Source organism: Dendrobates tinctorius, unplaced genomic scaffold, assembly GCF_039654945.1.
Source record: "Dendrobates tinctorius isolate UK_male_01 unplaced genomic scaffold, ASM3965494v1 ptg000079l, whole genome shotgun sequence".
Classification (NCBI taxonomy): domain Eukaryota; kingdom Metazoa; phylum Chordata; class Amphibia; order Anura; family Dendrobatidae; genus Dendrobates; species Dendrobates tinctorius.
This window is the reverse complement of record NW_027361747.1, coordinates 4,351,263-4,495,441: the sequence shown is the minus strand read 5'-3', so window position 1 is coordinate 4,495,441 and position 144,179 is coordinate 4,351,263.

Here is a 144,179-nt window from a genome sequence, read left to right as displayed (position 1 = left end):
AATGATCCACCACCACAAAAATGACTGTGCAGCCCGAAGAGCAGGGTAGGTCGTTGATGAAATCCACGGCAATGTTTTCCCAAGAGACCGCAGGGATGGGCAACGGAAGCAACAAGCCGGACGGAGGTCTTCGTGGCACTTTGTTTTTAGCACAGGATGGACAAGAAGTCACAAAGTCGAATACATCTTGGCAAAGCATGGGCCACCAGTAGTGACGCGTGATAAAGTCAAGGGTCTTCTTAGTTCCGGCATGGCCAGCCAGTTTGGAGGAGTGCCCCATAGGAGGACTTTTCGCTTGAGGTTCTCAGGCACAAACGTCTTGCCTGGAGGAGGAGCAAGCCAGTTCACTGGAGCCACTGTGATGATCCTAGTAGGATCAATGATATGCGAAGGCTCCTCCGTGGTTTTGTGTGGCTGGAAGACCCTGGACAGGGCGTCGGCTTTGGTATTCTTGTTGCCAGGACGGAAACGGAGCTCGAAGTTAAATCGGGCGAAAAATAAGGACCATCTGGCCTGATTCTTGTGGTCCGAGAAGATGACAAAGGGATGGACAGTTCATTCCAGGAGGTGACGCCATTCCTCCAGGGCAAAATTGATGGCCAGGAGTTCCCGGTCACCGATCGAGTAGTTACACTCGGATGGAGAAAAGGCCTTCAAGAAGAAGCCACAAGGGTGCAGGTGACCGGAGGCGAATCTCTGGGACAATACTGCCCCGGCACCTGTTGAGGAAGCGTCCACCTCGAGTACAAAAGGTCGATTGCTCTCAGGGCGATGCAGGATCGGAGCCGTGGAGAAAGCCTGTTTTATAGACAGAAAGGCCTCTTCCTCCTCAGGAGTCCAATCTTTGGGGGTAGTCCCTTTACGGGTGAGAGCAGAAATAGGTCTTGTGATCGCGGAGAAGTGGGAGACGAATTGCCGGTAATAATTGGCAAATCCGAGAAAGCGTTGTATCGCCCTTACTCCGACGGGGCAAGGCCATTTGAGAATGGCAGACAACTTCTCAGGATCCATCCTTAGTCCAGCATCGGAGATAATATATCCCAGAAACAGCAGAGAGGTCTGTTCGAAGAGACATTTCTCTATCTTCGCATACAGGCGTTTCTCCCGAAGACGCTGTAGCACCAGGCGGATACTCTTTCTGTGGGATGAGAGGTCCGGCGAGAAGACGAGGATGTCGTCTAAGTACACAACCACACAGGAGTACAAGAGATTCCGAATGATCTCATTGACGAACTCTTGAAACACCGCAGGAGCATTGCAGAGACCAAAGGGCATGACCAGGTACTCGTAATGGCCGTCTTGAGTGTTGAAAGCGGTCTTCCACTGGTCACCTGCACGGATACGGACCAGATTATAGGCTCCTCTGAGGTCCAGCTTGGAGAACACCAGAGCCCCTCTGAGATGGTCAAACAGCTCCGGAATAAGAGGGTGCCTGTTCTTGATGGTAATCTGATTCAAGCCCCTATAGTCAATGCACGGCCATAGAGTACCGTCCTTCTTTCTGACGAAGAAGAACCCGGCTCCCGCGGGCGAAGAGGATTTCCATATAAAGCCTTTGGCGAGGTTCTCTTGGACATACTCGGACATGGCGGTGGTCTCTGCGGGAGACACAGGGTAGATTCTGCCCCTTGGAGGGGTTGAACCGGGAACAAGTTCAATTGGGCAATCAAGCGGCCAGTGTGGAGGAAGGACCTCCGCTTCCTTCTTATCAAAAACATCGACATAGGAGCTGTAGGCTGGAGGAAGACCCAGGAGGCCTGGAGGTGACCGAGGAGTGGCCGCCAGGCGGACAGGAGTCAGACAGCGAGCTTGGCACGGGTGCCCCCTGTGGAGTATCTCCCCAGAAGACCAGTCGAGAACAGGCTGATGAGAGAGCTTAGACAAAACGTAAAAGGCTATCTTCTCTCGGTCTAAGGCTCCGACTTGCAACTCCACTTCTTCAGTGACCAAGGTGACGGTCACCTGTAGCGGTTTGCCATCCACTGCGGCAATCTGGATAGGGTTAGATAGAGTACAGGAGGAAGCAGGGCCCAGTGTGCAAGGTAACACAACAATCAGGCGCCTCCCTAAGGGGGAAGCGGCCTGATATGGCCCCATTTGGTCTGTCATTCGTCCGAAAGTGCTTCCGGGTCAGGGCACAGTCGGAGCACAAGAAGCAGAAAGGAAGTGCGGCCACAGCTTATGGCGCATGCCATTGCATGCAGAGATGGTGTCGGCCGCAAGCCTGTCAGAGGTGACCGCCGTGGCCGTCGAGTGGCGAGAGGCTGCGGCGTGGGAGTGGAGGCCGGGTGAGTATGCAGAGACGGCGTGAGATCTGAGGCCGGGTGAGTATGTCGGAGCAGTGTAAACACACACGTCTCCGCTCCGTACACACTGTACACACGCAGCTCTGCTCCGTACACACTGTACACATGCAGCTCCGCTCCGTACATGCTGTACACACATGGCTCCGCTCCGTACATCTGGTACACAAAAGGCTCCACTCACCCCATACACACACGGCTCCGCTGCTCCGTACACCTCATACATGCATATCTCTGCTCCGTACACCTTCTACACACACGGCTCCGATCCTCTGTACACCTCATACACACACAGCTCTGCTACATCCATCCTGTAAACCACTCCTGACCCCACACAGAAACTTCACCTCATCCAGCCAGCACCATGACAACCAGCACAGCAGAGTCCTGCAGCCACTGAAGCCCCTGATCATGTGACCCCTGACTCCACCCCTCCTGTGACCTCATCACTGGTCCTGTGCGCACAGAATAGCCCAGGACGACATTGTTGGCTGAGAGGTGGGTGGCCCACTGCTGGCACTGGCGCCCCCACCGCCTTCTCAGGGGCCCATAGTGGCCGGGCAGCAGAGTAGGGAGATTGATTAGTAGTGTAGTGGTGTAGTGTAGTGTTAGGAAAACTGTAAACCCAAATAAGAAAAAGATTGCACATAATAGAACCAGAGTGATTTATAAGATTATAATTTTATTGAAAATAAATTTGTTTATAAAAAGACATATAGCCACATAATAAATAGGGATTTCAGGATGGTGAAAAGGATACCAAGGTGAGGTACCACTCACATAAGCTGATCACGTGATCGTGACATCACTGCAGGTCCTCAACCTTAGGGTAGATTCAGGCAAATCTTATCCTGCTGGGAGAAATAAATCTTCTTTCCAGCACTATCTCTTTCACTGCACCACATATCATTATACCTTTCGTGAAATCCAATGTAAAATCTATGCTCAATGATGACATTGGGGGGAGCTCCAATAATGTAGAAATGTAGTGTCAGCATGGAAAAATGTTCATGGGATGGCAATAATGGAAGACTGTTAACTGGAGTTTACTACAAGCCTTCTAATATAACTGTGGAGCCATGGGGGGTTGGCAGGAGCCCCAGTCCACTAGCCAAAATCACATTTACTAGGGATCATCCCACCAAATGCCCGTGCTCCTTTTAACGTGGGCATAACGCTAGTCAGACAACACAGGGTGAGGGTAAAACTGTGTGGCAATGCTTTATTGAACCACAAAACAGGCATATAACACATAGAACAGTTCCAGCAAAATGCCCAAAGATGGTGCACATTGCAGAGTCTCACCCTTCTGCTGACTCACCATGATAATGGCAGCTGTTACATTAGAGCTTCCAGGGTGTACTACCCCACCTGTGGCACACACACAAAGAGGAGGTGATGACAAGCTTAGGAAAATGACAGTCCATTGATGTAAAAGGTGAGTTGACCCAAGGGTCACAACCTGGATTCTTCGAACATCTACATTGAGCCAGGCGACTGGCAGGTCCCAATCCTCATTTTCTCCAAACTTATCCATGGTTCAGCTAAGGTCCCCTAGGTTATTTCCTGTAAAATGACAGATCTGTGTCCCTCATGATGGAGCCATGATGTATTGGCAGAATTCCTGTATGGTCCCTTGGATGTTTGGATGTCTTGGCAGAATTTTTGACTGTCTCTCTCTCTGTCTCTCAGTTTACCCTTATATGGAGGTATGTGACCTATTTTTATACTTAACAAGTGTCCTTCATCCAGTATTTACATAAAGGGTAAGAATGGAGATGAGATCAAGTAGCATTACTATAATGCTGTGTCTGCACAATGGCCGAACAGTAGTGTTGAGCATTCCGATACCGCAAGTATCGGGTATCGGCCGATACTTGCTGTATCGGAATTCCGATACCGACTTCCGATATTTTTTCAATATCGGAATTCGGCATCGGAATCGGAAGTTCAGTTGATTGACGGCCTGACGTCATCATGATGCGCGGTGTGTGCGCATCATGATGCGCCGTCATTTCGGGCCTTCCGGGGGTCTCTGCCGGCCTGCCGGGGGGCTGTGCCGGCCTGCCGGGGGGCTGTGTGGACTGCCCGGGGTCTGTACCGGCCTGCCGGGGGGCTGTGCCGGCCTGCCGGTGGTCTGTGCACCCTGTGGGGGTCTGTACCGGCCTGCCGGGGGGCTGTGCCGGCCTGCCGGGGGGCTGTGCTGATGTCCGGGGGTCTGTGCAAGCATCGTCCGATGGGACTACAAGTCCCATCGGGCGATGCCTGCTACCATGACAGTGATTGACACATTAGCCAATGATGGGACAGTAGTAGTCCCATCATCCGGCTAATGTGTTAAATGTTAAAAAAAAAAAAAAAAAAAAAATACTACATACATACTACATGCTTGCTACATACATACTACATGCTACATACATACTACATATATACTACATACATACTACATACATGCTACATACATACTACATGCATGCTACATACATACTACATGCTACATACATACTACATGCATGCTACATACATACTACATATATACTACATACATACTACATACATGCTACATACATACTGCATGCTACATACATACTACATACATACTACATACATACTACATGCATGCTACATACATACTACATATATACTACATGCATGCTACATACATACTACATGCTACATACATACTACATATATACTACATACATACTACATACATGCTACATACATACTGCATGCTACATACATACTACATGCATGCTACATACATACTACATGCATGCTACATGCATACTACATACATACTACATGCTACATACATACCACATACATACTACATACATACTACATACTACATATATACTACATGCATGCTACATACATACTACATGCTACATACATACCACATACATACTACATACATACTACATACATACTACATGCTACATACATACTACATATATACTACATGCATGCTACATACATACTACATGCTACATACATACCACATACATACTACATACATACTACATACATACTACATGCTACATACATACTACATATATACTACATGCATGCTACATACATACTACATGCTACATACATACCACATACATACTACATACATACTATATGCTACATACATACTACATATATACTACATGCATGCTACATACATACTACATGCTACATACATACCACATACATACTACATACATGCTACATATATACTACATGCATGCTACATACATACTACATATATACTACATGCATGCTACATACATACTACATGCTACATGCATGCTACATACATACTACATACATACTACATGCTACATACATACCACATATATACTACATACATACAATACATTCATACAATACATACATAGACATACAGTACATATAACATAGAGTAACATACTTACCAATACTTGTCACATTGTTCCCCGAAGCCATTGTCTTTTCCGGAATAAATATTAACATAACAAACCACAAAAATACTCACCCACGATCCGAAGCAGTCCACGAGTGTGTCCCACGACGATCTTGGGTAGAGAACTGCAGCATCAGATGATGCTGCCGTTCTCTACGGGCTGCAGGAATCCAATGACGGAAGGTAGGTATCCTTCCGCACTGTATTCCTCTGCCACTTAAAAAAAAAAAGTCCCTAGTCTCACTTTATGCCATTGCTGTGTGGGAATTTCCCACACAGCAATGGCATAAAGTGAGACTAGGGACTTTTTTTTTTTAAGTGGCGGAGGAATACAGTGCGGAAGGATACCTACCTTCCGTCATTGGATTCCTGCAGCCCGTAGAGAACGGCAGCAACAGCTGATGCTGCAGTTCTCTACCCAAGATCGTCGTGGGACACACTCGTGGACTGCTTCGGATCGTGGGTGAGTATTTTTGTGGTTTGTTATGTTAATATTTATTCCGGAAAAGACAATGGCTTCGGGGAACAATGTGACAAGTATTGGTAAGTATGTTACTCTATGTTATATGTACTGTATGTCTATGTATGTATTGTATGAATGTATTGTATGTATGTAGTATATATGTGGTATGTATGTAGCATGTAGTATGTATGTAGTATGTATGTAGCATGCATGTAGCATGCAGTATGTATGTAGCATGCATGTAGTATATATGTAGTATGTATGTGGTATGTATGTAGCATGTAGTATGTATGTAGCATGCATGTAGTATGTATGTAGCATGCATGTAGTATATATGTAGTATGTATGTAGCATGTAGTATGTAGCATGCATGTAGTATATATGTAGTATGTATGTAGCATGTAGTATGTATGTAGCATGCATGTAGTATGTATGTAGCATGCATGTAGTATGTATGTAGTATGTATGTAGTATATATGTAGTATGTATGTAGCATGTAGTATGTATGTAGTATGTATGTAGCATGCATGTAGCATGCAGTATGTATGTAGCATGCATGTAGTATATATGTAGTATGTATGTAGCATGTAGTATGTAGCATGCATGTAGTATATATGTAGTATGTAGCATGTAGTATGTATGTAGCATGCATGTAGTATATATGTGTTATGTATGTAGCATGCATGTAGTATATATGTAGTATGTATGTAGCATGCATGTAGCATGCAGTATGTATGTAGCATGCATGTAGTATATATGTAGTATGTATGTAGCATGTAGTATGTAGCATGCATGTAGTATATATGTAGTATGTAGCATGTAGTATGTATGTAGCATGCATGTAGTATATATGTGTTATGTATGTAGCATGCATGTAGTATATATGTAGTATGTATGTAGCATGCATGTAGCATGCAGTATGTATGTAGCATGCATGTAGTATATATGTAGTATGTATGTAGCATGTAGTATGTAGCATGCATGTAGTATATATGTAGTATGTAGCATGTAGTATGTATGTAGCATGCATGTAGTATATATGTGTTATGTATGTAGCATGCATGTAGTATATATGTAGTATGTATGTAGCATGCATGTAGCATGCAGTATGTATGTAGCATGCATGTAGTATATATGTAGTATGTATGTTGCATGTAGTATTTATGTAGTATGAATGTAGCATGTATGTAGTATGTAGTATGAATGTAGCATGTATGTAGTATGCATGTTGTATGTATGTAGCATGTAATTTTTTTTTTTTTTTTTTTTTTTTTTTTTTACATTTAACACATTAGCCGGATGATGGGACTACTACTGTCCCATCATTGGCTAATGTGTCAATCACTGTCATGGTAGCAGGCATCGCCCGATGGGACTTGTAGTCCCATCGGACGATGCCTGCACAGACCCCCGGAGCCTGCACAGACCACCGGCAGGCCGGCACAGCCCCCCGGCAGGCCGGCACAGCCCCCCGGCAGGCCGGCACAGCCCCCCGGAGCCTGCACAGCCCCCCGGCAGGCCGGCACAGCCCCCCGGCAGGCCGGCACAGCCCCCCGGAGCCTGCACAGACCACCGTCAGGCCGGCACAGACAACCGGAGCCTGCACAGACCCCCTGGCAAGCCGGCACAGCCCCCCGAAAGGCCCGTACAGACCCCAGAGAGGCTGTACAAGGGCAGGAAAGGGTTTTTCTTATTCCGATACCGGAAGTCCCATAGACTTGAATGGGACTTCCGGTATCGGAATCGGCGATACCGATACTTTTTTTAAAGATCGGCCGATACCATCCGATACGATACTTTGAAGTATCGGACGGTATCGGTCAACTCTACCGAACAGGTAGACGATGAAATGCTGCGGCAAGTTAAAAAGGCAGCATATAATAATAGGGTCCTGATTTTAAATATCCAGACATTAAATGGGACATAGAATCATCTGGTTGTGCTAAAAGCTGCAATTTCTTATCCACAGTTCAGGACAATTATCTCTCTCAACTGGTGGATGAACCAGCCATGGGAGATAATCTGCTGAATCTGGTTCTGTCAAATAGACAGGTACAATTTCAGATCTACAGGTCAAGGAGCATTTGGGAAGCAGTGACCATTATATGGTAATTTTCTATGTCATTTTCAATCAAATATTCAAAAGTGGAAATGCAAAAACCTGTAATTTTAGGAAAGCTAATTTCAACAAATTTAAAGAAGCGCTTAATCGAGTAGACTGGGATCATGTCACGGTAACATGGGATACCGAAATTAAATGGGGTATGTTTAAGGAAATACTGCTAGAATCCTGTAGAAAACTTATACCCTCTGGTAATAAAATGTCAAGGAATAAAAAGAAACCATTATCTATATATAAACACCTTATCGTGTCTGTCTGTAACCAAAATCGCGGGCCGCTGACTGGTCGCGGCCGCCAGGCCCCCGCCAGGCCGCGACCAATCAGCGGCAGGCGTAGGCCTTAATCTGTAAAAAAAGAGAATTAAAATAAAAAAAAGTTATTCTCACCTTCCGACAGCCTCCTGTCTTCTTTCCACGTGCCTGGCCTCGCGTTCCCAGTAATGCTTTGCGGCTTTGACCGCTGATGACGTCACTCTCGCGAGAGCGAGAAAGAAGACCAACGTCATCAGCGGTCTAAGCTGCAAAGCATTACTGGGAATGCGAGGCCGGGCGCATGGAAAGAAGACAGGAGGCTGTCGGAAGGTGAGAATAACTTTTTTTTATTTTTTAATATTATTTTTGTACAGGGCCGCGGCAGTGATTGGTCGCGGCTACAGGGCCATGTTGCTGATTGGTCGCGGACAGAGGGCCGTGATGCTGATTGGTCATGGCTACACGGAAAGGGGGTGAGGGGACCATGTATGCCAGGATTAGGGGGTGAGGGGACCATGCATACCAGGATTGGGGTGTGAGAGGACCATGCATACCAAGAAAGGGGGGTGAGGGGACCATGCATACCAGGATTGGGGGTGAGAGGACCATGCATACCAGGATTGGGAGGTGAGGGGACCATGCATACCCCGAAAGGGGGGTAAGAGGACCATGCATACCAGGAAAGAGGGGTGAGAGGACCATGCATATCAGGATTGGGGGGGTGAGGGGACCATGCATACCAGCATTGGGGGGTAAGAGGACCATGCATACCAGGATTGGGGGGTGACGGGACCATGCATACCAGGATTGGGGTGTGAGTTGACCATGCATACCAGGATTGGGGGGTGGGGGGACCATGCATACCCTGAAAGGGGGGTAAGAGGACCATGCATACCAGGAAAGAGGGGTGAGAGGACCATGCATATCAGGATTGGCGGGTGAGGGGACCATGGATACCAGGATTAGGGGGTGAGGGGACCATGCATACCAGGATTGGGGTGTGAGAGGACCATGCATACCAGCAAAGGGGGGTGAGGGGACCATGCATACCAAGAAAGGGGGGTGAGGGGACCATGCATACCAGGATTGGGGGGTGAGAGGACCATGCATACCAGGATTGGGGGGTGAGGGGACCATGCATACCCCGAAAGGGGGGTAAGAGGACCATGCATACCAGGAAAGAGGGGTGAGAGGACCATGCATATCAGGATTGGGGGGGTGAGGGGACCATGCATATCAGGATTGGGGGGTAAGAGGACCATGCATACCAGGATTGGGGGGTGACGGGACCATGCATACCCCAAAAGGGGGGTAAGAGGACCATGCATACCAGGAGAGAGAGGTGAGAGGACCTTGCATACCAGGATAGGGGGTGAGGGGACCATGCATACCAGGATTGGGGTGTGAGAGGACCATGCATACCAGCAAAGGGGGGTGAGGGGACCATGCATACCAAGAAAGGGGGGGCAAGGGGACCATGCATACCAGGATAGGGGGTGAGGGGACCATACATACCAGGATTGGGGGTGAGAGGACCATGCATACCAGGATTTGGGGGGTGAGGGGACCATGCATACCCTGAAAGGGGGCTAAGACGCCCATGCATACCAGGAAAGAGGGGTGAGAGGACCATGCATATCAGGATTGGGGGGTGAGAGGACCATGCATGCCAGGATTGGGGGGTGAGAGGACCATGCACACCAGGATTGGGGGGTGAGGGGACTATGCATACCCCGAAAGGGGGGTAAGAGGACCATGCATACCAGGAAAGAGAGGTGAGAGGACCAAGCATACCAGGATAGGGGGTGAGGGGACCATGCATACCAGGATTGGGGTGTGAGAGAACCATGCATACCAGCAAAGGGGCGTGAGGGGACCATGCATGCCAAAAAAGGGGGGGCAAGGGGACCATGCATACCAGGATTGGGGGGGTGAGGGGACAATGCATACCAGGATTGGGGGGTGAGAGGACCATGCATACCAGGATTGGGGGGTGAGGGGACCATGCATACCCCGAAAGGGGGGTAAGAGGACCATGCATACCAGGAAAGATGGGTGAGAGGACCATGCATATCAGGATTGGGGGGTGAGAGGACCATGCATTCCAGGATTGGGGGGTGAGGGGACCATGCATACCCCGAAAGGGGAGTAAGAAGACCATGCATACCAGGAAAGAGAGGTGAGAGGACCATGCATACCAGGATTGGGGGGTGAGAGGACCATGCATTCCAGGATTGGGGGTCAGGGGACCATGCATACCAGGATAGTGGGCTGCGGGGTAGCATGCATATCTGGATTGGGGGTGAGAGAACCATACATATCAGGATGGTGGGTGCATTATTGCATTATTATTAAATCTTCAAAAATAAACTGCATATATATTCTAGAATACCCGATGCATTAGAATTGGGCCACAATCTAGTGGATAAATAAGACAGTACAAAGTTTAACCCCTTAAGCCCCAAGGGTGGTTTGCACGTTCATGACCGGGCCAATTTTTACAATTCTGACCACTGTCCCTTTATGAGGTAATAACTCTGAAAATCTTCCATGGATCCCGGTTATTCTGACTTTGTTTTCTCATGACATATTGTTCTTCATGTTAGTGGTAAAATTTCATTCAAATAACTTGCGTTTATTTGTGAAAAAAACGGAAATTTGGCAAAAATTGTTAAAATTTCGCAATTTTCCAACTTTGAATTTCTATGCCCTTAAATCACAGAGATACGACACACAAAAAACTTAATAAGTAACATTTCCCACATGTTTACTTTACATCAGCACAATTTTGGAACCAAAATTTTTTTTTAGGAAGTTATAAGGGTTATAAGTTGACCAGCGATTTCTCATTTTTGCAACACCATTTTATTTTTATGGACCACATCACATTTGAAGCCACTTTGAGGGGTCTATATGATAGAAAATACTCAAAAGTGACACCATTCTAAAAACTGCACCCCTCAAGGTGCTCAAAACCACATTGAAGAAGTTTATTAACCCTTCAGGTGCGTCACAGGAATTTTTTGAATATTTTAAAAAAAATGAATATTTAACTTTTTTTCACAAAAAAAATACTTCAGGTCCAATTTTTTTATTTTACCAAGGGTAACAGGAGAAATTGGACTGCAAAAGTTATTGTGCAATTTGTCCTGAGTATGCTGATACCTGAAATGTGGGGGGGAACCACGGTTTCGGCGCATGGCAGAGCTCAGAAGGGAAGGAGCGTTGTTTGACTTTTTCAATGCAAAATTGTCTGGAATTCATATCGGACGCCATGTCACGTTTGGAGAGCCCCTGATGTACCTAAACAGTGGAAACCCCCTACAAGTGACCACATTTTGGAAACTAGACCCCAAAAAGAACTTATCTAGATATGTGGTAAGAACTTTAAACCCACAAGGGCTTCACAGAAGTTTATAACGTACAGCAGTACAATTAAAAAATCATATTTTTTCCACAAAAATGATCTTTTCACCCCAAATTTTTATTTTTCCAAGGGTAACAGGACCCTAAAAGTTATTGTGCAATTTGTCCTGATTACGCTGATACCCCATATGTGGGTGTAAACGACTATTTGGGCGCATGGCAGAGCTCAGAAGGAAAGCAGCGCCATTTGAAATTTTTGGCTGGAATTGAGATCGGACACCATGTCGCGATTGGAAAATCCCTGATGTACCAAAACAGTGGAAACCCCCCACAAATGACACCATTTTGGAAACTAGACCCCCCAAGGAACTTATCTAGATGTGTTGAGAACTTTGAACCCCCAAGGGCTTCACAGAAGTTTATAACGTACAGCGGTACAAATAAAAAATCATATTTTTTCCACAAAAATGATCTTTTCACCCTCAATTCTTATTTTTCCAAGGGTAACAGGACCCTAAAAGTTATTGCGCAATTTTTCCTGAGTATGCTGATACCCCACATGTGGGGGTAAACCACTATTTGGGCGCATGGCAGAGCTCGGAAGGGAAGCAGCGCCATTTGACGTTTTTGGCTGGAATTGAGATCGGACACCATGTCGCATTTGGAAAACCCCTGACGTACCAAAACAATGAAAACCCCCAGCAAATGACACCATTTTGGAAACTAGACCCCCCAAGGAACTTATCTAGATGTGTCGTGAGCACTTTGAACCCCCCCCCCGTGCTTCACAGAAGTTTATAACACTCGGGCGTGAAAATAAAAAAATCGTATTTTTTCCACAAACATGATCATTTAGTCACAAATTTTTTTATTTTCCCAAGGGTACCAGGAGAAATTGGACACCAAAAGTTGTTGTCCAATATGTGGGAGAAAACTACTGCATGGGCACACGTCGGGGCTCGGAAGGGAAGTAGTGACATTTTGGAATGCAGACTTTGATGGAATGGTCTGCGGGTGCCATGTTGCTTTTGGAGAGCCCCTGATGTACCTAAACAGTGGAAACCCCCCACAAGTGACTCCATTTTGGAAACTAGACCACCTAAGGAACTTATCTAGATGTGTGGTGAGCACTTTGAACCCCCAAGGGCTCCACAGAAGTTTATAACGACCGGGCGTGAAAATAAAAAAATTGTATTTTTTCAACAAGCATGATCATTTAGTCCCCAATTTTTTTATTTTCCCAAGGGTAACAGGAGAAAATGGACCCCAAAAGTTGTTGTCCAATTTATCCTGAGTACACCGATACCCCATATGTGGGAGAAAACTACTGTATGGGCACACGTCGGGGCTCGGAAGGGAAGTAGTGATGTTTTGGAATGCAGACTTTGATGGAATGGTCTGCGGGTGTCATGTTGCTTTTGGAGAGCCCCTGATGTACCTAAACAGTGGAAAAAAAAGAAAAAACAATCTAGCTCACCTTACTGCCCTGCCGGCAGAATCCAAATCCTTGCGCACGGACTTGACCAGGCAGTCAATCAACAGTGAAAAGAAAAAAGAGAAATTCCAGCGCGAGAAATGGAAAATTAAAAATCCATTTTATTGTGCCAATGCATATTAAAATGCCAGCAGGTACAGCATACTAGTCGGATGACTGCAGAACAACGCGTTTCGACGCCTCAGGTCTTAATCATGTTCTGAACAGTGGAAACCCCCCACAAATGACAACATTTTAGAAACTACACCCCCAAAGGAACTTATCTAGGTGTGTGGTGAGCACTTTAAACCCCCAAGGGCTTCACAGAAGTTTATAATGCCCGGGCATGAAAATAAAAAAATCTTATTTTTTCCACAAACATGATCATTTAGTCCCCAATTTTTTATTTTCCCAAGGGTAACAGGAGAAATTGGACCCCAAAATTTGTTGTCCTATTTGTCCTGAGTACGCTGATACCCTATATGTGGGAGAAAACTACTGTATGGGCACACGTCGGGACTCGGAAGGGAAGTAGTGACGTTTTGGAATGCAGACATTGATGGAATGGTCTGTGGGTGTCATGTGTGTTTGGAGAGCCCCTGATGTACCTAAACTATTGAAACTCCCCACAAGTGACCCCATTTTGGAAACTAGACCCCCCACGGAACTTATCTAGATGTGTGGTGAGCACTTTTAACCCCCAAGTGCTTCACAGAAGTTTGTAACACCCGGACGTGAAAATAAAGATATCATTTTTTTCCACAAAAATGAAATTTTTGCCCCAATTTTTTATTTTCCTAAGGGTAACAGGAGAAATTGGACCCCAAAAGTTGTTTTGCAGTTTGTCCTGAGTAGGCTGATGCCCTATATGTTGGCGTAAAACACTGTTTGGGCGCATGGCAGAGCTTGGCAGGGAAGGAGCATCATTTGACTTTTTCAAAGCAGAATGGGCTGGAATTGAGATCAGACGCCATGTTGCATTTGGAGACCCCCTGATGTGCCCAAACAGTGGAAACCCCCCAAATATAACTCCAACCCTAACCCCAACACACCCCTAGCCCTAACCCTAGCCCTAGCCCTAACCCTAGCCCTAAACCTAGTCCTAGCCCTAATGGGAAAATTGAAAAAAATAAATTTTCTTTTAATTTGATTATTTTTCCCTAACTAAGGGGATGATAAAGGGGGTTTGATTTACTCTTTATGGCGGTTTTTATTTTGGCAGCTGTCATACGCTAAAACACGCTTTTTATTGTAAAAATAGTTTTTGCATCACCACATATTGAGAGCTATAATTTTTCCATATTTTGACCCACCGAGTCATTTGAGGGCTTATTTTTTGCGGGATGAGCTGACGTTTTTATTGGTATCATTTTCGGGCACGTGACATTTTTTGATCGCTTTTTATTCCGATTTTTGGGACGCAGAATGAACAAAAACCAGCGTTTCATGAATTTCTTTTGGGGGGTGCATTTACACCGTTCTGCCTGCGGTAAAATTGATAAAGCGGTTTTATTCCTCGGGTCAGTACGGTTACAGCGATACCTCATTTAGGTCTTTTTTTATGTTTGGCACTTTTATGCAATGAAAACAATTTTATATAAAAAATAATTATTTTTGCATCGCTTTATTCTGCGAGCTATAACTTTTTTATTTTTTTGCTGATGATGCTGTGTTGTGGCTCGTTTTTTGCGGGACAAGATGACGTTTTCAGCGGTACCATGGAAATTTATATGCGTATTTTTGATCGCGCGTTATTGCACTTTTTGTTCGGTGGTATGATAATAAATCATTATTTTTTGCTTCGTTTTTTACTTTTATTTTTTAAGGGGTTCGCTAAAGGGGTTAACTAATGTGGTGGATGCAGGCTCCACAGGGGACAATGGCGGTGGAACAGTGCTGCCTAGCCCACGGTATAGGAAACAGTTGGCTGTAGGCTTTCGACCCTCCTCCTCCTCCATAAGCGAAAGCTAGTCCACAGAGCGCAGTCGCACGAGCACTCCGTCTGCAGCTGGCAGTGTTGCACACGAGGAGTCCCACTATCGAACAGCTAGTGGTAAGCGTCAGCAGGCTGTCTTAAAGATGATGTCTTTGGGCGACAACAGACACACCGCGGAGGTACTAACCGACTACTTGCATTGACAAACGGAGTTATGGCTGGGCAGTCTACATCTTGAGCCAGGCAAGGTAGTCACTGATAATGGCTATAATTTTGTGGCAGCCATAGCCTGTGCAAAACTCACACACATATGTTGCCTGGCTCACACTTTGAACCTGGTGGTGCAGTGCTTACTTAATAATTATCTGGAGTTAACATCACTGCTCCATAAGGTGCGAAGACTGTGCTCACACATCCGTCGCTCAAACGTCCACTCCAGTCGTATGCAGAAGCTGCTCCACCTCCCCAAGCACCGCCTAATCATAGATGTTGCAACAAGGTGGAACTCCACCCTGCACATGGTTGAGAGGCTTTGCAAACAGAGGCAGGCTGTAATGCATTTGTGGGAGGATACACGGGCAGGCAGTTTGGAATTGTCGGGTGTGCAGTGGTCAAAGCTGAAAGACCTCTACAAAGTCCTTCAGTGTTTTGAGGAATGCACACGGCTGGTAAGCGCAGACGACGCCATCATAAACCTTAGCCTCCCACTTATGTGTCTGCTCATGCAAAGTTTGACACACATTAAGGATCTGGCGTCTGCAGCGGAGAAGGAACAGGAGGAGGAGGAGGGAAGCCTTGCTGACAGTCAGCCATTGTCTGGTCAGGGAACTGTCCTGGTTGAGGTGGAGGAAGAAGAGGAAGAGGAGGAGGAGGAGGATGAGGGGGATGATTATTTTGTGCAGGAGGATGCTTCTCAGGGGACAAGAGAAAATGTTGGCGTTCCAAGGTCAGGTACAGTGTTTGTGCGTGACTGTAGGGATGTGGATTTGCCAGAAAGTGCTCCTCCACCCAGCAGTGGCAGTGCATTATTGACACCTGGAACATTGGCCCACATGTGCGATTATACCTTGCAGATCCTAAAAAGGGACCCCCGCATTGCCAAAATGATGAAGGATAATGACTACTGGCTGGCCAGCATCCTCGATCCACGCTACAAAGGCAAATTGCACAACATCATGCCACAGGAGAACCTAGAGATAGTATTGGCTAACAAACAAGCAACTCTGGTAAACCATTTGCTTGAGGCTTTCCCAGCACACAGCAGCGGTGCCAGTTCTCCCACGAGCCGTAGTGGGCACAATGGAAGAGGTGTTCATGGTGCACACAGCCGAAGTGGCGTTGGAGACAGGGGTTTAATGACCATCACTCACACGACTGCTAATACTGCATCAATTACAAGTGACAGGAGACAGCAGTTGTCAACTATGGTTACAAACTACTTCTCCTCCCATATCGATGTTCTCCCTCACAGGTCATTCCCTTTTGACTATTGGACCTCTAAACTGGACACCTGGCCTGAATTGGCACACTATGCCTTACAGGAGCTCGCTTGCCCTGCTGCTATTGTGTTATCTGATAGAGTCTTCAGTGCTGCTGGATCAATCCTGACAGAAAAAAGGACCCATCTGTCGACCCAAAATGTTGATGTTCTAACCTTCATTAAAATGAACCATGCATGGGTTTCAAAGGATTTTGTCCCACCTTCCCCTGATGACACATAGGTTGCCAGAAAACTGCCTCTCTTTTGTCGTCCTCTTCCTTGGACTTGCCCAATTCTGCCATTGGCAGCAGCTGAATGTCCAGCCTACACATCAACATATGCCATTTTTTAAACCTCCCTAACTGGGCTGCCCACCCCCCCAAGGGCTGGGGTCAACACCTGGCGCACCCGGGCAAGTGCCGTTGCTCTGAACAGGTGGATGGGCCCACTGATGGCTGACAGCACTGGCACAGGGCCCCTCATAGTACAATACAGTGTCTCTGACGATGGGGGGGCCCACTCGCCATCAGACACACCAGCGTACTATGAGGGACCCTGTGCCAGTACCATCGCCAACGAGTATGCCCCCCCTGCTTGGTCATGGCCACAGCACTTGCAAGTTGCAATACTTACCTCTCCCTGCTCCACCGCTGTGTAGTCTGGCCAGTTAAATCCTTCACAGGGACGGCCACTAGAAATTTGGTGTATTGATCGATGATGTTTAAGATGTATCTATGGCCTGTCCTGCTGGCCTCTACCTTCAGATGATCAATGGCTACCATTTGTAATGGACGTCAACTTACAAGCGGACGCAGTGGTGCTTTATGATCACCTTTCACAGTTGTGATTGTCACAGACGTGTGACATTCCTGCCACCATTTTTCAATGTTTCCTCTGATGCCAATCCGATAGAATCGCCTGCGGCCTATGGCTTTTGTCTTTTGCACTCCAAAATGACCAGAAACATCATGATAGGCAGTGAGGACCATGTCTACATCTCTCCCTGTGATCACAATTTGATGGAGACGAGTAATGGTGATGTGATCCACGCTACTGCGATAAAGCAATCCTTTCTTCGCAAAGAACCGTTTTTGCTGTCTCCACAGACACAGTAATTGAGGGTCTGCATCGCCTCTGCAACATCTACCGGGAGGTTTTCCCATGATGAGTAATTCCCAAATTTCTGCTCACACTTGACTTTCTGTCTGTACTTGAATCCATGTAGTTTCCAGCAGCGGAGAGTCTGGACTGGCTTACTGAGATTGAAATATATACGAAGATATAAAAGTACCACAACACTGTTGTACGCTTCGAATACCTTTCCCTTTTTCTACTTTTTAAATTCTGGTGTAATATATAGTGAGACTGTGAGTGTTTGTGTCTGACTCCGGAAGTATAGACGGAAATTTACAATTACCCCTAGACTGGATACACCAGGTATGTGCTGATACAGTACCTTTGTTCAAAATTTTTTATTAGGGTATCATCCATAGTGAGTGAGAGTGTGTGGGTTATGCCTTCTATATATACGGTGAATCGGAGATACTAATTTTTGCCCTATACTCAATACAGCTTGTATCATGTTAAACAGTACCTTTGTTCGACATTTAGTATTACGGTCAAATCCATACTGAGTAAGCATCTGAGAGTGACTACGGGACTATGTATATGGAGATTTCAATTGTACCCTATAATATATATACTTGCTCTCTTGCTATCCAGTACCTTTTTTACAACATTTTTTATTATGGTCAAACCCAAACTGAGTGAGGGTGACTCCGGAAATATATACCAAGATTTCAAATTTGGCCAACACTGCATAGAGCTGTACGCTTCTGATACAGTAACCTTTTTTGCTATTTAGATTCTGGTGTAATCCATAATGAGCCTGTGAACATCTGTCTGTTATTCCGGAAATATATTTGGAGCTTTAAGATTACCCCAACACTGTATACAGCTGTACGCTTGTGTTACATTACCCATTTACAGCTTTTCATATTCTTGTGTAATCCATACTGGACCTGAGAGCAGTTGTGTCTGCCTCCTGAAATATATATGGAGATTCATAATGTTTACACTATACTATATATACCTTGTATCTGGTGATACAGTACCTTTTTCATCTTTTTATTTTATTGTGTAATCCATACTGAGCCTGTGAGCATCTGTGTATGACTCAAGAAATATAAATGGAGATTTACTGTTATCCCTAGACTGTATAGATCTGTACGCTTCTTATACAGTACCATCTATCTGCTGGTATTTTGGGTCCATTTTCCAAAACATGAGGAAGTATGGTGGAAGAGGACGTGGATGTGGGCATGGGGGGCCACTTGGTACTGATGGTGGTGGTGGTGCATCTGCTGGTAGTACCAAAACCACAATAGCAGCTAAGGCAGGAGGTGTTGAGCCTGCGTCATGATGTAGCTCTGGAAGGCCTGTAAGGCTCCCTTTTCTGGGAGTAGGTAGACAGCTTTTAAAGCCGGAGCATCAGGAACTGTTTTTGGCTTACATTGCTGAAACAGCCTCCAGCTCTATCGACTCCTCTTCTGAAGTTTAAACAAATGCAAGCACTGAGTCGTAAGTGCGGGTTTCTGGTCTGGAGCAACCCCTTTCATTATGTCCTTCACCCACACCAAAAGTGAAGGATGCGGCAGCACATGCTTCGGATTACTTCATGGAGCTCTTTTCACATATCATGCCTGGGTTCATTAAAATGGGTCCCATCATATACTGGAGCATTCCAAATGGGGGACATCAGACACTGGAGCAGCACTTATGGGGCCCATTATACAATGGATCATTAGAAATGGAGCCCATTGTATATGGAGCATTATTTGGGCCCATAAGACACTGGAGCATCATCAATGGGGCCCATCATATACTGTAGAATTGTAAATGGGGCAGATCAGACACTGGAGCAGCATGTATGGGGCACATTATACACTGGAGCATTAGAAATGGTGCCCATTATATATGGAGCATTATTTAGGCCCATAATACACTGGAGCATCGTCCATGGGGACCATCATATACTGTAGCATTATGTGGAGCTCATCATATACTGTATGGAACATTATATGTGACCAATTATTCTGTATGGAGAAATATATGTGGCTCATTATTCTGTATGGCGCACAATGTCGTGGCCATAACTGTTGTGAGTTCATTTTCCCCTTCACCGTCGATGTCTGATGAACTCCCTCTTCTGGTGAAGGAAGGTAGTGAGGCTGATTTCCAAACACCTGATCTGGTAGATGATGACTGGGTAACAGGAACTTCTGACTGGATATAAGGCAGCCGACGCCCTTCTGAGTCGCTGGTGATTTCTCTGCTGGATTCTTGGAGACCAGTCTGATTCCTGCTTCCCAAAGATAAGTTTTTGCTCTGCTATTGAACTTATTAGTTTTGTTTTGTTTACCTTGTTTTTTGGAGTTCAGCCATCCCCGGTCGGGGGTGTGCTGAGTTCCATTTTTTTCTCTGATCAGTTTGTCTCTTTGCTCTGTCTTCAGAATTTACCTGAGTGCTGATATAGTCATTTTGAAGTCCTAGCGACTTCAGGGCCTGTTTTTCCTATCAGACGGTTGGAACATTTTTTGGTAGGGTTTTTTACGGATTGCAGACAGCAGCTTTTCTATCCTGTCCTTTTTAGTTAGCTTGGGCCCCATCGTTTGCTCAACCTATCTTTCTATCTGTGTTAGTGTTTTCATCTTGCTTCACCGTCATTATATGTTGGGGGCTGCCTATTGCTTTGGGGTCTGCTCTGGGGCAGTTTAGATTTCCCCTTTCTTTCTTTAGGCCTATTTAGTTCTCCGGCTGTGATCGAGGTGTCTAGGGCATCGTAGGAACCCCCCACGGCTACTGTTAGTTGTTGTGGATAGGATCAGGGGTTTGCAATCCGATAGCTACCAACCTCTCCGGTTTTCTGGACTTAGCTTGTATTTTTGTTTTTTCCTCCTTCGGTGACTCATTCATAACGGACTCATCAGCCATACCGCAGAGCCTAAGGTACTCAATAGCAGGAAGGAATTGTAAAGAAAAAAAAAAGAAAAGTTTGTCAGAATATTTTTTTTTGTGTATATTTTTTCCTCTATGTCTCTGAGGCCGTAGGGGGAATTTTTTTTTTCTTTTCAATGGAGATGAAGCAATTGTCTGATCGTGTGGAGCAGCTCACTGCTGAAGTGCGGGGAATTTCCGCCTATCTTGCTCATTCATGCTGCTGAACCAAAGATCCCTACTCCTGATGTGTTTTTTGGGGATCGGTCTAAATTTTTGAATTTTAAGAATAATTGTAAATTATTTTTTGCCTTGAAGCCTAACTCGTCGGGGAGTTCCGCGCAGCAGGATAAAATTGTCATCTATTTGCTGCACGACGATCCCCAGGATTGGGCGTTTTCTTTGAAACCTGATGATCCTATTCTTACTAATGTGAACGCATTTTTTCAAGCCTTGGGGTTGTTGTATGATGAACCTAATGCTATTGATCAGGCTGAAAAGGCCCTGTTGGCATTGAGCCAGGGTCGGGATTCTGCAGAGTTGTACTGTCAAAAATTCCGAAAGTGGGCGGTCCTTACTACCTGGAATGATGGTGCCTTGGCAGCTCTCTTTCGGAAGGGTTTGTAAGAAGCCATAAAAGATACTATGGTGGGATTTCCTGTTCCCTCTGGTCTTGACGATTCTATGTCATTAGCCATTCAGGTTGATCGGCGTTTGCGTGAACGCAAAACCGCATGAGAGCTGTTGCCACCTGTTGAACAAATGTCTGAACCTATGCAATGTGATAGAGTTTTGTCTGGGGTTCAGCGTCAGGAGTTCAGAAGGCGTAATAAGCTGAGTTTCTTCTGTGGTGATGCCTCGCATATCATTTCTGTCTGCTCTAAACGAGAGAAACGTTTTGCACATACACATTTGCTGTGGGTGGTGTTCAACCTAAGTTTCTTCTGGCAATTACTCTGATCTGCTCCCTGTCCACATTTTCCGCTAAGGCTTTTGTGGATTCGGGAGCAGCTCTGAACGTGATGGACTTGGATTTTGCTAAATGTTGTGGATTTCCTATGACATCTCTGCAGACGCCTATCCCTTTGAGGGGTACTGATGCTACTCCTTTGGCGAAGAATAAACCTCAGTTTTGGACCCAGGTGGTAATGCGGGTCGCCCCAGACCATCAAGAGAATTGCAGATTTTTGGTGTTGCATAATTTGCATGATACCATTGTTCTGGGGTTTCCCTGGTTGCAAATCTATAATCCAGTTTTGGATTGGGAATTTGTGTCTGTGGTGAGTTGGGGTTGTCGGTGTGCCCTTAGTGATGCTCCTGTTTTCTCCACCGCTCCCCAGTCGCATGATGTTCCTGACTATTTGGCTGATTTTTATGATGTATTTAGTGAGAATGAGTCTGCATCTTTGCCTCCTCATAGGAGTTATGACTGTGCAATTGAGCTGAGCCCTGGGTGTAAATTTCCCAAGGGTCGATTTTTCAATTCATCTGTACCCGAGCACGAGGCTATGCGATCCTATATTAAGGAGTCATTGGAGAAGGGTCATATTAGACCATCCTCTTCACCCTTAGGTGCTGGGTTTCTTTTTCGTGGCTAAGAAAGATGGGTCATTAAGGCCTTGTATTGACTATCGTTCCCTCACCAAAATTACTGTTAAATATCAGTATCCATTACCCCTGATTTCTGATCTATTCTCCAGAGTTAAAGGTGCTTGCTGGTTTACAAAGCTTGTCCTCAGGGGGGCGTATAATCTCATTCGCATTAAGCATAGGGATGAATGGAAGATGGCGTTTAATACTCCGGAGGGACATTTTGAGTACCTGGTGATGCCTTTTGGGCTCACTAATGCCCCTTCTGTCTTACAGTGCTTCATGAATGATATTTTCCGAGACTTGGTGGATAAATTTTTGATCATCTATCTGGATGATATTTTGATCTTTTCCAAGGATTGGGACTCTCATGTGGAACATGTTCGGACTGTGTTCCGGATTTTGAGGGAGAATTCCTTGTATGTCAAGGGATCGAAATGCCTTTTTGGTGTACAGAGGATTTCATTTTTGGGATTTATTTTGTCTCCGTCAACTATTGAAATGGACCCGGTCAAGGTACAGGCCATTTATGATTGGGTTCAGCCCACTTCTTTGAAGGCCCTCCAGAAGTTTTTGGGTTTTGCTAATTTTTATCGGAAATTTATAGCTAATTTTTCTGGTATTGCCAAACCATTGACTGATTTGACTAAGAAGGGTGCTGATGTGCTGAATTTGTCTCCGGAGGCTGTTTCTTCCTTTCAGGAGCTGAAGCGAAGGTTCACTTCTGCTCCGGTTTTGCGGCAACCTGATGTCTCACTCCCGTTTCAGGTAGAGGTGGACGCTTCTGAGATTGGTGCAGGAGCTGTTTTGTCCCAAAAAGATCCTGTAACATCTAAAATTAATCCCTGTGCTTTCTTTTCCCGAAAGTTCTCCTCATCCGAACGTAACTATGATGTGGGGAATCGGGAACTGTTAGCCATGAAATGGGCATTTGAGGAGTGGAGACATTGGTTGGAGGGAGCTAAACATCAAGTCGAGGTCCTTACTGACCACAAGAATTTGATTTACCTGGAGTCGGCCAAGCGCTTGAATCCTAGACAGGCTAGGTGGGCCTTGTTTTTCACACGTTTTGATTTTGTGGTCTCTTTTCTTCCGGGCACTAAGAATGTCAAGGCAGACGCCCTCTCTAGGAGTTTATTTGCTGATTCTCCTGTTGTGACCAAGCCTGCTACCATCTTAGGTGAGGGGGTAGTTCTTTCTGCCATCTCGCCCGATTTGAGACGTGCTCTGGAAGAGTTTCAGGAGGACAAACCTGAGCGTTGTCCCATTGGAAAATTGTATGTTCCTGACCAGTGGAGGAAGAGAGTGATGTCTGAAGTTCATTGCTCTGCATGGGCTGGTCATCCAGGTATTTTTGGTACTAGTGATTTGGTGAGTCGGTCTTTTTGGTGGCCCGCCTTGTCTCGTGATGTCAGGAATTTTATGCAGTCCTGTGGGGCTTACTCTCGGTCTAAACCTTGTTCTCGCTCTAGTGGGTTGTTGATGCCTTTGCCTGTGCCCAGGAGGCCATGGACCCATATTTCAATGGATTTTATCTCTGATATGCCTGTCTCTCAGAGAATGACTGATATTTGGGTGATTTGTGATAGATTCTCTAAGATGGTCCATCTTGCACCACTCCCTAAGTTGCCATCTTCCTCAGAGTTGGTGCCCTTGTTTTTGCAACAGGTGGTTCGCTTGCACGGGATTCCTGAGAACATTGTGTCTGACAGAGGAGTTCAGTTTGTGTCTAGATTTTGGAGGACTTTCTGTTCCAAGCTGGGAATTCAGTTGTCCTTCTCCTCTGCGTTTCACCCTCAGACCAATGGGCAGACGGAGAGAACAACCCAGACTTTGGAGTTGTATTTGAGATGTTTTATTTCTGCTGATCAGGATGATTGGGTTTCATTTTTGCCCTTGGCCGAATTTGCTTTAAATAATAGAGCTAGTTCTGCCACTTTGATGTCACCTTTTTTTGTAACTTTGGGTTTCATCCTCGATTCTCTTCAGGGCAGGTGTAGCCTTCTGCCTGCCCAGGTGTTGACACGGTGGTGGAGAGATTGCACAAGATCTGGGACAAAGTGGTGGATAAGTTGTCTCTCTCCCAGGAAAAGGCCCAGCGGTTTTCCAACCGGCATAGGACCATTGGTCCCCAGTTTAAGGTGGGTGATATGGTTTGGTTGTCATCAAAGAATATCGCTATGAAGGTGGCTTCTCCAAAGTTTAAACCTAGATTTATTGGACCTTACAAGATTTTGGAGATTCTTAATCCAGTCTCTTTTCGATTGGCTCTTCCTGTTACATTTAAGATCCATAACGTGTTTCATAAGTCTCTGTTAAAGAGGTTTGTTGAGCCAGTAGTTCCTGTGGTGGCACCTCCTGACCCGGTATTGGTTGAAGGTAATGTGGAATATGAGGTTGAGAAGTTACTGGATTCTCGCCTGGCTAGACGGAGACTCCAGTATTTGGTTAAATGGAAGGGTTATGGCCAGGAGGATAATACTTGGTTCCCTGCATTCGATATTCATGCCGAAAGATTGGTTCGTGCCTTTCATCGGGCCCATCCTGATCGCCCTGGTGGCGTGGATGAGGGTTCGGTGACCCCTCCTCAAGGGGGAGGTACTGTTGTGAGTTCATTTTCCCCTTCACCGTCGATGTCTGATGAACTCCCTCTTCTGGTGAAGGAAGGTAGTGAGGCTGATTATCAAACACCTGATCTGGTAGATGATGAGTGTGTAACAGGAACTTCTGACTGGATATAAGGCAGCCGACACCCTTCTGAGTCGCTGGTGATTTCTCTGCTGGATTCTTGGAGACAAGTCTGATTCCTGCTTCCCAAAGATAAGTTTTTGCTCTGCTATTGAACTTATTAGTTTTGTTTTGTTTACCTTGTTTTTTGGAGTTCAGCCACCCCCGGTCGGGGGTGTGCTGAGTTCCATTTTTGTCTCTGATCAGTTTGTCTCTTTGCTCTGTCTTCAGAATTTACCTGAGTGCTGATATAGCCATTTTGAAGTCCTAGCGACTTCAGGGCCTGTTTTTCCTATCAGACGGTTGGGACATTTTTTGGTAGGGTTTTTTTACGGATTGCAGACAGCAGCTTTTCTATCCTGTCCTTTTTAGTTAGCTTGGGCCCCATCGTTTGCTCAACCTATCTTTCTATCTGTGTTAGTGTTTTCATCTTGCTTCACCGTCATTATATGTTGGGGGCTGCCTATTGCTTTGGGGTCTGCTCTGGGGCAGTTTAGAGTTCCCCTTTCCTTCTTTAGGCCTATTTAGTTCTCCTGCTGTGATTGAGGGGTCTAGGGCATCGTAGGAACCCCCCACGGCTACTGTTAGTTGTTGTGGATAGGATCAGGGGTCTGCAATCCGATAGCTACCAACCTCTCCGGTTTTCTGGACTTAGCTTGTATTTTTGTTTTTTCCTCCTTCGGTGACTCATTCATAACAAATAACACTGTATGGAGTAATATACTGTCCTGTTTTTGAGCTATTGTACAATTTAAAATAGATCAGTCATGTCATGTAAGCATTGAAGTATTTGTCATTGTACTATACCTATATTTCTGTGGTGACAAATCACCAGGCCCTGATGGCATTCACCCTTGGGTATTAAGGGAGTTTAGTAATTTGATAGACAGGCCTCTATTCCTTATATTTAAAGACTCTATAGAAACAGGGTCTGTTCATTTTGATTGGCGGCAAGCAAATGTCGTACCAATATTCAAAAAGGGGTGTAAAAGGGAACCTGGAAACTATAGGCCGGTAAGCTTAACATCTGTTGTGGGTAAAATTTTTGAAGGGTTTCTAAGGGATACCATTATGGAATATCTCAATGTTAATAAATGTTTAACTCCATATCAACATGGTTTTATGAAGGATCGCTCCTGTCAAACTAACTCTCAAATGGAGTAAGCTCTCAAATGGACTGAGGAGAATCATTGGATGTCATTTATCTCGACTTGTCTAAAGCATTTGACACTGTCCCACATAAAAGATTGGTAAGTAAGATGAGAAAGCTTGGGCTAGGGGAAAATGTCTGTAGATGGGTAGGTAGCTGGCTTAGTGATAGAAAACAAAGAGTGGTTATTAATGGTGCATACTCAGATTGGGCCAGGGTTACTAGTGAGGTACCACAGGGTTCTGTATTGGGCCCCCTACTATTTAATATATTTATTAATGATCTAGTGGATGGCTTATACAGTAAAATATCAGTATTTGCAGATGATGCCAAACTATGTATGATAGTTAACACAAAGGAGGACAGTTTGCAACTACAGACAGATTTGAGTAAATTGGAGAATTGGGCTGACAAATGGCAAATGAGGTTTAACACAGATAAGTGTAAGATTATGCACATGGGAAGGAGAAACAGATGCTACAATTACTTACTAAATGGGAAACTGCTGGGGAAATCAGACATGGAAAAAGACTTAGGCATCTTAGTCAATAAGAAGCTAAATTGGAGTGCCCAGTGTCAGGCAGCTGCCACCAAAAGCAAATAGGATCATGGGATGCATTAGAAGAGGTTTGGGGACACAAGATGAAAACATAATTCTCCCTCTGTACAAATCACTCGTCAGACCACACTTGGAGAATTGTGTGCAATTTTGGACGCCGGTGCTTAAGAAAGACATTACTGAACTTGAAAGAGTAACAGTATAGAAGGTTACGAATAACAGAGTATTATAGGTAGATGGTTGACCCAGCTTAGGGGAAGGAATTTTTTTTCCTATGGAGAAAATTGGCTTCTACTCTGTGGGTTCTTTGCCTTCCCCAGGATCAACAATGCAGAACAGCTGCACTAAAAATAGGCTGAACTAGATGGACATAAGGTCTTCCTTCAGCCTTCAAAACTATGTTGCTATGTTACTATGTATCGGAGCATCATGAGTTGTGGTATGTGTTAAAGGGGCGCACTGACACTCTTTGGCACACGGCACACGAAAACCTGGAGCCAGCCCTACCCTCCACAACTTTCGCCAAATAACCCCCAGTTTTCAATGCGTAACTATTATTATGAAGTAAATTAAGGTTGACAAGCTTTAGTAATAAGAATTGATGTTTTTGGCATTGAAATGGGCACTGTAGGTGTGTTTACAGTCCTCCACTCCCTGTCGACTTTACTTCCCCATTGACTTGCATTGGGTTTCGTGTTTCAGTTAGCCTCCATCTTTTCCCTATAGTTGGCCGATTTCGTTCGACCCGACTTTTGCAAAAGTCGGGTTTCATGAAACCCGACTCGACCCTAAAAAAGGCAAAGTCTCTCATCTCTACTCTAGACCCATATGGTGGATTTAATATGGCATGATCAGGGGAATAGCAAAAACTGATTACACTTCAAGCAAAGGCTTCATCTAATGCAATACAATGCAAACAATTGAAAAATTAGTTTACGTGTTATGCTTGTAAAATAAAAAGTAAAGATGCTAAAAATACATAAATGCAATGTGCAGATTGCATCTTTTGTGTGATTTGGCATTAAAAAGAATTTTAATAAAACCTCTAACAATGAAATAAGAAAAAGTCCATTAGGTACTTTTTATTAGTTGTATACCTTAGAGCATTCTTTCTAGAGTCTCTTTGTTTCTAAATTTCTTCAAATCACACTGTCAAATTTTAATTTATCACAGTGAGTAACTTAGAATTCTATTAATTATTTATGATCTTTAATTAAATGTGCTGGCATATATTTAATTATGCTAATTTGTTTTAATGATTTCATGAAAAAAAAATTGTAATTAGAGTTAAAAATAACATTACAAATTTCACCTACTTAATTCTGTCCAACTTCACTTACAGATCATTCCAATCCATTCACATACACATCTATAGCATCAGGAAAAAGATGGCTTTTTTTAAATTCTGTAATTTATGTATTAACATTGCTATGAATTATTAGCAGTGTATTGGTGATACTTGTGGATCTAGCAGCCCAATTGAACTGACCATCTCTCACCTTTCAACAATGCATGAAGCTATATATTGTATATACTGTTGTGTTAAAAAGTGTTTGTCCTCTTCCTGATTTCCTGTTCTTTTGCATGTTTGTCACACTTAAATGTCTCAGATAACAAACTAATTTAAATATTAGACAAAGATAACACAAGTAAACACAAAATGCAGTTTTAAATGAAGGTCTTTATTAATTAACTGTAGTTTATCACATCTTTGGGAAGCTGAGTTATAATTCACTAGCCACACCCAGGCCAGATTACTGCCACATCAGTTCTCAATTAAGAAATCACTTAAATAGGATCTGCCTGACAAAGTGAAGTAGACCAAAAGTCCCTCTAAGGGCTCATACTCACGTGCAAGAAACTCAGATGAGTCTCGCACATCAATACCCGACACTGCTGCCGGTACTCGGACCGGAGCATGCAGCTGAATGTTCTGCTCTTGAGTTCCAGCAGCAGTGCCGGGAATTGATGTGCGAGACTCATCCGAGTTTCTCACATGTGAGTTTGAGCCCTAAAGCTAGACCTCATGCCGCGAACCATGAAATTCTTGAACAAATGGGAAACAAAGCAAAACAAATTGAGAACTATCGGTATGGAAATGTTTATAAAGTCAGCAGCGCATATTTGATCAGCTCAGATTTGAAACATGTTGCTGTCTTTTAACCCCTTAACCCTTTTTCAGTTTTGCATTTTTATTTTTCATTCTCCTCTTTGCCAGAGCCATAACTTTTTTATTTTTCCATCAATATGGTCATATGAGGACTTGTGGCACGAGTTGTTCTTTTGAACGACACCATTCGTTTTACCATGTTGTGAACTAGAAAATTGAAAAAGTGCCAAAAAAAAGTGCAATCCCACACTTGCTTTTGTTTAGCTTTTTTGCTAGGTTCACTAAATGCCAAAACTGAGCAGCCATTATGATTCTACAGGTCATTATGAGTTCATAGACACCAAATATGCCTAGGTTCTTTTTTATCCAATGGAGAAAAAAAATTCCAAACTTTGCTAAAAAAAAATTGCACCTTTTTCCGATACCCATAGCGTCTACATTTTTCATGATCTTGGGTCACATGAAGGCGTATTTTTTGCGCGCTGAGCTGATGTTTTTATTGATACCATTTTGGTCCAGATACAATCTTTTGATCACCCGGTATTACATTTTAATGCAATGTCGCGGCGAACAAAAAAAATATTCTGGCGTTTTGAATATGTGTATGTTGGATTTTATTTTTATTGCTTTATTTTGAATGGGGCAAAAGGGGGGTGATTTGAACTTTTATATTTTTGTATACACTTTTTTTTACTTTTGCCATGCTTCAATAGTCTCCATAGGAGGCTATAAGCTGGCACAGCTCTATCAGCTCAGCTACATTAGCTACAGTAGCTGAATTACTAACTTTCTATAAATGCCACAACTGGGTGGTGCTCACAACAAGCCGGCACTGACAACCAAAGAGGCTCCAGGAGACCTTGGGTTGTCATGCTGACACAAAGGTGACCGGTGATCATGTGACATGGTCACGTGGGTCACCGGTGTGCTTTTTTCCGGCCCGATGGCTGGAAGCTCCATTTAAATGCCACTGTCAGCGTTTGACAGCAGCATTTAACTAGTTAATAGCCGCGAAAGGATCGCAATTCCACCCGCGGCTATTGCGGGCACATGTCAGCTGTTCAAAACACCTGACAAGTCCTGGGAAAGATGTGGGCTCACCACCGGAGCCCACATAAAAGTCAGGGATACCAACATCAGCGTAATAATACGCCAGATGTCTGTAAGGGGTTAATAATTGTTTGCAGTTTTTCTACACTTTCTTATTCTCGACTGCAACTTGATATCACGTTTTTTCTTTTTCTAATTTCTTATCTTGCAAGACATCTGCTACAAATAGTTCATGGATAGAATTGAAGAAGTACACATGATTTTTCTACTCGCATACAACACCTATATGCACAAGTTGGAAGAAATAATATGGATTTAAGACTATCCTAAGGGCAATGTCAAAATAAAAGAAGCTGCACAGTAAGTATAAAAACCTTTTCTACTACATACGTTTTTACTTACTTTCATTTCCCAGGTGTTTATTCAAAATGCAAATCAAGCTGATTGAATTAGCCCAACTTTATCACTGCTCTGTAACCTAGTATTACCGACCTACAGTCAATTATCATCTGCGGGTTATTTTTCTCATGCCTGAAGCAAAATGACACTGCAAGCAGTTATCATCTCTCCATGTGTGCTGCTCATTTTGAATAATTAATCAGATTTTATCTCTACTCTGAAAATTGTTTCTACTGCGATCTTGAAATTTAAATGTTGTTGAAGACAATGTATTTAATTTGCATAGTGAATATCAGATTTAATTTAAATATATTCACCAAAAATTAGATGTAATTTTTTTATAGTAATGTGTGGAATATTGTAAAGATATTTAAAAAAAAATTGTCATGGCAAGTTAGGAACATGATCCTATTTGTCAATTATTATACTCACATTGATACAAAATGTGCAGCCACTCAGGAACCCAAAAGATGAGAGGGCACACTACCATCTATAGAGCACGTGGAATTGTAATAATTCATCAAATTCAACTAATTGTAATAAGTCACCAGATTCAACCACCATTTAGCCTGGAGGATGTTGCACTGGGCTGAGAACCTATTATACCTGGTTCACTCCAACAGGATTAAAATGCTGTGACATTCCCCATAAGTCCATCACAATAGTTTTTCAAACTAATTGTTATGGTGGGGAATTTAGTGATGAGTGAGTATACTCATTACTCGAGATTTCCTGAGCATGCTCAGGTGATCTCCGAGTATTTGGATGTGCTCGGAGATTTAGTGTATGTCACCATAGCTGCATGATTTGCGGCTGCTAGACAACCTGAATACATGTGGGGATTGCTTGTTGCTCACATGCATTCAGGCTCTCTAGCAGCCGCAAATCATGCAGCTACGGCGACTGAACCTAAATCTCCGAGCACATCCAAATACTTGGAGATCCCCCGAGCATGCTCGGGAAATCTCAAGTAACGAGTATACTAGCTCATCACTAGCGGGGATCAGACGAGCATATGAAAAGATGTCCGATTGTCATCAAGAAAGCTTGGATGATTGTCACAAGTAGTCATCTTTATGCTTTCGATATTGCATCTGTATACAGTTGTGGCCAAAAGTATTGACACCCCTGCAATTCTGTCAGATAATACTCAGTTTCTTCCTGAAAATGATTGCAATCACAAATTCTTTGGTATTATTATCTTCATTTAATTTGTCTTAAATGAAAAAACACAAAAGAGAATGAAGCAAAAACCAAAACATTGATCATTTCACACAAAACTCCAAAAATGGGCCAGACAAATGTATTGGCACCAACCGCTTCCGGTAACCATGAATAAGTTTCTTACAATGCTCTGCTGGAATTTTAGACCATTCTTCTTTGGCAAACTGCTCCAGGTCCCTGATATTTGAAGGGTGCCTTCTCCAAACTGCCATTTTTAGATCTCTCCACAGGTGTTCTATTGGATTCTGGTCTGGACTCATTGCTGGCCACCTTAGAAGTCTCCAGTGCTTTCTCTCAAACCATTTTCTAGTGCTTTTTGAAGTGTGTTTTGGGTCATTGTCCTGCTGGAAGACCCATGACCTCTGAGGGAGACCCAGCTTTCTCACACTCCCCACATTATGCTGCAAAATTTGTTGGCAGTCCTCAGACTTCATAATGCCATGCACACAGTCAAGCAGCCAAGTGCCAGAGGCAGCAAAGCAACCCCAAAACATGAGGGAACCTCCGCCATGTTTGACTGTAGGGACCGTGTTTTTTTCTTTGAATGCCTCTTTTTTTCTCCTGTAAACTCTATGTTGATGTCTTTGCCCAAAAAGCTCTACTTTTGTCTCATCTGACCAGAGAACATTCTTCCAAAACGTTTTAGGCTTTTTCGGGTAAGTTTTGGCAAACTCCAGCCTGGCTTTTTTATGTCTCGGGGTAAGAAGTGGGGTCTTCCTGGGTCTCCTACCATACTGTCCCTTTTCATTCAGATGCCGACGGATAGTACGGGTTGACACTGCTGTACCCTCGGACTGCAGGGCAGCTTGAACTTGTTTGGATGTTAGTCGAGGTTCTTTATCCAACATCCACACAATCTTGCATTGAAATCTCTTGTCAATTTTTCTTTTCCGTCCACATCTAGGGAGGTTAGCCACAGTGCCATGGGCTTTAAATTTCTTGATGACACTGCGCACGGTAGACACAGGAACATTCAGGTCTTTGGAGATGGACTTGTAGCCTTGAGATTACTCATGCTTCCTCACAATTTGGTTTCTCAAGTCTTCAGACAGTTCTTTGGTCTTCTTTCTTTTCTCCATGCTCAATGTGGTACACACAAGGACACAGGACAGAGGTTGAGTCAACTTTAATCCATGTCAACTGACTGCAAGTGTGATTTAGTTATTGCCAACACCTGTTAGGTGCCACAAGTTACAGGTGCTGTTAATTACACAAATTAGAGAAGCATCACATGATTTTTCCAACAGTGCCAATACTTTTGTCCACCCTCTTTTTTATGTTTGGTGTGGAATTATATCTAATTTGGCTTTAGGACAATTCTTTTTGTGTTTTTTCATTTAAGACAAATTAAATGAAGATAATAATATCAAAGAATTTGTGTTTGCAATCATTTTCAGGCAGAAACTGAGTATTATCTGACAGAATTGCAGGGGTGTCAATACTTTTGGCCACAACTGTATCCGTAGTTTCCGTAAATGTGACACTTGTGGAACATCTGTTTTTATACATCAACAGTTATGGGATATAAGTGACATGTTCATGAAAACGTTCATTATCAAATTCCCATGGTAACATTTGCTTCCTATGTTTAAAATGGAAATACACTATATCTGTAAAAATCGGATATAATACAGTTCATCTGTATAAGATCCAATTTTTTTTATTTTTGAGCACCCATAAATTTAAATGGGCAGGTATCATCCAATACTCGGATGAGAACAGTGCATGTGATTTTTTTCACATGGACACTTGGACCATGTGAAAAGATTGTCATATGGACTGCTTAATTGAATTATATTGTGATTTTTGGGAATAACCATTTAATTAAAACTTTAGTTTGCTTTAAATGGCATTTCTTTATTTTTTGTAAACAACTTATGACAAAAGTCTTATGCAGGGGATAATTAATCCCTTGAGAACCATCCTATTTTGGGCCTTCAGGCTAAAGTTTTTTCTTTTTTTTATTATCACCACCGTAAAGCTAAACTTTTTAATTTCTATGGCAATATGGTGATGAAAGGGTATGAGGTCTTGTTTTTGTGCCACACAAGTTTTTGCTCTCTTTTTAAACTCACCACTTGAAGGTAAATATAATTTATTGCATAATTGTTATTAATTATTTTTTGGTTGGTGATGGAAAAAAACAGCAATTCCATATTTTTTTTTTATTTATGACATGTCATGTGTGGTAAAAATAACTTGTTAAAGTCAATATAAGAGTCAATAAAGGTACAATGATATCAAATTTGTTTACTTTTTTGTTACATTTTAGCACTTTTTCAAAGTAAAAATATGTTTTTTCATAGTACATGTATTATCAATTTTAACACCACTTGCGGTACATTACATTTCTTTGACGTTTTAATACAATTTTAGGGAATGTAAGAAAAGTAGCAATTTTGACATTCCAAATATTATGTAAAAGTAACAGCCAAAAAGCTATGATATGCGTCTGCCTAATAGGCAGATATTTATGATAGACCAGGTGGCCTCCATAATCATAACCATGGTTACTAAAATAAAGTATTGGCCCCTGCACTCGATTCTCAGAGTGATGATAGCAGAAAAAGGGAGCTCTTCTCTCCATCCATCTCATTAGTCAATAGCAATTACGATATAGGTGAAGTTCAACAGGCATAGCTAGAAAACTGATGCTGTGTGATGGATCATCTTCAGTGCTTGCAACAGGTTAGGATGAGCAGGATGAGAAGGGTAGACTCAAAATTGTGATTCCAGGAGGAACCTTTTCACAGTCTAAGGGAAAACAATACCTTGCATTAGGAATTGAATGCACTGGCATGACAAGAAGCAGTTCAAACTAGAGATGAATAAACTGATCCACTGAGCATCAACTTAGTTGACCTGTTGAAGCGCAATGTAAGCGCGAAACGATCGTTGTCTGTACTTGCTCCATGGTTTTATCTGCCAGCTGTTGGTAACTTGATGCCACAATAAAGGATTATTTTCCACGGGACCGAATGTGCCTATCCACTTTCTTCTGTATGGATATACAGACTATTTTCCTTGGAAGTGGCACCCGTGTTCCCTGATGTGTGCGCAGCTTCATTAACCCAAGATCATACAGCTGTGCCTTTGTCCTGCTTTTTCTCTTCTTTGGTATGTTATTTTATTTATTTATTTTACTCATTTACAGTGGGTATGGAAAGTATTCAGACCCTTTTACATTTTTCACTCTTTGTTTCATTGCAGCCATTTGGTAAATTCAAAAAAGTTCATATTTTTTCTCATTAATGTACACTCTGCACCCCATCTTGACTTAAAAAACAGACATGTAGACATTTTTCAAATTTAATAAAAAAGAAAAAACAAAATATCACATGGTAATAAGTATTCAGACCCTTTGCTCAGATACTCATATTTAAGGCACATGCTGCACATTTCCTTGTGATCCTCCCTGAGATGGTTTTACTCCTTCAATGGAGTCCAGTTGTGTTTAATAAAACTGATAGGACTTGATTTAGAAAGGGACACACCTGTCTATGCTAGACCTCACAGCTCACAGTGCATGTCAGACCAAATGAGAATCATGAGGTCAAAGGAACTGGCCAAGGAGCTCAGAGACAGAATTGTGGCAAGGCACAGATCTGGCCAAGATTACAAAAGAATTCTGCAGCACTCAAGGTTCCTACGAGCGCAGTGGCCTCCATAATCCTTAAATGGAAGATGTTTGGGACCACCTAGATATGACCATCCAGCCAAACTGAGCAAACATGGTAGAATAGCTTTGGTGAGAGAGGTAATGAAGAACCCCAGGATCATTGTGGTTGAGCTCCACAGATACAGTAGGGAGATGGGAGAAAGTTCCACAAAGTCAACTATCACTGCAGCCCTCCACCAGTCAGGCCTTTATGGCAGAGTGGCCCAACGTAAGCCTCTCCTCAGTGCAAGACATATGAAAGCCTGCATAGAGTTTGCTAAAAACCTCATGAAGGACTCCTAGACTATGATAAATAAGATTCTCTGGTCTGATGAGATGAAGATAGACCTTTTTGGTGATAATTCTAAGTGGTATGTGTGGAGAAAATCAGTCACTGCTCATCACCTGCACAACACAATCCCAACATTGAAAAATGGTGGTGGCAGCATCATGCTATGGGGGTGTTTTTCAGCTACAGGGACAGGATGACTGGTTGCCATTGAAGGAAACATGAATGTGGCCAAGTACAGAGATATCCTGGATGAAAACCTCTTCCAGAGTGCTCTGGACCTCAGACTTGGCCAAAGGTTCACCTTCCAACAAGACAATGACCCTAAGCACACGGCTAAAATAATGAAGGCGTGGCTTCAGAACATCTCTGTGACCATTCTTTACTGGCCCAGCCAGAGCCCTGACTGAAACCTAATTGAGCATCTCTGGAGAGACCTGAAAATGGCTGTCCACCAATGTTCACCATCCATCCTCACGGAACTGGAGAGAATCTGAAAGGAAGTATGGCAAAGGATCCTCAAAGCCAGGTATGAAAAACTTGTTGCATCATTCCCAATAACACTCATGGCTGTGCTAGCTAAAAAGGGTGCTTCTACTCAATATTGAGCAAAGGGTCTGAATACTTATGACCAAGCACAATGCAAGCAAGGAGGTCAGTATTAAACCCCTAAGTGCTGATTTTGCTACAAAAGGAAAATTATGAATCCAAGTCTTGTGTGTCATAGAAACTTTACTTCCTGTATTGTAAGATAAGAACACCATATATATATTTTTCATTTCCATTCTCCAATGCTTACCATCTGTTTACACTTCACCAGATAAGTTGAGTTCATTTGGACATCAAAAAGGCTGGGTTGGCATTACAGAACTGAAATTGCATTCAATACATTGATGACCTCAAAGCATTATGCACTTGTTTTCTGGGCAATTACAGATATTTTAGTGTTGAGAGTTGTGGCAAAATTATTTGCTTGCAAATGCAGAATTCAAACAATCCACTTATTCCTAATTGATATCTTTTTAACTCCAGCAAAGCAACTATATTCAGCTCCATATAGAAAAAATGTTTTTGTAATACATTATTCTCAAGTATTTTTCCAGCTCTTTTTTAAGCTCTATTGAGACAATTGCCAAATAAAAATTTTATTCACTCCATAGCCACTAATAAATGTCACAAAATAAAACCAATAACTATACTACTGCCATTAATTTTGGTTTCAATTTGGTGCCTCTCACCTACCCAAACCAGATCTCACACTTTGCACTGATGAGGAGCAGTTCCCTAAAACACAGTGTCTGCAAATTGAGATTATGATTTGGATTTTATTCTAAGTCGTGTGGCAAGGCTCGTTGGAGGATCGATATTGACTTTTAGGATTGCTACTTAGTGGCACTAGAGTTCTAGTACTCTTCCTCTCTGATGAGACAATTTACACGTTTATTTATCCAGAGGAGCATTGTAAGGATTAAAGGTATCCTCACCTTGACATGGCAGGCTTCATGTGTCACTCTCTGCAAGGAGAAACAATACCCCTTGGATACTGGTTTCAAGTTGTATAATACAATAATGATTTCTTGTAACGCTTTCACCATACTCAAATTTATTATAAGAGCACAACACTTTTCATGTACATCATATTGGTGTAATTTAGACACAAATACAATATTTCAGCTTATTAAAAAATAAAAAATGTCATTTCCTTGACACCTAAGGTGAAGTTTCATGTATATTATTAATGTAGGTCATTTTTATTGCCTTCAAAGTACAAGAATATTGAACTATAGCTATATAATTGCAAAGATTCATCCAATTAAACCAATTATCCAATTAAACCTTTATTTAAAAAGAAAATTGAAAAAGAAAATTAGAAAGGAAATGTATCAATTCAAATTAAAAGACTTTCTTGACATATTGGCTTGGGTGTGTAATGAACATTTCAAGCTTCTTTGGATCAGTATGTACAAAACAGAGGTTAGAACAAGCCAGGAGGCTCCAGTTTATGCATATTAAAGAGCTCCTGAATTTTACATGGCACTGCAGGGGTTTTCAAACATGCAAAAAAGGCAAAAAAATAGAAACTTCTATCACCTTCAGGGTGAACACAGTAAGTCTAATGAAAATTTAAGCAGTTCCCTTCTGTCACAAGCAGTATACAGTCTTTACATGTACTGCAAGTAGGGAGAGATTTGTATGGCTTTTGGACACATAGAAATTTACTTAAGAATACGTGCTAAAGAGTGGCAGTCAAACAAACATATAGGATATACAGTGACTTGTATAATTTCAGAAATTACCATATACACTTGTGTATAAGCCTACCCGTGTATAAGCCGACCCCCCCCTAATTTTGTCACAAAAAAACTGGGAAAACTTATTGACTCGTGTATAAGCCTAGGGTGCACAGTGAATGGCCCCCAGTTTTGCTGCACAGTGAGTGGCCCCAGATAATGCTGCACAGTGAGTGGCCCCAGATAATGCTGCATAGTGTGTGGCCCTAGATAATGCTGCATAATGTGTGGCCCCAGATAATGCTGCACAGTGTGTGGCCCCAGATAATGTTGCACAGTGTGTGGCCCCAGATAATGCTGCACAATGAGTGGCCCCAGATAATGAGGACAGTGAGTGGCCCCAGATAATGCTGCACAGTGAGTGGCCCCAGATAATGCTGCACAGTGAGTGGCCCCAGATAATGCTGCACAATGAGTGGCCCCAGATAATGAGGACAGTGAGTGGCCCCAGATAATGCTGCACAGTGAGTGGCCCCAGTTTTGCTGCACAGTGAGTGGCCCCAGATAATGAGGACAGTGAGTGGCCCCACCATGTTGCTGCTGCTACCGCTGCCTCTGTTCCAAAAAAAACAAAAAAACTGTATACTCACCACCTCCGTCGCTGCCCGCTGCTCATCAGCGTTTCCAGCTCTGCAGTGACTGTTCAGGCAGAGGGCGCGTACTAACTACGTCATCACACCCTCTGACCTGAATGTCACTGCAGAGGACACAAGACAGCAGAGCGACACGCAGCAACGGGGACAGGTGAATATGGCTCCCCCCATTCATATACTCACCCCCTCCTTGCACTTGTCTCTGCAGCCCCCCTGCTTGTTCCATGTTCTTGGTGCCGCTGCTCTTCCTGCTTCAGCGGTCACGTGGTACCGCTCATTAAAGTCATGTGTATGCGCATATTCATGACTTTAATGAGCGATACCACATGACCGCTGAAGCAGGAAGAGCAAGGGCACCGAATACATGGAACAAGCAGTGGGGCTGCAGAGATGAGCCAGGAGGGGGTGCGTAAGTTCTCTGACACCCCCGCTCCCTATCCCCTGTCGATCCCCCCGGTATATTACTCACGTATAGGCCGAGAGGGGGACTTTCAGCCCCAAAAAATGGGCTAAAAATCTCGGCTTATACACGAGTATATACGGTACATGAAAAATGAACAATTAAATCAACAGTGGTTCTAAAGCAAGAAGAATAAAGAAAATATGGTATACTTTGTGTAAAAGTAGCAACAAATATGCAATACAGTTTGTATCATAGCTTTTATCAGGGACAGCTACTGACACTGAACAGCTTGTGTGCAGGACTTGTGTCTGGACCTCCATTGGCCAGCCCCAACTTGCGCATATACAAGCATATTTACATGCATATCAGAAATGAGTAAATATTTGGAATTCAATTCTACCAGAATATTACCAAGATTATAATTCGCCAAAATGCCTGTTTTGTATAATTCAGTTCAGTGGGGCCACTGGTCATCATTTTTCTTCATTGTATAGGGCAGTCCAAAGGTACAAAAACAAAAAACCCTGTACTTTTTTTTTGGAGTGTTAGATATCACAGAAATGTACCACAGACCATATGAAACTGTATGGCTGAGAAATTTAAGACTGCAAAATACTTTAACACTGTTTTCAGTTTTATAAATGACAAGAAATGTCCCCCAGATCACAAAATAGTGTACGGATGAGAACTGTGACCCAGTAAATTTTTTAACGCCTTTTTGAAGTGTTAGATAATATCATAGGAGTTTGCCCCAGACCACGGAATAGTGTATGGGTGATAAATATAATCCAGCTATTTTTTTAATTCTTTTTGTGAGCATTAGATATCACAGAAATTTAACACAGAACATGTGAAACTGTATGGCTGAGAAATTTATGCCTGCAAAATTTAACTCTTATTTCCTTTTTATATATCACAGGAAATGTACCACAGAACACAGAATAGTGTATGGATGAGAACTGTAATCCAGCCAGTTTTTTTAACGCTGTTTTCAGTTTTATAAATCACAAGAAATGTCCCCCAGATCACAAAATAGTGTACCGATGAGAACTGTGACCCAGTAAATTTTTTAACGCCTTTTTGTAGTGTTAGATAATATCACAGAAATTTGCCTCAGGCTACAAATTAGTGTATGTGTGAGAAATTTAATCCAGCTAATTTTTTAACACTTTTTTGAGTGTTAAATATCACAAAAATGTACCACACAACACGCTAAACTGCATGGCTGAAAAATGTAAGCCTGCCAAAAATGTTTACCCTTTTTTTACATTTTATAGATCTCAGAAATGTACCCCAGACCACATAATACTGTATGGGTAACAAATTTTACCCTGCAAATTTTTAAAACACTTTTTTAATTTAAAAAAATTAATCCAGAACACAGAATAATGTATGGGTAAGAAGTTTATCCCAGGAAAATATTTAACAATTTTTGTGAGAGTTGTATAATACAAAAAAAGTAACACAAATCACGTAATACTCGATGGATCAAAATATATTCAATGATGCACCAGCACCAATGCTTACTGGCTGTGTAACAGGTGCAAAAAATGAGGGGACTCAAGTTTTATATAGAGCACAGCCCATTACTTGCCTAACAATTAGTACATCCAATGTACAGTGTAAAACTATGGGGCAGCTCACATCACTGTTTATTTTCTCAGGCGTATTCAACGTGCGTGTAAAATCACAGCAGGCTCCTATTGGCACCAAGATTCGGTTGTGACTCGCCAATGCAAACCTATGGGTGTGAGAAAAAAATCGCACAGCACTTTAACCATGCGACTTCTATCCAATTTCTACACACTGTTGTCCTTTGAAAAGCCAGCAATTCACATGCCGCATTCAGTAAAATCACACTGACAGTTTACAATAGAATAGATAGAATAGATATATACACATAGAATACATATATACATGTCAGTGATACAACACATTTCACATTTTCTATTCCGCAAGCCAAGCATTTAACCACTCAGCCAAAAGCTCCTGTAGCAGTGAATGGATCTTTTTTCTTCTTTCTTATAATCAGGTATCAGAGTCAGGTATCAAACTCAAGTATCAGAGTAAGGTATCAGAGTCAGGTATCAGACTCAAGTATCAGACTCAAGTGTTAGACTCAGGTATCGGAGTCAGGTATCAAAGTCAGGTATCAGACAGAGTATTTCTGATGTTTGACTTTGATATAGGATGATGTCCTAGTCAGGTATCAGAGTCAAATTTCAAAGTCAAGTATCAGACAGAGCATTTCTGATGTTTGACTTTGATATATGATCATGTCCTAAAATGGACGCTGTAAGCATGCAAAACAATTAGAATTCACGAAGGGGCAAACACTGTGTACAATATATTTGTACGGGGTTATCTTTTCTCTTTTTATATGGACAATTGCAATATTTAATGATTTTATATCTGATTTCAAAAGTTTTTGTAAGGTTTGTTCATCTTGTGGGGGGAACTGAGATCTGTTGTAAAAATTATGAATGTGATTTATGTCTCATGATAAGCTTTATATCTCGTGAACTCGAAAAAGAGGCCTGTGAGCTTTGAAATGCTCTATTAGACATCAAACCATTGCTGTTGTGTTTTCTCACACAGTATTGACAATACCCTACTACATTGAGGAAAAAAGTATTTAGTCAGCCACCAATTGTGCAAGTTCACCCACTTAAAAAGATGAGAAAGGCCTGTAATTGACATGATAGGTAGACCACAAATATCAGAGTCAAAATGAGAAAACAAATCCAGAAAATCACTTTGTCTGATTTGGCAAGATTTATTTTGCAAATTATGGAGGAAAATAAGTATTTGGTCATTAAGAAAAGTTCACCTCAATATTTTGCTATATATCATTTGTTGGCAATGACCAAGGTCAAAGGTTTTCTCTAAGTCTTAACAAGGTTGGCACACACTGTTGGTAGTATGTTGGCCCATTCCTCCATGCAGATATCATCTAGAGCAGTGATGTTTTGGGCTTGTCACAAGGCAATATGGATTTTCAAATCCTTCCAAAGGTTCTCTATGGGGTGAGATTTGGAGACTGGATAGGCCACTCCAGGACCTTGATATGGTTCTTTGTTGCCCTGGCAGTGTGCTTGTGATGATTATCATGCAGACAGACCCATCCACATTTCATCTTCAGTGCCCTTGCTGATGGAAGGAGGTTTGCACTCAAAATCTCACGATACATGACTCCATTCATTCTTTCACGTACACAGATCAGTCGTCCTGGTCCCTTTGCAGAGAAACAACCTCAAATCATGATGTTGCCACCTACATGCTTCACAGTAGGTATGGAGTTCTTTGGATGCAACTCAGCATTCTTTCTCCTCCAAACACAACAAGTTTTGTTTCTACCAAATAGTTCTTCTTTGGTTTCATCAGACTATTTGACATTCTCCCAATACTCTTCTGGATAATCCATATGCTCTCTAACAATCTTCAGATTGGCCCAGATATGTACTGGCTTAAGCAGGAGGACATGTCTGGCACTGCAGTATCTGAGTCCCTGGCGGCATAACGTGTTACTGATGGTAACCTTTGTTACGGTGGTCCCTGCTCTATGCAGGTCATTTACTAGGTGGTCCTTGTGGTTCTGGGATTTTTTTCTCATCGTTTTTGTGATCATTTTGACCCCACGGGGTGAGATCTTGCGTGGAACCCCTGATCGAGGGAGATTATTTGTGGTCTTGTATGTCTTCCATTTTCTTATTGTTTCTCAAACAGTTGATTTCATCACACCAAGCTGCTTGCTTATTGCAGATTCAGGCCTCCCAGCCTGGTGCAGGGCTACAATTTTGTTTCTGGTGTCCTTCGACAGCTCTTTGGTCATGGCACTTGCTTGTTACACCTCAATGTAACAGGCTGAAATTGGCTGGTGTATGACAAGGTACAAGGTGTATATAGCATTGGGAAGAATTTGAATCTCCGTAGAGATTTTAGGAGGCTGAACTATTATCTCAGGCCCACTATAGATTACACCTCAATTTAACAGGCTGAAATAGGCTGGTGTATGACAAGGTACAAGGTGTATATAGTATTGGGGAGAATTTGAATCACCCTAGAGATTTTAGGAGGCTGAACTATTATCTCAGGCCCATTATAGATTACACCTCAATTTAACAGGCTGAAATTGGCTGGTGTATGACAAGGTACAAGGTGTATATAGTATTGGGGAGAATTTGAATCTCCCTAGAGATTTTAGGAGGCTGAACTATTATCTCAGGCCCACTATAGATTACACCTTAATGTAACAGGGTGAAATTGGCTGGTGTATGACAAGGTACAAGGTGTATATAGTATTGGGGAGAATTTGAATCTCCCTAGAGATTTTAGGAGGCTGAACTATTATCTCAGGCCCACTATAGATTACACCTCAATTTAACAGGCTGAAATAGGCTAGTGTATGACAAGGTACAAGGTGTATATAGTATTGGGGAAAATTTGAATCTCACTAGAGATTTTAGGAAGCTGAACTATTATCTCAGGCCCACTATAGATTACACCTCAATTTAACAGGCTGAAATAGGCTGGTGTATGACAAGGTACAAGGTTTATATAGTATTGGGGAGAATTTGAATCACCCTAGAGATTTTAGGAGGCCGAACTATTATCTCAGGCCCATTATAGATTACACCGCAATTTAACAGGCTGAAATTGGCTGGTGTATAAGGTACAAGGTGTATATAGTATTAGGGAGAATTTGAATCTCCCTAGAGATTTTAGGAGGCTGAACTATTTTCTCTGGCCCACTATAGATTACACCTCAATGTAACAGGCTGAAATTGGCTGGTGTATGACAAGGTACAAGGTGTATATAGTATTGGGGAGAATTTGAATCTCCCTAGAGATTTTAGGAGGCCGAACTATTATCTCAGGCCCATTATAGATTACACCGCAATTTAACAGGCTGAAATTGGCTGGTGTATGATAAGGTACAAGGTGTATATAGTATTAGGGAGAATTTGAATCTCCCTAGAGATTTTAGGAGGCTGAACTATTTTCTCTGGCCCACTATAGATTACACCTCAATGTAACAGGCTGAAATTGGCTGGTGTATGACAAGGTACAAGGTGTATATAGTATTGGGGAGAATTTGAATCTCCCTAGAGATTTTAGGAGGCTGAACTATTATCTCAGGCCCACTATAGATTACACCTCAGTTTAACAGACTGAAATTGGCTGGTGTATGACAAGGTACAAGGTGTATATAGTATTGGGGAGAATTTGAATCTCACTAGAGATTTTAGGAAGCTGAACTATTATCTCAGGCCCACTATAGATTACACCTCAATTTAACAGGCTGAAATAGGCTGGTGTATGACAAGCTACAAGGTGTATATATAGTATTGGGGAGAATTTGAATCTCCCTAGAGATTTTAGGAGGCTAAACTATTATCTCAGGCCCACTGTAGATTACACCTCAATGTAACAGGCTGAAATTGGCTGGTGTATGACAAGGTAAAAGGTGTATATAGTATTGGGGAGAATTTGAATCTCCCTAGAGATTTTAGGAGGCTGAACTATTATCTCAGGCCCACTATAGATTAAACCTCAATTTAACAGGCTGAAATAGGCTGGTGTATGACAAGGTACAAGGTGTATATAGTATTGGGGAGAATTTGAATGAACATAGAGATTTTAGGAGGCTGAACTATTATCTCAGGCCCACTATAGATTACACCTCAATGTAACAGGTTGAAATTGGCTGGTGTATGACAAGGTACAAGGTGTATATAGTATTGGGGAGAATTTGAATCTCCCTAGAGATTTTAGGAGGCTGAACAATTATCTCAGGCCCACTATGGATTACACCTCAATTTAACAGGCTGAAATAGGCTAGTGTATGACAAGGTACAAGGTGTATATAGTATTGGGGAGAATTTGAATCTCCCTAGAGATTTTAGGAGGCTGACAATGATACTCTCAAGCCAAGTATGGACGCAGGCAGCCTAATAAGCAGGACTGCTGCACACAAAAGTGGGGAAAAATGAACGCTTGGTAACTGTGCGGAAAAGAGGAAGAAAAGTATTTTTGCTTTTTAAAAAGCAGTTTGCATAGCATTGTGCAAACAGCAATGCAGCTATCAGGTAGCCTTATAAGGCAGCCTAATAACCAACAGAGCTGATATGCAAAAATATAGCCTCCCCTGTCACTGCACACAAACTGTTGTGTTGTACAGTGGAAATCGCTAACAGCAGAAGCAGTTTTTTTGTTCTTCTTCCCTGCCTAACGCTCTCCCTTATTTAGAATCAGCATCAGCAACCACTCCCTATGCTAAGATCGGCAGAAGTAAGATGGTGGTCGGCGTGCACGCCCTTTTATAGCCCCTGTGATGCCACGCAAAGCAAGCCAATCACTTGCATGCCCTTCTCAAAGATGATGGTGGCCACTGCCTATGTCATCTCATTGCCCACAGTGTGCGTCCTCCATCATTGGCTGAAAAAGGGCGCTGGAAGCATCATTTGAAACGCGACTTTGGCGCTCTGATCGCCGACCTCATGGCCAACCTCACGCTATGGTCGGGTTTCGTTTCATGAAACTCGACTTTAGCGAAAGTCGGCGACTTATGAATTTGACTGACCCGTTTCGCTCAACTCTAGTTGTATATATAATTAAATGAGCCATATTTAATAAATTGTATGTGAGTTGTTCCATTGATAAACTAAAAAAATGCATTGCTGAACACTTAGTAAATGTGTGTAATTTGCCTGATACTAATCAAACTATCTGTCATGTTTCCAGACATTTAATTCAGCATCATAATAGGGATAATTCGTCTCTAAACATCTTTGATATAGAAAGGGTGTCTGCCAATCCCAGAGGTGGAGACACCATATGCATACTAGATCGTGAAGCATTTTGGATGTATAACGTAAACACATGCCATCCAGACTGACCGAATATGTACCGTGAACTAATGTTTCATTACTGATCTATCACTTGAATGTTCACATGGAATCTCATTTCTATTTGTTTTGTATTGTAATCTTATTATAAATGTACTTTGTGTTTTTTCATGCAGTATTTTAAATACCATACTATGGCTAGTTTCACACTAGCATATGGAGGAGCAGCAGAGTGATGCAGACTTCCTCAGTGAAGCTCCGCCCCCTGCCATGCCTCCTCCATTCAGCTACACTTACATCGACATGTGGCCTGTGTACCCTTTAGTATTAGATACACAGGCCATGCCGATGTATGCGGATGCCTCTGCATGTGTCGTTTTGACGGTGCGGCGACTGCACGAAAATGCAACATGCTGCGTTCGGCGCAGGTCACCGCACCGTCAAAATGAAGCATGCGGAGGCATCCCCATACATCGGCATGGCCTGCGTACCCAATGCTAAATATAGGGTAGGCAGAGCTGAACGGAGGAGGTGCGGCAGGGGCAGAGTTTCACGGAGGAAGTCCGCATCCCTACACAGCTCCTCCATACGCTATTGAGAAACTAGGCTATGTGACTAGGTTCAGCATTTTAATTGATAGTTTGCCATATAAATGAATTAAGTGTCAGTATATGTGCAGCTCTTATAAAAAAAAAGTAGGTGTGATCATGGAATCTTTTTCATTGGAATGCATTTTTTGCAAATTCATGAAGTTGGAATCCTTTCTCCTTTTCGTCTCCCATGCTTCTCAGATTGAAAAAAATACCTACCTCTGTGTATTCCCCCACTTTTTATAAAAATGGAATCAAACACTATTGAATTGTTTTGTAGAATTGATTAAATTGATTCTTAAAGAAGAGGAATCAAAATTATCTACATGGAACAATGAAATCAATGTGGTGAAAAATTAATTAAAAGAAACATTTGATAAAGACACATATGACAAATCCCTACAACAAATACAGTTTCTAAACTAAAGGATGTTATCGCTGCCAGGAAAAAGAGTAAATTTATTATTACCATCTGAAACAAGTGTATGAATGGGGCGGATTGGAGGAACCCCCCATACTCCAAGATCTATTTTGAAACGCACTCCCACTTCTAAGAAATCACACACAACTAGCACGTCAGCTTTAGCTCTTCGGACCCTGAAAATTCGGACAATAACACAAATTATAGGATTTCCCCTAATTTCAACCAGGAAATTTTTCTTACTATCAAAGAACAAAAAGAGTCAGCATTTTAATTGGTAATTTGTCATATAAATGAACTAAGTGTCAGTATATGTGTAGCTCTGATAAAGAACACATGTTTGTGATCGAAACACATTGCTGTATCCACTGTGTTCATGAAATCGTTTTTAGTGGAATACATTTTTTGAAAATTCATGAAGCTGGAATCCTTTCTCCTTTTCGTCAGTATATGTGTCCATCTCTGTCCATTGACTTCAAGAATTGCCCTAACTCGAGAAACATAAGCTTTCCTTGAAAAGAAAAAGGAAAAATTGGTTACTCATGTGAAGGTCAGAAAAACCTTATGTAGTCTATAAAAAAGAACTTTTATAATTTTTGCAGTGTAAAGCATCATATTCTATATTTTCAATTATTCTAAGACAGAATTTATTATTATTATTGTCCTTCACCTCGACCTCGAGTCATGGTGACTTGATGGATGAACGCTCTTTAGGAAGTGTACAATCGCATAAATGTATTATAATTAAAAAGAATAAGGAGTTATTTTACAGCATATCTTCAGCTTTTTAAACTTTGTAAAGCTTCTTTACCTGCTTCCCTTCACTTAACATGATCACATTTGTGACATTTCTGGTGATTTCATTGTTCTATCTTCCAAAAAATGTGTAATAAATATTTAAAATGACTCCCATTTTTAGAAATTGAATTATACCTATGGAACTGTTTGATGATTTCCTAAAAGTAATTTTATATTGTTTTGTCAGTTCTTCTCCAATCCTCTTAATAATCTGTGATGTTTGGTAAAGCTCAGATCGAATGAGGCCAAATTTAGTCAGTCTGTTTTATACAGTTTGACTGAATTGGGTTTAGTTTTAATGCTTTATTTAGAATTGTGGCACCGTAAGTGACTAAATATGTCACTCATGTGCAAAGGAAATCCTCTCTGTCCAGGCAACAGAGGAGGCTACAAAATATTTGAATCATTGGTTTATGATGTTTCAATGGATGGCCTATTTCTACACGCAAAACAAAACTATTTAAGAACTAGTTTAACAGCGTATTATAATCCTATTATTTGCAAAGCTTTCAGTGCTTTCATTTGAAATATGATCTTTTAAGAAGCTTTTCTAAGTGATAATTTCTAGATTCCTGGCTTCATGATGATAATTGTTACGTAATAGTTATAGATGTGGGGGGAATACTTTATATAATGGTCTGTTATTGTGGCAGAGATATATCTGTATTTTAGCCCAAAAGGTAAAAGAAAAAAAAACCATACAAATGCAGCACAATTCTGATCAATTACTGCTTTATTGTGCAGCACATATTTTAAAAAAATTGCAACATACTATAAACCATTGCAAAATCCTGTGTTCTTCTTGGATTTCCATAAATTGTAAATAAATCTATTGTAGGACAGTAGATACTGTAAAACTAAGGGTATATATTTAGTTTAATGAGTAGAGATGAGTAAGCACTAAAATGCTTGAGTGCGCGTGCTCAAAATGAGCTATTCCTAATGCTCAAATGCTTGTTTCAATTAAAGAGTTTAATGGGAATCAATGGAAAACAGACCTACATAGAAGATCTTGGAGGGGGGTGGCAGTGAAATTGGTGAAATGGATGGAAAAAGTACTGAATTGAAGGAGAAGTGGATGGAGAAGACCCATAGAAGTACAGTTGTGGCCAAAAGTATTGACACCCCTGCAATTCTGTCAGATAATACTCAGTTTCTTCCTGAAAATGATTGCAAACACAAATTCTTTTTTATTATTATCTTCATTTAATTTGTCTTAAATGAAAAAACACAAAAGGAATTGTCCTAAAGCCAAATTGGATATAATTCCACACCAAACATAAAAAAGAGGGTGGACAAAAGTATTGGCACTGTTCAAAAAAATCATGTGATGCTTCTCTAATTTGTGTAATTAACAGCACCTGCAACTTACCTGTGGCACCTAACAGGTGTTGGCAATAACTAAATCACACTTGCAGCCAGTTGACGTGGAATAAAGTTGACTCAACCTCTGTCCTGTGTCCTTGTGTGTACCACATTGAGCATGGAGAAAAGAAAGAAGACCAAAGAACTGTCTGAGGACTTGAGAAACCAAATTGTGAGGAAGCATGAGCAATCTAAAGGCTACAAGTCCATCTCCAAAGACCTGAATGTTCCTGTGTCTACCGTGTGCAGTGTCATCAAGAAGTTTAAAGCCCATGGCACTGTGGCTAACCTCCCTAGATGTGGCAGAAAAGAAAAATTGACAAGAGATTTCAATGCAAGATTGTGCGGATGTTGGATAAAGAACCTCGACTAACATCCAAACAAGTTCAAGCTGCCCTGCAGTCCGAGGGTACAACAGTGTCAACCCGTACTATCCGTCGGAGTCTGAATGAAAAGGGACTGTATGGCAGGAGACCCAGGAAGACTCCACTTCTTACCCCGAGACATAAAGCCAGGCTGGAGTTAGCCAAAACTTACCTGAAAAAGCCTAAAACGTTTTGGAAGAATGTTCTCTGGTCAGATGAGACAAAAGTAGAGCTTTTTGGGCAAAGACATCAACATAGAGTTTACAGGAGAAAAAAAGAGGCATTCAAAGAAAAGAACACGGTCCCTACAGTCAAACATGGCGGAGGTTCCCTGATGTTTTGGGGTTGCTTTGCTGCCTCTGGCACTGGACTGCTTGACCATGTGCATGGCATTATGAAGTCTGAAGACTACCAGCAAATTTTGCAGCATAATGTAAGGCCCAGTGTGAGAAAGCTGGGTCCCCTTCAGAGGTCATGGGTCTTCCAGCAGGACAATGACCCAAAACACACTTCAAAAAGCACTAGAAAATGGTTTGAGAGAAAGCACTGGAGACTTCTAAGGTGGCCAGCAAATGAGTCCAGACCTGAATCCCATAGAATACCTGTGGAGAAATCTAAAAATGGCAGTTTGGAGAAGGCACCCATCAAATATCAGGGACCTGGAGCAGTTTGCCAAAGAAGAATGGTCTAAAATTCCAGCAGAGCATTGTAAGAAACTCATTGATGGTTACCGGAAGCGGTTGGTCGCAGTTATTTTGGCTAAAGGTTGTGCAACCAAGTATTAGGCTGAGGGTGCCAATACTTTTGTCTGGCCCATTTTTGGAGTTTTGTGTGAAATCATCAATGTTTTGCTTTTTGCTTCATTCTCTTTTGTGTTTTTTTCATTTAAGACAAATTAAATGAAGATAATAATACCAAAGAATTTGTGTTTGCAATCATTTTCAGGAAGAAACTGAGTATTATCTGACAGAATTGCAGGGGTGTCAATACTTTTGGCCACAACTGTATCTCTGACTGCCAGATGGCTGCTGAGAACAAAGGAGTCATACTTTTACTCCACTTTAAGGACTGACAATAAAACATATCAAATCGATGAGACATTGCATTTTTCAAAAAAAAAAAAAATGATAACCTGTTCACAATATTGGGGTTTTCCATTTTTGCATTTCTGTTTTTTGCTCTCCTTCCTTTCCCCATAACTTTTTAATTTTTTGGTCAATATGGCCATTTGATGACTTGTTTTTTGCAGGACAGGTTGGATTTTTGAACAATTCCATTAGTTTTAATATATTGTGTACTGGAAAATGAGAAAAAAAAATTAGAATGTGGTAAAACAGCAAAAAAAGTGAAATTCCACAATTGTTTTTTTTTTTTTTTTACCGTGGTCACTAAATGCAAAAACTGACCTGCTACTGTGATTCTCCAGGTCATTACTAATTTACAGATACCAAACATGTATAGGTTATTTTTTATTTAAGTGGTGAAAAAAATTCCAAAGTTCGCAAAAAAAATAGTGCCACATTTTGAAACTCATAGCGTCTCCATTTTTTGGGATCTGGAGCTGGGTGAGGGCTTATTTTTTGCATGCCAAACCATTGTTTTAATTGATACCATTTTGGAGTAGTTACAGTGTTTTGATTGCCTGTTATTGGCATTTTACTGCAGTGTTGCGGCCACAAAAGAAGTAATTCTGGCATCTTGATTTTTTTCTTATTACGCCGTTTACCGATCTAATTAATTATTTTTATGTTTTGTTAGATCAGGCATTTCTGAACTCGTCAATACCAAATATGTGTATTTTTTATTTTTGCATTTGTTTTATTTTGGATGGGGTGAAGGGAAGGTATTCTGATTTTTTTAAAAAACATTTTTTTTAACTTTTTACCTGCTTCAGTAGTTTTCATGGGAAATCCGATTGCCTGTGCTGCACATTGCAGGGCTGCAGACCTGCTATGTATAGCTAAAATTATCATCTGCTATAAATGACAGCCATAAAGCGATGCTCATAGGAGATCGGCAATGAAAACCCATCGGAGCCCTGCAGTCATGTAACATGGGCGCCGATGGGCAGGATTAGTGATGCGCTTCTGGCATGTACATGTTAAATGCCGCTGTTGGAGATTTACAGAGGCACTTAACATGTTAACAGCAGCTAGTGGATAGCGATTCTCCCAGCGGCTGTTAGGGGCTCATTTCATCTGATGAAATCAGCTGAGATATGCTGTAAAACATGTGGGCTCAGCGCCGGAGCCACATGGAAATCAGGGACACAATCTATGATGCATTTATATGGCATAGGTCATGAAAGGGTTAAAAACATTTTTTCCTGTATAATGACTTGTATAAAAAATAATAATAATTTACATAAACCAAAATTTAATTTTTATTTAAAAAAATTGAAAATTCAGTGCAATTTATGAAGGAAGCAAGAACTGCCAAAAATTAGGAACTCAGAGAGACTCACTTACACCTTGTACCAGACATAAAAGAGGACCTCATACACATTCTGTTCAAGCTGTTATGTATTGGTACTCCTAGACTCATAAAGGCTATGCACTAAGAGAAAATCCTGCTAAAAATTACAAGCAGAGTCATCCATACACTCTTGAAGGCAACAACTGGATGGCCTCGTTCAAATATTGTGAACAAAGTGTAGTTGTGGTACTCCTACACTCATACTGGCTTTGCGCAAGGCCACAAAAATTTTATAACCAGGTTCATCCATAGATCTTAGAAGGCAACAACTGGTGAGCTTCATTCAAATATAGTACATTAAAAACACTTTATGTGCTGCTATCATTTAGTGGTGTGTAAAAAACTGGTCTAAGCTAGGCTTTGGTCATTGTTATCAAACTGAGCCTGTCAGCAGGCGAGTCTGTTTGCTATAACCGCCCTTTGACACTAAAAATCTGCTGAGACAAGATGCAAGTGGCAGGGCAGCACAACACCTTTAAGTCATAGAGGGACAGCTCATGCCAGGTGTCCAGCTTTGAGACCCAATAGCTGAAGGTCACAGAATAATTAGGTTTGGTAGGCCAGGTATTGCTTGACCATCTTTTAAAACTTTTTCCTCCTTTTCAAAAATACCCAGACATAAGGGCATTGTTGCTGGGCGGGTGTCATGAAATTGTCACAGGCCTTTGACCACTTCCTCTGCTGTAGCTGATGTCTTTTTTGCCACTCCTCTATTGTTGGGCAAGGAAGCTTGCCCTCTGCCATTAATGTTTTCTTTTGGGAACTTTTTTCAACAGATTTTCCACAATGGCCTTCTGTTATAGCACCATTTTAGAAGACTTTTCCTCCTCAGGAAGTAGAGATGCAATGTTCTCCTTGTAGCATGGGTCTAGCAGGGTGAACAACGAGCATTCATTTTTGCAAAGATGAATGTAACGCGAGGGTCATTGGAAAGGCAGCGGTACATAAAGTCGTCAATATGTGCAAAGCTCCCTACAGTCAGCACTTCCCTGTCTCAAACGTGATGACGACTCTCATCTGCTCCTTCTCCCTCTCTTCATCTTTATTCCCCTCCTCATACCATACACGTAGGAAAGACAGGACAAAGGTTGTGTGGCTACTATCTTCTGCTTTGCTAGCCACCAGAACCTGGTCCTTCTCCTCTTCCTCAGCCTCCACCTCCTCATTGTTACCTAATCTGCACTGAGGAGATGATATGGGGCTGGGTAGTATCTCCCTGGCTCATTTCTTCTTCCTCCACCTGGTTCGTATGCAAAGATTCATGTTTACTTTTCAGCAGCGACTGTTTAAGTAGGCACAGAAGTGGGATTGTTATCCATCCATGCCCACTCTTCAGTTGTTATGTGTGGAGGCTGACCATAATAATGACGGGTGTGTTGGAGCTGGTACTCAGCAAGTAGCCTCTGCTACTCCCAAAGTCTTGCCAGCATGTGTAGTGTGGATATCCAGCACATGATCATTATGGTTTCTTCACCACTCACCATCTTTGTGGTGTGCTCAAAAGCTTAAAGAACAGCATAAATGTAGGACATCCATGCCCACTCTTCAGTTATATGCGGAGGCTGACCAGAATACCGACATCTGTGTTGGAGCTGGTATTCAACAAGTTGCCTCTGCTGCTCACAAAGCCTTGCTAGTGTCATGATCCCAGTGCAGGTTTTGACCTGCACGTCAGGGGTTAATGTCTCGAGCTCAGTGCAGGCTTTGACCTACACACCTGGGGTTAATTATTGTGGCCTCTCTTTGGTTCAGGCAGAGCTTTTTATTGCCCTGAGATACTCCAATCCCTGTCAGTTATACTTTTGCCTTTGGCCGAATGTTGTAACCCCTGTGTGCCTGTTCATTGTCTTATAGCTTGCTTATATGGTTCTGATCCGGTTCTGTCCCCCGTTGTGAGTTTGCCTGTTGATTCTGTACTGTATATCTGCTTCTCTGGTTTCTGACTTCTTGGCTACGTCTTGACTATCCGTTCTGTCTTGCCCTTCGGTAATTGTCGTGCTATCTCGTGTTTTGACCCTGGCCTGATCTGGTTTATTTCCCTGTCTATGCCTATTAGTAACTTTGCTCCGTAGTTACCATTCTAGGAGTTTTCCTGCAGCTCCTAACTCTCGGGAGTTTAGGCCATGCCCCCAGCAGTCACATGCTTCAGGTCCTGTGGGTCTGAAGCACGCATCTTCTCTGCTGCTGCCCACTCCACAGATATCTCTGAGCACAGGTTATCTTACTCAGGACACGCGCACTGGCTCAGTGAGCAAGTGCAGTGCGGTGTTCCTGACAGCTAGCATGTGCATTGTGGAATTCCAGCTCATGATGATGTTGCACACCAGTCAGTGAGCTGGTGTCATGATTCCTCTGCTCAGAGTGTCTGGGACTCTGTGATGGACAGCTCTGTCATCCTATCCTGTGCTGGGGCATGCTGAGCTGTCGGTGCTTTGATTGACAGCTCGGTTGACCTGGAAGGTACAGAGATTTCCACAAGTGCTCCATGTTCTTGGTAATTGGAAGAACTAGCAGGAATATGATATCCAGAAAATAGAATTTTGAACCAGCGTGTGGATAAATCTAAAACTTAACCTTTATTGGTTACTCAAATTTATAAAAAAGACAAATAAGGTGACAAAAAACCCTAAACCTTAACCCAAGTGATAAATTATAGACAATTATTAAAAACCACATGCAAAAAAGTCCGCTATATATTTCACAATGTCTATGGCCTTATTGTAAACAATCACAAACCAGTAAGGTGGGGAGTCCTTTGTGCCTTCATACGCAAACTTTATCTTGGGCTGGTGGGAGGAAAAGATGGTCTTTGGAGAATCTACAGGACCTCCAGATTGCAGGATCGTCATGTGGCTTGGTAATATGGAAGGGAAATATGGATGATTTCGGGATTTCTGTTGAAGGCCTGAACTGTCCCGTGAAATTAACCTTCCTTGACATCTGCATTTCGAGAAATGAAGGTGTGATTTCTACTAAAACCCACAGAAAAGCAACAGCCACAAATTCCATTTTAAGATGGAACCCCTCTGAGGGCGCGCGTCCTCCTCAATCTAGGGTCATGACCCGGAAGCTCTGAGCAGTGTCCTATATCAGGCCGCCCCTTCCTCCACGCAGTGCCTGATGATCCTTTTGAGCCCAGCTTTGGATCCTGGCCCTCTGTGCCCTGCGCGCGCTTCTGCTTCTGACCCGTTCTCACCTAATAGTGATTCTCCGCTGTTCTCCTTCCTAGGATCCAGATTCCCGTGGTCCTGATCCGTGCTGTCCTGGTTTCCTGGTGGTGCTTCCAGTCCGTGTCTGCCGCCTGCGTTTCCATCTGTGTTCCTGACTTGTCCCCTTCCGATGGTCCTCTTCTAAGGAGTCCTCCTGCCTTCCTCGCCGGTGTTCTGTTGGGTCCTCGCGGCCCCCTCCCTGGGTACCAGCTGCCGTGGTGATAGTTGCCCGCGGGCCTGCCCCAAACACTCCCTGTATAGGGGGTGGTCCACCTGGTCAGCTCGCCTGTGGGAGGTTCGTTGCCACGGTCCAGCGGGTCCACTCCTAGAGTACTACCAAAGTCTCACAGAATCATCAGGCCATGGATCCCGCTGTGCCCAGACCCCGACCCAGAAGGATCTTTTGTTCCTCCGAGAAAACCAGGCGAGGATAATGTCATTCCTCAAATCCATGGAGTCCTGCTTATCTGCTTTACAGGCCTCTGACCCAGGGACTGCCTCTCAGATCTCCGGCCTTCAGCAGGAGCTTGCCCAGCAGCGCGACACCCAGGCCCACATTCTGAATTTTATGGCCTCGATAGATAACCGTCTGCTGGCTCTTCAGACCGCAGCGGCAGCCACAGGCCAGGCGGCGGTTTCGCATCCGTCTCCCCGGTTGGCCAAACCGCCATGCTATTGTGGTGATCCCAGGCTGTGTCGGGAGTTCCTTAACCAATGCCAACTGCATTTTGAATTATCGCCCCTGCAGTATCCCACCGATCGGGCCAAAGTAGCCTTCGTGATTTCCCACTTGGAGGGTGAGGCACTGGCCTGGGTGAACCCCTTGTGGGAACGTGACGATCCTGTTGTCTCCCAACTTGCGCTCTTCCTGGAGACTTTTCGCAAGGTCTTCGATGAGCCTGGCCGCCTGGTCTCAACCACCGAGTCCTTGTTCAACCTCCGCCAGGGTACTCTCTCTGTGGGACAGTACGCCATCCAGTTCCGCACGTTGTCTTACAAGCTTGGTTGGAACAACGAGGCCCTGGTAGGGGTGTTTTGGCGCGGTTTATCGGCCCAGATTAAAGACGAGTTGGCTGGGCGAGACACTCCCTCGTCTTTGGATGACCTCATCTCTCTGGCAACGCGAATCGATCTGCGTTTTCAGGAGCGTTCCCGTGAAGCCGCTCGGGAGAGAAGACCTTCTCGCTTCTCTTCGTCTACACGCAGCCCTCCTCGTCCGCGACCTTCCACCGCGGCGTCTGCTCCGGAGCCAATGCAGGTGGACCGACTCAGACCGGTGGAATTGCGTTGCCAAGAGAGGGTTATGCGTGGTCTTTGTCTCTATTGTGGCAGTGCCTCCCATCTCCTGCGTGCTGGTCCGGTGAGGCCGGGAAACGCCTCCGCCTAGGACAGGTAAGAGAGGCCTCCCTAGGTGTCAATGATACCTCTCTACCCTTGACCCTTTCCATTTTGTTTGTTCTGGGCTCTAAACGTGTTTCTGAGGTAGCCTACATTGACTCTGGCGCTGCCGGGAATTTCATCCAACTCGAGGCAGTGAAAAGATTGCAGATACCCGTCAGGTCCTTGGAGTCTCCCCTGCAGTTAGCTTCAGTCGACGGTATTCCCCTGCACGAGACCGTTACTTTGGTCACCGAGGAGGTGGAGTTACAGGTCGGGATCCTGCACCGAGAGAGGATTGCCTTCTTCGTATTGCCTTCGCTATCTCACACCTTGCTTCTCGGTCTCCCTTGGTTAAGAATACATGAGCCTACCCTGGATTGGCGATCCGGGGACATTCTTCGCTGGGGTCCGGTCTGCCAGACTAAGTGCCTTCTTCCTGTTCAGCCTCTCAAGACTAAATCCTCCGCCTCGGTCCTCGCGGGCCTGCCCTCGGCCTACAGGGCTTTCTCCGATGTCTTCAGCAAAAAGGAGGCAGAGACTCTTCCACCGCACCGGCCATTTGATTGCCCGATCGACCTTGTCCCGGGTGCAACTCCGCCGCGGGGGCGAATCTACCCGCTGAATCCCCTCGAAGCCCAAGCCATGACAGAGTACATTCGGGAAAACTTGGCTAGAGGCTTTATCCGGAGATCTTCCTCACCCGCCGGAGCAGGTTTCTTTTTTGTCAAGAAGAAAGACGGGTCTCTTCGTCCCTGCATCGACTATCGGGGGCTTAATGAAATTACTATCAAAAACAAGTACCCACTCCCCCTCATTCCAGAGTTGTTTGATTGGCTGCGGGGAGCACGAATCTTTTCCAAACTGGACCTCCGTGGAGCCTACAACCTCGTCCGTATTCGCTCCGGAGATGAATGGAAGACCGCGTTCAACACCAGGGATGGGCACTACGAGTACCTCGTCATGCCCTTCGGTTTGTGCAATGCTCCCGCAGTATTCCAGGAATTTGTAAACGACATTTTCCGGGACCTGTTGTACTCCTGCATGGTAGTATATTTGGACGATATTCTCGTCTTCTCTCCTGACCTGTCTACCCACAGGAGGGATGTCCGACAAGTACTGTGGCGCCTGAGAGAGAACCGACTGTATGCTAAGTTGGAAAAATGCGCCTTCGAGCAGACATCTCTTCCGTTCCTAGGCTACATCATCTCCGACTCTGGCTTGCGCATGGATCCGGAGAAACTAGCTGCCGTGCTCAACTGGCCACGACCTCAGGGCATAAAAGCCATTCAGCGATTTCTCGGTTTCGCAAATTACTATCGGCAGTTCATTCCTCATTTTTCCTCCTTGACTGGTCCTATTTCCTCCTTGCTCCGTAAGGGTGCCAGTCCTCATGTCTGGTCCTCCGAAGCCGAAGACGCCTTCTTGTCCCTGAAACAAGCCTTCGCCTCGGCTCCCGTGCTCCACCGTCCAGAGACCAACAAACCTTTTGTCCTCGAGGTCGATGCTTCCGCGACTGGGGCCGGCGCAGTCCTATCTCAGAAATCTCCCTCCGGTAGGCTCGTTACGTGCGGGTTCTTTTCCAAGACCTTCTCCACTTCGGAGCGGAACTATTCTATTGGAGATAGGGAATTGCTCGCCATCAAGTTGGCCCTGGAGGAATGGAGGTATTTATTGGAAGGAGCCGTGCATCCTTTCACGATTTACACGGACCATAAGAACCTGGCATACATTCGATTGGCGCAGAGACTCAACCCTCGACAGGCCCGCTGGTCCCTGTTTTTCGGCCGATTCGACTTCGATCTACACTTTCGTCCCGGCAACAAGAATCTTAAAGCCGACGCTCTGTCCAGATCCTTCCTCTCGGCAGATATGGAGGAGGAACCCAGGCATATCTTGGACCCATCCAGGCTCATCATGGTGGCACCGCTCTCATTAGAATCGCCACCTCCTGGTAAGACTTTGGTGCCCGAGAGGGATCTAAGACGGGTCTTGCGTTGGGGGCATGCTTCCAAACTGGCTGGTCATGTCGGACATAAGAAGACACTTGCCCTTATATCCCGTTACTACTGGTGGCCGACTCTCCTCCGGGATGTCCGAGATTTCGTTGCCTCCTGCCCGTCCTGTGCCAAGAACAAGATTCCTAGGCACCTGCCTTCTGGTCTCCTCCATCCGCTTCCTGTTCCCTCGGCTCCTTGGCAACACATCGCCATGGATTTTATTACCGATCTACCCTCGTCTGCAGATTGTACCGTCATCCTCGTGGTAGTCGACAGATTTTCTAAGATGGCACATTTTATCTCTCTCCCAGGGTTGCCTTCTGCACCGGAGCTGGCGAAGATTTTCGTTCACCACATCTTCCGCCTTCACGGCTTGCCCCAACACATCGTTTCTGACAGAGGAGTCCAATTCACCTCTCGATTTTGGAGAGCCCTTTGCCGGTCTATGGACATCACACTCGACTTCTCCTCATCTTACCATCCACAGTCCAACGGTCAAGCAGAGCGGACTAACCAGAGTTTAGTAAACTACCTTCGGCACTTTTCTAATGCCCACCAGAACGACTGGTCTGACTTACTCCCTTGGGCTGAGTTCGCCTACAATAATCACATCAGCGAATCATCTGGCAAGTCTCCTTTTTTTGTCATGCACGGGCAACACCCGGGAGTGCTGGTACCGGTTCCTCCTGCCTCGGGTGTACCGGCGGCTGATCTTCTGTCCGGGGAGTTCTCTAGGATCTGGCAGGAGACCAAGGCCACTCTTGAGTTGACACAAGATAGGGTAAAGAGACACGCTGACAAAAGGCGCTTAGATACTCCGCCTTATCATCCGGGGGATAGGGTGTGGCTATCTTCCAAATTCGTTCGTTTAAAGATCCCTTCACGTAAACTGGGACCCCGCTACATTGGACCCTTTGAAGTCCTGTCCCGTATTAACGATGTCTCCTATAAACTACGGCTTCCCGTCTCTCTCCGCATCCCGAACTCATTCCATGTTTCCCTTCTAAAACCGGTCGTTCTCAATCATTTCCATGCCTCTACTACTCTGGTGCCTCCGCCCGTTTCCGCTGAGGATGAGTTCGAGGTTAAAGATATTCTTGCCATGAAAAGACAACGTGGGAGGACCTTTTTTCTGGTCGATTGGAAGGGTTTCGGTCCTGAGGAGAGGTCCTGGGAGCCTCGGGAGAATATCCAAGCTCCTCGAATTTTGGCCAAGTTTTTTTCCAGCCTGCGGAGGGGGGCGCGTAAGGGGGGGTACTGTCACGCCACAGCTGCGGTTCTCCTCGCGGTCACACTCTCACGCCGCGGTTTCACCTGCCCCGGCCCTCACCGCAATCCTCCCGGTCTGCTTACCGGGTGCTTGCTCCCGTCTGTCCTCCTCAGCGTCCACGGGCGCGCGCTCCTCCTCCGGCTTCCTGCCCCTCGCCGGACGCGCGCTCATACTACTGTCAGGGGCGCACGCGCGCGCTTGCTAACCCCTCTGAGGGCGCGCGTCCTCCTCAATCTAGGGTCATGACCCGGAAGCTCTGAGCAGTGTCCTATATCAGGCCGCCCCTTCCTCCACGCAGTGCCTGATGATCCTTTTGAGCCCTGCTTTGGATCCTGGCCCTCTGTGTCCTGCGCGCGCTTCTGCTTCTGACCCGTTCTCACCTAATAGTGATTCTCCGCTGTTCTCCTTCCTAGGATCCAGATTCCCGTGGTCCTGATCCGTGCTGTCCTGGTTTCCTGGTGGTGCTTCCAGTCCGTGTCTGCCGCCTGCATTTCCATCTGTGTTCCTGACTTGTCCCCTTCCGATGGTCCTCTTCTAAGGAGTCCTCCTGCCTTCCTCGCCGGTGTTCTGTTGGGTCCTCGCGGCCCCCTCCCTGGGTACCAGCTGCCGTGGTGATAGTTGCCCGCGGGCCTGCCCCAAACACTCCCTGTATAGGGGGTGGTCCACCTGGTCAGCTCGCCCGTGGGAGGTTCGTTGCCACGGTCCAGCGGGTCCACTCCTAGAGTACTACCAAAGTCTCACACTTGGTAATTGCCCTACTATTTAGGTGAGCTGTCTGGGCCAGGTCATTGCCAGTCAAAAGCTTGTGCTCTCTGGTGTGTTCGCCAGTACCCTGTGCTGTAAGTTTTGATCTTCTTCTGCAGTTGACCTTTGGACCATATTCAGATTACCCGTTTGTTATTGCCTCTTTGCATGTGATATGCCGTTGCTGACCTTTAGACTGTGTTCAGACAACCCATTTGTTATTGTCCCTTTGCATCTGATATTCCACTGCTGACCTTTGGACCGTGTTCAGACTACCAGTTAGTTATTGTTCCTTTGCATCTGATATTCTGCTGCTGACCTTTGGACTGTGTTCAGACTACCTGTTTTTTATTGCCCCTTTTGCTTATCTGCTATTTCTCTGGAATTCTGACCCTGGCTTTTGACCTGACTTGCGACTTCGTGTTTTACCTTGCTTTACTACGTCAAATCTTGGTATTGACCCCGGAACGTCTGACTGCACTTATTCATGGCCTAGCCATGGGTTGTGGCTAGCGTCACAGCTGGCACTGGCATGCACTGTTTCAGCACTGCCAGAGTGTCAGCACTTGTAGTCGTCATGCAGAAATGGGCACTAACGTGGTGTTCCTTGAACATGAGTTCTGGCAAATCTGGGTATGTTTTCAGAAACTGCTGCACTGCCAAGTTGAGCACATGTGCTAAGCATGGTACCTGTGTAAGCTTACCAAGCTTCACAGCTGCCACCACGTGATTCCCAATATCATACACAACAACGCCTAGACAACGACTCTTTTCCTCCAGTAAGAACTGTCCCTGAGCTTTGCAATTGGGTCAATGTTACGTGCGTAGTGGCTCCAGTCCTTTTTTAACCTCTGATGAGGTAATGCGGTCAGTCAATCACAGTAATGCCACTACCACGATGGCTATGGCATTACAGTGACTGGCAGGCAATCCCCACATGTCTAGCATTCAAGTCGAGCAGCAGCAAATGCTTTATGAGAGCCAAGCACCCAGATACTCAAGTGATATCTGAGTAGCACTGAGCATGTTCGCTCATCACTAGTATGTAACTAGTTCTAGTCTGCATTAAATTAAAATTACTGGACTCTGAAATGCTTAAGTTTACATGCAATTAAATAGTAGGTAAATTGTGCAATTACTGATAGGTTTCCCCACAGAAAAGCAATGCCAACAAAGTGTTATGCTCCTTTGGCTTGTAACTGTTAGGAACCAATAGGATCAAATACATACCAATTGAACATTGATGTCATATCCTATCATAATATATTTGTATAGTCTAATATATCCTTGTTGTTAAACACTACTTTGAAAAAAAGAGAACAAAAATCAGTGCTTTGGAATTAGTATCCTCTACTAAAAACATAAATGGGCTCTGGATTGACAATACTAGTCCTCAATTTATAGTAGAGCAACTTATCTGCTTATGTAATTCATGCACACATGGAAGGTTCTTGGAACTAGAAATGTGAGAGATATAGTGGACATTGGGAGCAGGCATTATTCTTCAGTAATCCTGTTGAAGAACACTGCAGTAAGACTCTTCTCAGTCCTGAATGGCTGCATTGTATCCAGAAGCTGGAGACACGACTTTAGGTTTATTAATCCTTTAAGATGCCACCGCAGGTGGTTGCTTTTCAATATCTCTTTAGCCTTTTATGAGAAATATTTTTCATCATCCTCATAATTTATTTGTATAGTTAGTTCAAGTCTTACCTTTATGCAAAATATTCTACAATCATAAATGGTCTTCAAAGATACTTATGTTATTGTTACAAGTAAGAACTCATAAAAAGCTGCAGATTTTCATGGCCAATGTTATTTGCCATTATTATATTACAATTCATGTGTGCACAAACATTTGCCTGTGTTTTGTTTGGATAAAATCACCGCTGCTGTGATTGCAGAGGAAAAAATCAGTTCCTATTAAAGGAAAACATTTATATCTTTTTCAACGGTATTTTCATTGAAGATTTTAAAGTTACGTTAAGTTTTTCTTGTGAAATTCTCAATAAGTTTGATGTGTCACATGACCATTTTCCCATTGAAAAAAATAAAGTTGAATACAAAATGTACGACTTCAAAATGGCCGCCATGGTCACCACCCATCTTGAAAAGTTTCCCCCCTCCCATATACTAATGTGCCACAAACAGGAAGTTGATATCACCAACCATTCCCATTTTATTTAGGTGTATCCATATAAATGGCCCACCCTGTACAATACACAGCAATACAAAACAATATCAATAATACTAATAGAAGGGAGGAAGGAAGGTGAGGTGTGCAAGAAGAAAAGGAATAGGATAGAGATTAGCAAACCTTTCAAGGTTTGTTTCCATTCAATTCGCTGAAAATTTAGACGTTCGCCGAACATGTTCTCCAAACTGACCCGTACCCCATTTAATTCAATGAGAGGCCAAGCCAAACATATACATAACACCTTAAGGGGTGACAAAAAGCTTCACAAACAGCTAAAATTAGGGGCAAACACCATAAAAAGTGGATAGAGCCACTATAGAAATTTGCAGATGGCACAGCAGTCAGCCATGAGCCAAGCATGAGGTATCAGTGTCTGGCCCAGCACTTACAGCTTTGAATTGAAGTTTCAATGAGGAACTGGTGATTAAGGGAGCATTATAAACCTTCTTAGCTATGATCAGCCTTGATGCCTCATGCAACACCTCCAATTTTTTTTTCAGCCACATTCAGTTGGCACAAAAATCAATTTCATTCACTACTATGAGAAAAATGTAAGGTAAGAAAAAAAGGTGTTTGGTGCCGTGTTAGCTAGTTAAAAAATAATGCTCTCTGTGTGAAAAAATGATAATTTTGCAGTTGTGATACCTTTTAATGGCTAGCAGAAATAAAATAAATGATCATGAAAAGATATTACCAGCACTAGATAATCACACCGCTCATGTATATCAACTCAAAAATACACTGCAAACTACGGAGAAACTGAGTCACCATATACAGTACTATGAAACTCGAAATTTATCTGTACAAGAATCATTTCACAAATAGTAAAACATACAATCAAAGTTTGTTTGTCTTATAATACGTATGAATATAAGTATAATGACCCACAAGAATAGTGGCTGCAGGCTACAGGCAAAAAAGCATAACAGGACAATGCATAATGTATGTAATATAATTAATCAATGGCATTAGATTAATTAACCAATAAAAATTGAGACAGCTAGCCTATAGATATGAAATAGCTTGGATTGCACAGCTAACCCTGAAATAACAAAGCTGACTGGATGTGCCCAGATAAAGAAAATTTACCATTGTAATATCAGTAACACAATGAACATATACACAGTGCCTGCTAAACTTGATATATAAAAAAGTAAGAGGGTTAATTACCCATTAGTGCAGTAGTTGCTGCCCGTGCTGTGGCCACATACCCCAATGCACGTTTCGCGAGCTGTATCGTCGCTTCCTGAGTGATTCAAAGCCGGGTTTTGGGATTGTGCATACATATATTGTACATGTATGGTTTCTTTGGTCACTACAGTCTGACCTATTTGTACAGATCTATTTGTCATTCTTCTCTGTATATTTTAGTATACTAATTTTTCCATAGTGGCAATAGTATAATTTGTATGCTCTGTAGATCTATATCAGTATACATTTCTCTTATATGCATGTGGTCATTATTATCCATCTTTTTGATGAGCCAGCTCATTTTTGATTGTTAGTGTATTTCACTGTATAAGCCTTATGGCTTTTGGGGGTGTTGGTGTTGGGTATTGGTTCTGTGTTATGTGTTTTCAATGTTTTTATGTTTACTGTTCAAGGTGAAATAAAGGTTTCTTGTATTTTATTATCATGTGGATGTGCATACCATTATTAGTCTAGTCTTTTTTCTTTTCTTGGTACAATTTATACACAGACTAGGTATTGCACCCCATTTTAGTATTTTGTGAAGTATTGACAGTAGTGCACCCTCCATTTTACTTATAAACTCAGTTGGTACAAACATCAGTTAGGGCGTCAGTTTCCACAGTGTAGAAATAGTATAATAAAACTCTGACACCCCTTCCACTACAGGCAACAGACCAGATGGAGACACAACTTGTATTCTCCACATTTCAAAAAAATATTGTCACACACCACTAAAGTGGCATCAATTTCCACAGAGTAGAAATATTATTATAGGCTTCTGATACCCCTTCCACTACAGGCAATCAATCAGATGGAGACACAATTTAGAGTCTCCACATTTCAAAAAAATTATTGTCACGCATCACTAAAGTGACATCAATTTCCACAGAGAAGAAACAGTATAATATGCCTCTGACACTCCTTACACTACAGGCAACCCACCAGATGAAGACACTAAAGTGGCATCAATTTCCGGAGAGTAGAAATAATATATTGGCCTTCTGACACACCTTCCACTACAGGCAACCCACCAGATGGAGACACAACTTGTCATTTCTACATTTCAAAAAATTATTGTCAAACACCACTAAATTGGCATCAATTTTCACAGATTTGAAACAGAATAATGGGCCTCTGACACACCTTCCTCTACAGGCAACCCACCAGATGAAGACCCAACTTGAAATCTCTAAATTTCCAATAATTATTGTCACACACCACTAAAGTGGCATCAATTTCAACAGAGTAGAAACAGTATAACAGGTCTCTGACACACCTTCCACTACAGGCAACCCACCAGATGGAGACACAACTTGGAGTCTCCACATTCCAAAGAATTATTGTCACACACTAATAAAGTGGCATCAATTTCCAGAGTAGAAGCAGTATAATAGTCCTCTGTCACAAAAAGAACTACAGGCAACCTACCAGATGAAGACCCAACATGGATTCTCCAAATTTCAAAAAATTATTGTCACACACCACTAAAGTAGCATCAATTTCCACAGAGTATAAATAGTATATTAGGCCTCTGACACACTACAGGCAACCCAGCAGATGGAGACACAACATAGATTCTTCAAATTTCAAAAATTAATTTTCACATTCCACTAAAGTGGCATCAATTTCCACAGAGTAGAAATATTACAATAGGCTTCTGACACACCTTCCACTGCAAGCAACCCAACCCACCAGATGGAGACCCAACTTCGAGTCTCTGAATTTCAAAAAATTATTGTCACACACCACTAAAATGGCATCAATTTCCACAGAGTAGAAATTATATAAAGGCCTTCTGACAACCCTTCCACTGTAGGTAACTCATGAGATGGAGACAAAACTTGGATTCTCCACATTTTAAAAAATTATTTTGACACACAACTAAAGTGGCATCAATTTCCACAGATTTGAAACTGTATAATGGGCCTCTGACACACTTTCCTCTACAGGCAAACCACCAGATAAAGACCCAACTTGAAATCTCTGAATTTCCAAATAACTATTGTCACACACCACTAAAGTAGCATCAATTTCCACAGAGTAGAAATAGTATAATGGCCTTCTGACACCCCTTTAACTACATGCAACCCACCAGATGGAGAAACACCTTGGAGTATCCATATTTCAAAATACTGTTTGTGACATCATCAGCAGTAGCAACAGCAGGCACAAAAGTCAGCACAAAGGTGGAACAGACAGCAATAACGCAAGATCAATGCATGACACTAAAAATGACACCACTGCATAGTGTTAGGGTTTGCAGATCGCACCAAATATAAATTATGAGAAGGTGCAAACGCAACCTGGGGTCCACCATTATGGAGGAACCGCAACTGGGAAACAATGGCAGAGCGATGCTGCATGCAAGCACCGTAAACACATGGAGTTAAAGTTCACTCCATGTGGAAAGAGTGCAAAGTACTCACTTGTTTACTCCACAGAGCGGTACAATAACAGAGCACTCGGAGCTATACCCTGTTAGACATCACAGGAGTACAGCAAGTATTGATGCTAGTTGGGGTCCCTATAGCTACCCACAAGGAAGTCTAGTCTAGTAGTTGTGCTCGCTCTGACACTAAGCTGTGCTAACAGCACATGCAACTTAGGATGCCCTGAGTCAGGTGCTGAGTCAAGCAGGAGTTCCCACCCTACACTGCCTGCCTAGACACACATTCGCCGTGCTAGAAGTGGCACACATGCACACAGAGTGGTAACGTATCCACTGACACACATATAGCATAAAGGATCTTGGTATGCTGATGTGCACCCCGAAGACCCTTTTATATGCTCTGCTTATGTCCAGTCAGACAGGACCTTGCTCATGGACCAATCCGGAATTGCCACGTCACCTGAGCAGTTGACAACCTAGCACCAATGAGAGGTAGCCGCCTCATGAGCATGCTCAGTAGGGTGCTTTCTGGACTTAGCATCCGAAGCGTCTGTTAGCCGCTGCTTATGGCTGGTTACCATAGCTTTTGCTGGAAGGCCAGCAGTAACCAAGCAAACATGATGGGTCTGAGCAAGATGCTGAGACCGACGCCTTTGCTGAGCAGCTTCCACTGCAGCCGGAGCAGAATGGGAGATCACAGAGGCAGACAAGGTTTGGGATCTACTCTGTGCAGCGGGAGAATCCCGGCGCCTAGCACATAGTCTGTCCAGTCTGAAACTGGGGTGCAAAAGTCTTTGGAGATCCATGACTTGTACATTTTGATGAAAGTTAGGTGGTCTACACTTTCTGGGGATAGTCGGATGCGCTTATCCATCAGGACACCACCAGCAGCACTAAAGGCACGTTCTGAAGGAATGTTGGCTGCTGGCCATGACAAAAGCTCCAAGGCGTGACAGGAAAGCTCAGGTCACGCATTTTTGAACGCCAAAATGCAAAAGGTTCCAAATCCCCAATGATGGAATTGATATTTAGCTCAAGATACTCCTGCACCATCCTCTCCAGTCATTCCCAACATCTCAGACTTCTACTCTATTCTGCTGGTGCATGCGCTGGTCTAAAAAATGTGTGAAACGACTTACAGAAATTGTTTACACTGCTACTGCTAGTGTTTTTGCAATGATGCTTTGATGTTCCCAGGGTTGGGAATTTAGAACTGCGATGCACACTGTGTGCTTCACTGCTGCCTTGGGGAAAGCCACTTTTAAGATTGTCTACAGGCATGTTTTGTTACTCCAGGATGCGCGTTTCTCTTGCCAGCAGGGAAGCATCTGGCAAAATTTACTCTTGTACCGTGGATCTAACAGAGTGGCAACCCCGTAGTCAGCACTATTTCTAACCCTAAAAATATTGGCATCATGTTGAAGATATTGCAGCAACAAGGGGCTAATGTGTTGGGCGCTTCCATGAAGTCCAAGTCCATGGTGTGTTGGTGGTGAAGTGGCACTCAATATTGCTTCCTCCATCCCCTCCCGCCAACCATGGACAACAGAGAGGGGATCATTATACTCTTTGTCTCCTGACTGTTGCATGCCTGTCACCTCTTCCTCCGCGCCCTCCTCTATTTATTCCTCGGTTCTTGTACCTTCACTAACAGTTTGTCTGGTACCATGAGCCCCCCTCAACCCTGTAATCCACTCTTCCATGGCACCAGACTGTGCGATGACAGTCCAAAACTTAGAGATAATGTTATCTCTTCCATATCCTCCTCTGCTTTCACCTCTTCCTCTGGAACAACCACCTCCTCCTGCAGACTGTTCAAAGTGTGCTTTAGCATGTAGATGACCGTGTAATAGTGATGCTGATTATGGCATCGTAATCGCTAACCATCTTTGTAGCCATTTTGAAACTTTTCACAATGGTGCAGAGGTTCTTCATCTTTGCCCACTCCACAAGAGTGATTTTCAGCATGTCCATACTGCATTGACCCAGGCTAAGCAAAAGGACATACTTTACCAGTGCTCGTCACTGCTGCCACAGTTCCTGCAACATGTGCAGAGTTTAATTCCATCATGTCTTTGTATCACAAATCAAACGGTTAACCAGTAGGCTGAAAGACCTCTTTAGCGATGCAAGTCAATGACCTGTGGGGCGCGATAGGTGTAAGTGAGAACACAGCAACCGTGCTTTCTGCAGCAGCGCATCTAGGCAGGGAGGATAGCCGTGGAAAAATTGCTGTACCACCAGGTGGAGGACTTGAGGCATGCAAGGCACAGCTGTAAGGTTGTCCTGTCGTAGGGCTGCCACAAGGATCAATCTATTATAACACACCTCCTTCCCTGGCTCCAGGTTTAGGGGAGACAGCCATTGCTCTAACTCGGTCTGGATAGATTTCCACAACTCTTGAGCTGTGTGACTGCGATCTCCAAGACATGATAATTTAAACACTGTCTGGTTACAGTGAGCCATGGCTGTCCAGTATGGAGGTGGTGAGATTCTCTCTGCACTTTTGAAATGCGTGTCTCATTAAGGAACAGGTTGAGGGTGCAGATAAAGGCCCTAGAGGAGGTGGCGGAGCCAGAAGCAGAGGGGGAAGTGTTAGATAAAGAGGTTTTTACCGCAGGCCTTGAGGATTCCAAGACTTGAAGAGCAGTCCTTTGACCACTTGCTCCCACAGTCACAAGTGTCACACAGTTTCCAGTCAGCGACATGTAATGCTCCTGCCCATGTTAGCTCATCCAAGTGTCAGTGGTGAAATCCACCCTGAAAGACATAGATTTTTTCAGGAATCAGGTGATGCTGTCTGAGACATACTGGTGTAACACAGGCACAGCTTTCTTAGAGAAGTAATGGTGACTGGGCAACTGGTACTCGGGTACTGTGATGTGCACCAACTTTCTGAAATTGTTTATATTCACCAGGCGGAAAGGTAGCATTTCTGCAGCCAATGGATTAGAAAAGGTGAAGATTAATCTCTTAGCTTTGTCATGTGTGGGAGGAAACAGTATTTTTAGCTGTTAGGGATGGCGGAACGCACTAAATATTAAATAATAGAAAATATGTTCGCCGCCCAGGGTCCACCGTGCAGTAGGTGTAAAAACCACTGCTAGACCATGGCAGACGCACTATATGGTGGTATAATGCGCATGGGTTCAACATCACCCAATGTGCGCAGAGCGGACTCTGTTAACTCACAGTAACATAATCATAAACACCGAGCCTGTTAGACTCACAGGTCTCAGCGAAATTGCACGCACGGTATCAGGTCACAGGACACTGGTCCAAGACAGGGGACGGTGTCTGTCTAGACCTACCATGCGTGCGGCGTCTCTACCGCGGACGCCAGTAAATGTTGCTGAATGCAGCACGGTGGCAGACACAGCCACTATGCGATAGTGCCGTGAGAGACGTGACACCACCGGATGCTAGTGTAGAGGTGCAGTGTGCACAGTGGCCTAAGGTTTGCCACTGACTGGCGCTGACTCTTTCAATAGTTCCCAATCCACATGCGTAATATCAGAGGGAGGGGAATCTTAATAAGTCAGTCACCAGAATCATACACCCATCACCATTCACACATCTAGCAAAAAGAGTATATACTAGCGCATGGCCGAGCGGCCATGCGGGCCTTTTATAGCCGTGCGCTGCTGGGACCTTCCAGATCTCTGAGATGGACCAATCAGATTAGGAGAAGGACCTGAGCACATGACTCCCAATCTCCAATGGGAGATCGTCTCGTGAGCATGCCCAGTAGCGGGACGAGAGGACTTAGACTCTGGAGTGGCTTGCTGCAGGACAGCATGCGCTGCTATTGCTGACCCAGAGGTGGCAGCAACAACCAGTCCTACAGAGCTGGTCTGAGCAGAGCGTCTGGGACACTGAGATTGCTGTGCAGGCTCCTGAGCGATTGGTGGAGAATGGGAGATCACTGGATGCAAGGCTCTGTATTCCTGTTGTGCAGCTGCAGGAACCCAACGTCTAACATTTAGTGATGATTGAATAGTGAGATATTCGGATTTGGGAAAATTGGCACAAATAATTTCTAATATCCGTACCAAATAACGAATGCAAGGCAATGGGAAAAACATATTTATCTGCTGGACTGAAATTGATGGGAAAGAGCTAAAACTAAATGGGAACAGCATGGAGAAGATGCCTGCATGCCTTTCTGACTTACATATGGTATCTGGGAATAATGTTGTCAGACTATTGCGCTGGTTTTACAGATCTTTAGAAAGACCTACCAAACCAAAGCAAACTTTTTTTAAAGAGAAAAAGGCTAAGAAAATTTTTTTCATTCATAATTAACGTATTTTTCGGACCATAAGACGCACTTTTTTCCCAAAAAATTTTTGGGGAAAGTGGGGGGGGCGTCTTATGGTCGCAATATACTTACATCCGTCCATGGCTGCTGGCTGGTGCTGGTGCCAAGGGGCTCTGTGGTGCAGTGGTGGCAGCGGGCTGTGCTCCAGTGCAGGGGGAGCGGCTCTCTGTGATCCATTGGGGGCTCCGCCAGCATTTCCTCAAAGCCCGGAGGCCCCCGCACATCCGTTGCTGATTGCTGCCATGTTGCGGTGGCCTCCGGGAACATGGACGCCGGGAAGATGGCCGCCGGTCCAGGGACGGTACATGCACAGGTTCAGATCTCGTCTCCCGAGATCTCGGGATGAGATCTGAACCTGCGCATGCGCCGTCCCCCCCGGAGGCTACCGTAACATGGCAGCAGCCAGCAACGGATGTGTGGGGGCCTCCGGCCTTTGAGGATATGTCGGCACAGCCCGCCATCACCCTCACCCCACAGAACCTACCTGCCCCAGCTCAGCCCAGCTGCCCCAGCCCAGCACAGCCCACCAGCCCCAGCACAGCCCACCTTCCCCAGCCCAGCACAGCTGCCCCAGCCCAGCACAGCCCACCTGCCCCAGCACAGCCCATATGCCCCAGTCCAGCACAGCCCAGCTGCCCCAGCACAGCCCAGCTGCCCCAGCACAGCCCAGCTCTGCTACGCCAGCACAGCACAGCTGCCCAAGCACAGCCCAGCTGCCCCAGCACAACCAACCTGCCCCAGCACAGCCCACCTGCCCCAGCACAGAGCCGCCACCACCGCACCAGCCTGGACCACTGAATGACCCTTGTGATCACTCCTCCACCTGTGCCGGATCCCTTCCCAGGTAAGCTGAATTCTGACTGTAAGACGGACCCCCATTTGACACATTATTATTTTTTTCCCTATTTTCCTTCTGAAAATTGGGGTGCGTCTTATGGTCCGGTGAATCTTATAGTCTGAAAAATACGGTACATCTATATAAAGCTAAATAAAAATAAAAAAATAAATAAATTATACCTTTCCTTTAGCATATGATCACAAGGAGCATTTTGGCTTTAGTTTTTCCTTTAACAATTGTGAGGGCTATCACTCCTACATTTGGGAGGTCCCTCCCTTATTCCAAATACTGTAGTTAGTGAGATAGTGAAATACACACAGAATTCTTTATCCCTTTACAATGCCATTTCAAACATGCCCATTTGAATTTTGGGCTTTGCCCGCCACCACCACCATGACCACTGCCATGTCATTATGCGGTCCTTGCTTACAATTTGCAGAGTGCCAATAGGTCCTGAGTTTGGTAAGGGCCCTCAGATGGCCCTGTATCATATATTTTGGAGAGCTCTCACTCCTACATTTGGGAGGTACCTCACTCGTGCCAAATAGTTAGCAAGATAGTGGAAGACATATTCCCCCATCCCTTTACAATGCCATTTCAAACATGCCCATTTGAATTTTGGGCTTTGCCCACCACCACCTCTATGTCCACTGCAATGTCATTTTGCGGCCCTCGTTTTTAGTTTTCAGAGGGCTACCAGGTGCTGTGAAACCTGAGTTTTGTAAGGTCCACAGTTCATTTTTGCCACCGGATCTGAATGGAACCACTGTTATAGCGGGTGAATCCGCTGTATGGTTAATATAATGCAGGAGCTTGGTGAGCTGTATGATCAATGTCAGTAAATTGGATTCTACCAGACATCAAAAGCATACGAATTAAATTTGGAATACAGTGCATGCAAGCGAGGGCCTGTATTGTGGTCAGTCTGTCAGGCCTGAAACCCATGTCAGGAACATGTACGAGCCTCATTTTACTTGGAAGCAGTCTCCTCAAGGGAAAGAGACTGCACAAGCCTACCCACTTCTTCTGGAAAATACCCAACCAGGTAGAATGTATTTTATGCATGGTTTTGAGCAACAATGGAGTAATTACAGGACATGTCCCAGAGAATGTTGAGGTCTGTGGAGTGTATTACTCAGGTGACAGGTAGTGCTGTAGAGCTCAGGTAAAGGCTTTAGCGTGGCAATGACCATGTTCCAATATGTGTAAAGCTGTGGCCTGAATAGGTCTGTGGACCCAGTCTCTTAGACGTGCTTAAAATATACAGAAACTGGCCAATACTAGAGTTGAGCGAAACGGGTCGAAAAAATTCAAAAGTCGCCGACTTTTGGCAAAGTCGGGTTTCATGAAACGAAACCCGACCCTAGGATGAGGTCGGCCACGAGGTCGGCGACTTACGCGCCAAAGTCGCGTTTCAAAAGTTTGTTTTGCGCTCTTTTTCAGCCAATCAGGATCCACGGACACTGTGGGCAATGTGATGACCTAGGCACGGGTCACCACCATCTTTCAGAAGGGCATGCAAGTGATTGGCTTGCTTTGGTGGGCGTCACAGGGGGTATAAAAGGGCGTGCACGCCGACCGCCATCTTACTTCTGCCGATCTTAGTATAGGGAGAGGTTGCTGCTGATTCTGTAGGGAGAGCATTAGGCAGGGAAGAAGACAAAAAAACTGCTTCTGCTGCTAGCGATTTGGCCTGCACAACACACAAGTCACTGTGTGTGCAGTGCAAGGGGAGGCTATATTGTGATGTATCAGTGGTGTTGGTTGTTGGGCTGCCTTTTAAGGCTTCCTGACACGCTGGCATTGCTGTTTACCCACTGCTCCGCAAACTGCTTTTTTAAAAGCAATCCAATCTCCCTTATCCTCTAGTCACTTTTGTCACAGCTGTGCCATCGAGCGTGTCACATAGCGCTCAGATATCAGTGGGCCTCACACAATCCACAAGTGTCCAGTGTCCAAAAGTGTACGCAGAGATTCAAAATCTCCATTATCCTCTCGTCATTTTGGTCACAGGCAGCTGTGCCATCGAGCGTGTCACATAGCGCTCAGATATCAGTGGGCCTCACACAATCCACAAGTGTCCAGTGTCCAAAAGTGTGCGCAGAGATTCAAAATCTCCATTATCCTCTCGTCACTTTGGTCACAGGCAGCTGTGCCATCGAGCGTGTCACATAGCGCTCAGATATCAGTGGGCCTAACACAATCCACAAGTGTCCAGTGTCCAAAAGTGTACGCAGAGATTCAAAATCTCCATTATCCTCTCGTCACTTTGGTCACAGGCAGCTGTGCCATCGAGCGTGTCACATAGCACTCAGATATCAGTGGGCCTCACACAATCCACAAGTGTCCAGTGTCCAAAAGTGTACGCAGAGATTCAAAATCTCCATTATCCTCTCGTCACTTTGGTCACAGGCAGCTGTGCCATCGAGCGTGTCACATAGCGCTCAGATATCAGTGGGCCTAACACAATCCACAAGTGTCCAGTGTCCAAAAGTGTACGCAGAGATTCAAAATCTCCATTATCCTCTCGTCACTTTGGTCACAGGCAGCTGTGCCATCGAGTGTGTCACATAGCGCTCAGATATCAGTGGGCCTCACACAATCCACAAGTGTCCAGTGTCCAAAAGTGTACGCAGAGATTCAAAATCTCCATTATCCTCTCGTCACTTTGGTCACAGGCAGCTGTGCCATCGAGCGTGTCACATAGCGCTCAGATATCAGTGGGCCTCACACAATCCACAAGTGTCCAGTGTCCAAAAGTGTACGCAGAGATTCAAAATCTCCATTATCCTCTCGTCACTTTGGTCACAGGCAGCTGTGCCATCGAGCGTGTCACATAGCGCTCAGATATCAGTGGGCCTCACACAATCCACAAGTGTCCAGTGTCCAAAAGTGTACGCAGAGATTCAAAATCTCCATTATCCTCTCGTCACTTTGGTCACAGGCAGCTGTGCCATCGAGCGTGTCACATAGCACTCAGATATCAGTGGGCCTCACACAATCCACAAGTGTCCAGTGTCCAAAAGTGTACGCAGAGATTCAAAATCTCCATTATCCTCTCGTCACTTTGGTCACAGGCAGCTGTGCCATCGAGCGTGTCACATAGCGCTCAGATATCAGTGGGCCTCACACAATCTACAAGTGTCCAGTGTCCAAAAGTGTACTCAGAGATTCAAAATCTCCATTATCCTCTCGTCACTTTGGTCACAGGCAGCTGTGCCATCGAGCGTGTCACATAGCGCTCAGATATCAGTGGGCCTCACACAATCCACAAGTGTCCAGTGTCCAAAAGTGTACGCAGAGATTCAAAATCTCCATTATCCTCTCGTCAGTTTGGTCACAGGCAGCTGTGCCATCGAGCGTGTCACATAGCGCTCAGATATCAGTGGGCCTCACACAATCCACAAGTGTCCAGTGTCCAAAAGTGTACGCAGAGATTCAAAATCTCCATTATCCTCTCGTCACTTTGGTCACAGGCAGCTGTGCCATCGAGCGTGTCACATAGCGCTCAGATATCAGTGGGCCTCACACAATCCACAAGTGTCCAGTGTCCAAAAGTGTACGCACAGATTCAAAATCTCCATTATCCTCTCGTCACTTTGGCCACAGGCAGCTGTGCCATCGAGCGTGTCACATAGCGCTCAGATATCAGTGGGCCTCACACAATCCACAAGTGTCCAGTGTCCAAAAGTGTACGCAGAGATTCAAAATCTCCATTATCCTCTCGTCACTTTGGTCACAGGCAGCTGTGCCATCGAGCGTGTCACATAGCGCTCAGATATCAGTGGGCCTCACACAATCCATAAGTGTCCAGTGTCCAAAAGTGTACGCAGAGATTCAAAATCTCCATTATCCTCTCGTCACTTTGGTCACAGGCAGCTGTGCCATCGAGCGTGTCACATAGTGCTCAGATATCAGTGGGCCTCACACAATCCACAAGTGTCCAGTGTCCAAAAGTGTACGCAGAGATTCAAAATCTCCATTATCCTCTCGTCACTTTGGTCACAGGCAGCTGTGCCATCGAGCGTGTCACATAGCGCTCAGATATCAGTGGGCCTAACACAATCCACAAGTGTCCAGTTTCCAAAAGTGTACGCAGAGATTCAAAATCTCCATTATCCTCTCGTCACTTTGGTCACAGGCAGCTGTGCCATCGAGCGTGTCACATAGCGCTCAGATATCAGTGGGCCTCACACAATCCACAAGTGTCCAGTGTCCAAAAGTGTACGCAGAGATTCAAAATCTCCATTATCCTCTCGTCACTTTGGTCACAGGCAGCTGTGCCATCGAGCGTGTCACATAGCGCTCAGATATCAGTGGGCCTCACACAATCCACAAGTGTCCAGTGTCCAAAAGTGTACGCAGAGATTCAAAATCTCCATTATCCTCTCGTCACTTTGGTCACAGGCAGCTGTGCCATCGAGCGTGTCACATAGCGCTCAGATATCAGTGGGCCTCACACAATCTACAAGTGTCCAGTGTCCAAAAGTGTACGCAGAGATTCAAAATCTCCATTATCCTCTCGTCACTTTGGTCACAGGCAGCTGTGCCATCGAGCGTGTTACATAGCGCTCAGATATCAGTGAGCCTCACACAATCTACAAGTGTCCAGTGTCCAAAAGTGTACGCAGAGATTCAAAATCTCCATTATCCTCTCGTCACTTTGGTCACAGGCAGCTGTGCCATCGAGCGTGTCACATAGCGCTCAGATATCAGTGGGCCTCACACAATCTACAAGTGTCCAGTGTCCAAAAGTGTACGCAGAGATTCAAAATCTCCATTATCCTCTCGTCACTTTGGTCACAGGCAGCTGTGCCATCGAGCGTGTCACATAGCGCTCAGATATCAGTGGGCCTCACACAATCTACAAGTGTCCAGTGTCCAAAAGTGTACGCAGAGATTCAAAATCTCCATTATCCTCTCGTCACTTTGGTCACAGGCAGCTGTGCCATCGAGCGTGTCACATAGCGCTCAGATATCAGTGGGCCTCACACAATCCAAAAGTGTCCACTGTCCACAAGTGTGTGCAGAAATTCTAAATCTCCCCTGTCCTATAGACACCTTGTACCTTGTTTTACATTACTATATAGTTTGTTGGACTTTGTCTACATTTCTACCAAAAATGAGGAAGGCTGGTGGAAGAGGCCGTGGAATTGGGCGGGGGTTGGCAGCTGGTAATGATGGTGTTGGTGGTGGATCTGATGGTAGTGGCAAGAGCAAAATAGGACCGAATGCAGGAGGTGCTGATCCTGCGTCATCGTCTGTCTACATAAGGCCTCGAACGCTTAGTTTTCTAGGAGTTGGCAAACCGCTTTTAAAGGCAGAGCATCAGGAAAAAGTTTTGTCTTACATTGCTGACTCAGCCTCCAGCTCTATCGCCTCCTCTTCTTCAGTTGTAAAAAGTAAAAGCACTGAGTCGTCATTGGAGGCTCATGTTCATGAACCACACCTTTCCTTGTGTCCTTCACCCCAACCAAGATTGAAGGATGACGCAGGCCATACTACTGATTACTCCATGGAGCTGTTTTCACATACCATGCCTGGATTATCAAGTCAAATGGTGAATTACCCAGGCCAAGATGAATCTGACATGGAGTGCACTGATGCACAGCCGCTGATGGATGATTCTGCTGGTACATTCACTCAGAGCACTACATTGTCCTCGCAGTGTACAGAGCCAGATTTTGACCCTGATGAGACTCAGGTGCCCCTTCCCGCACACTATACCACCATACACGGTGACACAGAGAAAGGTGCACATGACATAGAAGAGGAGGTGATGGATGACCCAGTTGTTGACCCAGATTGGCATCCATTGGGGGAAGAGGGTGCTGCTTCCAATAGCTCAGATGAGGAGCATCCACAGCAGACATCGACATCGCAACAGCTGTTATCTGGCAGGCCCGGAGCACTCCAAAGACAGGTTCCAAACATCAAAAGAGTTGCTGGACAGCTTGTCCAGAGGGTCAAAAGATCACAGCGTGCTAGGCCGCAAAATGTCTGCCAAAGTAGGAAGAGTGCAGTGTGGCACTTTTTTGAACAAAATCCTCATGATCAGGCCAAGGTTATCTGTAAGAAGTGCGCAAAGACCTTTAGCCGAGGGAAAAATCTGAAAAATTTGAATACCAGTTGCATGCTTAGACATTTAACCAGCATGCACTTGCAAGCGTGGACACAACACCAAACCTCAAGTGCCACATGTGCAACTGATCACAACGAAGGTAGTCAGCAATGCTACATTGTTTCCCCCACTGTAAGCCCACCGGTTAGCACAGCAGCAAATGTTGAGGTGTCGTTGCAAGGCCACAGCAGTCAGGGAATCCCACTGTTATATCAACGAAAGACTGATTCTAGGCCATCAGAAAGAACACCAACTCCATCACCATCATCAACCCTCTCTCAGTCCGCCCTGTCCACTGCTACTTCCACCATATGCAGCTCTCAAGTCCAGCTCACCCTCCCAGACACTATGAGTAGGTCAAGAAAGTACTCAGTCTCTCATCCGCGTACACTGGGTTTGAACGCCCACATTGCCAAACTAATCTCGTTTGAGATGATGCCCTTTCGGTTGGTGGAAAGCACAGCTTTACGCGAACTCATGGCCTATGCAGTACCACGCTATGACCTACCCAGTCGCCACTTCTTCTCTCGCAAAGCCATCCCAGCCCTCCACCATCATGTGAAAGACCGCATTGTCCATGCACTCAAGCAGTCAGTGAGCGGAAAGGTGCACCTCACAACTGATGCATGGTCCAGTCGGCATGGCCAGGGCCGTTACGTGTCCATCACTGCGCACTGGGTTAATGTGGTGGATGCAGGGTCCACAGGGGACAGCGGTGGTGGGACAGTGCTGCCTAGCCCACGGTATAGGAAACAGTTGGCTGTAGGCGTTCGACCCTCCTCCTCCTCCTCCTCCTCCTCCAGAAGCGAAAGCTCGTCCACAGAGCGCAGTCGTACGAGCACTCCATCTGCAGCTGCCACTGTTGCACACGATGTGTCCCCCTATCGAGCAGCTAGTGGAAAGCGTCAGCAGGCTGTGTTGCAGATGATGTGTTTGGGCGACAGACACACCGCCGAGGTGCTGGCCGAGTACTTGAAGCGACAAACTGAGTCATGGCTGGGCAGTGTACATCTTGAGGCAGGCAAGGTAGTTAGTGATAACGGACGTAATTTTGTGGCAGCCATAGCCCTTTCAAAACTCAGCCACATACCTTGCTTGGCTCACACCTTCAACCTGGTGGTGCAGTGCTTCCTCAAAAATTATCCGGAGTTAACAGCCCTGCTCCAGAAGGTGCGAAGACTGTGCGCGCACATCCGCCGGTCGCCTGTACACTCCGTTCGTATGCAGAAGCTGCAGCGATTGCTCCACCTTCCCAACCACCGCCTCATTATCGACATTGCAACAAGGTGGAACTCCACCCTGCACATGGTGGAGCGGCTGTGCGAGCATAGGCAGTCCATAATGCATTTGTGGGAGGATACACGGCCAGGCACTTTGAGAGCAGACATGGAGTTGACAGGCGTGCAGTGGTCGAAGCTGAAAGACCTTTGTAAAGTCCTTCAGTGTTTTGAGGAATGCACACGGCTGGTAAGCGCAGACGACGCCATCCTAAGCATGAGCATCCCACTTATGCGTCTGCTCATGCAAACTTTGACGCACCTTAAGGAGCAGGCGTCTGCAGCCAATGTTGATGAGGAGGAAGAGGAGGAGGGAATCCTTGATGACATTCAGCCATTGTCTGCTCAGGGACCTCTCCTGGACGAGGTGGAGGAAGAAGAGGAGGAGGAGGAGGAGGATGATGGGGATGATTACTTAGGGGAGGAGGATGCATCTCGTGGGGCAAGTGAAAATGTTGGCGTGGCAAGGTCTGGTACAGGGTTTGTGCGTGACTGGAGGGATGTGGATTTGCCAGAAAGTGCTCCTCCACCCAGCACTCGCAGTGCATCATTGACACCGGGAACATTGGCCCACATGTCAGATTATGCCTTGTGGATCCTAAAAAGGGACCCCCGCATTGCCAAAATGATGAACGATGACGACTACTGGTTGGCCAGCATCCTGGATCCACGCTATAAAGGCAAATTACAAAACATCATGCCACAGGAGAACCTTGACCTAATATTGGCTAATAAACAAGAAACTCTGGTAAATCGGTTGCTTGAGGCATTCCCAGCACACAGCAGCGGTGATGGTTCTCACACGAGCCGTACGGGCCGGGGGCAGCTTGGCAGAGGTGTTCGTGGTGCACACAGCAGAAGTGGCGTTGGAGACAGGGGTTTCATGACAATGTTGTGGACTGATTTTTCAAATACCGCTCACACAACGGGTAATACTGCATCGATGGAAAGTGACAGGAGACAGCAGTTGTCAACTATGGATTACAAACTACTTTTCCTCCCATATCGATGTTCTCCCACACAGGTCATTCCCCTTTGACTATTGGGCCGCTAAACTGGACACCTGGCCTGAATTGGCCCAATATGCCTTACAGGAGCTCGCTTGCCCAGCTGCAAGTGTGCTATCGGAAAGAGTCTTCAGTGCAGCTGGATCAATCCTGACAGAAAAAAGGACCCGTCTGTCAACCCAAAATGTGGATGATCTAACCTTCATTAAAATGAACCACGCATGGGTTTCCAAGGATTTTGTCCCACCTTCCCCTGATGACACATAGGGTGACAGAAAAATGGCTTGCTTTGGTCCACCTCTTCCTGGTACTTCACCTATTTCGCCTTTTGCATCAGCTGAATGTCCAACATCAACATATGCCACTTTCTAAAACTCCCTAACTGTGCTGCCTCCCCCCCCCATGGCCGGGGTAACCACCTAGAGCACGACACCGTGCGAGTGCCGTTGCCCTGGACAGGTGGGTAGGCCGACTCTTGGGCGCGGGCACTGGCACAGGGTCCCTCATAGTGCAATCAAGTGTCTCTGACGGTGGTGGTGCACACACCGCTGTACTATGAGGGGCCCAGTGCCAGTACCGACGCCCAAGAGTGGGCCCCCCTTGCTTGGGCAGGGCCCCAGCATTTGCAATCTTTACCTCTCCCTGCTCCTCCGCTGTGTAATCTGGGCCGTCAAATCCATACTGTGCCTGACACCGTCTGAGCCTGCCTCCTGAGTCATATATTTTGAATGTGTACGCTATCCATACATGTTATCCAGGGATACGGTACCCTTTCTAACCTTTGTGCAATGACGTGCAATCCATACTGGGCCTAACACCGTCTGAGCCTGCCTCATGCTGTATAGACATATATTTTGAATGTGTACGCTATCCATACATGTTATCCGGGGATACGATACCCTTTCTAACCTTTGTGCAATGACGTGCAATCCATACTGGGCCTAACACCGTCTGAGCCTGCCTCCTGCTGTATAGACATATATTTTGAATGTGTACGCTATCCATACATGTTATCCGGGGATACGGTACCCTTTCTAACCTTTGTGCAATGACGTGCAATCCATACTGGGCCTAACACCGTCTGAGCCTGCCTCATGCTGTATAGACATATATTTTGAATGTGTACGCTATCCATACATGTTATCCAGGGATACGGTACCCTTTCTAACCTTTGTGCAATGACGTGCAATCCATACTGGGCCTAACACCGTCTGAGCCTGCCTCATGCTGTATAGACATATATTTTGAATGTGTACGCTATCCATACATGTTATCCAGGGATACGGTACCCTTTCTAACCTTTGTGCAATGACGTGCAATCCATACTGGGCCTAACACCGTCTGAGCCTGCCTCATGCTGTATAGACATATATTTTGAATGTGTACGCTATCCATACATGTTATCCGGGGATACGGTACCCTTTCTAACCTTTGTGCAATGACGTGCAATCCATACTGGGCATAACACCGTCTGAGCCTGCCTCATGCTGTATAGACATATATTTTGAATGTGTACGCTATCCATACATGTTATCCGGGGATACGGTACCCTTTCTAACCTTTGTGCAATGACGTGCAATCCATACTGGGCCTAACACCGTCTGAGCCTGCCTCATGCTGTATAGACATATATTTTGAATGTGTACGCTATCCATACATGTTATCCGGGGATACGGTACCCTTTCTAACCTTTGTGCAATGACGTGCAATCCATACTGGGCCTAACACCGTCTGAGCCTGCCTCATGCTGTATAGACATATATTTTGAATGTGTACGCTATCCATACATGTTATCCGGGGATACGGTACCCTTTCTAACCTTTGTGCAATGACGTGCAATCCATACTGGGCCTAACAACGTCTGAGCCTGCCTCATGCTGTATAGACATATATTTTGAATGTGTACGCTATCCATACATGTTATCCGGGGATACGGTACCCTTTCTAACCTTTGTGCAATGACGTGCAATCCATACTGGGCCTAACAACGTCTGAGCCTGCCTCATGCTGTATAGACATATATTTTGAATGTGTACGCTATCCATACATGTTATCCGGGGATACGGTACCCTTTCTAACCTTTGTGCAATGACGTGCAATCCATACTGGGCCTAACACCGTCTGAGCCTGCCTCATGCCGTATAGACATATATTTTGAATGTGTACGCTATCCATACATGTTATCCGGGGATACGGTACCCTTTCTAACCTTTGTGCAATGACGTGCAATCCATACTGGGCCTAACACCGTCTGAGCCTGCCTCATGCTGTATAGACATATATTTTGAATGTGTACGCTATCCATACATGTTATCCAGGGATACGGTACCCTTTCTAACCTTTGTGAAATGACGTGCAATCCATACTGGGCCTAACACCGTCTGAGCCTGCCTCTTGCTGTATAGACATATATTTTGAATGTGTACGCTATCCATACATGTTATCCGGGGATACGGTACCCTTTCTAACCTTTGTGCAATGACGTGCAATCCATACTGGGCCTAACACCGTCTGAGCCTGCCTCATGCTGTATAGACATATATTTTGAATGTGTACGCTATCCATACATGTTATCCAGGGATACGGTACCCTTTCTAACCTTTGTGCAATGACGTGCAATCCATACTGGGCCTAACACCGTCTGAGCCTGCCTCATGCTGTATAGACATATATTTTGAATGTGTACGCTATCCATACATGTTATCCGGGGATACGGTACCCTTTCTAACCTTTGTGCAATCACGTGCAATCCATACTGGGCCTAACACCGTCTGAGCCTGCCTCATGCTGTATAGACATATATTTTGAATGTGTACGCTATCCATACATGTTATCCAGGGATACGGTACCCTTTCTAACCTTTGTGCAATGACGTGCAATCCATACTGGGCCTAACACCGTCTGAGCCTGCCTCATGCTGTATAGACATATATTTTGAAGGTGTACGCTATCCATACATGTTATCCAGGGATACGGTACCCTTTCTAACCTTTGTGCAATCACGTGCAATCCATACTGGGCGTGAGAACGGCTGGCGAGCTGTTAAGCAAGCTACAGCACCTGTCCAGACAAGTACAGGGATTCCCTAGCGAGGAGACTTATTTGATTGTTTTCAATGTTGGGACAGCAATTTTTGGGGAGCACTATACTCTGGAGAATGATAGATGGGGCCCACCATACACTGGAACATTCCAAAGGTGGACATCAGACACTGGAGCAGCATTTACAGGGCCCATTATACACTAGAGCATTAGAAATGGGGCCCATTATGTTTGGAGCATTATTTGGGCCCATAAGACAGTGGAGCTTCATCCATGGGGACCAACATATACTGTAGCATTATGTGGAGCTCATCATATACTGTTTCAAACATTATATGGGACCAATGATTCTGTATGGAGAAATAGATGGGCCTCGTCATGAGATGTAAAAAGTGAGGTATTTTTCATTGTACTATACCGCTATTTATCTGCCGTATCGGAGCATGATGAGTTGTGGTATGTGTTAAAGGGGCGCTCTTTCGCCCAGGGCACATGAAAACCTGCAGCCAGCCCTCCCCCCCCCACAACTTTAGCCAAATAACACCCATTTTTCAGTGCGTAACTTATATTATGAAGTTAATTAAGGTTGACAAGCTTAAGTAAGAAGAATTGATGCTTTTGGCATTCAAATGGGCACTGTTGGTGTGTTTCCTGTCCTCCTCTCACTGCCGACTTTTATTCCCCATTGACTTACATTGGGTTTCGTGTTTCGGGACGACCCCGACTTTTCCCTATAATCGGACGATCTTGCTCGACCCGACTTTTGGAAAAGTCGGGTTTCACGAAACGAAACGCGACCCTAAAAAACCAAAAGTCGCTCAACTCTAGCCAATACCCCATCACCATTTTTTTGTAAGGACCCAAATTTAGAAAAAGTATGGGAAGTTTTGTAAATGTGTAGGCTCCTGGTTGGGTGTCCATCATGTTTGTTGCCTGTAGCAGTAGGCCTCAGAGACCGTCAGGCCTCCACTTACTCTGAGTCAACTACCCATGTTCTATCTTTAGATTTTTCTGACAATAGTAGTCTACGAAACTGATATTTGTGCCATCTGAGTGTTGCATGCGGTATCAGGGCTTCCAGCACAGCAGGCCTACACTGATCCCTCACCCACTAAGTCTTAAGCCCCCGTCACACACAGCGAGATCGCTAGCGAGATCGCTGCTGAGTCACAAGTTTTGTGAAGCAACAGCGATCTCACCAGCGATCTCGCTGTGTGTGACAGGTATCAGCGACCGGCCCCCCCGCCGGGTATCGCTGATTGTTCTGGATAGCCCTGGACATTTTATGATCGTTGGTCCCCGCTGGCCAGCACGCATCGCTGCGTGTGGCAGGTGGGAGACCAGCGATCAGCGAGCTGGAGCTGGTATCCAAGGTAAACCACGGGTTTCTAAGCACCGCACGGCGCTTAGAAACCCATTGTTACCTTGGTTACCAGCTCCCTGCACCAGCACGCTGGTATCTAAGGTACACTGCGGGTAACTAAGTGACGTGCGCGCTTGTTACCCATGTCATCACTGTCCTGAACGCTGCTGAGATCTGCCTGTTAGGCAGCTCACCAACGATCACCAATGATCCTGACAAGGTCATATCGTCGGGATCGCTGGTACGTCGCTATGTGTGATGGGGGCCTACAAAAAAATGAGCTGCCATACAGCATAATCAGCGAAACAATAAAAAAGTTATAGCTCATAGAATAAAGCGATGCAAAAATAATTATTTTTTACATAAAATTGTTTTTATTGTATAAAATAACCAAAACATAAAAAAAGATATAAATGAGGTATTGCTGTCATCGTTCAGACCTAAAGAATATCAATTTTACCACATGCGGAATGGTGTAACCCCCCAAAAAAGAAATTCATGAATTGCTGGGTTTTGTTCATTCTGCGACCCAAAAATCGGAATAAAAAGCGATCAAAAAATGTCATGTGCCCGAAAATGGTACCAATAAAAACGCCAACTCGTCGCTCAAAAAATAAGACCTCACACGACTCTTTGGGTCAAAATACGGTAAAATTATTGCTCTCAAAATGTAGTGATGCAAAAACTAATTTTTTTGCAATAAAAAAGCGTCTTTTAATGTGTGACAGCTGCCAAACATAAAAACTAGCTATAAATAGTAAATCAAACTCCCCTTTATCACCATCTTAGTTAAGGATAAATAATAAAATTTAAAAAAATGTATTTATTTCCATTTTCCCTTTATGGCTAGGGTTAGGGCAAGGGTTAGTGCTAGGGTTAGGGCTAGATTTAGGGTTGAGATTAGTGATAGGGGTGTTTTGGGGTTAGGGTTGGAGTTAGAGTTGGGGGGTTTCCACTGTTCAGGCACATCAGGGGCTCTCCAAGCACGACATGAATTCCAGCCAATTCTGCGTTGTAAAAGTCAAACGGTGCTCCTTCCCTTCCAAGCTCTGTCATGCGCCCAAACAGTGGTTTAGGGGATATCAGCCTACTCAGGACAAATTATACAACAACTTTTGGGGTCCATTTTCTCCTGTTACCCTTGGGAAAATAAAAAAATTGGGGGCAAAAATATCATTTTTGTGGAAAAAAATATGATTTTTTTATTTTTATTGCTCTACGTTATAAACTTTTGTGAAGCACTTGTGGGGGTCAAAGTGCTCACCACACATCTAGATAAGTTCCTTGGGGGGGTCTAGTTTCCAAAATGGGGTCACTTGTGAGGGTTTCCACTGTATAGCCACATCAGGGGCTTTCCAAGCGCAACATGACACCCGCAGACCATTCCATCAAAGTCTGCATTCCAAAACATCACTACTTCCCTTCCGAGCCCTAACATGTGCTCATGCAGAGTTTTCTCCCACATATGGGGTATCAGTGTACTTAGGACAAATTGGACAACAACTTTTGGGGCACATCAAGGGCTCTCCAAACGCGACATGGTGTCCGATTTTAATTCCAGCCAATTTTGCGTTGAAAAAGTCAAACGGTGCACCTTCCTTTCCGAGCTCTGCCATGCACCCAAACAGTGGTTTACCCCCACATATGGAGTATCAGCATACTCAGGACAAATTGCACAATAACTTTTGGGGTCCTGCTTCCCTTGGGAAAATAAAAATTGTGGGTGAAAAGATCATTTTGGTGAAAATATATGATTTTTTTAATTTTACGGCTGTACATTATAAACTTCTGTGAAGTCATTAGGGGTTCAAAGTTCTCAGGACACATCTAGATAAGTTCCTTGGGGGGTCTAGTTTCCAAAATGGTGTCATTTGTAGGGGGTTTCCACTGTTTAGGCACATCAGGGGCTCTCCAAATGCGACATGGCGTCCAGCCAATTCTGCATTGAAAAAATCAAACGGCGCTCATTCCCTTATGAGCTCTGCCATGCGCCCAAATAGCGTTTTAACCCCACATGTGGGGTATCATCATACTCAGGACAAATTGCACAACAACTTTTGGGGTCCTATTTCCTTTGGGACAATAAAAATTGGGGGTGAAAAGATCATTTTGGTGAAAAAATATGATTTTATATGATTTTAAAATTTACAGCTGTACGTTATAAACCTCTGTGAAGCCCTTGGGGGTTCAAAGTTTTCACCACACATCTAGATAAGCTCCGTGGGGGGTATAGTTTCCAAAATGTGGTTACTTGTGGGGAGTTTCCACTGTTTAGGCACATTAGGGGCTCTCCAAATGTGATATGAATCTGAATTCCAGCCAATTTTGCGTTGAAAAAAAATCAAACGGCGTTCCTTACCTTCCGAGCTCTGCAACGCGCCGAAACAGTGGTTCCCCGCCACATGTCAGGTATCGGCGTACTCAGGAAAAATTGCACAATAACTTTTGTTCTCCAATTTCTCCTTTTACCCTTGATAAAATAAAAAAATGGACCTGAAGTAATTTTTTGTGAAAAAAAGTTAAATGTTCATTTTTTTAAAATATTCAAAATATTTCTGTGAAGCACCTGAAGGGTTAATAAACTTCTTGAATGTGGTTTTGAGCACCTTGAGGGGTGCAGTTTTTAGAATGGTGTCACTTTTGGGTATTTTCTATCATATAGACCCCTCAAAGTGGCTTCAAATGTGATGTGGTCCGTAAAAATAAAATGGTGTTGCAAAAATGAGAAATCGCTGGTCAAATTTTAACCCTTATAACTTCCTAACAAAAAAAAAATTTGGTTCCAAAATTGTGCTGATGTAAAGTAAACATGTGGGAAATGTTACTTATTAAGTATTTTGTGCGCTATATCTCTGTGATTTTAGGGCATGAAAGTTCAAAGTTGGAAAATTGCGAAACTTTAAAAATTTTCGCCAAATATCCATTTTTTTCACAAATAAATGCAAGTTACATCAATGAAATTTTACCACTAACATGAAGTACAATATGTCACAAGAAAAACAATTACAGAATTAATGGGATCCATGGAACGGAACGGGATTCTAGAACCATAGGCAGCGTGAATCCAACACCGATTAAGTCATTGAGATTGTGAACGTTTCACTCTAAAATGCTGCAATATCTCAAAAAATATTTGTGAAAACCCAACCTTGGATTTTACATCTTGGTTGTTTAGTCCTAGACAGGTCTCCAAGTGGCTCCTCCCCACCTCTAGATTATCAATTCATTATCTATGCAGGCATATAGAGAGACCTATCAGTCATGGTAATATGGCTGTGAGATAAATTGTCATTTGAGATGCATAGTCCCCAGCTGACTTTTCAAACCATCATCTTTCTGAAAAGCTTCAGAGTTTCAGATTAAATCCATACTATTACCATACCAAACGGTACACTATTTCAATAACTCAGTCAGTGTCTGCTTTATACTACCATAGATAAGACAACAAGAATCTTTTACCAGGTTCTTTGAAAAATGTAAACTATCTGTCAAGACAAACATACAAGGGAAAGTTTACTTTTCACTCACATTTGTTTGCCCAATTGTCTGTAGAGTACCTATGCATTGAGAAAAAATATGTCTTTTAAAAAATATATATCTTCTCTTCAATTGTAAACCAGACGATAGTGGAGATTGTGACAGAGTCACTGACTGTGTAGAGGAAGAGAGATACATGTCACTGCGCAGGTAGCAGTGATATGAAACTGGAGTGTTTTGTGCTTCCAGCTCGCTACGTGCTGAGAAGCCGTCTACAGAATTTTCATGGTCTGGATTTATGTGAGCATCCACAGTGCGGGCGGGAGGGTGTTCACCGTACACCTTTTTCACTGCAGGAACTGCAGGTTGTTAAGGACCTGCAGTGATGTCACAATCACGTGACCAGCCATGTGTTATATGTCTTGACATGTGAGGCAGCCAGTGTGGTGTCTTGGGAGAGGAAGTACTCCCATGTAGCTCTAAGGGGGAGCGGGGGACATTGCTGGGTGTCTGTAGGTTGAGACCTGCAGAGGAAAGGACTCTGTTTCCCTTTATTTGTTTTTGTGCTTTTTTCCCCCTTCAGCCAGAAAGGCTCTATTTTGTTTGTGAACCCTGCCTGGATGTATGCTGACTCCAATAAACCAGCAGGTGTTTCACCATTGAAGTGTACCATGTATACCAGAAGAAGCAGCTAACCACTCACATGATGTTAAAGTGTTGGGCCATTTTGGGGGACTTTTTTATTTATTTATTTTTTTGCATAAAGGCATGTATTTTGAACGAAGAATAAATATGAATTCTGTGTAAATCAGAGAACATGTGCTTGCTTGTCACAAGCAACTCTACTAAGTTTTTGGACAATCCTATTTCTTTTAAATGCAAAAGAAAATTCCCAGTCGTGGAAGATCTTGATGTGAAGGTCTGACTGGATGGAAAAAAGCCAAAAGAAATCAACTCTAAACAGATGAGATGTCTCCTGTAAGTTACTGGATACAGGGAGATGATGGGAGCAAAAATAAGCAAGTGGAATTTAAGTCTACTTAAATTTTGCAAAATTTTGTTTTCTCAAAAATGCATCTTTTTTTTTCCATGCACTCTATGAGAATTTACCAAGATGGCGGCTTTCTATTGTCACTATTTTGCTGAATCATAGAGGGTGAGGTAAACAGTAAAAAAATAAATAAATGATGCTCACCACTGATGACCAGAGAGTAGCTGTGAATTCAATTTCCCTGTAAAGTCTGCGCAATTTGAATCATTCCATATCTACTTAATTCTAGAAGTCAGTAAAACTCTTGCTTATAAATCAATATCCCTTTGTACATAGCATCCTGCCTTATTATGTATAGCTGTCATGATCCAGGAAGGGGTTTTGTCTTTATCCAGTCATGGTCAGACAGGGGTTATTTGTTTCTGCCTCTCTCTGGCAGAGGGCGGCTATTTAGTTGCCAATTGACATAGGTCTGGTGTCGGTTATACTCCTGCCCTCGGCTGAGTTAGTTGACCCTTGTGTGTCTTGCCATCTGCCTGTTTTCATGCTTGATCTCTTTGTTCTGACCTGGTTTGTCCCTGTGTTGTGAGTTCGTATTCTGTCTTGGTACTGTTTGCTGGCTTGTTTGGTTTTGTCTTCTGCTTGGATTTCAGATTACCCGCTCTGTCTGACCCCGTTGGTTCTGCACCTATCTCTCTGGTTCTGACCCTGTCTATTTATTACCTGTGCCTGCCCGACATCTCTTCTGCTCTCTCCGCTGGAGCTTGGCGCCCCTGGCCACTCCCTCCGGCGGTCAAGTGCTTCAGGTCCTGCTTGCCTGAAGCATATCTCCCCGTCGCTGCCGCTCCACACCTCCTGTAGCCTGGATTGCCTCTGAACTCTATCATCCCTATTTAGGACACCCTCACCAGGCTTGCCTGTATGTTCTGTGCGGAGTGTCTGACAATAGTGTTGTCCATTATTGCAGTGTCCTCTCTTATTAAATAATGCAGTTCCTTTATTACAGTGTCCGCTCTTGATATGTATATTTCTATCCCTTTTTGTATAATGTCCCCTCTTTTAATGTATTATGCCATTCAGTTATTACATAGATTATTCTTGCTATGCATAGCATCATTCCTTATTACATCCTCTCTTTTTATGTATAGCACTGTTCACTATTATGGAACATCCTCCCTTATTCTTTCCATCCTGTAATTATAAGAATCTTCCATTATTATATAGTGCCTTCCCTTATTACATACTATGCCTTCTTGTTATGTATAGTGCTATTCATAAGAGAGAAAAAAAACACTTTTCCTTTTCCATGCCATCAGCCATACCTCAATTACCTGTGTGTTCATAATGCGACCTATCACAACTTCTTCCTTTTTATTTATCGGATGAGTTGAATAGTCAGCTTTTGTACTGTACTTAGATTACATGAAGCATAATCAAATGAATGCGTTGCTGTTGGCTTTGCAAGGCCAAATACTGCGCTGGCAGTAAAAATGGCACTCTAAAAAATATTAGTTCATCTCCATTAATGGGTATTTCTATCATCACACTTTTATCTAATGCATACCAATGTGATACCTTTTATATTTTGTCTTGCCTGCCATTTTTCAAAACATAGTAACATTACATCAATTTTTAAAGCTAACGCATGCTAATAGATAAAAAAATATTCTGTACTTATTTTAAGAAAATTATTTTAAAACATATTCACAAAAATACTCTTCTCAAAAACATAAATTTGTCATTCTGTTTTTTTAGTATTAGAGAAAATATTTAGCAGATATTTTCCAATGGTTTAAAAATCATTTTTAACACAATTTTAAAAACTAGCATGTATTGTATGTTTCGGTTGCTTTGCATTTGACTATTCCTATTTAGTATACTTTTGTAATTCTGCTGTTGTTAAGCATTTTCATTGCTGCTCTGTGTATAATTTCTGCTTACTACAAATTTTAATTTCTTTCTATAGCTGTGCAGGGAGGATAATTGCACCTTAATGAGACATAATTAATTTTATGGCACTTTGTCTATTTAGAGTTGCTGTGCAGCCACAATTTAAGGAAATGAAAACCAGGTGAAAAAAGCTTAGGTTTTACATTTGTGTTTGAGAATTTTTTTCTTTATTTATCAGGAAAAAAAATTAAGTATGTAAATTAAAAAAAGAATTAAAAAAGTGTTAACCGTTATTACTAGATATTTTGAGGACTTGTGTACATGTTGCAGAGTTGTCTTGTTTTTTGACACATATTTTCTGCACAGATTTGTCACAAAACCTGAAGGGTTTCCTGATGTCAGCAAAGTGAAAAAGAATCCTGAAGTCTCATGCACACGTTGCTTATTTGAGACTTGCAGATTTAAATCTGCAGCATTTCAAGTCTTTCACTTACTTCACTTAGATTTCATTTATAAGTAATGATAGGTGTGTAGCAAGGACAACCGGGGGGTGGGGTAGTTGTGGTTGGGTTATTTAAGGGCACTGTACATAGACAGAGTCCACTGAGAAAAACGGTCAGCGAGCACTCCCGGACCCTTGTACATGAATAGACGAGACCGACACAGCTTTTCCCACAGTTTACCTTGTCCTATCTCCGGTCATGGTAGTCCAGGCAAAATAGAGTCCAATGAGGCAACTGTTGTCCAGCAGGGAATTAACGTTCAATGAACAAGGATGAACGAGGATGGAATAGAATGAAGAAAATAAGAGTACAACACTGGATTTCCTGATCTCTCCCTGCACTCTCTACAGCTACACCCACAGCAGCTGCAACAGCTGAAGATCTGCAGTAGTCCACGCGCTGGAATCTGGGTGCCTGAGACCCCTTCAGCGGAGGTCCTTCCAGAATCTTGGGGCCCGTGTTGCAGTCCTTAGTCCTGTTTAGTCCTGGGGACCCCTCTTGAGTCCTTGGAGTCCTTTCCAGCTCTTCTGAGTCCTTGTAGTCTGGGGCAACAGATTTCTACCATCTGGGAGTCTGGCAGTGCCCCGTCTATTCAACACATCTGGTCTGGGCTAGCGTACCCAAGCTCACCTACCCGGAAGCAGCAGTTTTCTGTTCTCGCTCTGCTGGCCCAGCCCATAATATTAACTGTCCCTACTCTATAACAGTGACACATAAGCATCAACGTAACATGTACATACTACCAACAGTAGTTAAATGGGAACTCCCCACATTACACCATACATTACAGGTATATTATATGACGATGCATAGCATAATATCACAAAATCACATTACCATAATAAACATATAACATATGTACATAAAGTGCACAGGGGTCAAAAGAAAGGAGAAGAAGAAGAGGGAGCAATTGAGGGGACCTGCCACCCCCTTACAGGTGAACCCCTGGACTTTCTGGTTCGGCAGGCTCTGTCGAACAGTTAAGGAAAGTTTGGTTTGGATACCTAAACCAAACCCGAACCCCCTTCAGATGAATGGAGGGCCCGAACATCTGTTTGCCACGCTGTCATTTGTAAGACACTGACTCTGATCGGCAGTAAGATCATTACCACCAGTCAGAAATCTTCTCTTTCTATGCTGTCAGATAACAGCGTGAAGAATCTGCTGAGTTTTGGGGTGCCAGTTACTAGTAATTAAAAAGAACTACTGGATCTTTAAAAGTGGGTTTATTACAAGCAAGGTATTTACAATGACATACATAAGGGAAGTCTAACTAAGAGGAAAGGGTACAATTAAAGGGAAGTGGTAATAGGAGAGGGTAGTAAAAGCTAGGCTGTGGGAAGAGAGAGATATAAATCTGATCCTTACATATACACTACTGTTCAAAAGTTTGGGGTCACCAAGACAATTTTGTGTTTTCCATGAAAACTCATACTTTTATTGATCAAATGAGTTGCCAAAAGAATTTAAAATCTAGTCCAGACATTGACAAGGTTCGAAAAAAAGATTTTTATTTGAAATAATAATTTTCTCCTTCAAACTTTGCTATCGTCAAAGAATGCTCCCTTTGCAGCAATTACAGCATTGCAGACCTTTGGCATTCTAGCTGTTAATTTGCTGAGGTAATCTGGAGAAATTTCACTCCATGCTTCCAGAAGCCCCTCCCACAAGTTGGTTTGGCTTCATGGGTACTTTTTGCATACCATACGGTCAAGCTGCTCCCACAACAGCTCAATGGGGTTGAGATCTGGTGATTGCGCTGGCCACTCCATTACAGATAGAGTACTAGCTGCCTGCTTCTTCCCTAAATAGTTCTTGCATAATTTGGAGGTGTGCTTTGGGTCATTGTCCTGTTGTAGGATGAAATTTGCTCCAATCAAGCGCTGTCCACAGGGTATGGCATGGTGTTGCAAAATGGAGTGATAGCCTTCCTTATTCAAATTCCCTTTTACCTCAGCACAAAAGCAACCCCAGACCATCACATTACCTCCACCATACTTGACAGATGGCGTCTGGCGCTCTTCCAGCATCTTTTCAGTTGTTCTGTCTCTCACAAATGTTCTTCTGTGTGATCCAAACCCCTCAAACTTGGATTCGTCTGTCCATAACACTTTATTCCAATCTTCCTCTGTCCAATGTCCGTTATTTTGCCCATATTAATCTTTTACTTTTATTAGCCAGTCTCAGATATGGCTTTTTCTTTGCCACTCTGCCCTGAAGGCCAGCATCCCGGAGTCGCCTCTTCACTGTAGACGTTGACACTGGCGTTTTGCGTGTACTATTTAATGTAGCTGCCAGTTGAGGACCTGTGTGGCATCAATTTCTCAAACTACAGACTCTAATGTACTTGTCTTGTTGCTCAGTTGTGCAGCGGGGCCTCCCACTTCTCTTTCTACTCTGGTTAGAGCCTGTTTGTGCTCTCCTCTGAAAGGAGAAAATCTTCAGTTTCTTGGCAATTTCTTGCATGGAATAGCTTTCATTTCTAAGAACAAGAATATACTGTCAAGTTTCACATGAAAGTCCTTTTTTTTGGCCATTCTGAGAGTTTAATGGAACCAATAAATGTATTGCTCCAGATTCTCAACTAGCTCAAAGGAAGGGTCATGTTTATAGCTTCTCTAATCAGCCAAACTGTTTTCAGCTGTGCTAACATACTTGCACAAGGGTTTTCAAGGGTATTCTAACCATCCATTAGCCTTCTTACACAGTTAGCAAACACAAAGTACCATAAGAACACTGGAGTGATGGTTGTTGGAAATGGGCCTCTATACAATTATGAAGACATTCCATTACAAACCAGACGTTTGCAACTAGAATAGTCATTTACCACATTAACAATGTATAGAGTGTATTTCGGAATCATTTAATGTTAGCTTCATTGGAAAAAAACTGCTTTTCTTTCAAAAATAAGGACATTTCTAAGTGACCCTAAACTTGTATATTAAACCAATACACATCCACACCCACATACAAGCCATGACTCCACCCTTGCTGATTGTTTGTTGTGTATGTTTGTTCTTTATCTTGTTTCACAGGTAATAGGCTTCAATCAGGACCTGAAGTTGGAAAGTTAACTTACATAATAATGCCAACTAGGGCAAAGCTGAGGTTTCTATATGAAATTTGCAGATTTTGTTTTATGTTTGTCTTTTTATGTCCTCCTGTGCAATGCATTGAGTCACAGAATTATTATTTTTTCTTTTACATATTCCTGCTGCTCAGAAAGAGGTTGGAGATACAATCTCCATCTACAAAGAAGATTCTCTTTACTCTATTGAAATAACAAAGGACTTTTCAACCCCGGACATAATTGCCTTCCTGTGTAATCACATCTTACATCTTTTGGTCAGTCCCTTTGATGTAAGTTTTAGCTGTTATGTAGAGCTCTAGGAATGTTCATTGCCCTTATAATATATAAACTGTCCATGTTGGCTCCAATACAGAGTTAACCAGCAGCTGTGAAATGTTTACCTCCAGTCACAGAGGCATCATCTGATGAGAGATTACTGCTCTTATCAGCCTATGGTTACTGCTGCTAATAACAGCGAGAGCAGGCATGGCTGATGGGAGTATTCATCAGCCGCCATCTGCACTATAAATAGATAATTGGAAAAAAAATTATGTGGAGTCTTTCCATTTTTGATAACCAGCATGGCAAAACTGACAGCTGTTAGCTTTTTCATGTATGGTTATCAAGAATAGAGAGGTCTCCAGGCCATTTTTTAAAATGATTTAAATAAGCCAGTTAAAAAAACAGTCAGTGGTACCCCCCATTTCTGATAATCAGCGAAGTTAAATCAGACAGTCGAGGGCTGGTATTCACAGTCTGGTAAGGGGCCATTGATATTGGCCCCACCCAGCATAAAAATAGCAAACTGCAGCAACCACAAAAAAGGTACACGTATTATCAGTTTAACTTCTCTAGCTTCATCTGAAAACTAAGTGATATTTTGGGTGAAATAAGAACCACCTGAGATATAGGCCTCAATCTTTTTGTCGTTCATTTGGAGACTTTCTTATTTATATATTTCTGATGTCTAGTCTGTTTTTAAGGTTAGGGGGTTTGTGACATCCTTTTTTTGGGAAGGAGCATTTGTATGGATTGGCCATTTCTTCCCCATTTTTAAGAGGCATACATCTGTACATTATACGAGCCTTTACCTTTAGGTGGAACCTTATTGTTGTTATTACTCAGAAGGGATTTCCCTTCCATAGCCAATCCACCTGTATTCCTATAAGAGTAAATATACGCTTGCTATCACTAGAGCAGAGATGAGTGAATATTTCAATGTTTGGTTCGGATTACGATAGCTGAATTTGCAACATTTGCTGATTTATTAGTCGAATATTCCCCTACTAAAGCCGATCGCTATTGGAGTCAATGGGAGGCAAAAATAAACGCATACACTACACGTTCAAACAGGCCCAAAAGCTGCCAAAAAACATAAAATAATGGCAAACACCAGGAAAGTGGCCTGAACTGACCCACATTACAAATTTTAGAATGGCATGGCAGCAAACAGCCATGCATGAGGTATCATGGTTTGGGCCAGCATTTACAGCTTTGAATTGAACTTTAAATTAAGATGAGGTGGGTGAGAGATTGATGTAGTCCCACAGTGCTGGGAGCCTTAATAAAACATGCAACAGATCAACCTGCTTTGATGTTCAGGCACACTCAGATAGCACAAATATCATTTTTGCAGATTACTATTGTCAGAAAATGTAAGGATCGTAACACGAGTAGTTCACTCACAGGGGGTGGAGGCCTGCAGGTCTTGGAGCCATACTGCTACAGGCAACACACATGAAGGAGACCCAACCAGGGGTCTATACTTTTCCAAAAAATTAGTGTCACACACCAATAAAGTGACATCAATTTTACCAGAGTAGAAATAGAGTAATAAGGACTGACATCTCTTCCACTACAGCCCACCCAGCAGATGGAGAGACTCAATCAGGAGTGTTCATATTTCAAACAATTATTGGCAGACACCACCAAAGTGGCATGAGTTTCATCACAGTAGAAATAGTATAATAGGGATCGACACATCTTCTACTACAGCCAACCAAGCCGATGGACACCCAACTAGGAGTGTACACATTTCCAAAATAAGTGGCAGACACCATCAATATGGCACCAATTTCACCACAGTGGAAATAGTATAATGGGAAGTGACATCTTTTCCATGGCAACCATCCCAGCAGAAGGAGAGACCAAATCAGGAGTGTTATCATATTTCAAACAATTTTGGCAGACACCACCAAAGTGTCATCAATTTCACCACAGTGGAAATAGTATAATAGTGACCAACACATCTTCCACTACAGCCGGACTATCAGATGGACACCCAACCAGGAGTGTTCACATTTCCAAAAATTATTGGCAGACACCACCAAAGTGACATCAAATTCACCAGAGTAGAAATAGTATAATAGGGAGCGATATGTCTTCCACTACAGCCAACCAAGCAGTTGGAGAGATCCAATGAGGACTCTCCACATTTGCAAACATTAGTGGCAGACACCACCAAAGTGGCATCAATTTCACTACAGTAAAAATTGTATAATAGGGATGGACACATCTTCAACTAACGTCAAGAAAGCAGATGGACATCCAACCAGGAGTCTTCAAAATTCCAAACATGAGGGCCTGACACCACCAAAGCGGCATCAATTTCATGAGAGTAGAAATAGTATAATAGGGACGGACACGTCTTCCACTACAGCTAACCCAGCAGATGGAGACCCAATCGGGAGTCTTCAAAATTCAAAAAATGAGGACTTGACATCACTTAAGTGGCATCAATCTCACAAGAGTAGACATAGTATAATAGGGACCAACACATCTTCCACTACAGCCAATCCAGCAGATGGAGACCAACCATAACTTTTCACATTTCCACAAATTTGTGTTAGCACCAGCAGCAGCAGCAGCAACAGCCATCACAGAAGCCACACTAAAGATATAACAGTATAATTATACAAGATCAATGCAGCACACTAAAAAATTTAACATAGACTAGTCTGTACAGTCTGCGATTATGGTGCAAAAGTCCTTGGAGATCCATGACTTGTTCTTCTTGATGAAAGTTAGGCAGCCTACATTTACAGGAGATAGCCAACTGCGCTTATCCATCAGGAAACTACTATCAGCGCTGAAGACACATTCTGTGAGAGAGCGCTGGCTGTCGGGCTTGATAAAACCTCCAAAGTATGAGATGCGAGCTCAGGCCACTCATCTATCTTTGAAAACCAAAATGTGAAAGGGTCCAAACCCTCCCTGATGGTATTGATATTTAGCTCTAGATACTCCTGCACCATCATTTCCATTTGTTCACTACATGTCCTACTTAGAATCTGTTATGCTGGTGCATGAGCTGATTTAAAAAATATTTCAAACAGAAATTGCTTCTGCCACTTACACTACTGCTGCTGCGGCTAATGTTTTGGTGTTGTCGAATTGATGTGTTGGAGGTTGGACGTCTAGAGCTGCGATGCACACTGTGTGTTTCACTGTTGACTTGGGGAAATACCTTGCTTAAGGTTGTGTAAAAGCGTGTTTCAATACTCCAGCATTCGCGGGTCCCTTTCCAGGGTGGGAGGAATCTGGCAAAATTTTGTCTTATAACATGGATCTAACAGAGTGGCAACCCAATAGTCAGTACTATTTCGAATTGTAACTAAATGGGGATCATGTTGCAGCAAGAAGGCACTCATATGCCAGGCTCTTCCATGAAGTCCAAGCCCATGCTGTGTTGGTGGCTGAGTAAGGGCCCCATCACACATAGTGACTCACCAGCGATCCCGACAACTAAATGAACTTTTCAGGAGTGCTGGTATGTCGCTACATGATCGCTGGTGAACTGTCAAACAAGCAGCTTCACCAGCGATCAGCACCAGCGACGCCAAGCGGGCACGTCGCTGTGTACGTTAGTTACCAGCGCGCTGATGCAGAGAGCTGGTAACCAAGGTACACATCGGGTTTGTAAGCGGCACGCGGCACTTAGAAACCCAATGTGTACCTTGGTTACCAGCTCCCTGCATCAGCGCGCTGGTAACTAAGGTACACATCGGGTTTCTAAGCACCGCGCGCCGCTTAGAAACCCGACGTATACCTTGGTTACCAGCTATCTGATCGCTGGTCGTTGCTTTCCCACCTGCCACACGCAGCGATGCGTGCTGGCCAGCGGGATACCAATGACCCAAAAAAAGTCCTGACCTTTTATGAACGATTAGCGATACCCAGCAGGGTGGCCGGTCACTGATAGCTGTCACACACAGCGATCTCGCTGGTGAGATCGCTGTTGCGTCACAAAGCTTGTGACTCAGCAGCGATTTCGCTAGCGAGATCGCTGTGTGTGACGGGGGTTTACACTGATACTTGTATCCTCTGTACCCTCCCGCCAACTACAAAAAATAAAGAGGGGATGATTATCCTCTTCATCTCCTGACATTTGCTCACCCATCACCTCTTCCTCCTCCATTTGTTCCTCAGATCTTGCACCTTCACTAACAGTTTGTCTGTTATCATCACCAGCCCCCCCAATCGCAGTAATCCACCCTCCCATTGCACTCACCTGTGTGACGACAGTCTGGAACTTTGAGACAATGTTAGCCCTTCTGCATCCTTCTCTGCTTCTTCCTATTCCTCTGAGTCCACCTCCTCCCACAGGCTATTCAATGTCTGCTACAGCATATAGATGACCAGAATAGTGAGGCTGATGATGGCGGCGTCAGCACTAACCATCTTAGCAGCCATTTTGAAACTGTGCAGAAGGGTTCAGAGGACCTTAATCTGTGCCCACTCTATAAATGTGATATGCACCACATCCGTACTGCTTTGGCCCAGGTTATGCGACATGACTTACTGCATCAGGGTTTGTTGCTGCTGCCACAGTCGCTGCAACATGTGCAGAGTGGAATTCCACTGTGTCATCACATCGCATATCAAACTGTTAACTGGCATGGACAAAGACCTCTGTATTGATGCAAGTCAATGATGTGGGGGGTGTGAATGGCGCAATTAGGCCCCCAGCTTCCATACTTTCTGCAGCAGATCGCCTAGGCCAGGATAGTAGTGGAGAAATTGCTGTACCACCTGGTTGAGGGCTTGAGCCATGCAAGGCATGTGTGTGAGCTTGCCTCGGCATAGGACTGCCACCAGGTTCGCACCATTATCGGACACGGCCTTCCCTGGATGCAGCGGATACAGCTATTGCAAAACCTTGGCCTGGAGAGCTGTCCAAAACTCTTCAGTTTTATGACTGTGATCTCCAAGGCATATCAATTTTAATATTGCGTGATTGCAGTCAGCCCTGGCTGCGCAGTACGGAAGTGGTAGGGATTTACTCTGCACTGTTAAAATGCGTGTCTCGTTATGGCAGAGGTTGAGGGCACAGGTAGAGGCCCTAGAGGAGATAGAAGAGGAAGCAAAAGCAAAGGAAGAAGTGATAAATATAGAGGTTTGTCCTGCACACTTTGGGGATTCCAAAACTTGTCGAGTAGCACCTTTCCCGCATGCCCCCACAGCCATCCGAGTCACCCAGTGCCCAGTCAGTGAGATGCAACGCCCTTGGCCATGCTTACTCGTTCAAGTGTCTGTGGTGAAATGCACCCTGACAGACATAGATTTAGTCAAGGAATGGGTGATGGTGTCTGCGACATGCTGGTGTAGCATGGGCACAGCTTTCTTAGAGAAGTAATGGTGACTGGGGAACTAGTACTGGGGGACTGCGATGACAGAGAGGTAGCATTTCCATGGCCAACAGATTGGAAATGATGGAGTTCAACCTCTTAGCTTTGTCATGTGTAGGAGGAAACAATCTTTTACATGAAGACAACTCTGGGACTATAGGCTAGCTGCAGTGATGAGACAGTGGAGTATGGTGAACCAGACAAACTGTTGGACCATGAGGGAGGTGCAGGCGAAGATGTTACGATGGAATGATAAAGTTGTGCTGTGCTCATTCTCTCAGATAGGGCAGAAACAGCAGGTATGTCCACTTCTGTTACAGCTGACGGGCTCTCACTCAGCCAGGCTGGAGCAGGTAAAAAACCTGAGGGTCTGCGATCAGAGACTTGCATCACAATACTTGGCACAGTAACAGATGATTAGGAAAAAGTAGGAGATGTAATTTGTTATGGATGAGTCACCGAAGGAGGAAAAAACAAAAATAATAGCTAAGTCCAGAAAACCAGAGAAGTTGGCAGCTATCGGATTGCAGACCCCTGAACCTATCCACAACAACTAGCAGTAGCCGTGGGGGGTTCCTATGGTGCCCTAGACCCCTCGATCACAGCCAGAGAGCTAAATTAGCCTAAAGAAAGAAAGGGGAAATCTAAACTGCCCCAGAGCAGACCCCAAAGCAATAGGCAGCCCCCAACATATAATGACTGTGAAGCAAGATGAAAAACACTAACACAGATAGAAAGATAGGTTGAGCAAATGATGGGGCCCAAGCTAACTAAATAGGACAGGATAGAAAAGCTGCTGTCTGCAATCCGCAAAAACCCTATCCAAAAATGTACCAACAGACTGATAGGAGAAACAGGCCCTGAAGTCGCTAGGCTTCAAAAGACTATATCAGCACTCAGGTATATTCTGAAGACAGAGCCAGAGATCAACAGATCAGAGACAAAAATGGAATTCAGCTCACCCCCGGGATGGCTGAACTCCAAAAAAACAAGGCAAACAAAACCAGAACTAAAGTGTACAAAAGGCAGAGCAAAACTTAGCTTTGAGAAGCAGAAATCAGACTGGTCTCCAAGAATCCAGCAGGAAATCACCGGCAAGGCAGCAGGGCGTCGGCTGCCTTAAATCCAGTCATCAGTTCCTGTGACCCAGTCATCATCTACCTGCTCAGCTGTTTTGTAATTAGCCTCACTACCTTCCTTCGCCAGAAGAGGGAGTTCATCAGACCTCACTGGTGAAGGGAAAAATGAACTCACAACAGTACCTCCCCCTTGAGGAGGGGTCACCGCACCCTCATCCACGCCACCAGGGCGATCAGGATGGGCCCGATGAAAGGCACGAACCAATCTTTCGGCATGAATATCGGATGCAGGGACCCAAGTATTATCCTCCTGGCCATAACCCTTCCATTTAACCAAATACTGGAGTCTCCGTCTAGCCAGGCAAGAATCCAGTATCTTCTCAACCTCATATTCCACATTACCTTCAACCAATACTGGGTCAGGAGGAGCCACCCCAGGAACTACTGGTTCAACAAACCTCTTCAACAAGGACTAATGGAACACATTATGAATCTTAAACGTGACAGGAAGAGCCAACCGAAAAGAGACTGGATTAAGAATCTCCAAAATCTTGTAAGGTCCAATAAATCTAGGCTTAAACTTAGGAGAAACCACCTTCATAGCGATATTTTTTTATGACAACCAAACCATATCACCCACCTTAAACTGGGGACCAATGGTCCTATGCCGGTTGGAAAACCGCTGGGCCTTTTCCTGGGAGAGAGACAACTTATCCACCACTTGGTCCCAGATCTGGTGCATTCTCTCCACCATAGTGTCAACACCTGGGCAGGCAGAAGGCTCCACCTGCCCTGAAGAAAATCGAGGATGAAACCCAAAGTTACAAAAAAAAGGTGACATCAAAGTGGCAGAACTAGCTCTACTATTTAAAGCAAATTCGGCCAAGGGCAAAAATGAAACCCAATCATCCTGATCAGCCGAAATAAAACATCTCAAATGCGACTCCAAAGTTTGGTTTGTTCTCTCTGTCTGCCCGTTGGTCTGAGGGTGAAACGCAGAGGAGAAGGACAACTGAATTCCCAGCTTGGAACAGAAAGTCCTCCAAAATCTAGACACAAACTGAACTCCTCTGTCAGACACAATGTTCTCAGGAATCCCGTGCAAGCGAACAACCTGCTGCAAAAACAAGGGCACCAACTCTGAGGAAGATGGCAACTTAGGGAGTGGTACAAGATGGACCATCTTAGAGAATCTATCACAAATCACCCAAATAACGGTCATTCTCAGAGAGACAGGCATATCAGAGATAAAATCCATTGAAATATGGGTCTATGGCCTCTTGGGCACCGGCAAAGGCATCAACAACCCATTAGAGGGAGAACAAGGTTTAGACCGGGAGCAAGTCCCACAGGACTGCACAAAATTCCTGACATCACGAGACAAGGCGGGCCACCAAAAAGACCGACTCACCAGATCTCTAGTACCAAAAATACCTGGATGACCAGCCAATGCAGAGCAATGAACTTCAGACATCACTCTCTTCCTCCACTGGTCAGGAACATACAACTTTCCACTGGGACAACGCTCAGGTTTGTCCTCCTGAAACTCTTCCAGAGCACGTCTCAAATCGGGCGAGATGGCAGAAAGAACTACCCCCACGCCTAAGATGATAGCAGGCTTGGTCACAACAGGAGAATCAGCAAAGAAACTCCTAGAGAGGGCGTCTGCCTTGGCATTCTTAGTGCCAGGAAGAAAAGAGACCACAAAATCGAAACGTGTGAAAAACAAGCCCAACTAGCCTGTCTAGGATTCAAGTGTTTGGCCGACTCCAGGTAAATCAAATTCTTGTGGTCAGTAATGACCACGACCTGGTGTTTAGCTCCCCCCAACCAATGTCTCCACTCCACAAATGCCCATTTCATGGCCAACAGTTCCCGATTCCCCACATCATAGTTACGTTCGGATGGATAGAACTTTCGGGAAAAGCAAGCACAGGGATTCATTTTAGATGTCACAGGATCTTTTTGGGACAAAACAGCTCCTGCACCAATCTCAGAGGCATCCACCTCTACCTGAAACGGGAGTGAGACATCAGGTTGCCGCAGAACCGGAGCAGAAGTGAATCTTCCCTTCAGCTCCTGAAAGGAAGAAACAGCCTCCGGAGACCAATTCAGCACATCAGCACCCTTCTTAGTCAAATCAGTCAATGGCTTGGCAATAGAGTTGAGCGACTTTTGGTTTTTTAGGGTCACGTTTCGTTTCGTGAAACCCGACTTTTCCAAAAGTCGGGTCGAGCAAGATCGTCCGATTATAGGGAAAAGTCGGGGTCGTCCCGAAACACGAAACCCAATGTAAGTCAATGGGGAATAAAAGTCGGCAGTGAGAGGAGGACAGGAAACACACCTACAGTGCCCATTTGAATGCCAAAAGCATCAATTCTTTTTACTTAAGCTTGTCAACCTTAATTAACTTCATAATACAAGTTAATCACTGAAAAATGGGGGTTAATTGGCTGAAGTTGTGGGGGGGTAGGGCTGGCTCCAGGTTTTCATGTGCCCTGGGCGAAAGAGCGCCCCTTTAACACATAATACCACAACTCATCATGCTCCGATACGGCAGAGAAATAGCGGTATAGTACAATGAAAAATACTTCACTTTTTACATCTCATGACGAGGCCCATCTATTTCTCCATACAGAATCATTGGTCCCATATAATGCTTGAAACAGTATATGATGAGCTCCACATAATGCTACAGTATATGTTGGTCCCCATGGATGAAGCTCCACTGTCTTATGGGCCCAAATAATGCTCCAAACATAATGGGCCCCATTTCTAATGCTCTAGTGTATAATGGGCCCTGTAAATGCTGCTCCAGTGTCTGATGTCCACCTTTGGAATGTTCCAGTGTATGGTGGGCACCATCTATCATTCTCCAGAGTATAGTGCTCCCCAAAAATTGCTGTCCCAACATTGAAAACAATCAAATAAGTCTCCTCGCTAGGGAATCCCTGTACTTGTCTGGACTCCTCGTCGTCCCCATCTTCCATCTCACTGCACAGTATTTCAACTTTGCAAGTGCTGTGATCCTGAGCAAGCAGGGGGGGCCCACTCATTGGCGACGGCACTGGCACAGGGTCCCTGATAGTACGGTGGTGTGTCTGATGGCGGGTGGGCCGAACCTGCACTTTCATCTGCAGCTTCCTCTTTGTCACCGTGTAAGATGGAACTGTATATGGGAAGGGTAACCTGAGTTTCATCAGGGTCAGATTCAGGCCGTGTAGCGTGCGAGGGGAATGTAGTGGTCTGGGTCAATGTACCAGCAGATTCATCGAGCAGTGGCTGGGCATCAGTGCACTTGTGTCGCCCCCAGGAGTACGGTCGCCACAGTGGCATTACTTTCCTCCTAGGGAGTGTGATGTCATGCTTGGGAGCAACGAAGGATCTCTCTAGCAGGTTAACTGATTGGGCGGCGTTATTCCCACGAGTCATGACCCTCCAAACAGCGTTCATGAAGGCAAAGTGTTTGTTTTACGTGGGCAGTATGGTTGCAAAGCTGAACCTTAAAGGAATGTCCAGAAGGGCACCACCAGGAGTGGAGCCTACGGTTAAATTCGACTCCACCTGGGAAACCTCAACCATGCCAGCTACAGAACAGATGCACACATTGCAAGCTTAATTCCGTTAACGAACGAGACTCCGTCATGCCCCGCGGTCCGAGTCCAGCTTACTAGAGGGACACGTGAGGCTCTGGCACATGAGATTGGCCAATAACTGGTGTGTCATGCCATTACATGTCCGTGGCTGCATGTGCGCTACACTGAAAAGGCCAGCGTTTGTCGCTTACAGGTGCAGATAACCCGCTGAACAACGTTAGTGATGGGGATCACTGATGACAATTATTGCCCGCGAACAATGATTTCCCAGTAAGTGCAGGTCAACCGCAGTTCCGGAATTAGGCCTAACCGTCATTCCTGAAAAAATGAAAAACTTACGTGTGCAAACCACAGGTGCTGTAGCTTGCTTAACAGCTCGCCAGCCGTTCTCACGCCCAGTATGGATTGCACGTGATTGCACAAAGGTTAGAAAGGGTACCGTATCCCCGGATAACATGTATGGATAGCGTACACATTCAAAATATATGTCTATACATCAGGAAGCAGGCTCAGACGGTGTTAGGCCCAGTATGGATTGCACAAAGGTTAGAAAGGGTACCGTATCCCCGGATAACATGTATGGATAGCGTACACATTCAAAATATATGTCTGTACATCAGGAGGCAGGCTCAGACGGTGTTAGGCCCAGTATGGATTGCACTTGATTGCACAAAGGTTAGAAAGGGTACCGTATCCCCGGATAACATGTATAAATAGCGTACACATTCAAAATGTATGTCTGTACATCAGGAGGCAGGCTCAGACGGTGTTAGGCCCAGTATGGATTGCACGTGATTGCACAAAGGTTAGAAAGGGTACCGTATCCCCGGATAACATGTATGGATAGCGTACACATTCAAAATATATGTCTGTACATCAGGAGGCAGGCTCAGACGGTGTTAGGCCCAGTATGGATTGCACGTGATTGCACAAAGGTTAGAAAGGGTACTGTATCCCCGGATAACGTATGAATAGCGTACACATTCAAAATATATGTCTGTACATCAGGAGGCAGGCTCAGACGGTGTTAGGCCCAGTATGGATTGCACGTGATTGCACAAAGGTTAGAAAAGGTACCGTATCCCCGGATAACATGTATGAATAGCGTACACATTCAAAATATATGTCTGTACATCAGGAGGCAGGCTCAGATGGTGTCAGGCACAGTATGGATTTGACGGCCCAGATTACACAGCGGAGGAGCAGGGAGAGGTAAAGATTGCAAATGCTGGGGCCCTGCCCAAGCAAGGGGGGCCCACTCATGGGCGTCGGTACTGGCACTGGGCCCCTCATAGTACGGCGGTGTGTCTGACGGCGGGTGTGCACCACCACCGTCAGAGACACTTGATTGCACTATGAGGGACCCTGTGCCAGTGCCCGCGCCCCAGAGTCGGCCTACCCACCTGTCCAGGGCAACGGCACTCGCACGGTGTCGTGCGCTACGTGGTGACCCCGGCCATGGGGGGGAGGCAGCACAGTTAGGGAGTTTTAGAAAGTGGCATATGTTGATGTTGGACATTCAGCTGATGCAAAAGGCGAAATAGGTCAAGTCCCAGGAAGAGGTGGACCAAAGCAAGCCATTTTTCTGTCACCCTATGTGTCATCAGGGGAAGGTGGGACAAAATCCTTGGAAACCCATGCATGGTTCATTTTAATGAAGGTTAGATCATCCACATTTTGGGTTGACAGACGGGTCCTTTTTTCTGTCAGGATTGATCCAGCTGCACTGAAGACTCTTTCCGATAGCATACTTGCAGCTGGGCAAGCAAGCTCCTGTAAGGCATATTGGGCCAATTCAGGCCAGGTGTCCAGTTTAGCGGCCCAATAGTCAAAGGGGAATGACCTGTGTGGGAGAACATCGATATGGGAGGAAAAGTAGTTTGTAACCATAGTTGACAACTGCTGTCTCCTGTCACTTTCCATCGATGCAGTATTACCAGTTGTGTGAGCGGTATTTGAAAAATCAGTCCACAACATTGTCATGAAACCCCTGTCTCCAACGCCACTTCTGCTGTGTGCACCACGAACACCTCTGCCAAGCTGCCCCCGGCCCATACGGCTCGTGTGAGAACCATCACCGCTGCTGTGTGCTGGGAATGCCTCAAGCAACCGATTTACCAGAGTTGCTTGTTTATTAGCCAATATTAGGTCAAGGTTCTCCTGTGGCATGATGTTTTGTAATTTGCCTTTATAGCGTGGATCCAGGATGCTGGCCAACCAGTAGTTGTCATCGTTCATCATTTTGGCAATGCGTGGGTCCCTTTTTAGGATCTGCAAGGCATAATCTGACATGTGGGCCAATGTTCCCGGTGTCAATGATGCACTGCGAGTGCTGGTTGGAGGAGCACTTTCTGGCAAATCCACATCCCTCCAGTCACGCACAAACCCTGTACCAGACCTTGCCACGCCAATATTTTCACTTGCCCCACGAGATGCATCCTTCACCCCTAAGTAATCATCCCCAACATCCTCCTCCTCCTCCTCTTCTTCCTCCACCTCGTCCAGGAGAGGTCCCTGAGCAGACAATGGCTGAATGTCATCAAGGATTCCCTCCTCCTCTTCCTCCTCATCAACATTGGCTGCAGACGCCTGCTCCCTAAGGTGCGTCAAAGTTTGCATGAGCAGACGCATAAGTGGGATGCTCATGCTTAGGATGGCGTCGTCTGCGCTTACCAGCCGTGTGCATTCCTCAAAACACTGAAGGACTTTACAGAGGTCTTTCAGCTTCGACCACTGCACACCTGTCAACTCCATGTCTGCTCTCAAAGTGCCTGTCCGTGTATCCTCCCACAAATGCATTATGGCCTGCCTCTGCTCGCACAGCCGCTCCACCATGTGCAGGGTGGAGTTCCACCTTGTTGCAATGTCGATAATGAGGCGGTGGTTGGGAAGGTGGAGCAATCGCTGCAGCTTCTGCATATGAACGGAGTGTACAGGCGACCGGCGGATGTGCGCGCACAGTCTTCGCACCTTCTGGAGCAGGGCTGTTAACTCCGGATAATTTTTGAGGAAGCACTGCACCACCAGGTTCAAGGTGTGAGCAAAGCAAGGTATATGGCTGAGTTTTGAAAGGGCTATGGCTGCCACAAAATTACGGCCGTTATCACTAACTACCTTGCCTGCCTCAAGATGTACACTGCCCAGCCATGACTCAGTTTGTCGCTTCAAGTACTCGGCCAGCACCTCGGCGGTGTGTCTGTTGCCCAAACACATCATCTGTAACACAGCCTGCTGACGCTTTCCACTAGCTGCTCGATAGGGGGACACATCGTGTGCAACAGTGGCAGCTGCAGATGGAGTGCTCGTACGACTGCGCTCTGTGGACGAGCTTTCGCTTCTGGAGGAGGAGGAGGGTCGAACGCCTACAGCCAACTGTTTCCTATACCGTGGGCTAGGCAGCACTGTCCCACCACCGCTGTCCCCTGTGGACCCTGCATCCACCACATTAACCCAGTGCGCAGTGATGGACACGTAACGGCCCTGGCCATGCCGACTGGACCATGCATCAGTTGTGAGGTGTACTTTTCCGCTCACTGACTGCTTGAGTGCATAGACAATGCGGTCTTTCACATGATGGTGGAGGGCTGGGATGGCTTTGCGAGAGAAGAAGTGGCGACTGGGTAGGTCATAGCGTGGTACTGCATAGGCCATGAGTTCACGGAAAGCTGTGCTTTCCACCAACCGAAAGGGCATCATCTCAAACGAGATTAGTTTGGCAATGTGGGCGTTCAAACCCAGTGTACGCGGATGAGAGACTGAGTACTTTCTTGACCTACTCATAGTGTCTGGGAGGGTGAGCTGGACTTGAGAGCTGCATATGTTGGAAGTAGCGGTGGACAGGGCGGACTGAGAGAGGGTTGATGATGGTGATGGAGTTGGTGTTCTTTCTGATGGCCTAGAATCAGTCTTTCGTTGATATAACAGTGGGATTCCCTGACTGCTGTGGCCTTGCAACGACACCTCAACATTTGCTGCTGTGCTAACCGGTGGGCTTACAGTGGGGGAAACAATGTAGCGTTGCTGACTACCTTCGCTGTGATCAGTTGCACATGTGGCACTTGAGGTTTGGTGTTGTGTCCACGCTTGCAAGTGCATGCTGGTTAAATGTCTAAGCATGCAACTGGTACTCAAATTTTTCAGATTTTTCCCTCGGCTAAAGGTCTTTGCGCACTTCTTACAGATAACCTTGGCCTGATCATGAGGATTTTGTTCAAAAAAGTGCCACACTGCACTCTTCCTACTTTGGCAGACATTTTGCTGCCTAGCACGCTGTGATCTTTTGACCCTCTGGACAAGCTGTCCAGCAACTCTTTTGATGTTTGGAACCTGTCTTTGGAGTGCTCCGGGCCTGCCAGATAACAGCTGTTGCGATGTCGATGTCTGCTGTGGATGCTCGTCATCTGAGCTATTGGAAGCAGCACCCTCTTCCCCCAATGGATGCCAATCTGGGTCAACAACTGGGTCATCCATCACCTCCTCTTCTATGTCATGTGCACCTTCCTCTGTGTCACAGTGTATGGTGGTATAGTGTGCGGGAAGGGGCACCTGAGTCTCATCAGGGTCAGAATCTGGCTCTGTACACTGCGAGGACAATGTAGTGCTCTGAGTGAATGTACCAGCAGAATCATCCATCAGTGGCTGTGCATCAGTGCACTCCATGTCAGATTCATCTTGGCCTGGGTAATTCACCATTTGACTTGATAATCCAGGCATGGTATGTGAAAACAGCTCCATGGAGTAATCAGTAGTATGGCCTGCATCATCCTTCAATCTTGGTTGGGGTGAAGGACACAAGGAAAGGTGTGGTTCATGAACATGAGCCTCCAATGACGACTCAGTGCTTTTACTTTTTACAACTGAAGAAGAGGAGGCGATAGAGCTGGAGGCTGAGTCAGCAATGTAAGACAAAACTTTTTCCTGATGCTCTGGCTTTAAAAGCGGTTTGCCAACTCCTAAAAAACTAAGCTATCGATGCCTTATGTAGCCAGAAGATGACGCAGGCTCAACACCTCCTGCATTCGGTCCTATTTTGCTTTTGCCACTACCATCAGTTCCACCACCAACACCATCATTACTAGCTGCCAACCCCCACCCAATTCCACGGCCTCTTCCACCAGCCTTCCTCATTTTTGGTAGAAATGTAGACAAAATCCAACAAACTATATAGTAATGTAAAACAAGGTACAAGGTGTCTATAGGACAGGGGAGATTTTGAATTTCTGCAGACACTTGTGGACACTGGACACTTTTGGATTGTGTGAGGCCCAATGAATATCTGAGCGCTATGTCACAGGCTCGATGGCACAGCTGTGACAAAAGTGACGAGAGGATAAGGGAGATTTTGAATTTCTGCAGACACTTGTGGACACTGGACACTTTTGGATTGTTTGAGGGCCACTGATATCTGAGCGCTATGTGACAGGCTCGATGGCACAGCTGTGACCAAAGTGACTAGAGGATAAAGGAGATTTTGAATTTCTTCACACACTTGTGGACACTGGACACTTTTGGATTGTGTGAGGCCCAATGAATATCTGAGCGCTATGTGACAGGCTCGATGGCACAGCTGTCACAAAAGTGACGAGAGGATAAGGGAGATTTTGAATTTCTGCAGACACTTGTGGACACTGGACACTTTTGGATTGTGTGAGGCCCAATGAATATCTGAGCGCTATGTGACAGGCTCGATGGCACAGCTGTGACCAAAGTGACTAGAGGATAAAGGAGATTTTGAATTTCTGCACACACTTGTGGACACTGGACACTTTTGGATTGTGTGAGGCCCAATGAATATCTGAGCACTATGTGACAGGCTCGATGGCACAGCTGTGACCAAAGTGACTAGAGGATAAAGGAGATTTTGAATTTCTGCACACACTTGTGGACACTGGACACTTTTGGATTGTGTGAGGCCCAATGAATATCTGAGCGCTATGTGACAGGCTCGATGGCACAGCTGTGACAAAAGTGACGAGATGATAAGGGAGATTTTGAATTTCTGCAGACACTTGTGGACACTGGACACTTTTGGATTGTGTGAGGCCCAATGAATATCTGAGCGCTATGTGACAGGCTCGATGGCACAGCTGTGACCAAAGTGACTAGAGGATAAAGGAGATTTTGAATTTCTGCACACACTTGTGGACACTGGACACTTTTGGATTGTGTGAGGCCCAATGAATATCTGAGCGCTATGTGACAGGCTCAATGGTACAGCTGTGACCAAAGTGACTAGAGGATAAAGGAGATTTTGAATTTCTGCACACACTTGTGGACACTGGACACTTTTGGATTGTGTGAGGCCCAATGAATATCTGAGCGCTATGTGACAGGCTCGATGGCACAGCTGTGACCAAAGTGACTAGAGGATAAAGGAGATTTTGAATTTCTGCACACACTTGTGGACACTGGACACTTTTGGATTGTGTGAGGCCCAATGAATATCTGAGCGCTATGTGAGAGGCTCGATGGCACAGCTGTGACCAAAGTGACTAGAGGATAAAGGAGATTTTGAATTTCTGCACACACTTGTGGACACTGGACACTTTTGGATTGTGTGAGGTCCAATGAATATCTGAGCGCTATGTGACAGGCTCGATGGCACAGCTGTGACCAAAGTGACTAGAGGATAAAGGAGATTTTGAATTTCTGCACACACTTGTGGACACTGGACACTTTTGGATTGTGTGAGGCCCAATGAATATCTGAGCGCTATGTGAGAGGCTCGATGGCACAGCTGTGACCAAAGTGACTAGAGGATAAAGGAGATTTTGAATTTCTGCACACACTTGTGGACACTGGACACTTTTGGATTGTGTGAGGCCCAATGAATATCTGAGCGCTATGTGACAGGCTCGATGGCACAGCTGTGACAAAAGTGACGAGAGGATAAGGGAGATTTTGAATTTCTGCAGACACTTGTGGACACTGGACACTTTTGGATTGTGTGAGGGCCACTGATATCTGAGCGCTATGTCACAGGCTCGATGGCACAGCTGTGACAAAAGTGACAAGAGGATAAGGGAGATTTTGAATTTCTGCAGACACTTGTGGACACTGGACACTTTTGGATTGTGTGAGGCCCACTGATATCTGAGCGCTATGTCACAGGCTCGATGGCACAGCTGTGACAAAAGTGACTAGAGGATAAGGGAGATTGGATTGCTTTTAAAAAAGCAGTTTGCGGAGCAGTGGGTAAACAGCAATGCCAGCCTGTCAGGAAGCCTTAAAAGGCAGCACAACAACCAACACCACTGATACACCACAATATAGCCTCCCCTTGCACTGCACACACAGTGACTGGTGTGTTGTGCAGGCCAAATCGCTAGCAGCAGAAGCAGTTTTTTTTTCTTCTCAGCAGGACAAAAAAAAAAAATTGGGATTGCTTTTAAAAAAGCAGTTTGCGGAGCAGTGGGTAAACAGCAATGCCAGCCTGTCAGGAAGCCTTAGAAGGCAGCCCAACAACCAACACCACTGATACACCACTATATAGCCTCCCCTTGCACTGCACACACAGTGACTGGTGTGTTGTGCAGGCCAAATCGCTAGCAGCAGAAGCAGTTTTTTTGTCTTCTTCCCTGCCTAACGCTCTCCCTACAGAATCAGCAGCAACCTCTCCCTATACTGAGATCGGCAGAAGTAAGATGGCGGTCGGCGTGCACGCCCTTTTATACCCCCTGTGACGCCCACCAAAGCAAGCCAATCACTTGCATGCCCTTCTGAAAGATGGTGGTGACCCCTGCCTATGTCATCACGTTGCCCACAGTGTCCGTAGATCCTGATTGGCTGAAAAAGAGCGCAAAACAAACTTTTGAAACGCGACTTTGGCGCATAAGTCGCCGACCTCGTGGCCGACCTCATCCTAGGGTCGGGTTTCGTTTCATGAAAGTCGGCGACTTTTGAAATTTTTCGACCCGTTTCGCTCAACTCTGCTTGGCAATACTAGAAAAATTAGCTATAAATTTCCGATAAAAATTAGCAAAACCCAAAAACATCTGGAGGGCCTTCAAAGAAGTGGGCTGAACCCAATCATAAATGGCCTGTACCTTGGCCGGGTCCATTTCAATAGTTGACGGAGACAAAATGAATCCTAAAAATGAAATCCTCTGTACCCCAAAAAGGCATTTCGATCCCTTGACATACAGGGAATTCTCCCTCAAAATCCGGAACACAGTCCGAACATGTTCCACATGGGAGTCCCAATCCTTGGAAAAGATCAAAATATCATCGAAATAGATAATCAAAAATTTATCCACACAGTCTCGGAAAATATCGTTCATGATTGGAAGACAGAAGGGGCATTAGTGAGACCAAAAGGCATCACCAGGTACTCAATATGTCCCTCCGGGGTATTAAACGCCGTCTTCCATTCATCCCCATGCTTTATGCGAATAAGATTATATGCCCCCCTGAGGTCAAGCTTGGTAAACCAGCAAGCACCTTTATCTCTGTAACGGATACTGATATTTAACAGTAATTTTGTTGAGGGCACGATAGTCAATACAAGGCCTTAATGAACCATCTTTTTTAGTCACGAAAAAAAAAACAGCACCTAAGGGTGAAGAGGATGGTCTAATATGACCCTTCTCCAACGACTCCTTAATATAGCATCGCATAGCTTGTGCTCAGGTACAGATAAATTGAAAAGCCGACCCTTGGGAAATTTACACCCCGGGCTCAGCTCAATTGCACAGTCATAACTCCTATGAGGAGGCAAAGACGCAGACTCATTCTCACTAAATACATCATAAAAGTCAGCCAAATAGTCAGGAACATCATGCAACTGGGGAGAGGTGTAGAAAACAGGAGCATCACTAAGGGCACACCGACAACCCCAACTCACCACAGACACAGATTTCCAATCCAAAACTGGATTATGGATTTGCAACCAGGGAAACCCCAGAACAATGGTATCATGCAAATTATGCAACACCAAAAATCTGCAATTTTCTTGATGGTCTGGGGCGACCCGCATTACCACCTGGGTCCAAAACTGAGGTTTATTTTTCGCCAAAGGAGTTGCATCAATACCCCTCAAAGGGATAGGCGTCCGCAGAGGCGTCATAGGAAATCCACAACGTTTAGCAAAATCCAATTCCATCAGGTTCAGAGCTGCTCCCGAATCCACAAATGCCTTGGCGGAAAATGTGGACAGGGAGCAGATCAGAGTAATTGCCAGAAGAAACTTAGGTTGAACACCACCCACAGAAAACGTGTGAGCACAACGTTTCTCTCGTTTAGGGCAGACAGAAATAATATGCGAGGCATCTCCACAAAAAAAACACAGCTTATTATGCCTTCTGAACTCCTGACGTTGCGCCCTGGACAAAACTCAATCACATTGCATAGGTTCAGACATTTGTTCAACAGGTGGCAACACCCCTCATGCGGTCTTGCGTTCACGCAAACGCTGATCAACCTGAATGGCTAATGACATAGAATCGTCAAGACCAGAGGGAACAGGAAATCCCACCATAGTATCTTTTACGGTTTCTGACAAACCCTTCCGAAAGAGAGCTGCCAAGGCATCATCATTCCAGGTAGTAAGGACCACCCACTTTCGGAATTTTTGACAGTGCAACTCTGCAGAATCCCGACCTTGGCTCAATGCCAACAGGGCCTTTTCAGCCTGATCAATAGCATTAGGTTCATCATACAACAACCCCAAGGCTTGAAAAAATGCATCCACATTATTTAGAATAGGATCATCAGGTTTCAAAGAAAACGTCCAATCCTGGGGATCGCCACGCAGCAAAGAGATGACAATTTTAACCCGCTGCGCGGAGCTCCCCGATGAGTTAGGCTTCAAGGCAAAAAATAATTTACAATTATTCTTGAAATTCAAAAATTTAGACCGATCCCCAAAAAACACATCAGGAGTAGGGATCTTTGGTTCAGCAGCATGTGAATGAGTATGATAGGCGGAAATTCCCCGCACTTCCGCAGCAAGCTGCTCCACATGATCAGACAATTGCTTCATCTAAATTAAGAGAAAAAAAAATCCCCCTACGGCCTCAGAGATATAGAGGAAAAAATATATACAAAGAAATTCTGGCACCTTTTTTTTTCTTACAATTCTTTCCTGCTGTTGAGTACCCTAGGATCTGTGGTATGGCCGGTGATTCTGTTATGGATGAGTCACCAAAGGAGGAAAAAACAAAAATAATAGCTAAGTTCAGAAAACCAGAGAAGTTGGCAGCTATCGGATTGCAGACCCCTGAACCTATCCACAACAACTAGCAGTAGCCGTGGGGGGTTCCTACGGTGCCCTAGACCCCTCGATCACAGCCGGAGAACTAAATTAGCCTAAAGAAAGAAAGGGGAAATCTAAACTGCCCCAGAGCAGACCCCAAAGCAATAGGCAGCCCCCAACATATAATGACTGTGAAGCAATATGAAAAACACTAACACAGATAGAAAAATAGGTTGAGCAAATGATGGGGCCCAAGCTAACTAAATAGGACAGGATAGAAAAGCTGCTGTCTGCAATCTGCAAAAACCCTATCCAAAAATGTACAAACAGACTGATAGGAGAAACAGGCCCTGAAGTCGCTAGGCTTCAAAAGACTATATCAGCACTCAGGTATATTCTGAAGACAGAGCCAGAGATCAACAGATCAGAGACAAAAATGGAATTCAGCTTACCCAGGGCCAGGGATGGCTGAACTCCAAAAAAACAAGGCAAACAAAACCAGAACTAAAGTGTACAAAAGGCAGAGCAAAACTTAGCTTTGAGAAGCAGAAATCAGACTGGGCTCCAAGAATCCAGCAGGAAATCACCGGCAAGGCAGCAAGGCGTTGGCTGCCTTATATCCAGTCATCAGTTCCTGTGACCCAATCATCATCTACCTGCTCAGCTGTTTGGTAATCAGCCTCACTACCTTCCTTCGCCAGAAGAGGGAGTTCATCAGACCTCACTGGTGAAGGGAAAAATGAACTCACAACAGTAATTGATAGGGCAGCTGATGGTTGTTGAGGTCCACTGATTCGCACCGTAGTGCAATTCCCAGAGTAATGCATGTTGATTGCGCATGTGAAGGTTTATGTATGTAGTAGTCAAATTATTGCACTTTTTCCCTCTACTCAGTTTTTTTTTGCAGAGTTGGCAGATTATGTGAGCTGCAGACCTGCGATCGCTGCTGGCCACAGCCACATTTGTGGCTAAGGATGCTTTGCATAGAACTGTGATCAACCACACTTGTGAGCTAAAAAGACACCTAAAATAATGTGACTCCATTGGAACAGAGACCAGACGGAGACCAAAGTGACACCATCTTCCTCATACTGTAATGAGTAGAGTTGAGCGACTTTGGTCGGATCGGGTTTCGTGAAACCCAACTGAAACAAAATTTGAGTCAGATGAATCTGGTCCGACTAGACTTTTTTTGCCCTAGTCGGACTAGTTTCATCTGACTCAAATTTTGTTTCAGTTGGGTTTCACGAAACCCAATCCGACCAAAGTCGCTCAACTCTAGTAATGAGTGGTTCCATGCACATGTAGGGGCGGACAATGACAGATTGTGCAAGAAATATGTCTGGGCCCACACTACCTGCCCAGCATGCCACTTACGATGAGGACAATCTGACCATGGGACCCCTGGAGCCTTGCGTTCTGAGCAACAGGCCATATTGCCCTCAGTATCATTGACCTGCAAGCAGAGGCGTATATAGAGTTCACAGAGCACCATAGCTAAAGTTCTATTTGGGCCTCCTCACACCTATATATATTTTTTTCTTCCTGAGATAGAGATATATATCTCCATTAGGATTTGGTTCTGCTGAGCCCAACTGTGTAAATATTATATTAACGTATTTTATTTTATATTAATTTATATGTCTGGCATCTATACCCTCTGGTATCTGATACAGAGCTATTCTCCACAAAAATTAAGTTATCCCTAATCCCGATGATACGGCATAACATACTTACTTTTGGTGGACCGACCACTGGGACCCAAGTCATCCTGAGAACAGGACTCTGCAGCTCAGCCATTAATGGATTGGAGGGGTGCATGCTTGACTTCTGTTCTATACATTGTCTATGTAACTTATGGAAATAGCAGAGAGCAGTGCTCAGCATCTCTATAGATAATGAAGAGAGCAGAGGCCAAGCATACACAGCTCTGCTCCATTAAGGATGAGCCTGCGAACCCCTGTTCTCAGAATCTCAAAGGGGGCAATGGTTGGATCCTATGGATCAGAGATAACTTGATTATTTGGTGAATAACCCTTTAAAGAGCTTGGTTGATTTTCTTATTCTTTACAGTAACAGTATCATGCATGAACCAAACACAAATATGTTTGTCATGAACCAGGCAGGGGTTTGTTTCTTGTTATTCTCTCCCTGGTCTGGTCGTGCAGGGGTTAACCTTCTCTGCCTTGTTTTGGATTCTGTGTTGCTTCTTCAGTCTGCTGTGGCCTTCAGACCAACGTCAGTGATAGTTCATGCTCCCAGGCTAGAGCAGCTGACCCCTTGATTCCGTGTTTTGTCCTCTGCCCATTTACTCTGATCCCGTGACTTCACTTTCCTGCCATGCCGCTTGTCTTAGTGTTCTCTCCCTGTGCTTGGACATCTTGGTATGTGACCCAGCTTGCCTTCTGACCTGTTTGACTCTCTAATGTCTCTGTTATCTCTGCTCCCATCTGGCTCTGACTTCATGCTTGTATTTAACCTCGTGTATAGCTTTTTCCTCTGGTCCTGTTTTTCCTAACTGTTTCTGACTCGGCCTGACCACTCTTTCGCCACCTGGTAGCACCTGTGCTGCTGCTCAGTGGTGCTACGCAGTGTGTGCAACCTCTCTTCCCTCACCAGCACCCCTGGTGGAAGTTGTGCTGTACTGCACTGTAGCAGCATTACATTATCACTGACCCATACATTTTAAGGGGATTTTGCATTCATTTTCTCTGGTCATGGATCTGCTTCGTAACTTGGCTGATCAGGTGTCCATTTTGACACAGATGATGCAGGATTTATTGGCCCTAGTCACGTCCCATACTCAATTACAAAAAGAGTTGACGAGACTGTTAAGACCGTGCAGGGAACTACTCCTCATGCTGTTAGTTGACCCGGTGATTCTGTAGATGTTGCTTTGCACTCTCCCAAACCATCGGTTAAGCTTCCTGACTAGTGTTGAGCATTCCGATACCGCAAGTATCGGGTATCGGCCGATACTTGCTGTATCGGAATTCCGATACCGACTTCCGATATTTTTTCAATATCGGAAGTCGGCATCGGAATCGGAAGTTCAAAGTTGATTGACAGCCTGACGTCATCATGATGCGCGGTGTGTGCGCATCATGATGCGCCGTCATTTCGGGCCTTCCGGGGGTCTCTGCCGGCCTGATGGGGGGCTGTGCCGGCCTGCCGGGGGGCTGTGTGGACTGCCCGGGGTCTGTACCGGCCTGCCGGGGGGCTGTGCCGGCCTGCCGGTGGTCTGTGCACCCTGTGGGGGTCTGTACCGGCCTGCTGGGGGGCTGTGCCGGCCTGCCGGTGGTCTGTGCACCCTGTGGGGGTCTGTACCGGCCTGCCGGGGGGCTGTGCCGGCCTGCCGGGGGGCTGTGCTGATGTCCGGGGGTCTGTGCAAGCATCGTCCGATGGGACTACAAGTCCCATCTGGCGATGCCTGCTACCATGACAGTGATTGACACATTAGCCAATGATGGGACAGTAGTAGTCCCATCATCCGGCTAATGTGTTAAATGTAAAAAAAAAAAAAAATACTACATACATACTACATGCATGCTACATACATACTACATGCTACATACATACTACATACATACTACATACATACTACATAAATACCACATATATACTACATACATACTACATACATACTACATACATAACACATATATACTACATACATACTACATACATACTACATACATACTACATGCATGCTACATACATACTACATATATACTACATGCATGCTACATACATACTACATGCTACATACATACTACATATATACTACATACATACTACATGCATGCTACATACATACTACATGCTACATACATACTACATATATACTACATGCATGCTACATACATACTACATGCTACATACATACTACATATATACTACATGCATGCTACATACATACTACATGCTACATACATACTACATATATACTACATACATACTACATGCATGCTACATACATACTACATGCTACATACATACTACATATATACTACATGCATGCTACATACATACTACATGCTACATACATACTACATACATACTACATACATGCTACATGCTACATACATACCACATACATACTACATACATACTACATGCTACATACATACTACATATATACTACATGCATGCTACATACATACTGCATGCTACATGCATGCTACATACTACATACATACTACATGCTACATACATACCACATATATACTACATACATACTACATACAATACATTCATACAATACATACATAGACATACAGTACATATAACATAGAGTAACATACTTACCAATACTTGTCACATTGTTCCCCGAAGCCATTGTCTTTTACGGAATAAATATTAACATAACAAACCACAAAAATACTCAGCCACGATCCGAAGCAGTCCACGAGTGTGTCCCACGACGATCTTGGGTAGAGAACTGCAGCATCAGCTGTTGCTGCCGTTCTCTACGGGCTGCAGGAATCCAATGACGGAAGGTAGGTATCCTTCTGCACTGTATTCCTCCGCCACTTAAAAAAAAAAAAAGTCCCTAGTCTCACTTTATGCCATTGCTGAGTGGGCATCCTGAAATCTCGGCCACGCATAAAGCCATCACTAGGCTGTTTTGGTGGCCCTCATTGGATTCTGACATCACTGGGTTTGTGACCTCCTGTGAAACTTGTGCCCGTACAAAAACCTTCCATAACCGGCCGGGGAATTGGTGACACTGACAATTCCAGATAGACCGTGTCCATGGATTTTATCACTGATCTTCCCCCTCTAATGGCAAAACCGTGATCTGGGTACTTGTTGATAGGTTCAGTAAACAGGCACATTTTGTACCATCGACGGGTCTTCCTAATGCTGAGAGTCTATCAAAACTATTCATTGAGCATGTGGTCCGATTGCATGGTGTGCCTGTCAATGTGACAAGTATTGGTAAGTATGTTACTTTATGTTATATGTACTGTATGTCTATGTATGTATTGTATGAATGTATTGTATGTAGTATGTATGTAGTATATATGTGGTATGTATGTAGCATGTAGTATGTATGTAGTATGTATGTAGCATGCATGTAGCATGCAGTATGTATGTAGCATGCATGTAGTATATATGTAGTATGTATGTAGCATGTAGTATGTATGTAGTATATATGTGGTATGTATGTAGCATGTAGTATGTATGTAGCATGCATGTAGTATGTATGTAGCATGCATGTAGTATATATGTAGTATGTATGTAGCATGTAGTATGTATGTAGCATGCATGTAGTATATATGTAGTATGTATGTAGCATGTAGTATGTATGTAGTATGTATGTAGTATGTATGTGGTATGTATGTAGCATGTAGCATGCATGTAGTATGTATGTAGCATGCATGCAGTATGTATGTAGCATGCATGTAGTATATATGTAGTATGTATGTAGCATGCATGTAGTATATATGTAGTATGTATGTAGTATGTATGTAGCATGCAGTATGTATGTAGCATGCATGTAGTATATATGTAGTATGTATGTAGCATATATGTAGTATGTATGTAGCATATAGTATATATGTAGTATGCATGTTGCATGCATGTAGTATATATGTAGTATGTATGTTGCATGTAGTATATATGTAGTATGTATGTAGCATGTAGTATGTATGTAGTATGTATGTGGTATGTATGTAGCATGTAGCATGCATGTAGTATGTATGTAGTATATATGTGGTATGTATGTAGCATGTAGTATGTATGTAGCATGCAGTATGTATGTAGCATGCATGTAGTATATATGTAGTATGTATGTAGCATATATGTAGTATGTATGTAGTATGTATGTAGCATGCATGTAGTATATATGTAGTATGTATGTAGCATGTAGTATATATGTAGTATGCATGTTGCATGCATGTAGTATATATGTAGTATGTATGTTGCATGTAGTATATATGTAGTATGTATGTTGCATGTAGTATATATGTAGTATGAATGTAGCATGTATGTAGTATGTAGTATGAATGTAGCATGTATGTAGTATGCATGTTGTATGTATGTAGCATGTAATTTTTTTTTTACATTCAACACATTAGCCGGATGATGGGACTACTACTGTCCCATCATTGGCTAATGTGTCAATCACTGTCATGGTAGCAGGCATCGCCCGATGGGACTTGTAGTCCCATCGGACGATGCCTGCACAGACCCCCGAAGCCTGCACAGCCCCCCGGCAGGCCGGCACAGCCCCCCGGCAGGCCGGCACAGACCACCAGAGCCTGCACAGACCCCCTGGCAGGCCGGCACAGCCCCCCGAAAGGCCCGTACAGACCCCAGAGAGGCTGTACAAGGGAAAAACAGGATTTTTCTTATTCCGATACCGGAAGTCCCATAGACTTGAATGGGACTTCCGGTATCGGAATCGGCGATACCGATACTTTTTTTTAAGATCGGCCGATCCATTCCGATCCGATACTTTGAAGTATCGGACGGTATCGCTCAACTCTATTCCTGACACCTTTTCTGGCGAGAAAGATAAATTTCGCATGTTCATGGAGAGTTGTAAATTATTGTTTTCTCTTAGACCTCGATCGTCTGGGAATGAGACTCTGCAGGTGGGGATTATTATCTCCTTACTCAGGGAGGATTCGCAATCTTGGGTTTTCTCGCTGCCCCCACTGCCCCTGAACGGATTTCGGTGGATAGGTTCTTTGAGGCCCTAGGACTTATATATGATGAACCGGACCGTGTTAGGTTGGCAGAGGACACTATCATGGGTCTGATTCAGGGAAAGCACTCAGCTGAGTGGTACAGCTTCGAGTTCCATCGATGGTCCACTGAGGTGTCCTGGGATGACTCTGCGCTGAGATGTCTGTTCAGGAGAGGACTGTCGGATCACCTGAATGACACTGTAGCTCTCCATCCACCACTCAGTTCATTGGAGGTTATGTCTCAGGCTATCCGTATGGATCGGAAGCTGTGAGAGAGAAGTGTAATACAGCAAGAGGTTCCATTACTCCGTGCTAATCCTGTTGTTTTGCCACCATCTGAACCAATGGAGGTTGGGGCCACCAACCTCAATGAGAAGGAGAGGAGATGGCGACGTGAAGGAAAGCTGTGTTTTTACTACGGAGATCCCGGACATTGGAAAAAGGACTGCCCCTCCTGCCCACCGACTAACAAGCAGCTGAGTCTGGGTGATTGTCGTGGAGGTCACCCTGACTCTCAGGTACCTTTTTCCTCATTTTCAAAGGTATTGTTGGAAGTGGAACATAGTTGTGGGAGTTGCTTCACGCTCACTTCTGCTTTCGTGGACTGTGGGTCGTCCATGAACTTTATTGACTCTATCTTGGTGACCAAGTGTAAGTTAAGGCCCCATCACACGCACACACAGCGATCTCGCTAGCGTGATCGCTGATTTTTTGATGCCACAGCGATCTCGCCAGCGAGATAGCTGTGTGTGATGGGGATCAGCGACCAGTCCCCCTGCCGGGTATCGCTGATCGTGCTCGATCGGCCTGGGGGCCATTTTTCGATCGCTGGTCTCCCACTGGCCAGCACGCATCACTGTGTGTGGCAGCGAGAGACCAGCGATCAGCGACGCTGGATGCTAGTTTCTAATGCAAACATCGGGTATCCAGGAGCCACGGCTCCTGGATACCCGCTGTTTACCTTGGAAGCCGGCGTACACACTGGTTTCCAAAGTAAACAGAGGGTATCCAGGAGTCGCGCAGCTCTTATATACCCGATGTTTACCTTGGAATCCACCGTATACGCTGGTTTCCAAGGTAAACAGCGGGTATCCAAGAGCCGTGGCTCCTGGATACCCGATGTTTACATTAGAAACCAGCATCGCTGGTCCTGATCGCTGAAGGGGCTGTCTTGTGACAGCTCACCAGCGATCAGCCTAACGATGTCTCAGCGATCCCATCATGTCGGATTGTTAGTGAGATCGCTGGGACATAGTTGTGTGTAACGGGGCCTTTAGGGACAGTTAGGCTGGAGACTCCTATTCATGTTGTTGCCATTAGCAAAACACCACTAGCTAAGAATGTCATCAAATTTGTCTCAGAGGAGTTTCTCCTTAAAGTGGGTTTCTTGCACCAGGAACATTTCATGTTTTGTTCTGGACAATCTGCCTGCAGGACTGGTGTTGGGGTTCCCCTGGTTACAGTTACATAATGCTGTGATAGACTGGGAATCTTGGGCCATTGTTAAATGGGGTCCTTATTGTAGTAGAAGTTGCCATACTACTGTACTTGTGTCATCTATCAGTCTGGAAGGTATTCCGGAGTACCTGATGGACTTTGAGGCTGTGTTCTCCGAAAAGAAGGCTTAGGTTCTACCACCACACCACCAATTCGATTGTGCTGTTGATCTTGTTCCTGGTGCTAAATTGCCCAAAGCCCATCTGTACAATCTCTCTGGCCCTGAGTGGGCTGGTATGAAGGAGTATATCTCTGATAGCCTTCTTAAAGGGCACATTCGGTCTCCTGTTTCTCCCATGGCGGCAGGGTTCTTTTTTATTAAGAAAAAGTATGGTGGTTTACTTCCATGCCTCGATTTTCAAGAACTGAATAAAATCACTGTAAGGAAAACTTATCCCCTCTCACTTATACCTGATTTGTACAATCAATTGTCAGGGGCCAGGTGGTTCTCTAAGTTGGACCTCAGGGGAGCATATAATCTAATCCGCGAGGGCGATGAGTGGAAAACTGCATTTCTCACCTCTGAGGGTTTGTTTGAGAATTTGGTTATGCCCTTTGACCTGACTAACGTGCCAGCAGTTAGTCAAGAAGTTAAGTAATCATGTTTTCTCACATTTTATTGGACGCTTCATGGTAGTTTATCTAGATGATATCCTCCATATAGTCTTCTGATAAACAGAGTCATATGGGTCATCTCCGTGCAGTCATCCAGAGGCTCAGAGAGAACTCACTCTTTGCTAAACTGGAGAAGTGTTCATTTTTTGCTCAAGAATTGTCCTTTCTAGGGGTCATTTTGTCTGCTGAGGGGTTTCATATGGACCCTAGAAAGGTACAGGCAATTGTGGATTGGATGCAACCCAGAGATCTCAAGGGTCTTCATCATATTCTGGGTTTTGCTAATAACTATAGAAAATTCATCAAGGGGTTTTCCCAGGTGGTCAAACCCCTCACTGATTTAGCTCGTAAGGGGGCAGATCTCAAAAACTGGTCAGCTCCAGCTGTGGCGGCATTTTCTTCTCTAAAAAACTGTTTCATGTCTGCCCCTGTGCTGGTTCAACCTGATTTGTCTAAACCGTTTATCGTGGAGGTGGCCGCGTCGGAGGTGGGAGTGGTGGCGGTGTTGTCCAGGGGCCCACCACGTTAACTAACTTTAGACCCTGTGCCTTCTTTTCGAAAACATTTTCGTCTGCTGAAAGGAATTATGATGTGGGTAACCAGGAATTATTGGCCATTAAATTGGCATTTAAAGAATGGAGGCATTTTTTGGAGGGGGCTGTCCATCGTATTACTGTCATTATGGATGACAAGAACCTGTCTCACATCATATCCGCCAAATGTTTAACCCCAAGACAGGCGTTTTTCCCCAATTTCAGTTTTAAATCACTTTCAGACCGGGGTCCAAGAATGTGAAGGCTGATGCCTTATCTCACAGCATGGATCCAATATCACCTCCTGAACCTCCTTCCTCCATTCTTCAGTGTGGAGTGGTGGTGGCTGCGGTTTCCTCGGCATTGAAGCAGGAGATTCGTGAGGCCCAATCTCTTGCTTCTCCATCCATACCTAATAATAAGTTCTTCGTGCCTGTCCAGTATCGGTTAAAAGTGCTTCGGGAGTTCCATGACTTGGCTCTGAGTGGGCATCCTGAAATCTCGGCCACGCATAAAGCCATCACTAGGCTGTTTTGGTGGCCCTCATTGGATTCTGACATCACTGGGTTTGTGACCTCCTGTGAAACTTGTGCCCGTACAAAAACCTTCCATAACCGGCCGGGGAATTGGTGACACTGACAATTCCAGATAGACCGTGTCCATGGATTTTATCACTGATCTTCCCCCTCTAATGGCAAAACCGTGATCTGGGTACTTGTTGATAGGTTAAGTAAACAGGCACATTTTGTACCATCGACGGGTCTTCCTAATGCTGAGAGTCTATCAAAACTATTCATTGAGCATGTGGTCCGATTGCATGGTGTGCCTGTCATTGTGGTGTCTGATAGAGGGGTGCAATTGTGTCAAAATTCTGGAGGCCTTTTTGTAAAAGGCTGGGTATCCATCTGATCTTTTCGTCGGCCTATCATCCCGAGACCAACGGTCAGACTGAAATGACCAATCAGTCTTTGGAGCAGATATTGCGGTGTATTGCCACGTCTAGACAGGATGATTAGTGCTCTTCGGTACCCATGGCAGAATTTGCTTTCAATAATCATGCAAATCAGTCCACTGGTACTTCCCTGTTCTTTTACAACTATGCGTTTCACCCTCACTTTGTTGAGTTTTCCTGGTTGGATTAGGGATGTCTAGGGGCTGATTCAATCTTTCTGCGGTTGGGGGAGGTCTGGAGGGAGGTTCAGAGAAACATTGGGGAAGCTCAGGGCAAGTATACATTTTTTGCGGATAAATGACATTCGGTAGGGCTGGCTTTCCAGGTGGGGGATAAGGTATAGTTATCCACCAAGAATATACGGTTGAGGATTCCTTCTGCTAAGGTCTCAAGTTTATTGGTCCTTATGAAATTTTAGAGTTGGTTAATCTTGTGGCCTTTCGCCAGTGCCTGCTTTTGTCATTGAGGATCCCCAATAAGGTGCTTCTGTAGCCATTTGTGTCTTCCTCTCGTGAGTCACCCTTGCACCCGCCACCTTTTGTGGTGGATGGCCAGGCAGAGTATGAGGTGGAACGTGTTGTGGATTCTCATATGCTCCGCCGTTCTCTTCAGTATTTGGTCCATTGAAAGGGTTCCGGTCCTGAGGACCGGTGTGGGTGCTGGCGCTATCAGTCCATGCGGATCAGTTGGTCTGGGCCTTTCACACTTGTTATCCAGGTAAACCTGTGGGTCCGATGGCCCCCCATTGAGAGAGGGGTAGTGTCATGATCCAGGCCGGGGCTTGTTTCTTGTTATTCTCTCCCCGGTCTGGTCTTGCAGGGGTTAACCTTCTCTTCCTCGTTTTGGATTCTGTGTGGCTATTTCAAGTTGCTGTGGCCTGCAGACCACCATCAGTGATAGTTCATGCTCCCAGGCTAGAACAGCTGACCACTTGATACCGTGTTTTGTCCTCTGCCCGTTTATTCTGATCCCGTAACTTCACTTTCCTGCCACCCCACTAGTCTTAGTGTTCTCTCCCTGTGCTTGGACCTCTTGGTATGTGACCCAGCTTGTCTTCTGACCTGTTTGACTGTCTCATGTCTCTGGTATCTCTGCTCCCATCTGACTCTGACTTCTGGCTTGTATTTGACCACGTGTTTTGCTTTTTCCTCTAGACCTGCTTTTCCAAACTGTTTCTGACTCGGCTCATCGACCACTCATTCACCACCTGGTGGCATCTGTGCTGCTGCTCAGTGGTGCTACGCTGTGTGTGCAACCTCTTCCCTCACCAGCACCCCCTGGTGGAGGTTGTGCTATGCTGCACTGCAGCAGCATTACAATGTTCACAGATACATACACAAACACACACACACATACAGTGGGGGAAAAAAGTATTTTGTACAAGTTCACCCACTTAAAAAGGTGAGAGAGGCCCGTAATTGACATCAAAATTAGCCCACAACTATGAGAGTCAAAATGACAAAACAAATCCAGAAAATCACCTTGTCTGATTTGGCATGATTTATTTTTCAAATTATGGTGGAAAATAAGTAATTGGTCATCAACTCAATATTTTGTTATATATCCATTGTTGACAATGACAGAGGTCAAATGTTTTCTGCAAGTCTTCACAAGGTTGGCACACACTGTTGGTGGCATGTTGGCCCATTCCTCCATGCATATCTCCTCTAGAGCAGTGATGTTTTGGGCCTGTCGCTGGGCAACATGGACTTTCAAATCCCTCCAAAGGTTTTCTAAGGGGTTGAGATCTGGAGACTGGCTACTCCACTCCAGAACCTTCATATGCTTCTTACGAAGCCACTCCTTCGTTGCCCTGGCTGTGTGCTTGGGATCATTATCATGCTGAAAGACCCATGCACATTTCGTCTTCAATGCCCTTGCTGATGGAAGGAGGTTTTCACTCAAAATCTCATGATACATGCCCTCATTCATTCTTTCTTGTACACGGATCAGTCTTCCTGGTCGCTCTGCCGAGAAAAATCCCCAAAGCATGATGTTGCCACCCCCATGTTTCACAGTAGGTACGGTGTTCTTTGGATGCAACTCAGCATTCTGTCTCCTCCAAACACAAGTTTTTTTCTACCAAACAGTTCTACTTTGGTTTCATCAGACCATATGACATTCTCTCAATACTCTTCTGGGTAATCCAAATGCTCTCTAGCAAACTTCAGATGGGCCCGGACATGTACTGACTTAAGCAGAGGGACACGTCTGGCACGGCAGGATCTAAGTCCCTGGCGGCATAGTGTGTTACTGATGGTAGCCTTTGTTACAGTGGTCCCAGCTCTATGCAGGTCATTCAATAGGTCCCTCCGTGTGGTTCTGGGATTTTTACTCACCATTCTTGTGATCATTTTGATCCCACGGGGTGAGATCTTGTGTGAAACCCCAGATCGAGGGACATATCAGTGGTCTTGTATGTCTTCCATTTTCATATTATTTCTCCCACAGTTGATTTCATCACACCAAGCTGCTTACCTATTGCAGATTCAGTCTTCTCAGCCTGGTGCAGGGCTACAATTTTGTTTCTGGTGTCCTTTGACAGCTCTTTGGTCTTCACCATAGTGGAGTTTGGAGTGTGACTTTGACATTGTGGACAGGTGTCTTTTATACTCATAACTAGTTTTGAGCATTCCGATACTGCAAATATCGGGTATCGGACGATATTCGCTGTATCGGAGTTCGGATACCGAGTACCGATATTTTTACAATATCGAATACCGGAATCGGAAGTTCCCATAATGCAATGAGCCAGTTGTGTTATCCATGTTAACTAATGGCATGGCTGTGATTGGCTGCTGAAATGATGTCATCATGATGTCCGGTCTGTGCGGACCTGCCAGGGGTCTGTACGAGCCTGCCGGGGGTCTGTGTGAGCTGTCGGGGGTCTGTGCGGACCTGCCTGGGGTCTGTGTGGGCTGCCGGGGGTCTGTACAGGCCTGCCGGGGGTCTGTGCGGGCCTGCCGGGGGTCTGTGCGGGCTGCCGGGGGTCTGTACGGGCCTGCCGGGAGTCTGTGCGGGCCTGCTGGGGGTCTGTGCGGGCTGCCGGGGGTCTGTGCGGGCCTGCCGGGGGTCTGTGTGGGCCTGCCGGGGGTCTGTGCGGGCCTGCCGGGGGTTGTGTGTGTGTGCAGGCATCGTCCGATGGGACTACAAGTCCCATCGGGCTATGCCTGCCACAATGACAGTGACTGACACATGAGCCAATGATGGGACAGTAGTAGTCCCATCATCCGGCTAATGTGTTGAATGTAAAAAAAAACCATACATACTACATACATACTACATACATACTTCATACATACTACATACATACTTCATATATACTACATTCATACAACACACATACATACTACATATATACTTCATATATACTACAATCATACAGCATACATACTACATAATACATACATACTACATATATACTACATTCATACAACATACATACATACATACTACATATACACTCACTGGCCACTTTATTAGGTACACCTGTCCAACTGTGTGTTAAGACTTAATTTCTAATCAGCCAATCACATGGCGGCAACTCAGTGCATTTAGGCATGTAGACATGGTCAAGACAATCTCCTGCAGTTCAAACCGAGCATCAGTATGGGGAAGAAAGGTGATTTGAGTGCCTTTGAACGTGGCATGATTGTTGGTGCCAGAAGGGCTGGTCTGAGAATTTCAGAAACTGCTGATCTACTGGGATTTTCACGCACAACCATCTCTAGGGTTTACAGAGAATGGTCCGAAAAAGAAAAAAAAACCAGTGAGCGGCAGTTCTGTGGCCGGAAATGCCATGTTGATGCCAGAGGTCAGAGGAGAATGGGCAGACTGGTTCGAGCTGATAGAAAGGCAACAGTGACTCAAATTGCCACCCGTTACAACCAAGGTAGGCAGAAGAGCATCTCTGAACGCACAGTGCGTCGAACTTTGAGGCAGATGGGCTACAGCAGCAGAAGACCACACTGGGTACCACTCCTCTCAGCTAAGAACAGGAAACTGAGGCTACAATTTGCACAAGCTCATCGAAATTGGACAGTAGAAGATTGGAAAAACGTTGCCTGGTCTGATGAGTCTCGATTTCTGCTGCGACATTCGGATGGTAGGGTCAGAATTTGGCGTAAACAACATGAAAGCATGGATCCATCCTGCCTTGTATCAACGGTTCAGGCTGGTGGTGGTGGTGTCATGGTGTGGGGAATTTTTTCTGGGCACTCTTTGGGCCCCTTGGTACCAATTGAGCATCGTTGCAACGCCACAGCCTACCTGAGTATTGTTGCTGACCATGTCCATCCCTTTATGACCACAATGTACCCAACATCTGATGGCTACTTTCAGCAGGATAATGCGCCATGTCATAAAGCTCAAATCATCTCAGATTGGTTTCTTGAACATGACAATGAGTTTACTGTACTCAAATGGCCTCCTCAGTCACCAGATCTCAATCCAATAGAGCATCTTTGGGATGTGGTGGAACGGGAGATTCGCATCAGGGATGTGCAGCCGACAAATCTGCGCCAACTGTGTGATGCCATCATGTCAATATGGTCCAAAATCTCTGAGGAATGCTTCCAGCACCTTGTTGAATCTCTGCCACGAAGAATTGAGGCAGTTCTGAAGGCAAAAGGGGGTCCAACCCCTTACTAGCATGGTGTACCTAATAAAGTGGCCAGTGAGTGTATACTACATTCATACAACATACATACATACTACATACTACATACATACTACATATATACTACATTCATACAACATACATACATACTACATACATACTACATATATATTACATTCATGCAACATACATACATACTACATACTACATACTTACTACATGCATACAACATACATACAACATGCACCATACATTTAACATATATACAACATACATACTACATACATACTACATACAATACATTCATACAATACATACATATAGACATACAGTACATATAACATAGAGTACATACTCATCATCAATTGTCACTTTGATTCCCGAAGCCAGTGTCATCTCACTGTAAAAAATATTAAAATAACAAACAACCAATATACTCCATGATCCGCAGAAATCCATGAGTGTCCCATGACGATCTCCTGCAGTGCATCACTGAGAGGTTACTATAGTTCACTGGTCTCACTTTATGGCAAAAGCTGCGTGGGAACTTTCTCACACAGCAATGCCAAAAGTGAGACTAGGGGCTATTTTTTTACAGTGGCGGAGGAATACAGTGCGGAAGGATACCTACCTCCCGTCATTGTATTCCTGGTGCCCCTAGAGAGCTGTCGCATCAGCTGATGCTACTGTTCTCCACGGGAGATCGTCGTGGGACACTCGTGGATTTCTGCGGTTCAGGGAGTATATTGGTTGTTTGGTATTTTTAATATTTTTTACAGATGACACTGGCTTCGGGGATCAAAGTGACAAGTGATGGTGAGTATGTACTCTATGTTATATGTACTGTATGTCTATATGCATGTATTGTATGAATGTATGAATGTATTGTATGTAGTATGTATGTAGTATGTCTGTAGCAAGTTTTATGTATGTTGTATGTCTGTAGTATGTATGTAGTATGTACTATGTATGTATGTATGTTGTATGAATGTAGTATATATGTAGTATGTATGTTGTATGAATGTAGTATATATGTAGTATGTATGTATGTATGTTGCATGAATGTAGTATATATGTAGTATGTATGTAGTATGTAGTATGTATGTATGTTGTATGAATGTAGTATGTATGTAGTATGTATGTATGTTGTATGAATGTAGTATGTATGAAGTATGTATGTAGTATGTATGTATGTTGTATATATGTAGTATGTATGTAGTATGTATGTATGTTATATGAATGTAGTATATATGTAGTATGTTGTATATATGTAGTATGTATGTATGTATGTATGCTGTATAAATGTAGTATATATGTAGTATGTATGTAGTATGTATGTATGTTGTATGAATGTAGTATGTATGTATGTTGTATGAATGTAGTATACACTCACTGGCCACTTTATTAGGTACACCATGCTAGTAAGGGGTTGGACCCCCTTTTGCCTTCAGAACTGCCTCAATTCTTCATGGCAGAGATTCAACAAGGTGCTGGAAGCATTCCTCAGAGATTTTGGACCATATTGACATGATGGCATCACACAGTTGGCGCAGATTTGTCGGCTGCACATCCCTGATGCGAATCTCCCGTTCCACCACATCCCAAAGATGCTCTATTGGATTGAGATCTGGTGACTGAGGAGGCCATTTGAGTACAGTAAACTCATTGTCATGTTCAAGAAACCAATCTGAGATGATTCGAGCTTTATGACATGGCGCATTATCCTGCTGAAAGTAGCCATCAGATGTTGGGTACATTGTGGTCATAAAGGGATGGACATGGTCAGCAACAATACTCAGGTAGGCTGTGGCGTTGCAACGATGCTCAATTGGTACCAAGGGGCCCAAAGAGTGCCCAGAAAAAATTCCCCACACCATGACACCACCACCACCAGCCTGAACCGTTGATACAAGGCAGGATGGATCCATGCTTTCATGTTGTTTACGCCAAATTCTGACCCTACCATCCGAATGTCGCAGCAGAAATCGAGACTCATCAGACCAGGCAACGTTTTTCCAATCTTCTACTGTCCAATTTCGATGAGCTTGTGCAAATTGTAGCCTCAGTTTCCTGTTCTTAGCTGAGAGGAGTGGTACCCAGTGTGGTCTTCTGCTGCTGTAGCCCATCTGCCGCAAAGTTCGACGCACTGTGCGTTCAGAGATGCTCTTCTGCCTACCTTGGTTGTAACGGGTGGCAATTTGAGTCACTGTTGCCTTTCTATCAGCTCGAACCAGTCTGCCCATTCTCCTCTGACCTCTGGCATCAACATGGCATTTCCGGCCACAGAACTGCCGCTCACTGGATTTTTTTTCTTTTTCGGACCATTCTCTGTAAACCCTAGAGATGGTTGTGCGTGAAAATCCCAGTAGATCAGCAGTTTCTGAAATTCTCAGACCAGCCCTTCTGGCACCAACAATCATGCCACGTTCAAAGGCACTCAAATCACCTTTCTTCCCCATACTGATGCTCGGTTTGAACTGCAGGAGATTGTCTTGACCATGTCTACATGCCTAAATGCACTGAGTTGCCGCCATGTGATTGGCTGATTAGAAATTAAGTCTTAACACACAGTTGGACAGGTGTACCTAATAAAGTGGCCAGTGAGTGTATATGAAGTATGTATGTAGTATGTATGTAGTATGAATGTAGTATATATGTAGTATGTATGTATGTACAGTTGTGGCCAAAAGTATTGACACCCCTGCAATTCTATCATATAATACTCAGTTTCTTCCTGAAAATGATTGCAAACACAAATTCTTTGTTATTATTATCTTCATTTAATTTGTCTTAAATGAAAAAACACAAAAAGAATTGTCCTAAAGCCAAATTGGATATAATTCCACACCAAACATAAAAAAGAGGGTGGACAAAAGTATTGGCACTGTTCAAAAAAATCATGTGATGCTTCTCTAATTTGTGTAATTAACAGCACCTGCAACTTACCTGTGGCACCTAACAGGTGTTGGCAATAACTAAATCACACTTGCAGCCAGTTGACGTGGAATAAAGTTGACTCAACCTCTGTCCTGTGTCCTTGTGTGTACCACATTGAGCATGGAGAAAAGAAAGAAGACCAAAGAACTGTCTGAGGACTTGAGAAATCAAATTGTGAGGAAGCATGAGCAATCTCAAGGCTACAAGTCCATCTCCAAAGACCTGAATGTTCCTGTGTCTACCGTGCGCAGTGTCATCAAGAAGTTTAAAGCCCATGGCACTGTGGCTAACCTCCCTAAATGTGGACAGAAAAGAAAAATTGACAAGAGATTTCAAAGCAAGATTGTGCGAATGTTGGATAAAGAACCTCGACTGACATCCAAACAAGTTCAAGCTGCCCTGCAGTCCGAGGGTACAACAGTGTCAACCCGTACTATCCGTCGGCATCTGAATGAAAAGGGACTGTATGGTAGGAGACCCAGGAAGACCCCACTTCTCACCCCGAGACATAAAAAAGCCAGGCTGGAGTTTGCCAAAACTTACCTGAAAAAGCCTAAAACGTTTTGGAAGAATGTTCTCTGGTCAGATGAGACAAAAGTAGAGCTTTTTGGGCAAAGGCATCAACATAGAGTTTACAGGAGAAAAAAAGAGGCATTCAAAGAAAAAAACACGGTCCCTACAGTCAAACATGGCGGAGGTTCCCTGATGTTTTGGGGTTGCTTTGCTGCCTCTGACACTGGACTACTTGAGCGTGTGCATGGCATTATGAAGTCTGAAGACTGCCAACAAATTTTGCAGCATAATGTAGGGCCCACTGTGAGAAAGTTGGGTCTCCCTCAGAGGTCATGGGTCTTCCAGCAGGACAATGACCCAAAACACACTTCAAAAAGCACTAAAAAAATGGTTTGAGAGAAAGCACCGGAGACTTCTAAGGTGGCCAGCAATGAGTCCAGACCTGAATCCCATAGAACACATGTGGAGAGATCTAAAAATGTCAGTTTGGAGAAGGCACCCTTCAAATATCAGGGACCTGGAGCAGTTTGCCAAAGAAGAATGGTCTAAAATTCCAGCAGAACATTGTAAGAAACTCATTGATGGTTACCGGAAGCGGTTGGTCGCAGTTATTTTGGCTAAAGGTTGTGCAACCAAGTATTAGGCTGAGGGTGCCAATACTTTTGTCTGGCCCATTTTTGGAGTTTTGTGTGAAATGATCAATGTTTTGCTTTTTGCTTCATTCTCTTTTGTGTTTTTTCATTTAAGACAAATTAAATGAAGATAATAATACCAAAGAATTTGTGTTTGCAATCATTTTCAGGAAGAAACTGAGTATTATCTGACAGAATTGCAGGGGTGTCAATACTTTTGGCCACAACTGTATGTATGTTGTATGAATGTAGTATATATGTAGCATGTATGTAGTATGTAGTATATATGTATGTACGTTGTATGAATGTAGCATATATGTAGTATGTATGTATGCTTTTTTTTTTTTTTACATTCAACACATTAGCCGGATGATGGGACTACTACTGTCCCATCATTGGCTAATGTGTCAATCACTATCATTGTAGCAGGCATAGCCTGATGGGACTTGTAGTCCCATCGGACGATGCCTGCACACACAACCCCCGGCAGCCTGCACAGACCCCCGGCAGGACACACAGACCCCCGGCAGGCCCGCACAGACGCCCAGCAGGCCCACACAGACCCCCATCAGCCAGTACAGACCCCCGGCAGGCCCGCACAGACACCCAGCAGCCCGCATAGACCCCCGGCAGGCCCGCACAGACCTCGGGCAGCCCGCACAGACCCACGGCAGGCCCACACAGACCCCTGGCAGGCCCGCATAGAACCCCGGCAGGCCCGAACAGACCCCCGAGAGGCCCGTACAGACCCCGCCTGCACACACAGACACGCACAGTGTCCACCCACGCACTGACCACACTCTTCCCCCCTCCCGAACCGGATGTGCAAGTAAAGAAAGGGTTTATTTTCATTCCGATATTTGTGCCCCATTGACTTGCATGGGTTTCCGGTATCGGAATCGGCGATACCTGATATTTTTGGGGTATCGGTCCGATCCAATCCGATCCGATATTTCCCGATATCGGAAGGTATCCCTCAACACTACTCATAACAAGTTCAAACAGGTGCCATTACTACTGGTTAAATCCTAAAAAAATAGAAGAGTAGAGTTGGAAGGGACCTTCAAGATCATTTGGTCTATCCCCCTGCTCAATGCAGGTTTTACTAAATTATCTCTGACACATGTCTTTTCCAGCCTCCTTTGAAGACTTCTATTGCAGGAGAATTAATCACCCTCACTGTCAAAAAGTGAGGCCTCATTAGGTCTCATTCTGATTTTTTCATGCATGTGTTTTAGCTATGATTTTTAAGGATAGAACACATAGCCATATGGGGCTGCTCACATGCCAGTGTTTTTTTTGCGAACCACATGTGTTTGAAAAACTCATAGGAACATGTTGCTTTTGTTAATAGGCATTATAAAACCGCTCAAAATAGTAATTAGCTAGGAATGCATTTCTGGTGTATAGGAATTGTGATGCTAAATTGACAAGGGGGTGTGCTGGTAATATTCGAAATAAAAGAGAAAATTGGGATATTTCACATACTTTACCTCCATGTGGTTTAAATTTAGACTTTGAATTAAAGTGTGTTATTGAAAAAAAATAGTATAATTTTACACTTGAATATTTTTTGTTTTATCCATTTTTCCGCTATTTCCTGTGTTGAATTTATACTACGCAACAGAAGAAGTGGTTTTGTGTGTCTATGTGGAGCTTTGGTCAGTCTAGGGTGTAAAACTGCTAGACATGAGTCAAATTTTCTGAAAATTGAAGTTGCATGCTAATTTGAACATCTCTCTCATGCTGTCTGTTTCTCTCTTTCTCCTCCGTACCAGTATTCCGTTCTGGGCATTAAAATGTTTTTTTGACAAACAATAATACTAATGTAAAGTTAGCATAACTAATTGGGGGTATTCAATATCTTGCGAACAATAAGTTGTATAGAATAACTCGAAATTGGTTGTCATTTATCGTGATGTTTTTGGACTAGTTATTTTTATTAATTTTATTTGATTGGTTTAATGAAACAAACTGCATTTCTACTGATCAGTTACTTATAACTGGACACGCTATGAAGGTGATTTTGCACTTAGGATTTTTTATGAAAATGATGCCATTACTGAGCAAATGCTTTCATATCTTGTTTTCATTTTTTTTGTTTAAAAAACCTTTCTATAATTTATTAGGGATGGTGGAATTGTCATTTGTCTCCAATGAATATGACGTTTTTTTAAATTGGTTATGACAAATATTAGGTATTTCAAATCAATTAATGTTTGGACTCTGATTACTCTAAAAAAAGCAAGATTTATGGGTAAAACCCTGGACCTGGCAAAATAATTATATGTGCTGTACATAACTTTGCATTTATTGTTTTTATAAAGCGCTTTTTAGACTGTTTTAAATATACCGTATTTTTCAGACTATAAGACGAACCTAGGATTTAGAGGAGGAAATTAAGAAAAAAATTGAAGCAAAAAATGTGGTTAATTCTGTACTTAATATCCCCTATCCTGGCATATATGATCCCCTCATCCCCATTCTGATACACATAGCCCCCTTATCCCTATCCTAGTAAGCATGGCCCCCCTCATCGATACCCTGGTATGTATAGCCCCTCTCATCCCTACCCTGGTATGCATACCCCCCTCATCCCTACCCTGGTATGCATGGCCTCCTCATCCCTACCCTGGTATGCATGGCCCCCCTCATCCCTATCCTGGTATGCAGTACAGGTCTCCCATCTTGTCCTAGTATGCATGGCCCCATCCCTAACCTGGTATGCAGGGTCCCATCCTTACCCTGGTATGATTGGCCCCCAACCCCGGTCCTGGTATGATTGGCCCCCACCCCCATCCTGGAATGCATGGCCCCATCAGAAAACATTAAAAAAAAATACCATTTCTCTTACCTTCCAGCGCTCCTTCGCAGCATCCTGCTCCGATGCTAGCAGCTGCTTAATGCTAGTAAGCAGTGCATGGCAGGGAAGTCATGTGCTTCTTGCAAGCCAAAGGGCAGCTGCCAGAATACTCAGTATTCATTGCTCTCTCATAAGCACAGTGTCAGCCGGAGACTTCCTGCAGCTGCCAGCTGTCATGGGTGCTGATACTTAAGAGAAGTTTTTAAGAGTATGGTTGAGTGATCTGTCATCTGGATATAACAAATTTTCTTAAGCATTGTTGGTCCTGAGTACATGTACGTTGGTTGTGATATTTGTCATGTGGAGGAACCTGGACTGTGACTATAGACTATAATGGTGTGAGATACGAAATCTGTGGGCCAACCAAAAGTTGTGACACAGTGACACAGTGAGTATCGACTGGTACGGGGTAAGTGGGACTATCAACCCTGTGGAGGGGATCTTGTGGACTGAGGACATTGTATCTTTGCCATCTGCCTGGATTTGTTGTACAACCATGGATGCATGGGATAAAAAAATTGTTGAGTCGTTGACCTGCCTAGGTGATTATTATAACCCACAACATCAGATCCTCAAACCCAGCAGGTGAAGTCCATGGTTTCCAGATTTCAGGCAGTCATTGCCTGCAAACGATTCTCAGAAAAGTATTAGAATGAACATTTTATTAATGGTAAGGCAATTCTTAAACGTTTCACAGGATATTTTTGCTCAATCCTCTTAACTAAACCTAAAAGTCTACATTTCAATTGCATCTCAGTTGTTTCATTCATTTTCATATTTCATTTTAAATCCAAAAGAAAAATAACTCTAAGAAAAATGTTTAAAAATAAAAGAGGTTAATGATAGAATGATATGAAAATTGTATGAAAATTGTACCGTTTTTAGAAAAAATATAATCATGTCTACATGTAGTTTTAATTTCAAATCCCCTTAAGAAATTCAAGGCACACTAAATGATTCTTTTGAGACTTTACTGTTTCTTATTTAAAATATCACCTAAAGAAATTACCATCTGTTACCTTAGAAATAATCCAGTCTTCTCGACAGCTCATTCATATTTGCCAGCTGTGGGGACATCAGCATTGTCTTGTGATTTGTGCTGCTAATTCTATTTGGAGAACCTCCTGCTTTGATGTTAGACACATTTGTGGAAATATTTTACTTGTCTTGATTTCAAATTATAATCTTAAACTATTTGGCAAACTTACCTTAAACCATACTCAAGAAATGCAGACCAAGTTTGCATAACAATCACTCCTTCAGAAAAACAAATAGATGAACATGACCTATCAGTAAATGTTTTATAATGGATAGAGTAAAAAAGTTTAAAAGTTGTGTAGTTCTATATACACTGTGTTCCAAATTATTATGCAAATGATATTTTTCTATGATTTTCCTAAATAGTCAGTACAAATGACAGTCAGTCTAATAAAAGTCATCACCCGTGAGAGTATACATCAAATTTTATTGAAGAAACCTCCCAATGATAACAGTATAATCTCCAAAATGAATAAAAACTCAAATTGCACTGTTCCAAATTATTAGGCACAGTAGAATTTCTAAACATTTGATCTGTTTTAAAGAACTGAAAATGTTCATTTGTGGAATTTGCAGCATTAGGAGGTCACATTCACTGAACAAAAAAGCTATTTAACTCCAAAACATCCTAACAGGCCAAGTTACATGCTATCATAGGAACCCTTCTGTGACATCACCTTCACAATTCTTGCATCCATTGAACTTGGGAGTTTTTGGAGAGTTTCTGCTTGGATTTCTTTGCATGAAGTGGGAATAGCCTCCCAGAGCTGCTGTTTTGATGTGAGCTGCCTCCCACCCTCATAGATCTTTTGCTTGATGATACTCCAAAGGTTCTCTACAGGGTTGAGATCAGCGGAAGATGGTGGCCACACCATGAGTTTATCTCCTTTTATGCCTATAGCAGTCAATGACTCAGAGGTATTCTTTGCAGCATGAGATGGTGCATTGTCATGCATGAAGAGGATTTTGCTCCTGAAAGCACATTTCTGCTTTTTATACCATGGAAGACAGCTGTCAGTCAGAAACTCTATATACAGTACTTTGCAGTGGTCATTTTCACACCTTCAGGAACCTTAAAGAGCCCTACCAGCTGTTTCCCCATGATTCCGGCCAAAAACATGACTCCTCCTCCTCCTTGCTGAAGTCGCAGCCTTGTTGGGACATAGTGGCCATCCACCAACCATCCATCTGGACCATCCAGGGTTGCTCGACACTCATCAGTAAACAAGACTGTATGAAAAATAGTCTTCATGTATGTCTGGACCCACTGCTACAATTTCTGCTTGTGAACACTTTTTAGGGGTGGCCGTATAGTAGGTTTATGCACCACAGCAAGCCTTTGAAGGATCCTACACCGTGAGGTTCGAGGGACTCCAGAGGCACCAGCAGCTTTAAATATCTGTTTGCTGGTTTGTAATGGCTTTTTAGTAGCTGCTCTGTTAATCCGATGAACTTGCCTGGCAGAAACCTTCCTCATTCTGCCTTTATCAGCACAAACATGTCTGTGTTCATAATCAACCACAAATCTCTTAACAGTACGATGGTCACGTTTAAATTTTTGGGAAATATCTAATGTTTTCATCTCTTGATAAAGGCATTGCACTATTTGATGCTTTTCAGCAGCAGAGAGATCCTTTTTCTTTCCTAAATTCCTTGAAACCTGTGCCCTGCTTAATAATGTGGAACATCATTCTTAAGTAGTTTTCCTTAATTGGGCTCACCTGGTAAACTAATTATCACACGCATTTGAGATTGATTTCAGTGATCCAAAGAGCCCTGATGCACAATACCATCTATGAGTTTATTTGAAAAACAAAAAATTACATCTTTATGACACTTAAATCCAATTTGCATAATAATTTGGAACGCAGTGTAGGTGTAACTGAGAACAAAAGAAGTAACTCTTATAATAAGCATAGAATTAAATAAAAAATACACTTAAAAAGGCTCTATTAAAAAATTAGATTGAATACTTAGTTTACCCCCAAAATTTATGAATCAAAAAAGTTCAGTTTCAATAGAAAAACTTAATAAGTTATTAATTACAAATTGTTCCCAGTAGAGTTGAGCGAAACATGTTGGTCAAATTCAAAAACCGCCGACTTTAGCTAAAGTCGGGTTTCGCCAATCGAAACCCGACCATAGCGTGAGGTCAGCCATGAGGTCGCCGATCAGAGCGCCAAAGTCGTGTTTCAAATAATGCTTCCAGTGCCTTTTCTCAGCCAATGAAGGTGGACGCACACTGTGGGCAACACGATGACATAGGCAACGGCCACAATCATCTTAGAGAAGGGCAATGAAGTGATTGGCTGGCTTTGTGTGGCGTCACAGTGGGAATAAAAGGCTGTGACCGCCGACCGCCATCTTACTTCTGCTGATCTTAGAATAGGGAGAGGTGCTGCTGCTGCTGATTCTGAATAAGGAAGAGTGCTAGGCAGGGAAGAAGAAAAAAAACTGCTTTTGCTGATAGCGCTTTTCACTGTACAGTTAGTGTACAGTGAAAGGGGAGGATTTTTGCTTTTGTGCAGCAGCGCTGGTGGTGATTAGGCTGTCTTTAAGGCTACCTGCTAGCTGCATTGCTGTGTGCACACTGCTGTTCAAACTGCTTTTTTCAAAGCACTCCAACTTTTATTATTTTGTCCTGGTGAGTTACTGAGCGTTCATTTTTTCACACACCTTATAGCGGTGTACGCTCCTCACACACTACCGTGTACCGGCTGGTATCACGGACAAATAGAAGCTATCTGGGTGTGACTCTGGAAAAAAAAAGCTGAGGAGTTTTTCCGTTTTTCCAGACCTACACCTTAGAGTGCTGTCCACTTTTTAAACAGTTTCGTATATCTGCTGTTTGATAACGGTCAAAACTATGCAGGGACAGCGTGTGTCAATCCCTATACAAATAGACGGAGATTGACAGTTTTCCATACAGACACCGTATAGCGGTGTACGCTCCTCACACACTACGGTGTACAGCCATGTATCACGGACAAATAGAAGTTATCTGTGTGTGACTCTGGAAAAAAAACTGAGGAGTTTTTCCGTTTTTCCAGACCTACACCTTAGAGTGCTGTCTGCTTTTCAAACAGTTTCGTATATCTGCTGTTTGATAACGGTCAAAACTAGACAGACAGCGTGTGTCAGTCCCTGTACAAATAGACGAAGATTGACAATTTTCCATACACACACCGCATAGAGCTGTCCGATTCTCAAACAGTATTGTATATCTGCCGTTCGCATTACAGTCACATCTATACAGAGTCGGCGTGTGTGTGGGACACTCCATAAATACATATACGGAGATTGTTAGTTACACAAAAAACATATACAGCTGTACACTTCTGATACAGTTCCGTATATCTGCTTGTTGGATTACGATCCAATACATACTGTGAGAGCGTCTGTGACTAGCAAAATATATATGTAGATTTAATTTTTTTAATACACCTTACACAGCTGGATGCTCCTCATACAGTACCATCTCTCTGCTGGTATTTTTGGTACATTTTCCCAAACATGTGGAAGTATGGTGGAAGAGTCAGCGGATGTGGGCAGGTGGCGCAGCTGGTACTGATGGTGGTGGTGCATCAGCTGGTTCTGGCAAAAGCACAATAGCAGCTAAGGCAGGGGGTGTTGAGCCTGCATCATCATCTGGCCCAAGAAGGCCTGTAAAGTTACCTTTTCTTGGAGTAGGAAAACTGCTTTTAAAGCGGGAGCATCAGGAACAGGTTTTGGCGTACATTGCCGAAACAGCCACCAGCTTTATTGCCTCCTCTTCTGAACATACGAAACCTACAAGCACGGAGTCATCAGTGCAGGGTTCTGGTCAGGAAAAATACCTTTCCTTGTGTCCTTCACCCCCACCAAAAGTTAAGGATGCGGCAGCCCACACTTCAGATTACTCTATGGAGCTCTTTTCACATACCATGCCTGGGTTATCCAGTCAAATCCAGAATTCCCCAGTCCAAGATGAATCTGACATAGAGTGCACTGATGTACCGCCACTGCTAGATGATTCTGCTGGTACATTGACCCAGAGCACTACATTGCCCTTACAGTCTACTGAGCCAGAATCTGACACTGATGAAACTCAGGTGCCCCTTCCCGCATACTATACCACCTTACACGGTGACACAGAGGAAGGTAAAGAGGAAGGTGCAGATGACTTTAAAGAGGAGGTGATGGATGACCCAGTTTTGGACACAGATTGGCATCCATTGGGGGAGGAGGGTGGTGCTGGCAATAGTTCAGATAAGGAGAAGGATCCGCAGTAGGCATTGACATCGCAGCAGTGGTTATTTGCCATGCCCGTAGCTGAGCAAAAACATGGAACAAAAACTAAAAGAGTTGTGGGACAGCTTGGCCAGACGGTCAATTTAGCACAGTGTGCAAGGCCAGAAAATGTATACCATAGTAGGAAGAGTGCAGTGTGGCACTTCTTTGTCCAAAATCCTACTGACAAGGCAAAGGTTACCTGTAAGAAGTGCGGAATCACCTTTAGCCAAGGTAAACAACTCAGAAATTTGAATACCAGTTGCATGGTTAGACATTTAATCAACATGCACTTACAAGTGTGGACGGACTACAAAACCTCAGGTAGCACGTGTGCACCTGCTTCGACTGAAGGTAGCCAACGACGCTCCATCGCTTCCCCACTGTAAGAGCACCGCCACCGTTAATCACACCACCAGCACTAAATGTGGAGGTGTCGTCGCAATGCCAAAGCACTCAGGGAATCATAATGGTTTTGCAACACAACATTGAATCTAGGCCATCACCACTAATACCATCACCAACCCCTCTCACTCCGTCTGGTCCACCGTTACTTCCCGCATATGCAGCTCTCCAGTCCAGCTCACCCTACCAGACACTCTGAGTAGGACAAGAAAGTACTCATCCTCTCATCCTCGTACACTTTGTTTGAACGCCTACATTGCCAAATTAATCTCATTAGAGATGATGCCCTACCGTTTGGTTGAAAGCGAAGCTTTCTGCGACCTCATGGCCTACGCTGTCCCACGCTATGACCTACCCAGTCGGCACGTCTTTTCTCGAAAAGCCATCCCTGCCCTCCACCGACATGTGAAAGACCGCATTGTCCATGCACTAAAACAGTCAGTGAGTGGAAATGTGCACCTCACAACAGATGCATGGACCAGTAGGCATGGCCAGGGCCGTTACATGTCCATCATTGCATGCTGGGTTAATGTGGTGGATGCAGGCTCCACTGAGGACAGCGGCGGTGGAACAGTGCTGCCTTGCCCACGATATAGGAAACAGTTGGCTGTAAGCTTTCGCTCCTCCTCCTCCTCCTCTATCCGCGAAAGCTCATCCACAGAGCGCAGTTGCACAAGCACTCCATCCCCAGCTGGCAGTGTTGCGCACGAGGTGTCCCACTATCGAACAGCTAGTGGTAAGCATCAGCAGGCTGTGTTAAAGATGATGTCTTTGGGCGACAACAGACACACCACGGAGGTACTGGCCGACTACTTGCAGTGACAAACAGAGTCATGGCTGGGCAGTCTACATCTTGAGGCAGGCAAGGTAGTTCAGTGATAACGGCTGTAATTTTGTGGCAGCCATAGCCCATGCAAAACTCACACACATACCTTGCCTGGATCACACTTTGAACCTGGAGGTGCAGTGCTTCCTTAATAATTATCTGGAGTTAACATCACTGCTCCATAAGGTGCGAAGACTGTGCTCACACATCCGTCGCTCAAACGTCCACTCCAGTCATATGCAGAAGCTGCAGCGATTGCTCCACCTCCCCAAGCACCGCCTAATCATAGACATTGCAACAAGGTGGCACTCCACCCTGCACATGGTTGAGAGGCTGTGCGAACAGAGGCAGGCTGTAATACACTTGTGGGAGGATACATGGGCAGGCAGTTTGAGGGAAGACATGGGATTGTCGGGTGTGCAGTGGTCAAAGCTGAAAGACCTTTGTAAAGTCATTCAGTGTTTTGAGGAATGCACACAGCTGGTAAGCGCAGACAACGCCATCATAAGCATGAGTATTGTGAGTTCATTCTCTGGTTCACCTGTTGTGAGTTCTCCTTCCAGACTCCCTCTGGTGATAACAGGAGGTAGTGAGGCTGATTTGATCGGTGGAGATCTGCCACCTGAGAATGAGGATGACGATTGGACCTCAGGAGTCTCAGATTGGATTTGACAGCCGACGCCCTATTCAGTTGCTGGTGATTCCTTCTGGCTTGTCAGCTCTTGGTTTTCAGCTCTGTTCCAGTCATCTAAAGCTAAGTTTTTCTGCTAATGTTCACACTTGATTTTGTTGGTCTATTCAGTTTTTTGGTGTGGTCAGCCAGCCCCGGCTGGGGGCTGTGCTGAATTTCCACTCTTATTCATCAGTTGTCAGTGTCCTGAAAGCGCCGGCGTACAGCCTCTGCTAAGCAGGGACTCACCCGCACCGTAGGGACCCCTGGGGACAAGAACAGCTGGGAAAATAAAGATGCACAGGACCTGAATATAGAAGTTTAGCAAGCCGGCACAGGACCAACGGTCATGTGAACAGTCATGTGACTGCAAGGGGGCAGTGCTTAGCGTCCTGCTTTCAAAGAAGGTAGAAAACTCAAAGTCGGGCAAAGCGAGGGTCATGCACAGTACAGGCAAGCGAGGTACAGGAGGGATAAACAGACGGGAGGTCAGACAAAGCCAAAGGTCATACACAAGATATCAGTACAGTACCAGGGATGAGACAGAACGGATAGTCAGGGCCAAGCAGAGATCAAAACCAAACAGACGTAGAAGGTACCAAGCAGAATCCAAA